This window comes from Puma concolor, chromosome D3 (genome assembly GCF_028749965.1).
Source record: "Puma concolor isolate L17-30 chromosome D3, mPumCon1.1.hap2, whole genome shotgun sequence".
NCBI classification, from domain to species: domain Eukaryota; kingdom Metazoa; phylum Chordata; class Mammalia; order Carnivora; family Felidae; genus Puma; species Puma concolor.
The window spans coordinates 80,705,354-80,849,532 of record NC_141678.1 but is presented as its reverse complement, the minus strand read 5'-3'; the positions used below and the strand labels follow the sequence as shown (position 1 = coordinate 80,849,532).

At 44.7% G+C, this 144,179-nt stretch overlaps 1 protein-coding gene and 2 long non-coding RNA genes across 8 annotated transcripts; 1 reads left to right on the top strand and 2 right to left on the bottom strand.

Annotated features, from left to right (window-relative positions):
- Positions 1 to 40,155: 40,155 nt before the first annotated feature.
- Positions 40,156 to 57,256, bottom strand: LOC147575669 (uncharacterized). The gene is made up of 7 exons (XR_015242611.1): positions 56,281 to 57,256; positions 55,146 to 56,045; positions 55,003 to 55,067; positions 53,915 to 54,144; positions 53,269 to 53,356; positions 45,005 to 48,165; positions 40,156 to 43,121 (listed from the first exon to the last, which is right to left on the bottom strand). It is a non-coding gene; the product is annotated as an uncharacterized LOC147575669 (long non-coding RNA).
- Positions 57,257 to 57,750: 494 nt separating this feature from the next.
- On the bottom strand, positions 57,751 to 126,632 carry ZCCHC2 (zinc finger CCHC-type containing 2). Of its 6 annotated transcripts, XR_015242610.1 has the most exons (15): positions 125,626 to 126,627; positions 110,248 to 110,359; positions 107,095 to 107,171; positions 104,741 to 104,812; positions 100,588 to 100,700; positions 87,689 to 87,783; positions 85,201 to 85,284; positions 83,678 to 83,735; positions 81,021 to 81,156; positions 79,908 to 79,972; positions 79,442 to 79,536; positions 74,480 to 74,608; positions 67,033 to 68,523; positions 65,926 to 66,070; positions 63,972 to 65,610 (listed from the first exon to the last, which is right to left on the bottom strand). XR_015242610.1 is itself a non-coding variant. In XM_086683165.1 (14 exons), the coding sequence occupies exons 1-14, from the start codon at positions 126,580 to 126,582 to the stop codon at positions 60,251 to 60,253; spliced, it is 3,495 nt and encodes a 1,164-aa protein (XP_086539291.1). In that variant the 5' UTR covers positions 126,583 to 126,627; the 3' UTR covers positions 57,751 to 60,250. The 6 variants fall into 6 exon arrangements, 5 of the variants coding, with proteins under 5 accessions (XP_086539291.1, XP_086539290.1, XP_086539289.1 ...); XM_086683165.1 differs by lacking the exons at positions 63,972 to 65,610; positions 65,926 to 66,070 and adding an exon at positions 57,751 to 60,261; XM_086683164.1 differs by lacking the exons at positions 63,972 to 65,610; positions 65,926 to 66,070 and adding an exon at positions 60,603 to 61,172.
- Positions 126,633 to 126,729: 97 nt separating this feature from the next.
- On the top strand, positions 126,730 to 136,447 carry LOC147575668 (uncharacterized). The gene is made up of 2 exons (XR_015242614.1): positions 126,730 to 133,208; positions 135,711 to 136,447. It is a non-coding gene; the product is annotated as an uncharacterized LOC147575668 (long non-coding RNA).
- Positions 136,448 to 144,179: the final 7,732 nt, after the last annotated feature.

Here is a 144,179-nt window from a genome sequence, read left to right as displayed (position 1 = left end):
AGGTAATGCATGGGGACCAGAATAAGAAGCATCGGTCCCCATAGCAATACTGGAAGTGGGCCCTTTAAATGGCTTGGTCAAGATGTTTGTTGATATTTACATCCACCATGGGAGCTGTTGTTCTGTCACTGATCACAGGAAAACCAGAAGGCACTGCTCAAGAAATAGCAGCGTCTCTTTCAAGGTAGCATTTATTTTAAGAAGTTAAGTAGCTATTCCCACAGACAACAATTTGACATGTGTAGCTGTCATTTGCACCTGACTCTGTGGTGTGAGTGTTTGTGTATATCAAATAACTGTTCTCCTAAATTCATCTTGCTCTTTTTTATTTCGAATTCTCTCGCAGATAGGAGACCTGGGGCAATCGCTCTTTGTGTTGGCTCCCTTAGCAGCAACAGGACTTTGCAAAGGGCTGGTGACAGTGGTTTGATATGGGCATCATCGGATGTTTCAAAAAGAAAGGCAGGTCAGCCCAGTAATGGCATTTATTTGTTGTTTCTTACAAGTCATGGAATTGGCATAAAGTTTGGGGAGGTTTATTCTGCTAAAGGTGAAATACATGATGTTATTGCTAATTCCTTTGTGAATTCAGGTCAAAAGGTCATCATTAAAAATAAAATGATTTGTTTTTGCAGGTAAAATGTAAATACAAGTTTTGGAGGAGCACTGCACCATAGGAAAAATAATGCACTTACTCTTAATATTAAAAAACCAAATGGTCTTGGCAATGATTTCTTGGATATGACAGCAAAAGCACAGGGAACAAAATCAAAAATAGATAAGTGGCATGACAGTAAACTGAAACGCTTCTGCGTAGCAAAATGGAAACCGTTCACAGAGCGAAAACGCAACCTACAGAACGGGAGAATACATGTGCAAACCATATACAGGGGTTAAGATCCAAAACGTATAAGGAACTCCTGAAATTCAATGGAAGAAAATAACCCAATTAAAAATGGGCAAAGGACTTGAATAGACATTTCTCTAATAGAAAGCATATGAATGGTCAACAGGTATATGAAAAGATGGTCAGCATCACTAATCATCAGAGAAATGCAAATCAAAACCACGATGAGCTATCACCTCGCACCTGTTTTAATGGCCATTATAAAGCAAACAGAAAATAACCAGAGTTAGCAAGGATGTAGAGAAACCAGAAGCCTTGTGCACTATTGGTGGAAATGTCAAGTGGTGCAGCCACTAGGGACATAGGATAGAAGTTCCTCCAAAAATTAAAAATAGAACTACCATATGATCCAGAGATCCCATTTCTGGGTATTTATCCAAAAGAATTGAAAAGAGGATCTCAAAGAGATATTTGCATACCCATATTCACTGAAACATTATTCATAATAGCCAAGAGGTGGAAACTCAAATGTCCATTAACAGAGACGTGGATAAATATGTAGTACACATTTACAATGGAATATTATTCAGCCCTATAAAAAAGAAGGAGGGGCGCCTGGGTGGCTCCGTCGGTTAAGCATCCGACTTCAGCTCAGATCATGATCTCACGGTCTGTGAGTTCGAGCCCCACGTCGGGCTCTGTGCTGACAGCTCGGAGCCTGAAGCCTGCTTCGAATTCTGTGTCTCCCTCTCTCTGACCCTCCCCCGTTCATGCTCTGTCTCTGTCTCAAAACTAAATAAACATTAAAAAAATTTTTTTAAAGAAGGAAATCCTGCCATACATGGCAATATGGAGAACATGATGCTAAGTGGAATAAGCCAGTTACAGAAGGACAAACACTGCAAGATTCCACTCATGTAAGGTACCTAAAGTAGCCAGGCTCACAGAGGTACAGAATATGATAGTGGTTACTAGGAGCTAAGGTGGAGTCGGAGGGAAATGAGTTGTTATTCAATGGATACAGTTTCAGTCGTGCAAACACAAAGCTCTAGCCATCTCCTGCATAACAGCGTTCATGTAGTTAACAACATTGCACACTTAAAGAAAATAGATTTCATGTTATGAGTTTGGGGTTGTTTTTTTTTCAGCCACTGTTTTACTTTTTTTTTTTTTTTTTCAACGTTTATTTATTTTTGGGACAGAGAGAGACAGAGCGTGAACGGGGGAGGGGCAGAGAGAGAGGGAGACACAGAATCGGAAACAGGCTCCAGGCTCTGAGCCATCAGCCCAGAGCCCGACGCGGGGCTCGAACCCACGGAGCGCGAGATCGTGACCTGGCTGAAGTCGGACGCTTAACCGACCGCGCCACCCAGGCGCCCCTCAGCCACTGTTTTAAAGAAAAGCCAAATGGAGCAAAAATTTCTTTGAAATTGTTCATGATACACATAATTTGTAATTGCATCTGATCAAGCTGTGATAGTCTTTCATTCAACAAAGTGGTGGTACTTCCTCCTGGGACTTCCTTATTGTCTCCTCACTGAATCTCCAAATCTACCTGACTTTGACCTCTAAGCATGGCAGTGCCTTGTTTCACCCTGGTCCCTTTTCCCTTTACCAGCAGTCACTCCCCAGGTGATATTAATCAGTTCCATAGTTTAAATACCATGTATATGCTGATAGATTGCAAATCTCTAGGCCTGAAATGATCCATTCGAACTCCTAACTTGAATATCTGATCGATTGCTTAAACGCAACCTGTCCAAAACGAAATTCAGTTGCCCCTGACTGAAAGCCACCCGTCCCTAGTCTTTTTCCATCTCAGTGACGAGGACCTTCACCCATGTGGTTCCCCTTTCCCTCCACCCACCACATGCCATCTGTTAGCAAGTGCTGTCACTTCCTCTCCAAAACAGATCCTGAATTTGCACCTTTCTTCCATACCCATCACTCCTCCCCCAGTCCCAGCTATTACCATCTCCTTCCCGGACCTCAATAAGTCCTTCCTGACCTGCCTCCCTGCTTCCTACTCTCATCCCTTCTTCTTGCAAAACCATTCTCCTTGCAAAAACTAGGAGATCATCTAAAAACAGAGAGCCAGGCTTGGGACTCCTCTGTGTTTGAAGATTCTCCAGTGAGAGGATACCTTTTGCTCTCTACTCTGGTCTGACTTCTGCCAATTCCTAGAACATGTCAAGATCTTTCTCACCCGAGGGACTTTGCACCAAATTGTTCCTTTTGTCTGGGATATTCTTCCCTCAGATCCACATGTAGCTGGCCCCCAGCTCCTCAGAGAGGGTTTCTCTAACCAGTTTATCCAGTGCCGCTGTCTACCATATTACTCCATTATATTTTCTTACTTGTATCCACCACCACTGAAAAGCACTGCTTCGTTAAATAAGTTTACTTTGGTCTGTATTCCCCACCAGAATTGGAGTGCCACAAGAATAAGGTGGCCAGATTCAGCAAATAAAAATACAGAGCTCCCAGTTCGATGCAAATTTTAGATCAACAAGAAACAATTTTTAGTATAAGTATGTCCCATGCGATATTTGGGAGATACTTATACTAAAAAAAATTGTGTTCATCACTTATCTGAAATTCACATTTTAACTGGGCCTCCTGTACGTTTATCTGCAGCTCTACCAAGAGCAGGAACCTCGACTGCCTTCCCATCCAGGCATGTCTAGTGATATCTGATATATGCCAAGCACCCCATAAAATATTCATAAAATGACACAGTGATTGAAACGAGTGAAAGAAAGTAAAGGTATCAATTTGCCTGATGCTCCATCTAAAGACTGGTTTTAGTTATGGTGACAGTTAATTTTATGTGTCAGCTTGCCTGGCCCAGAGGGCTGGTAAAACATTATTTCTAGGTGTGTCGGTGAGGGGGTTTCTGGAAGAGATTAGCATTTGAATCGATGAACGGAATAAAGTAGATTGCCCTCCCCACCACGGCGGGCATCCTCCAACCAATCCACTGAGGGTCCCAACTGAACAAAAAGGTGGGGAGGAAAGGCAAATGTGGCCTCTCTGCTTGAGTTGAGACACCCATCTCCGCCTGCCCTCAGACACCGCTGCTCCTGGCTCTTGGGCTTCGGGACTCAGATCAGGACTTACCCATCAGCCCCCAGACTATCAGGCCTTTGGATTCTGACCGAATTCCAACACAGCTTTCTTGATTCTCCAGCTTTCAGCTGGCAGACCGTGGGACTTCTCAGTCTCCGTAACTGCTGAGGCAATTTCTACAATGAATCGTCTCATACATATATCTCCATATGTAGCCTATTGGTTCTGTTTTTCTGGAAAACCCTAATACAGTTAATTAGTCTGTAACCCAGTGGTCCTTGTATCAGGATCACCCAGGAGCTGATTGAAACAGATTGCTGAGCCCTGGCTGCCGAGACCCTGATGCCGTAGTAGGCTTGGAGTGGGGCCTGAGAATATGCATTTCTAGCACATTCCCAGATGAGGCCGTTGCTGGTAGTCCAGGGCCCCGGCCAGGCTTTGAGAACCACCGGTTTAGCTCAAAGCTGAGGTCTCTGACTTGCTTATTCAACAGACAACCTTTACTTCAATTCAAATCGGAGGATACAGAAAAGAACACTGGAGTATGTGCTTCTAGTCCGTCCTGAAACAAAACACAGACTGATTCTCATCTGTAAAGCAAGATTACCTTTGACCTCATGCTGTATACAGTGGATTCAATGTTAATGTTGTTGTTGTTGTTTTTAAAGACCCCAAGGCTGAGGAGTAAATCTCTAGTCATATAAGAATGTATTTTAGGATGAGACACATACCTTTAGTGAAAACATACAACTGTCAGAGCGTCTCAGTCAGGGCAGGAAGCCGAAGAGTCAGTCACGTGATGGTGTCTTAAAATGTGGCCAAACAGAGAGAAGTCTCCTGAGGCCCCATTTATGTTTTCCAAGTTAATTAAATTTATTTCATCAGTTGTTTCAAAGCCAGTCCTCTCTCCAGGACCGGTAGCCCCTGACAACAGACAAAGAGGACAAAGGCACAGCTCCACCAGGTGGCCATGTAAATTGTGTATCAGTACAATTTACAGATGTTCAGGGACTCCTTAGACCCCTTCATTTCCATAAGATGACTCCTCGCCCCTCTCCCTGAGCAACTTTACCCGTTTACCTTGGAGACAGTTTTTTCTCATCTCATTTTCTCTTGGTCCCATGTGGCCATAGTAGCACCTTGCAATAAATTTTAATGTGCTTACAATTATGAGTTAAGAGACCGAATCCGAGGAGGCCTATCTTGCAGCTCCGCAAATGCACCTCGCAGATTCCAGCTACAACTCCAGCCGCCCCTCCCCCTCCTATGCTTCCCCCGTCCCAGGTTTTCAAGCGCAAATCCATTTCCTAGCGCCATCTCCCATTCTTCTGCCGGTTCTGCATAGCCTGGAGCCTCCATTCTTGTCTTCACTCCCCCGCCCCGGTTCAGGCCCTCGTAACTCTTTCCAGCGTTCCCTGCTCCCACTGTCTGCCAGTCCATCCTGAGCACACGTTTTTATTTGTTGATCCACTCAGGATCATTGACTCAATTCTCAACTCCGTGTCAGGTTGTGCTAAACACAACGAATGGGGAACAAGATAATGTCCCTCCCTTCTTTTCAAAGCAGTTGTCTGGTCATCTCATCCTTCAGAGCCAGCCTGAACTGGGACATGGCCCGAACTCCAAGCATTTGGATCCTGCCTGAGTTTTCTCCTCTTGGGAAGTGCTCTCTGTGCCTCTCTCTGTTGAAGTTCTTCCCCACATAATTCTCTCTCCTGCACTGTCCCCTATCCTGTTAAACACATCATAGTCATTCATACTGGTATTGTTGTGGCATGTGTTGGGTCTGCTTCTTGGCTTCACATGCTACTTACCGTCTGGAAGTTTCCCAAGAAATTATTCCTCTAGGATTCCTTCGCGGCGGTAGGAGAGGCAAAACTTCACCGCTACTCGGCTTAGGTTTTCAGCTGGGACTCTTCAACAAAAAGATTAACAAAAGGAAAACAGTTGACTGACGTGTGCATCACACATCATACAACAGAAACCAAGAGGAAAAGTAACTCAAAATGGTGGCTTAGAATTCCAGCTCAAGTGGCATCTTCCACAAAGAACAATAACACATTTCTGGAGCTAAGACGAGACAAAGAGGTTTGGGCCCGGGTAGTAAACTGTGGAGCAGTAACTAGGAAGATAAGGTGAGTTTAACAAGGTTTGTTCGTACAGATTCTCAGCCCCAGTTCCCCATCTCTGGTGATAAGAATGTCTTCTCTCCCCGGGGGACAGAAAGGACACCTTTCACACAGGAGTTTATCCCCTGCTTTCAAGAAGAAAAGGAGGGCCAGGGTGCTTTTCTTACAGCTGCTATCCCTCAATGGCCTTTAACTCAAAATAATCAACATGCCAAAGTAGAATATTTTGGGGTGACATGCTCTGAATGCCTTGGGATCGAGCCCTGTGTCGGCTCCACGCTGAGCAATGAACCTGCTTGAGATTCTCTCTCTCTCTAAAGTAAAAAAAAAAAATAAATAAAATAATAATAATAATAATAATAATAATAATAAGGCACATGGAATGCTGGTAAGTCCTCCCCCCAAAGACATCCACCAAACAATTAAATCTGTCTTCTACTCCCTCGTGTTGGAAAACCCAATATGACAAGTGGCACTTAAGCAGCATTATAGTCAACCGTGTCACAAAATTGACTCGAGCCAAAAAATTCTGAGACCAGCAATCTGTTGTCTTTCTCTTTTGACTCTCCTTATAGTTGTTCTAATGTTGCATTTTATCTATTTTTGCTTATTACAAAACCTTTATTATAACAACATAAAAGGGGAAAGAAAAAAATCCCCACCTCAATTCTAGCGTCTGAATACATCTGTTCTGATTTTCTGTATTCCTTCTCAGGCTCCAGGCTCTGCTCTTCAGACATTAGTGTGTTTGTTTATATGTATATATAATATATAATATATAACATATATATTATATATTACATATTTTATACATATATATACATATATATTCTTAATCATAGGACGTGAGCAATTTTGCATTCTGTTGTTACCAATGAGTATTATATTATCAAGTTTCTCCTACGGTGTTACCTAATTACAACTTCTAATTGCAGCGTAAAGTTCGACTGGATAACATGCTCGAATTTATATAGCTATTCTACTAATACTGAATAATTGATGATATGTCCCTTTTTCCATATGCATCCTTCCTCATAGATTCCACCACAAAAAAAAAAAAAAAAAATCTTGAAGCAAAAATACTTCAAAATCAGCTAAACATTTCTTGGGATCAATTTCCCCAGCAGTGAGGGATAGTATTATTGTATGAGACAAAATTTTTTATGATTTTTTTTTTTTAATGATTTTTATGATATTATTATGATATTATGAACATTTTTATGATTCTTGACACCACAGCTAAACTGCTGAAGGGACGTTATCAGCTTATGTGGTAAATTTGCACAATACATGGTCAGGATGCCCCCACACCTCACATCAACACGGGAAACGGTCCATTAAGCTGGTGTTCTCGGATAGGACTTTCTGAGCGCCACACCCCACATACGAACTGAAGAGTGTACCCACTTACGGTCTGCCAAAACACAGGCACAATTTATGCAAAGCTATAGCAATGTGGCCTCCGTTCCTAGACAACTTCCAAACTAACTGTATAGTTATTTCTTTCCCTTGAAGAGTGACATTGCAGGGTGTTCTATGTGTAGATCTCTATTGCAACTACCCAGGTCCCAAGCAGTGGGGAGGGAGGCACGTGACAGAAAGGAGGGGATCCATACTGAGAGTCCACGGAAACGCAAAGCCATGGGATTTTCCACAATTGGCAAGAATTCAGGGAAACTCAATATGCAACAAAGTGCTAACCTCTGGGCTGCCACTGTTCCACCTCTTAAATATTTTCTTCGAAAATCAGATCTGGCTCAAAAAGCATTGGGGTAGGTAACTGACAAGGAACAATCTAACATTTTGCAATCTCTCCATGGGGGCAAAGAGCTACTAGAGGCTTCTACCTGTTACTCCTCCCTGTCTGTACATTTCCCACCCCAGTCCCCACCCCAGCCCTGCAGCTGGGTCTCTAAGAGCAGCTTAGACACTATGGTGTCTCCTTCACGGTAAACATTCAGCTCGTTAACCCTCTTTCTATTTCACAGGTATGTGTGAAGGTGGAATCAATCATATGAAGCCTTTTAAAAACTAGAAACAAAGCATTAGGGTTCAAGGATAAATATTTGTTGGTATGAATTAACACGAGCATTTCCAATAAAAACAAGAAAAAGAGATACTATTGCTAAAAGTAAGAAATCGGGGGGAAATGTTGCTGATGTAGAGGCCAATTTAAAAATCAAGTCGGACATGGTTTTGCAAGACAAGTCATAAATATATCAAGTTGGTATTAAAAGTGTTGCATTCCAGGGGCGCCTGGGTGGCGCAGTCGGTTAAGCGTCCGACTTCAGCCAGGTCACGATCTCGCGGTCTGTGAGTTCGAGCCCCGCGTCGGGCTCTGGGCTGATGGCTCAGAGCCTGGAGCCTGTTTCCGATTCTGTGTCTCCCTCTCTCTCTGCCCCCTCCCCCGTTCATGCTCTGTTTCTCTCTGTCCCAAAAATAAATAAACGTTGAAAAAAAAAATTAAAAAAAAAAAAAAGTGTTGCATTCTGGGTCAGTCCAAGTAAATAGCATTTTTTTGGCTTCCTGAGAAATTCGAAATCTTAGCGAAATATGGTGAAAAAATCTGCTTTTTTGACATAGTCTTCTCTCCCACCAGATAGATATATATGAAATTTTAGCTGATGTATGTTAACACGCCGTTGCTGAGATAGACACCAAGGCAATGACTGGGGGCCCATTAGTAGGTAATATTCTAATATTTATCCCATAAACAACCCTTGAAAGCTTGCAATGCTCAGCTTGCTGTGGTTGGCACTTTGGAAGATTAGATAAGAAAAAGAAACCCTATCATTTCCATTTATAAATATAACTTTTTCTCATAAGGAAGGAATTGATGTTTGGGTGACGTGTGCAAATTGCTTGTTGCTATACTCAGGGCTGAGGGAGACCTGGAATTGAACCAACTAATGAATCAATGGTTATTATTGTTCTAAACCCCTACTTGCCAATTCTGAGATATTAAAATGGAGATGCAGGGAACATCACAAACTGTCATTTGCCTATTTGATGTGATTTCTGGGGCACCAGGATAGCTCCTTTGAGCAACAAACTCTCTTGCATACTGTTCCCTAAAACCCTGAGGTGCATGACTCCTTTGCTTTCGGACCCTGACCTCCTTGAAAATGATGGAGGCAACTAGTTGAGCTGGTACTTGTTGACAGTCACACCTGTTGGTATGACTTGGTTTCAGATTTTGTCTCGCGAGGGGTTTGTTTAGGCAAAGAGCTTAAGACCCAAAATAGGGAGGTGAGACTTCTGACAGGTTGGGGAACTCCAAGCAAGGCTCTGGCTCGCACCACAAATTTGGTCTAGGATCAGCATTGTACAAAACATCAACAACAAATATTAAGCACACACATGCACACACACACACACACACACACACACACACACACATACACACACAACATGGAGCGCCTGGGTGGTTCAGTTGGTTGGGTGTCCAACTCTTGCTTTTGGTTCGGGGCATGATCTCAGGGTCATGGGATCGAGCCTCCGGTATACTCTGCTCTGAGCATGGAGCCTGCTTGAGATTCTCTCTCTATCTCTTTCTATCCCTCTCCCCCACGTTCTCGCTCTGTCAAATAGATGAAAAAAACCACAACGGGTCTGTGAACGGGTCTCCAAGAGAAACATTTGGACCCATCCTGAGAGTACGTTGCACTAAGGTGGAACTTTGACTATCTAGAATAAATCAGGCCTGGAAGAGATCGATGGACACAAGAGGGAGCCCCCTGAAGTACTTAAGTGCCATCCCAGCTGCCAATGGGCAGTATTAAATAGATGGGACTGCTTTGTGGGAAGCCAGTTGCCATGTTACTTGAGCATGTGGCCTTTTTCAGCACCTGCCACTTCCACTGCATGATCTTAAAGAGACAAGAAAGTACAGATTGCCCAGTGGCTTTCATTCTCCAAACTTGCTTTTGTACAAAATAGTTTGGGACTGAACATGCAGATTCTTAATCACCCTGTCCGCCTCAGATGTGGTGACTCAGGTGGAACGTTCCCAGCCACGTAAACCATGGCTCTGCCCACTGCCGGTCAAGGAGCGGTGCCCGGCTTTGCTCCGTGGAGGATCTGTTCCAAGACCCTTAATCTGCAAAGCCCTCTGTTACAGCAGCCTAAGGAATTCTTCTTAGGACTGAAGTCTTGTAAAACAGCCAAAAACTCCCTTACATTCTTTCTTGAGAGGCCCCCTATTATGTGGGGAAATGCCAGCTCCACCCTGGAGACGGCTTCCTGCTTGGCAGTTCAGAAAGAAAGCAGAACAGTGAGCTTTCCGAGCCCATTATTCACCTCTGAAAGGTAATCAAAGGGAATGCCTTTCCTCCTATTATCCTATTGTTCAATTTTATGGAGGACTGCCTCTGAATACAGATGTTGTCGAAGAAGCCAAGAACCTAAGGTAAACAAAAATTTCCAAATAGTACTTGTTCACATTATCTTATCCCTGTGGTTAGCTCTGCCGAGTTCCTGAAGGGTAGGGGGCCATCGCGACTGGAGCCTCCATGTAACTCGATTCACTTCTACAGCTCCACATTGATCTGTGGGACACCCAAGAAGGCCATGAGGGCACCAGCTTTCAATGTCATATAAATGGAATCATATGATGTGTCTTCTTTTATGTCTGGCTTCTTTACTCAAGATCACATCTGTGAGAATTTATCATGTTGTTGTTCAAAGCCGTAATTGATCATTTAAATGTCTGGCTAGCCTTCCATTAGGGGGAATATACCACCATTTATTTGTACATGGGGCTCGTGGTGGACATTTGGGCTGTTGGCAGTTTGGACCACATGTTAGTATTGCCACTGTAACAAATTAGCACAGATTTAGTGGCTTAAAGTAACAAAATTGTTATCTTATTGTTCTGGAGGTCAGAAGTCTAAAATGGGTCCACAGGGCTGTGTTCCTTTTGGACCCTTTTGGAAAGAATCCATTTCTGTCTTTCACAGCTTCTCCAGGCCACTTGTGTTCTTTGGCTCACGGTCCCTTTCTCCATCTTCAAAGACAGTAACAGCATCTTTTCGCCTCTCTGACATCTGCTTCCATCCCTGCCTCTTCTCTCTGACTTTGACTCTCCTGAGTCCTTCTTAGAAGGATCTTTGTGATTGCAATGGGCCCACCTAAATAATGCAGAATAATCTCCCATCTCAACACCTTTATCACATCTGCAAAGTCCCCTTTGCCATGCAAGGTGACATATTTAGTTTCCAGAGATTAGATTGCATCTATACGTCTTTGGTGTGCACAATTCTGCATTTCTCTTGGCTGTATGCCTAATGGGATTGCTGAGTGATAGGGTATAAAAACATTCAGTTTTAGATTCTGTGAAGACAGTTTTCCAAAGTGGTACTAAGTTACATTTCTACCAGCCCAGCAGTAGCATATGAGAGTTTGGGGTGACCCACATCTTCTCCAACATCTTCTCCAACACTTAATAATGATATTTAACCGTTACGACTATATAAAGGTATCTCATTGTGGTTTTCATTTGCATATCTTTAATGACCACTGAGGCTGAACAGCTTTTCATATATTTATTGGCCATTTGGATATTCTGTCTTGTGAAATGCCTAGGCTTGCTTTCTTTCTTTCTTTCTTTCTTTCTTTCTTTCTTTCTTTCTTTTTGGAGTTTTTGGCCCATTTTTCTATTGGGTTGTCTTTTCCTTATTGATTTGTAGGAAGTCTTTATATGTTCTGTATCCAAGCCCTTTGTCACTTATATTTGTGATAAATGACTTCTTCCCCCTGTGTGGTTTGCTTTAATGGTATCCTTTAAATGCATAGACATTCCTGATTTTCAGGTAGTCCGATATCCTCAAGGAAATCTCAAGAAATGCTATTCAATATTTTGAAAAAAATGAAAACAAAAACACAACATATCAAAATATATGAAGGGAAGCCAAATCAATGCTTAGAGGAAAACTTATAGTACTAACTTGGGGCACTATTCATTTTATCACTCGTAGATTTATTTTCTATCCTACTAATTTCTGCTTTTTTATTTTTTTCCTTCTTTTTACTGTTAGATTTGACTTTCTGATTGCTTTTCTAAATTATTTAGATAGATTCTTAGATCATTGGTCATTGGTTTTTCAGCTTCTAAAATTTTTTCTAATATAGGCATTTAAAGTTACAAATATCTGGGGTGCCTGGGTGGCTCTGTTGGTTAAGCATCTGACTTTAGCTCATATGATCTCACGGTTTGTGGGTTGGAGCTCTGCATTGGGCTGTGTGCTGACAGCTCAGAGCCTGGAGCCTGCTTCAGATTCTGTCTCTCTCTCTCTCTCTCTCTCTCTCTCTCTCTGCCCTTCCCCCAGTCATGCTCTGTCTCTCAAAAAAGGAATAAACATTAAAAAAAAATTAAAGCTACAAATATCTTCTACACTTGGCTTTAACTGCATCCCTCAAGTTTTGAAATGTGGAAATTTAATTATGGCTTAATAAAAATATTTTATAGTTTCCATTGTGATTTCTTTTTTGACCCATGGGTATTGTCAGTGCCAAATTTCCAAACATATGGAGATTTTCTCCTCCACTCCTATTCCTTATATTTGGCCTGCTTTCACTGTGGTCAGAGAAAACACCCTAACATTGGCACTGCAAATTCTCAATATCTTGGTGGTTCCCCAATGCCTCAAAAAATGTTCCTGTATTTAGTCCAGCTTTTCTAGTTGTTTTCAGAAATAAACGTGATACAAAATAACCTATTCTGCTATTTCCAGAAGCATGATTACCACCAGTGATCATTAGTTAATTATGGTGCCACCACACCCAGAGATCACCAGGAAGGAAGGAAGGAAGGAAGGAAGGAAGGAAGGAAGGAAGGAAGGAAGGAAATAAATAGCCATCACTGCATATATGGTCAAGTTAAGTATCTCAATCTCAGAATTCCATCTTATCTTCTCCAAAGCCCATGTCATGCCACTTATCACTGCTCTTAAAGTCACCCCTGACAGATGCCACATTTTCTATCTGATATTATTTCTCCTATATCTTTCTTTTATTGATTTATTTTGAGAGATGGGGGGAGGCAGAAGGAGAGAGAGAATCCCAAGCAGGCTCTGTGCTGTCACTGCAGAGCCTGACGCGGGACTCGATCCCACAACCGTGAGATCATGATCTGAGCCAAAAGGAAGAGTCCAATGCTTAACCGACTGAGCCACGTAGGCGCCCCTCTCCTGTATCTTACCATGGTCCCCCCACCACACTCTTTTGATACTCTTCTCCCTCCGAATGGCAAATACCAAACGCTGCACTCCCTATAATGTTCCTTTGTTACGTTATTCTTGGCCTCTCTTCACATTTCTTTGAAATGTCTGTCCTTTAATTATTTTCGTCCTACATGTAAGAAAATAGATACATAAGTCTTAAAGTAAAAAGGAAGGTTATCTCTGTGTCACTGACATTGTCTCAAACACCAGCAGTGGCACAGGCCACATTCGCGGGAATTGTGAGCTGGTGTGCAAGCCAGGGGCTTCACCTCACCTGGAGGGTGGTGGGGGCAGGTCAGAGGGTTCATAGCAACCCGTGGGGATGTCATCAAAAGGAATTATATGTTTAACAGCATCACATGGCATGGTACATACAATACTTTACATTTTGAGTTTCTCATTCCCATTTCAAACTCTTGGAAATAGCACACGGTTCTAGAAGCATTTGTTTTATTTAATTATAATTTTTAAAATGAAAATACTCTCTACAGCCCTCCTCCAAAGCTGGCAATTGCAGACCGCCCTCCAAGATGGGGAGCGAACTTAGCTGGAGACACAAATAACCGTACTATTCGTATCCATGGGCTCCGCAGTCCGGCAGATATCTGAGTGCAACCTGGGGCGAGGGCAGCCGACAGCAATCGCTGCATTCCCCAGACCAGAAGGCAAAGCAAACACACGACAAAATCACAACGGAACTCTCCTCTTTGGGGAAGAGGAGTTGGTGAAGTGGTTTCGGCATGACAGGTTTGTTCTTTCTTTCTGAGACTGTTGTGCAGGGTAACGCTGACCATGCCAGGCAGACTAACATCTCGTTGAGTTGTCAAGCCATGAGGAGAAGGCCACTCCGCCAAGCCCTTGCTGCTCCCATTCTAGGACTCGATCCCTCTGCTGTAGTCTGAGGCTGTTTCCTCTTTGTTCCTTACTGGAGGTGGATTAGGTGGTCACCACGTCTATAAAATAACCCCTGAGGTTCTAGACACCACAATTATTAACCTGTTCCTCAGCCCCTCCCTCCAATAATCACTGTAATTTTAGCCTTTCCTCATGGCCCTAAATGACCTGGACTCTAACCCTACCCTCTCTGACTCTTCTCTGAATCTGTCTCACCCTAAAGACAACAGAAGGGTGCAGATGACAGGATACGTATACATAGAAAACCCTAAAGAATCCACCAGAAAACTACTACAGGTACCAAACGAATTCAGTAAAGTTGCAGGATACAATAATATACAGAAATCTGTTGTGTTTCTATCAACTCAACGAAGTAGCAGGAAGAGAAATTAAGAAACCAATTCCATTTACAGTGGCACCAAAAAGGATATAAAGTATTAGGAATAAACTTAACCAACAGGGTGAAAGGCCTATACTCTGAAAAACTATAAAACACTAATGAAAGAAATGGCAGATGACATAAAACAAGTGGAAAGATAGTTCATACTCATGGATCGGAAGAACGTATACTATTCCAATGTCCCATATCATCCCAAGCATACAGGTTCAATGCAGTCCCTAGCAAAATATCAACAGCATTTTTTCCCAGAACTAGAAAAAAGAGTCCTAAAATTTGTATGGAACCACAAAAGACCCTGAAGAGCCAAAGCAATCTTGAGAAACAAGAACACAGCTGCAAGTATCCTAATCTCGGATTTCACGAAATACTACAAAGCTATAATATCAAAACAATATGGTGCCTGTACAAAGATAGACACATAGATTAATAGGACAGAATAAATAACTCAGAAAATGGTCTCACACTTATATCATCAATCTATGGTGAAGTAGGCAATGACATATAATGGGGAAAACCAGTCTCTTTAATAAACGGTGTTGGGAAAACTGGACAGACACGTGCAAAAGAATGAAATGAGACCACTTTCTTAAACCATACACAAAATAAACTCAAAATGCATTAAAGACCTAAATGTGAGATCTGAAACTATTAAATTCCTAGAAGAAAACATAGGCAGTCATCTCTTTGACATCAGCTTTAGCAATATTCTTCTGGATCTGTCTCCTCAGGCACGGGAAACAAAAGTAAAAACAAACTATTGGGACTACATCAAAATAAAAAGCTTATGCACAGCAGAGGAAATCACCAGCAAAATGAAAATGCAATCTAGTAAATGGGAGAAGGAGTTTATAAATAACATATTCTATAAGGGGTTAACATCCGAAAAACATAAAGAACTTATATGACTCAACACTAAAAAAGCAAATAATCTGATTTAAAAAAGGGCAGAGCACCTCAATAGACATTTTTACAAAGAAAACATACAGATGGCCAACAGACTATGAAACGATGCTCAGCACTAATCATCAAAGGAAGCAAATCAAAACCTCAACGAGATACCTGTCAGAGTGGCTAGAATCAAAAAGATAACAAGTGTTAATGAGGATGTGGAGGAAGAACTGTTGGTTGGAATGTAAATTGGTGCCTTCACAGTGGGAAACAGTATGGAGCTTCCTCAAAATATTAAAAATAGAACCATACGATCCAGTAATTCCACTACTGGGTGTTTATGCAAACAAAATGAAAACATTCATTTGAAGAGATATATGCACCCCTATGTTTATAGCAGCATTATTTACAATAGCTAATAGACAAACACATAAAAATGTAATACACACACACACACACACACACACACACACACACGTGCATGCACAATGGAATATTACTCCGCCATAGAAAAGAATGAGGTCTTGCCATTTGTGACAACATGGATGGACCTAGAGGGTATTATGCTAAGTGAAATAAGTCAGACAGAGAAAGACAAACACCATATGATTTCACTTATATGTGGAATCTAAAAAACAAAACAAACGAACAAACAAAAAGTAGAAACAGACCCATAAAAGCAGAGAACAAAGTGAGGGTTGCCAGAGGGGAGGCGGGTGGGGGATGGACAAAATGGGTAAAGGGGAATTGGCGGTGCAGGCTTCCAGTTATGGAATGAATGAGTCACAGGGATGAAAGGCACAGCATAGGGAATGTGGTCAATGGCATCTTAATAGCGTCGTATGGTGACAGGTAGTAGCTATGCTTGTGGTGAGCGTAGCCTAATGTACAGAGTTGTTGAATCACTGTTATACACGAAACTAAGGCAACACTGTGTGTCAACTATACTTCAATTTTCAAAACCTGTTTTAAAACCCATTAAAAAAAGAAGTGAAATCAGTTCTGAATGTCACAGGACAACAGAGGAAGGGAGTGTCTCACCCCAGAATTACGCACGCTGTGACAGATAGGGCTACTGTTCTGTGTCTTCAGAAGTGACGTATCACAGTGAAGAAGATACAGATCCTACTGGATAAGATCCCTGACAAGGCGCAGCTGACACAATGATGTCATTCCCAGGGGAGGAAGACAAACATCCCAGGGTCTGAGACCAACTCCCCAGGGAGATGAAGCCAACAGACCAGGAGGGCACTTGCCAGCAAAAAGCTGTCAACCAATTGAGGCAAACATGAGTGAGGCCTTTTGTTCGAGGAGATTATAACCCTGGGAGAGCTGAGAAGCATCATATATATGTCATGCATCACGGAACTACCATAGAGCAAGGCATATACAGTAAATACGTGCAGTGGTGTCTTACACCTTGTGATGCTTACGCTTCACAAGCAGTAAGGAAACGTATCAGCTGATAACAAGCAACCATTTCCTTGGCCTCCTTGCCTTACGTGAATCTGAAGTCACGTGCTCAGAGTAGAGAGGTGGTAAATTATTCAGGTCCTGTTAGGGTCTTCGAAGGCTCCCAAGAGATGACATTCTTCTTCCCTGTCTGATTGATGAACCAGTTGAGAAAGAAAGCAAGAGAGATGGCAGGGGTGGGTTCTAATATCACCTTTATTAATCTGATACTGAAGACGTAACTTCTATCTGTGAGCAAATAGGCTTTCCAATACTGAACTCCTGTCACAGCAGCCCAGACCACGCTAGCCTCCCACACTGGCCTTGCCCTGCCCCAGCTCACCCCCTAATTCGTGCCTGGACAGCAGGCTGGCTCCCAAAGAGGAAAACAGAGAGGGTCTGAGCCAGTCACATTGGTTTGTTCTTCGCCGATTTCCTATCAACCAAGTCACTCCATCTTCTCTGAGCTGAGGGGTGTTACATAAAAAGAGCCCCCTCCTCCTGAAAGAATATAGGGAATAAGGGTACCTCAAAAATATAACCCTGGTGACTCACCTCCCTTATTGGCTGCACTTGGGGTCCCTCACCAGTCCACATCCAAATGCTTTTGGCAAAACACCTCTTTAGCAGGTAATAACAAGGTGTGAGTGTCCATGTGTCTCCATGTGTGGGTTTGTATGTGTGCATGTGTGTGTGGACATGTGTGTGTGGGGGTCTGCCTGAGGTGCAAGTGTGTGCCCATGTGCATATTATTCACTGTGAGCTTGCATGTGAGCGGTGCATGTGAGTGTACACCCATGAGCGAATGTGTGTGCAAATGTAGGTGTGCATCCTACACATGTACGTTAGCGTGTGCATGCATGGGTGTATGTGTGTGTGCCTGAACGTGCATTTACACAGGTGTGCCTATAGCACAGGTGTGCGTGTATGTCTGTATCAAGCTCTGGGGCCAGACACTCAGGTGCATATTTAGACAGACTCGCGTCAACAAACGTTCCTTGAGTACCTACAATGACCAATGCCTTTGACAACCAAGAAGAGGAGTATTATGTGTCTCTAGATGCAAAAAAGATTATAAGCTGGTAGAAAAGATAGACACATAAGCAACCATACTCAGCACGAGATCAAAGATGCTAAATGCCATAACAGCTCAAAGAAGAGGAGAGTCATTCTGACATGTGGGATGGTGGTGGGGATATTTGAGCACAGCTTGAGAGAAGATGGGAGATGCCAAAAGGGCATTCCAGGCAAAGGCATGGCAGGAACTCAGGTCAAAGGTGGAAATAGAGGGCCTGTTTAACAAGGAGACATTTGTTGTGGCAGGCCAGAAATAATCTGAGAGCTACTATATCGGGTCAGACCAGGGATAACATCTGGCCTTTCTCCACCTTATTTTGCAGGGTATGTGCTGATAAGAGATGGGCGAAGGTCAACTCATGGAGGATTTTTTCTGTTGTACTAAGCAACATGAACTTCCCTTCTTAAGGCAAAGTGAAGCTTCTATGTTGGAGTGGAGATGGGGATTAGAAAGTGTCGTGTTGGAAATCTCGGGGGTAAGAACTTATTGCATTGGCTTAGCTGAGAGATAATGAGGACCAAACTAGGTGATAGAGAGGAGGGGTCATAGAGGGAAACTTTTTACAGATACACTCAAAAGTATTCTATTAGGGTGTAGAGATTTTCAGACCTGGCAGCTGGCTATACAATGGTGTCGGCAACAGGAGGAGGAAGAGAATGATGGGGTAGGAAAGATGAAGTTAATTTTGAACTACTGTGTCTGCCCTGATAAACTACCAAAGGTAGGCTTGGTAATCCCAAAACTTACACAGATGTCGACTCTTGGGAATTGTGTCCTCCTGCTGGTGAGGCACCAAGGAATGAATGTTTTCTGTTGCCACCCTGCTCCTTCTACCTGAGAAAATCATTCACTTCTGGAGGAAGCCCATACCTTTCCCATCCAGAACCTTGGATCTGTAATGAATTTATCTCTACAGCTCTAACTCAAGAAGAGTCTCAGTTTGGGTCTTCAGTGGGAGTTCTGAAGAAGCACGGTTCCTAGAACACAGGAGATACTGTTCTTGCTCTGGTCTGCTCTGCTCAATGCCTAGCAAGCCACATCTGGACACTACAGTAGGCATGTCCGGTGGTTCATGACCTGACATGGGGATGAGGGGACATAACTCACATTGGCTGTGAATAGGCACATTCGTGTGTCCAAGGGAAAGTCAAGTTCCAGTAGAGGACAGGCTGTAGGGTGGCTCCAGTCGATGGATAAGGATCTGCTGGGGCAGATGCAGAAGGGGAACCTAGGACCGTTGACGCGCCACATCGACCAGGATGGGTGAGGAGAAGGTCTTTAGCTTCAGAATTCAGCAGAACTGGGGCTAAAGATAGGATGGAGTTGGAAAGGCCAACACAAGAGTAACCGAAGTGGATTCTAAGAACGAGGAATGGCCAGAAATGGGTCAGATCCCAGCAGTGGGTGGATTTCCTAGTTTGGGGACCTGAGAAGAGAAAGAGACTGAAAAGTCAAAGATCCAATGACACAGTCACGCACGGCTGAGGGGCTGCTGAGACAGCCAAGTGGACACTGGGGCTCACTGGCCTGGAGCAGAGACGGTGGCTGTTAACTGAATCAGAAGCCCCTGAAAGGCAGAGAAGGCACATGTGACATCTTGGTCAGTAGGCAATCAATAGATATTGGTTGAGTGATTGCTTAAATAAGCTTTTCAAGAGTCTAGCCTCTAAATTGCTACCTTATAGCTTCGGAATGGTGTTGATTTCCTAGTTTCTCTCTCTCTTTTTCCCCTGGCAGCTGTTACTGCCTCAGCAAACTGAAGCTGTTGCTATTTCAGCATCATTGCTAAGAAGGGCATCAGAGCATCTTTATGTCAGGCTGAGCTCACTCATCCAGATTAATTCCTTAGATGTTCAGCATAATTTCTGGTAAAGTCACCTTTCGGTCGGAAAATACAGATAACTCACGTTATCTGTGAGCCTTCTATCTTGTCGGAAAACCGAAATTCTCATCCCTTCCAATTTTCATGGCAATTCAAGAAATTGCTAGAAGAAGAACCGTGGACTTCGGGAAGATAGGTAAAGCCAGCACTCTGCTCCTCGCTATCCTGTGAATGCCCCACCGTCTCAGCAGTTTCTGATTCGGTTCCGTAGGGATTACAGACACATGGCGATTACTGTATTTCCTAAGCTTCCCACTGGTCTGAAGAAGTGACCGATTTTCACTTTTATTTATAGAAACCTCAAGAATTATCTCCAAATGCTCAGAGTCCAAGAAGATACCCAGAATTTGTTTGAGAGGACATATGAGGTCATCTCAACCCTTCGTGTGTCACTTGGGTAAACGAAAGCTCAGAAAAGTGAGTCTTGCCTAAGGCCCACCCCAGTGGAATGCCGGCACTTTGAACTGAGCTCCCCAGGTCCTACTGTGTCCCACCTCTTCATTAGCTGCAATACTTGCCCTGGATCCGGATATTAAAAAATAAATGCAAAAAAGGAAAGGATTAAAAATATAGCAAAAAAGCAATCCAACCAAAAAAATCAGGGGGAATCGTCTTTAACAAAAAAAAAATTAGCCTTATGGTATTTGCTCCCCAGACCAGGTAATCATTCTGCTAAACACACACAGGCAGCAACAAGACGAAGCACTCTCAAGCTGTCTAAAGATGTATTTCTCAAAAGGTTTGTTATATTCTCTTTTTCTTAAAAAAATTTTTTTTTAATGTTTTTATTTTTGAGACAGAGAGAGACAGAGCATGAGCAGGAGAGGGGCAGACAGAGAGGGAGACACAGAATCTGAAGCAGGCTCCAGGCTCTGAGCTGTCAACACAGAGCCAGACGCGGGGCTCGAACTCACACACCGCGAGATCATGACCTGAGCCAAAGTCAGACGCTCAACTGACTGAGCCACCCAGGCGCCCCTATATTCTCTTTTTCTACGCAAAAAATGACAAGCGATGAGCTAGGAATGACAACCCCCAGCACCCAGCATTATGGAAATGCAGGTATATAAGTTTTGAGCTTCATGTTTCTGTGTTTATCCCCCAGAACAAAGCAAAAGTACAGGCGTTGTGCTGATAATGGAAATGCAAGCTTCCCCCCCGCACCCCGGTTATCTGTTGCTGGGGTATAAGACCACGTGTGCCATAAAACTCACTCCCATCTGGCTGGGTTTTGAAACTTCTCTGGGACCCAGTTTCTACAGTCGAGCAGTTAATTCTCCTGAACATTCGGGAACTGTCGAAATAAAGGAGACTCCGAAGAGAGTCATTCGTGACCTCATGCCTGTGTGAGTTTTGCTGAGGCGGACATCTTGGGTTACCGGGAGAGAAAATCTACCAAAAATCTCTTGGGTGAACACTTCAACCAGATAATTTCACTCTGAAACTAACCGGTCAGTGCATTTTAGAAGGTATGGTAAGTGGTGTTGCCTCAGATATTAATATTGTTATAACTCTGGATATTATGCTTTTTCCTCAGATCCAGGGCTTTACTACATTTCACTAATTCCATTAGGCCACGCCTATAACATTTGAACTCTGGTAAAAAAAAAAACAGGGGGGAAGAAAACCAACATTGTTTGGTATTATTGAAAAAACATCAAAAACTGTAAAATATCTATGAATTAGCCTAACCAAAAAAAAAAAAATATATCACATGAAATTATGGATAATGACAGTAATGAAGGATGTAAAAGACTACCTAAATAAACAGAGATACGTGCCAATGGGACAGCTTAGCACAGAACAGATGTTAATTTCCCCTAAATTGATCTCCAAATCCATGAAATTTTAATCAAAATCTCAAGATGATCGCTTTATTGAGATGGAACTGGTACATAACATTAAGTAAGCTTAAGGGGTACGATGTGATGATTTGATACACGTACGTATACATTGTGAGATGTTTACCACAATAAGCTTGGCCAACACATCCTTCGCCTCAGATGATTACCATCTTGTTGTTCTTGTTACGGTGAGGACATTAATAGTCCATTCTCTTAGTAACTTGTGAGTATACAATACGGTACTGTTAGCTATAGTCACCATGCCGTACCTTCGATCCCCAGAACCGGACGAATTCAAGATGATTTTTTTAATTGGGATTTTTTTTTTTTTAATTTATAAAGGATAGAAATCCACAAAGAGCCAAGGGAATTCTGAGAAAGAAAAGCAAAAAAGTACTAGCTCTATCGGATAGTAACCCATATTACAAGCATCAATATAGGAAAGGCAAATAGAACAGGAAGTTTGGGGACAGAACTACATATATGTGGGGAATCAGTATATGACAGGGCTTCCATCACAGATCGGAGGGAAGAAGACAGATGATATAATAACGGATCTTGGAAAATGTGGTTCATTCTGGAAAAAAATAGATTTAAATTAAAAATGTTTTAATTTAAATGTATTTTTAATAATTATATAATATGCAATTATATTAATGTGTGATAAGTCCAAATATGTAATTACAAGTGAAATATTAAAAAATTTAGACAACTTATTCAACTACATTAAAAATCACAATCTAAAGAAAGAAACACCAAATAGTTTTAAGCCTATAAAGCTACTAAGAGGAAATAGAGGAGGATATCTTTATAAGCTTAGAGTAACAAGGTAGATTGGGAATAATAAAACAAAAGACAGAGCACAGAGGATTTCTAGGGCAGTGACACTACTCTGTATGATACTATAAGGTGGTCACATGTCATGATACATTTGTCCAAACCCACAGAATATACAACACCAAGAGTGAACCCTCAGGCGAACTATGGGCTCTGGGTGACAATGATGTGACAATGAAAGTTTACTGATTATAACAAGGGGGATGTTGAGAGTGAGGGAGGCTATGCATGCTGGGGGTGGGGGGCTAGGTGGGAAATCTCTGTACCTTCTGCTCAATTTTTCTGTGAACCAAAACTGCTTATTTTTTAAATTATTTTTTAAGGTTTATTTATTTATTTATTTAAGGTTTATTTATTTCTTTATTTCAGAGCATGAGTGGGGGAGGGGCAGAGAGAGAGGGAGACGCAGAATCCTAAGCAGTCCAGGCTATCAGCACAGAGCCCGACGCGGGGCTTAAACTCATGAACCGTGAGATCATGACCTGAGCCGAAGTCGGTCGCTCAACCGACTGAGCCCCCCAGGCACCCCTAAAACTGCTTCTTAAAACGTACGAACACACCTATTTTGCAGCTACTCCCATCAGGAGGTGGGTGGAGTCTTTTTTCCCCACTCCTTGAATCTGGACTTGGCCATGTGACTTGCTTTGGCCCACGGGGTGTGAGCAATATGAAGAAGCAGAGGCTGGAACAGCACGCGATGAGTGTGTGCGCTGGGGCCTACCTTCCCCTGCTTCTGGAGACCCTGAGGCCACCATGTGAAGAAGCTTGGGCTAGCTGCCAGGAGCCCGAGAGGCCATGTGGAGCGAGAAGCCCAGCCACCCCAGCGATGTCCCCATCATGGAAGGCCACCACCCTTGACTATCCAGCCCCAGGAAGCAGGCCTGGTCCAGAAGACCCACCCCTTCCCCAACCCACAGCAATTAATCATCGTTGATTTAAGCCACTATGCTTTGGAGCGGTTCGTTTGATAGCAAAAACTAGCTGGTTTGAGCAGGGGCACAAAAAGTACAAACTTCAAAGGAAAAAAATAGAGGGATTTAAGGACAGCAAAAGTAAAGCTCACCCTTTAAACCAAGACCCTAGACAAAGGTAGCACACAGGAGATGTGCTGGAAAGAAGGAGAGTTTGCAAAACTGGGACACAAGCTTAAAATCCAGAATATCTAAGAAACTCTTGCAAGTCAGCAAGAAGAAAATAGAAAAGTGGGCAGAACTATGAAAAAGAAATTCACAGAAGTGAAACTGGAATGGCCAACAAATACGTGAGGAGCCCCTCAAACTCCTCAGTAGTCAGAGAAAGGCAGACTTATGTTGAAAACAAGACATTACCTTCCAACCATTAGACTAGCAAGAACTGAAAAGCTGTCGAACGGCAGGTGCTGCTAGGGATGTGGGGAAATGGAACCCCTTGCGGCACCACAGATGGGCAGGAGTCACCTGCTGCCACCATTTTGGGAGGTCAGTTGGGCGGTATTTGGTGAGAACATGCACGCGTGTATGCTTTGTGTGACCCAGAAATACTGTTCCTGGGGGACACCAAAGAGAAACCGAGGGTGCCCCAAGAGACGCACGTCAGCACGTTCGCATAAACATTTCCATGTCAGCAGCTGTAAACAATCTGTCCTTCCGAGGGAAAGAGGATAAGTAAACCGTGGCACGTGCATCGATGGAAAAAGTAGACAACAGTCAGAAGCAGTAAGCTTTGCTCATATCAGCAAGGCTACATCTCAGACACACCACAGTGAGTGACAAAGTGAATACAGTGAGATGTATGAAGGTTGAGACCCAGAATGTGTGTTTATGAGAGGAGAATCATATGGGCAGTTGAGGGACGAAACTAACATGAAATCAGAAAATTAATTTTATACTTGTACCTATTGCTTATGACAACATGAGTTTTACTGATAAAGATATGACTCGGAAAGCCAACAAAACACAAACACACACACACACACACACACACACACACGCACACAAGAAAGAGCCTCTTTTATGTAAACAGTACAAAATGCAGAGCGATCCCCCCAACATCGACAACATTCTACTGGTACCACAAAGCATCATCATTAATCTGTATCGCTAAATCGATGCCCAGTGCAAAACACAACAGAAGTCATCTTTCCTCTTCTTAAAGGAAGAACCCACGTAGGGAGCCCCCCCAAGGCTTGCTGCTGAAATCATATATGAAAAGGCCAGTGGTCCCCTTCCCTCATACCCAAGAGCTGGCCTCTGCTCACAGTGTATCATGCTCAATGGCGGCCTTGTGGCTTTGTAACAACCACTGCCCCAAATATGAAACCAGGGCCTCCTACTTCATACCACCCTTGAGCATAATTTATTTCATCTAGTTTGCATCCAAAGGTCAAACCAAAGCTATTTTGTATTCTTACCTAAAAACAGCCATTTATGTAAGAATCAAGATGTTCTTTGAGTTAAGAGTTTTTCCCAGCCCTGGTCTTATCACTTGGGTTACATCTGGTTGACTTTCTCATAGCCATTTAAGTGTGTGGACCATAGATTCCTCCCCTGCCTTCTCCCCCATTGGGTAACCCATGACAAGATTACAGGTATGAGTGTGGGGGCACTCTGGGTGGGGGCAGAGTCAGGGTGAGGACAGGGGAGTGCCCTGAGCACCCAGGCAGAGTGAATCTAAGTGTGATGGTTAATTTTATGCGTCAACTTGGCCGGGCCACGGTGCCCAGATATTTGGTCAAACATTATTCTGGATTTTTTTTTTTTTTGTATGAGTATTTTTAGATGAGATTAACATTTAGATTGGCGGACTTTAAGTAGAACGGCAGACTGTCTTCCGTATTGTGGGTGGACCTGAACAGAACGAAGACTGATCTCCAAGAGCAAGAAGGAATTCTCCAGCTCGATGGCCTTCGGATTGGTACCACAACATCGGCTCTTCAACCTGACAGCCCAAGCTGCAGAGTCTGGACTTGCCAGCCAATCATTTCCTTAAAACAAATCTCCTTTCCATATATACACATCCCATTGGTTCTGTTTGTCTAGAGAACCCTGACTCATACACCAAGCAACTCCCGTAAGGGGCTGATCAGAAGGAGATCAGCCAAAGGGTTTCTGCCATCAGCTTTTGACTTCAGGGTTGGTGGGCTGGGATCAGCGAGAAGTAGCAACTTCAGAAGAACAGAGTGGAAAGAGATGCTCAGATTTCACGTAGGCAGTGCCCAATTTCCAACAAACAGAAGTGTTTGTCTGAAGGAGACACATCCCTAAAGCAACAAGGACCCACCACCAACCCCAAAGCTCTCTCAGTTTTAACCACAACAATTCACCAGATGGCTCAGCTTGATTTCCCAGGATGTGAGACAATTCTGTGGAGGAAAACTAAGCTGATTTTATACATTGGACATAAGTCAATTACACAGAATGCTTTTTCAAGTTTTCTTAAGGTTGTTTGCCTTTTGCTTTCATCTCTCGGTAAGGCCCACTTGCCACAATGTAAGAATCCTGTGCGGGTAAGGTTGGATCCCAGGTTAAACGTTAATGAAATCCCAGGAAAATCTCAGGGCAGTTGAGTGGGAAGAGAAAGTGGGTCACTCAGGCTGTTGGGATAATAGGACCACAGGGAATGTTTCTCCCTGTTTTAAACCTCTAATATCGCTGTCATGAAATTGGCCAATAAATAACCTTTTCTAAATTTAAGCATCCTTAGGGACAAACAAACAAACACGCTAATCTTTCTTTTCCATCATGTTCTGGAAAAGCTGGACTCACGCCCCGGGAGACTAGAATCAAAGCACTTTTTCCTGGTCGTTCTACACGATTTAACTACAGGCAAAAGAGGACACAAAAAATAATCAGGGCCATAAGAGACGGGGAGATGGAAACAGAATTCTAGGGTTGGAAGGAATCTTGGAAATGTCTTTTGTCCATCCCTCCAGCTCTCGGGCCACACCTAAACTTTTAAAGCCCTTAGGAATTTACCTCTAAAGACAATACCTAATCTGTTTTAGAAACTCATTCTGGAGTCTAAGAATACTTACTGTCAGGAAATTTGGCGTTGTAAGCTCGGGCTCCACTCACACCCATTTCCTCTGCCTCTGAGCTCTGGGAGAAATGGACAGCAGCTGGACACACGTCCTAGCCCACTCAGCGAACACACGTGAGACTTGTCACCAAAACAGCCTCCCCTGCCCCACCCCCCACCCTCAGGTTTCTCTACTCTGAGTTAAATGGTTCTTCACTCTCTTCTCACTGTTTTCACTGTCTGAACTGAACCTACTTGTGCTCAATCTTTGACAAATAGCCCAGTAGAGGCTTGATTACTGCCGGCTCTAGGGTGACCGACTGTCCTAGTGTGCCACGAGCTTCCCAAGACACGGGACTTTTAATGCTGAAACCAGGAAAGTCCCAGGCAAATCGCGACAGACTGGCCAAGCTGGCTCTCCAAAGAGGAGAAATGTCTCATCCCCACGTTTCAAGGAAACTGCTAAAATAATAGATTCGTGGCTGTGCCTCGGCTGTAATCCTCAGGTTTGTACAGAGCCTGACTCCTCTCCCTCAAATTCAGTGCCCAAAATGTGTCCCTGTCGTTGGAAGGGATATGGGCAATGAGCCATCCTCTGGTGCTAAAAGGAAGCATCTCAATTAATGACATGTCACTGTGCGGAGACAGGAAGATCAATCTTGAGGGCCTCGCTTGTTGTTCTGTTCTTAGCACAGGCCTCCGTCAGGAGGGGACGCGGCAGGGCATCGGCCACACCGCGCACGGCATCTGCGTGCGGCCACCTGGGTGAGCCGGGCACACCCAGAGATACAGCACCTGTGGCTAGGGAAAACAATCCGGAGCAAAACCAGGAACAGAGACGAAAGTGTGTGGAGGGGAGGAGAAAAAGGGCAGGGAAGAAAGTCAAGAATAAAGGCGGGGGGAGGGGAGAGGTGGCAGGAATAGCCCAAAGGGGTGTAGGGGAGGAAAAACTTCAAGATTAACAAGAGGAACACCTGTATTAACAGGTGCATCATGTGTGCACAGAAGTGCTCAGTGAGGAGTAATTCACGGGGTAGTTGGAACTTGGGCTTACACAGCTTCCTAACAAAAGAACAATAAATGTTTAGAGAAGTAGCGAGACCAAGAAAAGGACTGGGAGTTTGTAGGGTGGCAAACTGAGAAGGTTATCACGTCGGGGGACTAAGGGAAGACAAGGGTGATAGAGGCGTTAGGTAGGTGTGTCTGCTGTCGTCTAGGTAAGGGTCGAGAGTTCTCTCCGGCGGTTCACTTCTGTCCTTCCTGGCAGAGAGGGAAGCTGGGCGCCTTTACAGAGTCTTGTCCTGCGTTTGGGTGAAGAGGCGACGGCAGAGAGCTGTTCTTGTATCTGCTTCTTCTCAGTTGCTCTCAGCTCAAGATAATCCTGAGGCCAAAGTGGCATGTTTTGGGGGGGGGGGGCGCATATTCTACTGCCCTGCAAGGGCCAGAGCAAAAGCAGGAGAGAGAGAATAAGGTTAGAATCTACTCAGAGAGAGGGAGGAGGGGACAAAGGAAGAACATGAGAAGCATGAAGAGAGAGGCTCGTGTTGGCGTGAGAGGTAGAGACACCTGTATGCTGTGAGCTCATGCCTGTGGGGCATCAGGCAGAATCTTCCAGAGAGCCCTGCCCACCCTCTTTGGATCTCCCTCACACCTTTTATTTATTTATTTTAAAGTGCATTTAGTTATTTTGAGAGAGAAGTGGGCGGGGCAGAGAGAGAGAGAGGATCCCAAGCAGGCTCCGCACCATCAGCCCTGAGCCCAACACGGGGCTTGAACCCACGAACCGCGAGATCATCACCTGAGCAGAAGGCAAGAGTCAGACACTCAACCGACTGAGCCACCCAGGCGCCCCCTTCCCTCACACCTTTTAGAAGAATGGTTCCCAGATTCTTGGAGTTCACGGACCAGAAACGAAAAAAACAAGGGATAACTTAAAGCTCTCAAGAACATAAAGCTAAAAGTACCTTCTACCGTGCTCATTATTTCCAAAAGCAAAGGACGTTGTGCATTCTCCGAGGAAGAATGCTGTCGTTAGCTACCAAATGCTAACACGCACACGTACGACTTTGTTCTTATTTCTCCCGTTTTGCCAAGTTATGCTGAAAACCCGTCACAGACAGGTGCCGGGTGTCAGCCTGGCGTCCGGGAGGCCCCGTTTTGGTGGATTGGAGAGTTCAGCCGTAAAATGCTTTAGAAAAATGGGAAAAGCTAACAGCGAGCACATACCCCCGGCCAGCCCCTGCCCTCAGTTGTCATCCCGGGCCTGTTTACTGTCCTCGTATTCCAAGTAAGGAAACGGAGGCCCGGAAGTATTTCAAAAAACAAAACAACTTGTCCATGGTCAAGTGATAGAGGAAAGTCTTAGTCCAGGTCACCTGACTCCAGGGCCAGCATTTGATTCCTAGACCACGATGCTGCATTTTGCAAACCTGCTCCTTGACAGAGGACGACTTTCTGGACCACCTGGAAGGGTTTTCACAAGTTCTGCGTCCATTCTGGTCACGCTTCCAACTGAAGAAATATAAGGGTCTCCCCAGGACTATCTTTCCTGAGGCAGAAATACAGGCTTGAAATGCAGTGATGCCCGTGTCTCCTTGGCCCAGCCCCAGCTGGCTTCACCTCTGGGCCCCATCTCCCTGCCCTGGCTCCCTGTCAGCCCGTCACTTTACATCCAGGGCGGGGCCTGTTCTCTCCGGTTGCTATTCCTATCTGTATTTGTTCAGAGGCTTCCTTCCTGCCTCCTCTTGCTCGTAAGGTCCTCCCTTCTCAGTGCTTGGCCTTGATGTCTAACTCAAACCGAACCTCAACACCAGAACTTCAGAAAGATGTTGTCAGGAGGGGTCCCTTTCGTAATTGTTTTTGTACTGGAGACTTGGTACTCGTGGTCAAATACATGCTAAAGACAACAGCTGATGCCTGTGAGATCATCCGCAGGGGGGTTGGTGACTGGATTGAAAGAACTGGGTTGTCCTATTCAGACGCAGGTCTTGTCAGTGCGTGAGTACGTTATCTGTCCACCATTTGTTGACTTGGTTTTATTAGCAATCTGCTAACGAGGGAAGCTTTCATTGTGGATCTTCCATACCCTTGAGGGAAGTGGTCTGCCTTAGTTTACTATGCTGCTGTGTATGGAACATCAGCATCCAAGCGGGGAGGGAGCCTAAAATCACCGCCCTCCCCACCAGCCCCCCAACATCCTTCCAGACAGATGAGAAAGGTTCCCAGCTCTAGAAGTCTCTAGAGAAGACTCTTCCACAATCAACTCTTTTAGCCCATCCCAATGTTTAATAATCCCCCATTGCTAAGAGATTTTTCTTGTTGTTTTTTTTTTTTAATTTTTTTTTCAACGTTTTTTATTTATTTTTGGGACAGAGAGAGACAGAGCATGAACGGGGGAGGGGCAGAGAGAGAGGGAGACACAGAATCGGAAACAGGCTCCAGGCTCTGAGCCATCAGCCCAGAGCCCGACGCGGGGCTCGAACTCAGGGACCGCGAGGTCGTGACCTGGCTGAAGTCGGACGCTTAACCGACTGCGCCACCCAGGCGCCCCAGAGATTTTCCTTGTTTTAATGCAAATCCTTTCTGCTGTAGTTTAAACTTGTTTCTTACGAAGGCCCTTAGTAAAGCCAAAAATACTACCATCCATTTTAATTTTTAGTGTAGACGTCTTATCTGAAGGAGAAAATTATTTGATCTTTCTGCATTTTCCAACCTTTAGAAGCTAACCTTTCTAGCCTCTTTCAGACAGTCGTAGGACTGGGAAGGAATGGCAGATACATCCTGTTTAGACATTCTCAGACCTGACACTTTAAAGCCGCCTGTGGGTCAGTGCGATGCCAGGGTCCCTCCCCAGTGGTGCCAAATCCGAACTGTCATGAGTGGGACTCCAGAATTTATTTTTAACAACGCCGGGTGACTCTGAAACTGACCTTGTTCAGGCAGTCATCTGGGACCCTTGACTGAGTCCACTTCCTTCTAAGATTTCCTCGTGGCCATCACGTGGAACCCACCCAACGAGGGTACAGTCCCTACACCCCAAGAAAACCCTCCCCATGACCAGGGCCCTCCAGTCATTAAAGTCTTTTCCTTTTACTAAGTGAAAATTTGCCTCTTTGAAGTCTCTCTGAATTACACTAGGCGCGGTCTCTGGTGTCAGAGTATTCGTAATTCTCTTCATTAACTTTCCCAACCCAGGAACGCCCAAATCACATTTCCAGGCCAACATTAAAAAAAAAAGAATAAACTGTCCTTTTCTTCAGTAACCAGTCACAGACGTGGGGAAACTACATACCCACTTGTCCAAAAGCCCTGGTTCAGTCACCAGCACATCAGTGAAAAAGGGAGGTGTCAGAAGACAGAGCTCACAGTTCTCAGACTTCGGCGTGACTCAGAACCACCCAAAGGACTTGTCAAAGCACATTCCTGGGCCCCCCACCCATAGAGCGTCCGCTTCAGTAGGTTTGGGGTGGGGCCTGAGAATGTGGTTCTCTAACTAGTACCCAGTTGGTGCTGCTGCTGCTGATTCCTAGACCACACTTTGAGAACCAGTGGGCGAGGGCATCATTTCTTTCCCTGGGGAAGGAGAATCTACTACATCAGAATCAGCTGGGGAAGCCTTAGAACATATAAATGTCTTGGGGCGCCTGGGTGGCTCAGTGGGTTAAGCGTCTGACTCTTGATTCCAGCTCATGTGATGATCCCACAGTTCGGTTTGTGAGATCTTCGTGAGATCGAGCCCCACGTGGGCTCTGCACTGACAGCATGAAGCCTGCTTGGGATTTTCTCTCTCTCTCTCTCTCTCTCTCTCTCTCTCTCTCCCCACCCTACCTGCTCTCTCTCTCTCCCTCTCTCTCTGCCCACCCCCCCCAAATAAATAAACTAATTAAAAAAAAGGTACAAATGTCTAAAGGACTCAGGATTCTAGCATTGCAATAAAATTTCCACGTAAACCTTCTTGCTATGATTCGAGAACCCCTCCACTGTGGTTTTGACACTCTTAAAGAGATTTGGATAGGCCTATGGTTCTCAAAGTGTGGTCCCCCCTCAGCGTCACCTGAGAACTTGTTAGAGATGCACATAACATTTGAGGCTAAGCTCATAGAAAGGGCCAACATCCCCCACGATTCCCCCTGCTCCTGCTTCTTCCCAGTTGTGTGCTGCTTTATTTATTTTTCCACCAGAGAACATGTTAGTTTATTCTTATGGAGCTTGCTAAATCTCATGGGGTTGACATACCAAGTGGGGAAGATGACCTGGAAACGAATTCTGAGTTCGAAGGAAGCTTATCTACTATATTATGGACTTAAAAAAAAAAAAATTTATGGGTGTCTGGGTGGCTCAGTCGGTTGAGTGTCTGGCTTTGGCTCAGGTCATGATCTCACGGTTTGTGAGTTTGAGCCCCGCTTCGGGCTCCCTGCTGTCAACCAGAGCCTGCTTCGGATCCTCTGTCTCCTTCTCTCTCTGCTCCTCCCACACCCATGCTCTCTCCCTGTCAAAAATAAACATCTAAAAAATGTATTGTGGTAAGATATACATAATATAAAACTTAACCATCGTAACCATTTTTATGCGTAGAGTTCAGTGGGACATTCACATTGTTGTGCACCCATCGCCCTCATCCATCACCAGAACTGTTTCTACACCCCCTACACTGAAACTTGGTTCCCATTAAACACGAATTTCCCATTCCTCCCCACTCAGCCCCTGGCAGCCGCCATTTTACTTCCTGTCTCTGTGAATTTAACCATTGCAGGCACTTTATATGAATGGAATCAAACAGGACTTGTCCTTTTGTGTCTGGCTTATTTCACTCAGCATAATATTTCGGAAATTCAGCCACATTGTAGTATGGGTCAGAGTTTTCTTCCTTTTTTCCCCTTATGTTTTATGGTGGTTAGAAAACACGTAAAATTTACCATCTTAACCATTAAGTGTGCAACTCAGTAGTGTTACGTATCTTCACATCGGTGTAAAACAGATCTCCAGAAGTTTTTCGTCACGAAAACTGGAAACTTTATCCATTCAACAATCCCCTCCCCTTTCCCCCCCGGAAGCCCCTGGCACTCACCATTCTACTTTCTGTTTCTATGAATGTGACTGCTCTAGGAACTGTCTGTGAGTAGGATCATACAGTATTTGTCTTTTTGTGGCTGGCTCCTTTCTGTTAGCGTGATGTCCCCAAGGTTCATCCGGGTTGTAACATGGCAGAATATTCTTCCTTTGTAAGGTTGAATAAGATTCCATTGTGTGTACAGGCCACATTTGATTTGAAATGTTTTTTAACGTGTGTTTATTTTTGAGAGGGAGAGAGACAGAGCGTGGGTGGGGGAGGGAGAGAGAGACAGGGAGACACAGAATCCGAAACAGGTTCCAGGCTCTGAGCTGTCAGCGCAGAGTCCGATGCGGGGCTTGAACTCACGGACCACAAGATCGTGACCTGAGCCAAAGCTGGACGCTTAACCGGCAGAGCCACCCGGGCGCCCCACATTTTGTTTTAGCCACTCATCCGCGGACGGGCCTTCGGGCTGTTTCCACCTTTTGGCTGCTGTGAGAGTGCTGCTGGGAACAGTGTGCAGATAACCGTCTGAGGCTGCTTCCGGTGCTCTCCGCTGACCCACTGACAGCTCTTCTGTCCACAGAGTCCCATCTTGTTCCTGAGCCACCCACAGTGAAGGCAGGAACTTGACTGGTAATCTGGCAGGGTTTACAATGAAGTCCTAGCTCAGGTGTGCGCTCTGGGACCTAGTTATTAATCCTAAATCCTGCTGTCCATCCCAGCTCTCCCCCCAGAATGGTTTTGTTTTCGTTTTGTTTTTTGTTTTTTGTTTTCTTCATAGAAGCAGGAGCCATGCTTTCTACTACTGCTATGTCCCCAGCTCCCAGGTCACTATCCAGCTGTGAGAGGAGCTCAGCATATATGCTGAATGAGTGGACGATCCTTAGTGCCAAGGTCCCCCGTAGAGATTTCTGGGTCACAGAATCTCTCACCTTTACCGAGGGGTCCTGAACCAAGGTTTCATCTCAGCCCTTCCCACCTGCTCTGATAGGCAATCCGGCCTGTCTAGAAGCCAGTTCTCTCAGCTCAGCGCCCTTCCTGTTGTCCCCAGGCCCAGCCTTTTCTTGTTCATGGCAGACCTCTTCCCTGGTCCCGATGGCCATTGGAGTTCTACATGGACAGCCCCCTAGTGGACACTCCGGACTCGCGAGTCCGGAGTCCCACCTCCATCCTCCAAGGCTAGTGGAGCTCCTGCCTTGCTTCGTCTTTGGCCCCTGGGAGCGATGTCTCAGAGGTAACATGGATGAGCTCCCGGCCTACTCCGTTCTGCTGTGCATCAGGTCCCGCTAATGTCATGCCGAAAGGAGAAGGATAAAACAGATACTCGCTGGGTGACCTGAAGCCCTACGGCCTTAGCACAGGCAAGCCACAGCAGGTCTAGTACGACTTCTGGGCAACAGACAGCTGTGAAGCGTAAAGTCTCCTGGACTTAGAAGCTTGAGGTTGGGGCCAGGTGAGACAGAGTCGGGAGGTGCGGAAGATACGTTGTACCACCCTTGGCCCACATCAGCCACTTAAGCCACTGTCCTGGGAGGCCACAAATGAGGGAGACGATATTCACTTTCCAAAGGACACTTTTTCATTTGCCTTGAATTGGCGGTTCAAGTTTTTTTGTGGAGAATTTTAAAATCTGATGGACAACGAAAGACAGACGGTCCCTGCCAGATCAAATTTGCCGTTTCATAAATGCTAAGCTATCACCTCCACTCCACACTCACCCGCCCCATCTGCAGCCCAAGCCTGATTCCGAGCTGTTCTAGGTTGAGGATGGCCACGGTCTCCTCGCATGTTGAACACTGTGCCAGTTCAAGCAGTCTGGCTCCTGGACAGTTACACCAGGGGGAATCTGGGAGAAAATGTTAAGTGCTGGGGTCTGCCGTAAAGTCAGAGGAGTGTGAAGAATTTAGAGTCAAAGCATTTGCCAGAATTCTTCTCCTGATACCCTAGACGCTTTGCTGTATGGGTCTGCTGGACCAGTAGGTAATTCCTACAAGCGTTTATTATCTCCATCTTTATAATTATTACAAGCTAGGGATTCATGGCTGAGAGCTCCGGTTATGAAGGACACGTATAGCTCATACCTTGCACTGGCCGTGCCAACTTTAAATTGGATACTAAGTGAAAGCAGTGACATTTGTGACTTCGAATACCCCTCCGCTGTCATCAGCACAGTGAAGTATCCAGAAGAATTCACCCGACAGGCAATATCGTTGCCTTTACCTTCTATATTGCTACATACGAAACATTAAGGAACGCTATATTTGCAGAATTTGTGTGTGTCTTTTCACACACGCACACACGCGGCTTGGAAGGGAGACAGGAGCTGAGGGCTATTTTAAGACCTGTATTTTCAAAGAAGAGTAACTCTCCAAGTGACAAGAGAGCAAACAGAACCGCTTTCAGAATGAAAGGGGAGGGGCCGCACGGTTTGGGATGATGAATAAGACACAGTCTTTACTCTGAGGCTGGCATCTAGCGGCGTGGGTGCGACCAATGTACGGAAATAGTAGTGGCCATATTTTCCAAATTCAAATCTGGGACGCATAGCTTGAAAACGGGAGCCCTCGAAGGGGACAACTGAAGCCACTGTTTGAAACGGTGGCAGATTGAGGACACGTGGTTGCCGTACTTGGAACAGAAGACAGCAAGGAGACTCTTTAGCAGTGACCTGTAGCGTTCCGTGGCTTCACCAGGCCACACTCTCCTCAGTGTCCCCGAGATGCCGACAGTGCAGCGCTCGCTTCCCGCCGTCCACGCTTTGTCTGCCAGGGGCCGGGGTAGGGGCTGGGGTGGATGTGCTCTGGGCCAGCTGCACACTTCCCTCTGCCCGGTCACATGCGCTCCAACACGAGCTCCAGCTGCTCATCGCCACTTCCCAAATGAAAATTTTAACTAATTCTGGGGCGCCTGGGTGGCTCAGTCGGTTAAGCGTCCAAATTCCTCAGGTCACGCTCTCACGGTTCAGGGGTTCGAGCCCCACGTGGGTCTCCACACTGACAGCTCAGAGCCTGCTCGGGGTTCTCTCTCCCCCCCTCTCGCTCTCTCTCTGCCCCTCTCCCGCTGGCTCTCTCTCAAAATAAATCATAAATAAACTTTAAAAAATTAAAATAATTCTTTACGTGATATTTCATACTATTGAAGAAGGAGGAGGAGGAGGAAGAGGAGGAGGAGGAAGAGGAGAAGAAAAGGAATAAGGAGAAGGAGAAAAGGAGGAAGAAAAGAAAGAAAAAAAAGTCTGTTAGGCCTAAGGGAAATTGGTTATTTATACATTGCCAGTGGAACTAAAAATAAGTTTATTCTTGCAGAAAAGAGATCTGGGAATATGTAATGAGATATTAAACCCTTTATACATTTTGACCCCATAGTTTCACTTTGAAAGGCTATACCTCAAAATGGAAACAATTTCATACAAAATACATAGCACCACTATTTGTAAAATAAACAATGAAAGCCATTAATACTCAATAAGGAAACATGAATCCATAAAATATTGTTAGCTACCAGATATTGGGATAATGTGCAAGTAAATGGAAATGTGTAAATGAAATACTTAGTGAAGAAAAGTAGAATGTGAGATTGTATGTACATATTGACTACAGCTTTGTAAACTGATATATATTATCAACACATACCCAAAGAGAGTTTTTGTGAAACAAATAGCTGTTTTCAGTGTTTATTCGCTTTTTCTGTAAGTTACTTGCACTGGTATTGTTTTTTGTTTGTTTTGTTTTGTTTTGTTTTGTTTGGGGGGGGAAGGAAAGAGCAAGTGTGTGGGGGAGGGGCAGAGAGAGAGGGAGAGAGAATCCCAAGCAGGCTCTGAGCTGTTAGCATGGAGCCTGACATGGGCCTTGAACCCACGAACCATGAGATTACGACCTGAGCCTAAATCAAGAGCCAGATGCTTAGGGGCACCTGGGTGGCTCAGTTGGTTAAGCATCTGACTTCAGCTCAGGTCACGATCTCATGGCTTGTGGGTTCGAGCCCCGTGTCGGACTCTGTGCTGACAGCTCAGAGCCCAGAACCTGCTTCAGATTTCATGTCTCCCTCTGCCTCTGCCCCTCCCTCCACCCTCAAATAAATAAGCATTTAAAAAAAGAACTTTCTGGGGCGCCTGGGTGGCGCAGTCGGTTAAGCGTCCGACTTCAGCCAGGTCACGATCTCGCGGTCCGGGAGTTCGAGCCCCGCGTCAGGCTCTGGGCTGATGGCTCAGAGCCTGGAGCCTGTTTCCAATTCTGTGTCTCCCTCTCTCTCTGCCCCTCCCCCGTTCATGCTCTGTCTCTCTCTGTCCCAAAAATAAATAAATGTTGAAAAAAAAAATTTAAAAAAAAAAATAAATAAATAAAAAAAGAACTTTCTAAAAAAAAAAAGAGCTGGACACTTAACCAACTGAGCCACCCAGGCACCCCACAACCTCACTGAGTTTCTTTTTGGTTTATGTTACTAAAAGGCACAATGCCAGTCATTTGTCATTATTAGTTAAAGTAATGGCCTTTTGGTTTATTACAGTATTTTGACAGATGACAGGCAATTCAGTCTTGTCTCTAAAACAAAGTCACCACCACGGGCATGTGTTTTAGGATGTTTTTTCTTTTCTTTTCTGTTCTTTTCTTTTCTTTTCTTTTCTTGTCTTCTCTTCTCTTCCTTTTCTTTTCTTAATGTTTATTTAGTCTTTTGAGAGAGAGTGTGTGAGCAGAGGAGGGGCAGAGAGAGGCAGAGACAGAGGATCCGAAGTGAGCTCTGTGCTCACAGTGCAGAGCCTGATGTGGGGCTCGAACTCACAAACCGTGAGGTCCTGACCTGAGCCGAAGTTGGAGGCTCGACCGACTGAGCCACCCAGATGCCCCTAGGATGCTTTCTTCAGCAGAGGCAGGATGGTCCCACCTCAGCCCCGGGTGTATGCAGGCTCACGGTCCCGGAAGTGTGTGTCACACGTGAATGCCAGTTGCCGTGTGACAGAGGTCAGAACTGACAAGCTGTTGTGATATTCATACCGGCACTGTTCCCGAAGTATTAATACCGTGCTACCTGATCTCTTCAGTCTTAAACAATCATTCCATTTCCTCAGACCTTTTTGTAAAGGCCTTCACTGGGGTCCGTCTCATCCTCCTCTTGCCTACGTTCTGCTCTGTCGGCCAAAGTCCCCACGGGAGCCAGCCGCTCTCGGCAGCTTCTCCATCTCGGGGACCTCCCAGTTGTAAGACTCGGCAAATGTTTTCCTCGAGCTGTCTGCAACACTGAGTGCTGGGGGCGGGGGGACCACCTGTCTCCTCAGCACTTTCCCCAGCTCGGGCCCATGGCCGCCTTGCCGACAGCCAGGAGAAGCTGGCGTAGAGACCAGCAAGATAAGGACCCAACAGAGCGGCTTCCCCAACAAGGTGTGCTATCGCTTCTGCCTTCCCGGGGCCACACAGCCGCCCCCACCGCCAGCTGAGAACAGGGGAGGGAGTGGATCCCCTATGGGACTGGTCCCCTGCCAGCCCCACCCTGGGACCCCACCCCCGCCCTTGCTGGGCCACAGGCAGGGGGCAGCAGTTTGGGAGACTTCCGACACGGGAAGGACACGACCACGAGAAACCTGTGGAAGCCAGGGGGACTCAGCCACCCCACCTCCCTGCCCCCTCTTCCTTCCAGTTGAAAGCTGGGCCACTGTGTGGCCAGGCCCTTCTTCAGAAAGTGCTGGAATTCCTCCCTGGGGTCCTCAGCTTCTATCAGTTGAGTGTGCTGTACATGGAAAGGGTTCCCCTTGGCTTCCTAGAAAGCTCCCCATGACTGCAGAGGCAAAAATGGCTGCCAGCAAGGCTCCCACCAGAACAGTGGTGGGGATGAGGGGTGGCCTCCCTGGCTCCATGGAGGTCTCCAGGGCACCCCTGGGGGACAGCAGGTTCTCAGATCACAGTTTGCAGACTGGAAGGGGGAAAGCAGCGGACCCCAAGCATGTTCCGGGCCTCCCCAGCAACACCCCTGGGGTTGTGGTTCTGCCGCATGGTCAAGGCTAGTCCTGGTTTAGTGGGATGATCTGAGTTCGAAGGGCAGGGGCCCAGGGAGGGGCCTGGCTGTCCTCCCTGAGGTCCAATGGCTGATGCCCTTGTCACACACCTCAGAGAGGTGCCCACCCCCGTGCCTGCGTCCAGCTCTACTCAAAGGCTCATCTCTGCGAGTAATAAAACAGAGACTTGTCTCTGGGATTCCTGGCTTGACCCTTGAACCTCGGGAATGGTGCTGGGCCAGAATTCCCCACAAAGCCCTGGTCTCTGTGGGCCTTCGGGTAGGACTTGCTGCTGGTGGTGATGACAAGGGGCACCCGGAACAGAAAACTGCGAACAGAAGGAGGGAGCAGGGGAGAAGTGTGTGTGTGTGTGTGTGTGTGTGTGTGTGTGTGTGTGAGTGTGTGTGTGTGTTGGCATCAGAGGGGTTGGTGGGGAGCTGCTGAGCTGGTCCTGCAGCTGGGCTGACATGTGAGCTGGGCGGTGGTGGGCCCCATGACCCTGAGGGAACGGCAATACCGTGACCCCCATGGACATCCATTGTCTGCCTTGGGACCCTGAGAAAGAGCTAGAAAGTCTCACACATTTAGTTTCCTGGACAGGCAGCCTACAGAGCAGGCCAGCTGGCAAATGGCTTTCTACCTCTCACCCTCCCTGGCGGATGAGAGCTCCAGAGGGGGCCGTCGGCCCTAGAAGCTTCCTGCTGCCTGTGCTACGGAGGCAGCAGCCTCTGTGACGTTAATCAGCAAAAATGGCTGGAGAGTTTCCAGATCTCAGGGAAGAGCCTGCTCTGGACCGAGCGCGTCCCCTTGCAGATTCACGTGTTGGCATCCTCCACCCCACCGCGTGATGGTGTTAGGAGGTGGGGCCTTTGGGGGGGGCGCCTAGGTCAGGAGGGTGGGGCTCGGTGAGTGGGGTCAGTGCTCTTGTGAGAGACGCCAACCCTTCCATCCGCCACGTGAGGAAGAGCGAGAAGTCAGCCGTCTGCAACCAGAACGAGGGCCCTCACCAGAACCAGGCCACGCCGGCATCCGCTCTCAGACACCCAGCCTCCAGAAATGCGAGAAAGAAGTTTCTGCCGTTTCCCAGCCACCCAGTCGGTGGGATTTTGTCATAACAGCCTGAACAGACGAGGACAGAGCCCAATTGGGCGACTGGCCCATCCATGCACCCGGCACTCTGTTACCACCTCCTTAGGTCCCCCTTTCTCTTCCTGGGATTTCTCCCCCCGCATCATGGCCCACTCCCGGCACTCGGACTGCACCTGTTGGGGGGGCTCTCAGCTCTCTTCTTACTTTTCCTCTCCTGTCTCCTCCGTCCACCTCCTTCCCTCTTCCCTGATGCCGGGAACTCCTGGTTCTAACAGCTCAGAGCGCGCGGCTTGCAGCCTAGTGATATCCAGCCCCGGGAACTTGGCAAAACACGGAACAGACGGAAAGGCACCCCTCATCCCAAATCCCACTGTAGCCACCCACAGCTGTGCGCAGGGCAACTGCAGCGCGGACTGGCTGCTGCCCATCTGCTGTCACCCCCACCTTTCCCAAGCGACATCTTCCAAAATCAAAGACACTGCCCAGCTGTCAAAATAAGGGTTCATATTTTCATACACAGGACAATGACTGCTGAAAAGAGATGATGTAAACACACAAACAAACGAAGTGGAGGAAGGGGAGGGCTGGTGGCTTGCCTTCCTTCAAATTCATCCTTCTCACAGAAGCAGGGACCGAAATGATGACCTTCGTGAGTCCTTAGAACAGCAACTGACAAGTACATCCTCCCAGCCATAAAGGCTTGCATCAAAGGAAACCAGAAAAAGGGATGAAGGTTTTGATCTCCAGAGGAGAAAGAGGGAGCTCGCTAAGTGCTCAGGACAAAGGGATGGCCAAGCCCGCGAGTTAATTATTCGTTCTGCCCCAGCAGAACAATGTGTAGTGAGCACCGCAGAAAGCAAAGTGAATTTCTAACAGAGATAACAAGGGCACCGAGACAGGCAACGAGGAAGCCTGGAGGCATAAAGGACGTTGACCTTCTTAAGCATTTAGTGAGGCTGCCCTTCCTTTCTTGAGAAACACCCCTCGTGGACACACCTCCTTGCTAAAATTATACAGACTTTCTCACATCAAACAAAAGGCCCAGAATAGGGCTAAAAGTGAAGAAATTAAGGTCCTTACTCTTGCCCTGTCACCCTGAACAAATCACTTAAATGTTCTCTGCCTCACTTTCCCCCGTTATAAGACGGGGAATCCTAAAACCAGGATTATTTGGAGGCTCACATGTGATCCCAATTGGGGAAGCCGAGTGTGGGCCACCTGGGGCCCTCCATGGGGTGAGTGACACTGTGTATGGAAATGCCAACCCATTGACCACCTGCCAAAGTGACTGAGTTTATTTTTAAATGTCGTTGAATTTCATACAACATCATGATAGCCTGCAGTGGGTGTTTCTCTGTGCCTGCCCCACCCACAACTTGTGTGTCAAAGCTCTCCACTGCCATCATGCAATAAGGTCAAAATCAGATCCAGGAGGAAAATGCTAGGCTCTCACGCCCTCGCACTCCATGCCGGCCACTAGCGTGGAGAGGCCAGCCCGGGTCATTAGTAAGCAAAGAAGGCTGTGGGACTATGGTCTTTTAGGCCCAGTGGTAGCTACTGAGAGCTGGCCGTGGTGATCCAAACCCATGGAGCTGTAAAATCATCCATCTATAAGCCCAAATACCCCAGAGCAAGAAACTGAGGGGCAGCTCCCACAGGTTCTGCAGGGGCTAGAGCATCATAAAAATCCCAGCCTAATAAAAAGGGGCGTGTCTCCCTCAAAGGAGTGTTGCAAGGATTCTTGGTCCCTCAGTTAATCCGGAGACCTCAGAACAGAGCTGGAAAGCCAGGTGGCTCTTCCTGTGGTGTAGGCACCGGCCGCAGTGTGGAATAAATCTTCCAGCAGGCAGAGTCTCCAGAAGTCACATCAAGTAACCAAAAGTCACTGCGGGGCAAAGGAGTGAGGCCACGTGGGGACCCCAAATTCTCCCACTGCCCACCGGTGGTTAATCTAATAGTGGAGGTCCAACACCGTGAGGCTAGGATGGCATCTGCAGACTCACGACTGACTGCGGACAAGTCACGATGATGTCGCCACCCCTGTCATCACTGGAGTTTCTGGGTCCAGGAGGTAAGTGAGAAGAAGGTGGCTCTTTGTGCCCATGCAATTTGTCCTTCCTACTTCAGTGTCATATGGTAACTATAGTGGCTGTGCTTACATGAACCATTTAGTAAATGGACTGCCGAATGGAGAGAAATATCTGGAAGGGACACCAACATAACCAGGGATGAAAGTGACTCTGTGATGAGCAAGCAGTTTCTGAAACGGCCCTGCCCTACTCTGTCTGGGACAGTAATTGGCAGTGGCTTCGGATGAGATGCCAGTGTATTTCTACTGGATGGCATGTTATGGGGTCTCTTAAGATAGATGCATGCCCTTTCTAGGAGAAGCAAGCTGTCCCCACTTGTAGCCATGTCGTGCGGCCTAAGACACACTCTCCATAGCTGATCAGAACAGATGTGGGCCAGTTCTGAGGACAGCCTTAGCAAACTAATACAAGGGCCAGTCCACTCCTCTCTCAGAAATCAGAGCTAAGAGGCAGTCGGTGATGGAAGGGGACTCAGAGATCTGGAGAGGTCTGGAGAGAACAGGATCCGTGAGTAGGTAGAGGAAGCCAGTGGAGGGCCGGGGAACACCCAGGGGAGGGCGTCTAGGGAGAAGCAGAGACGCTCGGGGACTAGGGTCCTGCTGGCCAGCGTGCAGAGCCCCCAACCCCTGATAGTGTCCCATGCCAGTCGTCACCTGTCACGGGTATCCTGAAAGTGAACTTTTTTTTTTTTTAAGTAACTTAAGAGTCTTACGATGAAAAGGGCCTAACTTGAGCAGATAGCATGGGCCCTACTGGTCTAGGAAATGATAATATTCTATGTGGGTGATAGGGATCTGGTAGCAATTGCCTAGAAATTAGGCCTCAGCATTGTCATCAAAACACACAGGAGCCCTGGTTTCTCAGCATATCCACCCTGAGTACATTTTAATGCCCTAATGACTAAGATAGCTGCTTACTTTGATGTTCCTTATTCTTGCTATCGTTAGTGAGGTTAAGGGCTGCTTTTATCGTGATTACTGTTTAGAGTCTTCATCTTCTCCGGTAAACGGGAGGCCAGGAGGGGAGAAGGAGAAGGCAAATGCATTGTTCCCTTTCCAGTGTGAAACAATGGCTGGGTTTCTTTAGCATCAGATGAAAAGACAGGAAAAGACAGAAAAAGCCAGGGACTCCTGGGGACCCAGAGAATGAGACATGTCTGGCCAGCAAGCTAAGCCAAGGTCCTGCGAATTCCCCAGGGGCATCTGTGCAAACCTCTTCAGGCCTCCTGAGCAGGTTCTTTCCGGCTAAAGCCTGCTGCCTCCGTGGGGTTACTTACTTCCAAGCCCTGGTCCGTCTGCACAGCTGCCTTTTCTGCTCCCACGCGGAAGTGTGATTTCCAGTTGGAGGTGGTTGTTAATTTGGAGACTGGAAAAGAGCACGAAGCATCCATCGGAGGGACTCCCTGTGGGGCTCTGGGGGGAGGGTGCCCATAAGTCCTAGCCACGCCCCAACCGGCTTTTTGGGGTGGTGTTGGATGCTCACAAGACAGGAGTGCCCGGAAGCTTCCCAGACAGGGCTGCCTTGCTGACCGAGGAGGACACTTCCAAAGGGCTCCTGAGCAGGCCGGGTGACCTACTTAGTGCCGTGCGGGGGCTGCAGGATGATCTTCACGGGCCCTGGGTGGCACAGAGCCGCACCACGCCCCCCCCCCCCCCCCCCCCGGACTCCCGGCTGAGGAGGCCCCTCCTCACTTTTCTGTCTAAATGCCTCCTCCTCTGCCCTGGTGTCCAGGCAGCAGCCAGGGAGATTTCCGACAAAGCGGCGAGCTGCGGAAACGGTGGCGTGGTCACCTGGCCCTTAAAACCGGCTCTACTGATGGAGGTCACATCAGGGCCACTGGGCCGTTTTGTTCTAGGACCAACCTGCCGTTCACCTCAGCTCTACCTCCTTGAGAGGTGGAGGCCAGAGGGCAGGGCGTATCATCCTGAGGGCTCCGGATGGGTCTCAGAAAACCCATGACCCCTGGAAGCAGCGGGTGACACCTCGTGACCCCTGGAAGCAGCAGGTGACACCTTGCGGGCCTGTGCATTTTTCTGGGAAAAATTCCATAGAGTTTGTCCAGCACCTTGGAGGCATCTGTGAGCCCAGAAGGGTTTAAACCACTGACCTAGGGGTCCTCTTGTAGGAAAGGAAAGATGATTGGAGTGCTAGGGTTTTCAGGAATAGGAGTAGACAAGAGACTCCCGTGTTTCCCACTAAGAAGCCTGGGACACAGGGGAGAGTCTGGGCTCTGGCATCAGGACTGCACCCCTGTCTTGTGAGCCTGGTGTGTCCACTACAGATCTGAGACCCAAAGCCTTTCCCCTGATGCATGAAGCCTTTCACAGTGTCGTGCGTCCCTCCTGGGATCCTGTCTCCTACCCTCTCTGATTCCCCAGGCTTCCTGCATTTACAATCTCGTCCCTGAATGTTCTCTTCCCCTTCACGCTCAGACCAAACCGGGCTCCGGTCCTGAGGGCACTGCGGCTGGGAGCCCCTCAGGTGATGCCCGTCCTCCCCTCCGGGCCAGCGAGGGCCAGGTTTTCCCATTGCTCTTCCAGGACTTACCCCTCCCTCTTCCCTAAGCCCGCCACCCCTCACCCTTCCCTCCTCACTTCCCCAGTATGCCTTGTAATAGGGGTCTCCAGAAAGACAGAACCAATAGGATATATGCAGATCTACAGAAAGATTTATTACGAGGGACTGGCTCATGCAACTATGGAGGCCTGCCATCTGCAAGCTGGAGGCCCAGGACAGCGGGAGGCCCAGGATACCTGGGCCCAGGACAGGTAGAGGCCCAGGACAACCAGAGGCCCGGGACAGCTGGGCCCAGGACAGCTGGAGGCCTAGTCTTGTCTAAACACCTGAGAACATGGGCGCCTCAGTTAAATCACACCCCTGCTGGCTCCATGTCCGTGCTCATGTGGCTGCATCTGCTGAAGAGAGTCACCAGCCCCACGGGGCCGCCTCTCCTTATGCACACACGCACACGACCGACCACCCGGGGCCCTTCCTGCTGCCCCACACTCGCCCATCTCCCCGGTCCACTCCTGCCTGCTTTCCCCTCGTCAGACCCCCTCAAACGCCTCTTCGTCCACCACCACCCCCCCCCCCCCGCCAGCTGCTCATCGGGTCCTAACTTCACACTACGAGTGTCATTTCCTCAGACTTCATTTCCCACCGCCCCGCCCCCACCCCCCCCCCAGCATCTGCGTCACACCCCGTGCCCTCCCTCTCTCGGGGTGCGGGGGCCAACTGTCCCTGCTCACCTTTGCAGCAAGACTCTTCTGTTCACAGTCACGGTCACTCGCTTTTCCCCTCCCCTTGTTGGCTGGAGCCACGCCACTCAGCCTCTTACTCCGCTGCTCCGTGGAAACCGCCCTTGCCAGAGTCACCGGTCGCCTCCTCCGTTGTCAAGCCTCAGTCCTCACCTTAGCGACCTGTCAGCACCCCTGCCTGGAGACACGTGCATCACTTGTCTTCCCAGACACCACACTCTTCTGGATTTTCACCTACTCCCAGGTCCTTCCCTTCCTCTGTTGGTGGGCGCCTCCTCACCTCTCTGGCCACTGGAGTGAGCCAGGGCTCGGTCTTTGGACCTCCTCTCTGGCCTGTCTACGCGCACCAGCCTGTTGATAAATGCCAGCAATATGGTGATGGCTCCCCAGTGTCCCTCTCCAGCCCGGACTACGCCCCACGGGCCAGACTCTTGTGTCCAACCAGTCAGTCCATATCTCTGTGTGGGTTTCCAGTAGGCCTTGCCCTTTGCAGGGTTCTCCCCACCTCACCAAGCCCACGACCTTCTGAGAGAATTAGTGCCTGAGACGTCATGAAGTCACCCTTAAAAACGTCCTTGACTCTGGCAGACACGTGAGCAAGAAGAACAACTCCAAGAGCTGGATGTTGTCAAGGAAAAGGAATTCTTCCGCAAAGAAGGCTTCGGGTAGAGTCCGGGGAGATCAGGAGGAAGGAAAGACTCCTGTGAGGTGAGGATGAGATCATGGAGGAAAACGGGAAGGGCCCGCCCTTCAGACCAGAACCTAATCCGGGAACTTCGCCCTTTCCCAGAGCAGGGAACCCTCACAAAGCCCGTCTCACAGGAAGGAGTCTATCACTTCCCTGGACCAGGGGCTACAGCACTCTCCCTTTTCTCAATGGGAGTTTCGTTATTTCTACTTCATGACTGTGTGTCGGCTGTGGGGTGTGGGGCAGACAACTTGTCCCCCTTAGTGCCCTGGTCGCCGGATCATGTGGTCTCAAGGGAAAAGAACGTACGCGACCCGGAGATCCTGGATGCGACTTTGGGTTGTCTCCCTAGAGAAGGGGATGAGTATTTCTGTGTGTGGGAAGAAGAATGAGATGGTCTGGTGACCAAAGCGACGTACTGTTGCAGAGACAGTGCAATTTCCCTTCCTCTTGGGCACACAGGAAAAGGATGTTTCCCAGTCTCCTTCGTAGTGGGTGGGGCGGCGTTACAAGATTAGACTGATGTAAGACAGGCAAAGACTGGTCCATAAAAGGTTACCCTTATGTAATTTTCCCTTTTATCCCCTCCCAAGGTGACCTTGGAGGCATATGTTGTGGACGTCAGTGTCACAGGATGGATGCAGCCCAGGTCCCTAAATGACTACACGACCCAGAGTCCCTGGATGACCTACTGACCCTCCCTAGCTTCCATCCTTTTTCCATCTCAGATCCCATTGAACTTGAGGTAAGCGAGCAAGACTTTTATTGCATTAGTTCACTGAGCTTTTAGGGTCGTGTGTTAGTTAGCCGATCCTGACTTATATAGAAGGCACTCAATAATTATGGTGACTGAACGTTCTAATTTCAGAGCCCAAGCTTTTAACCGCTACACTCTCTTGACTGGCCTTCTGGATGCTCTCTCCCCCTCTCTTTATAACATTCCTTTCTGAGTTTAAAAATATGTGCTCAGAAACCAACACCACCACCACCAACAAAACCAAACTGATTAAAAAATGGGCACAGGACTTGAACAGACATTTTGCCAAAGAAGATGTACAAATGGCCAACAAGCACTTGAAAAGATGCTCTCAACATCACAGCCTATCAGGGAAATTCAAATCAAAACCACCATGAGCTATCACCTCCCCCCGATTATGATGGCCACTCTCCAGAAACCAGAAAATATCAAGGGTCGGCGAGGATGTGGAGAAATCAGAATACTTATCCACTGCTGGCGGGAATACGAAATGATGCCATGCTCCGGAAAAGAGCACAGCAGTGCCTCAAAAAATTAAAAGCAGAACTACCCATATGACCCAGCAATTCCATTTGTGGATAAATGCCCCCAACAACTGAAGGCAGGGCCTCGAAGAGATGCTCTGCTTTATTTACAGCAGGATTATTCACAATAGCCAAAGGCAGAAGCAACCCAAGTCTCCATCAAGAGATGAAAAGATAAATGAAATATGTCACACACATACGCTGGAATTATTATTCAGCCTTAATAAGGAAGGAAATTCTGACCCATGCGACAACATGGTTGCCTCTTGGAGACATTTTGCTAAGTGAATACGCCGGGCGCTAAGACAAATACTGAATATCACAGATTCCACTCAATGTGAGGTTCCTAGAGTAGTCAAATTCACAGAGACAGAACGTACAATGGTGGTTGCTGCAGGTTCACGGGGCGGGGGGGGGGGGGGGGGTGGGCGGGGGGAGGGAATGGGGAGCCGTTTAATGGCTACAGAGTTCTAGTTTTGCAAATGCAAACAGCTCAGAGATTGGTTGCACAGTGTGAATGTACTTAACACTGCCGAACCGTATGTATCCTTAAAAATTGGTTAAGTGGTAAATTTCATGTTAAGTGTATTTCACCATTAAAACTCTTTAAGAGGTTATTATGTGCTGGCTTTTAAAACATAACAACATAGAAAGGAAGTTTCAAAAAACGGCATCCTCTCTCACTCCAGCAGAGATTGCCACTGTTGAGAGGCTTTTTATGGAGCCAAAGCGGAGTTGGTTTATAAAACACTGATTCCACAGCACGCAGCGAAAGCCCGTTCTGGTGGAGAAAGAAATCCTGTTATATAGGGTGAGAAGGAGCCCCCTTTCCGCTCGCAGGCAGGCTGGAACAGCTCCAGGATTTCTGCGTCTTCACATTTGAATTTGGTGAATATTGTCCTTGTAACAAGCAGCTCAGCGGCCCGAGGCAGAGGCCAGCATTTGGGCAAACTAGAATCAGTTCTAGATTCAGGACTGTACAAATTGATACCTGGGGCATTTCCTCCTTTCATTTACACACACATTCATTCATTGAATAAATACTTGTTGATCGTCTACACACAGTAGACACTGTGCTTCAGGCTCAGGAGACAGCAGTGACTAGAAGAGGATGTTTACCTTCTAGTTGGGGAGAAGAACTGCGTACACGTAAACCAACAGAAATTGCAAACTGTGACGGGCTCTGAAAAAAAAAATGGACAGGGTAGGGATATGGAAAGGAAGGGGGGAGTTGACATTTGAGCTGAGACCTGGACGATGGGAATGCGCTCCCACAGAAAGTGCTGGAGACACAAGAGGACATGTGAACAGACCAAAGGAATCTGTGGTGATGGGGTCAGAGCAGTGGTTGCCTCTGGAAGGGTACTGACTCAAAGCAGGGGGCGGGGGGAGCCTTCTAGCCTGCTGGCATCTATATCTCTACTCTGGTGAATATCTATGTACAGAATTATGTAAAAGCTCACTGTGCTGCACACTTTAAAGTTTGTGCACTTTACTACATGAAGGTTATACAGTAATAAAAATAAAATAAAATACCCCTTCCCAAAAGAGAAAAGAAAGGGCGGAGGTGGGGGGAGGTTCCAGGTGGAAGGAAACTTTAGCGCAAAGGCCTACAGGTGTGGCTGGCTTGGGTGGGACAGCAGGTGGTCCCAGGAGGAAGGCACAGGCCCAGGGGCCAGGGGCCAGAGGACAGTGGGATGAGTGATCACGCTTCACATTAACAGCAGTCATCCCTGGGGAGACAATTAAGATCAGGGCTCCGAGAAGGGTTTTTAACTGTTAACTCTCAACACAAAAATGTTTTTGAACAAGTCTTCATGTCTCACATGTATCATTTTAAAAATAGATAAATGAGGCCATTTGTTTTTGCTTTGTTTTTTTTCCTGCCTTTCCATCTGCTTGTTCTAAGGAGGCTGACGGCTCAGAAGGGCCTTTTCTTGTCTCCGTCGGGAAAAGATCTAGGGGTGGGAAGCCCTCATGATTTCTTCTAATCAGGCCTGCGGTCCTAAACCGTCCACTCAGAGAATCATCATTTCTTGCTTCTGGGAAGGACACTTCACTCACCCAGCACCGACCGAGTGCTCACATGCGCAAGACATTTCTTGTTCCGCAGATATTCCCAGGTCTAATCTCTCCCTTCTCCTTTCACGATGGAGCCAAATGCAGAGACCGCAAACCTGAGGCAGCTGGGTAGGATCCCGGGGCGATGGAGAAGGGGAGAAGATACCCCAAAGGGGTATGCCTGCCAGTCTGGGCTCCAGGGCACAATCCGGCTGAGGCCCTGGGGATGGGCTGATGGGAGCAGGGGAGCGTTTTCAAGACCACCAGCCCTGGGGAAAGCTGTGTCTCGCGCCTCTTGGAAAGTGTCCTCTCTCGCCTCCTTGCAGACGAGCACTGGCCGGCGCCCACCTCCCCGCCCGGCCTCCAGGCCCTCTTCGGCTCCGAGCGTGCAGGTGGCCGGGCTGGCTCGTCCTCCCGGGGCCCCGTGGGCCTTCAGCAGGGGCCACCGCAGGTGGGACCGGGCTGTCGCCAGCATCTTTCTGGACAGTCAGCATCCTCCGTCCTGGCATTACAGCAGCCCTCGGGGCAGCCTCCTCTGGAGCAGGGAGGTCCTCTGGGCGCCTCTCTCTCGTGCTACAAGGGGCAGGAGAGGCGAGCAGGGGTGTCCCCGCCCGCCTGGGGATCGAGCCGCGGGGAGTTTCACACCCCCCCCCCCCCCCCCCCCCCGTGCGCCCACCTCAACGTTCCGCAGCCGCCCAGCGAGCTGGGGGACCCCTCGGGGCGCATGCGACCTCCCCCACCTCCCCACCCCCCCATGGCACCCCCCCCCCCCGCTGGGAGGCTGTGGGGTCGCGACCCCCCCCCCCCGCCGCCCGCCCCCTCCTCCAGCCCCTGCGCCCCCAAACCCAGCGGGACCCTGGGTCCCCTGCGGTTCCACGTGAGGGTCTCATCCCAGCGCCGCACTGAGGCCTCCGCCCCAACATATTTTTGTCAAATGGATATTTTCAAACATAGATACTGGAGGAGGAGGAGTTGGAGCCTGAACTTGGTCGCAGGACAGGCTGAGACGACCCTGCGGCCGCCCTTGGGGAGGGCAGGAGTCCTCTGTCCTGTGGGCTCCTTCCCTACATCCCCAAAAGGCCCGATTTCCAGGGCAGCCACACCTCACTCCGTTGCATTCCGGAATCATCGGGGTGAGAACAGATTCGCTGCGGGGCCTCGTTGGCCCTGCAGTGAGGTTCCTGGTCCCGCACAGAGAGGCTCTGGGCACAGAACTGCCTTTTAACACCCCCGGGGGTTTCTTTGTAATTCTGTGTGCCTGATTTCACGCACTTAAACACTTATTGTCAGGAGGGGCTGTGGCTTCCCCCCCGGACACACTGGACAGGTAGGTCACCTAAGGGTGCATGGAGTCTGAGGAACACAGGTAGAGAGCAAGATACCTGTGCTCCCAAACGGTACGACTGAAGGAAGGGGCGTGCTCGACAGTCCTCACACAATCACAAGTCTACTTAGTTTCCTAATCACCAACACCTTAGATTCCCAGCGTCAGGAGACCTGTGGCTTTTTGTCTTTAATCCTGTTGAGATCCGGCCCCATCCCTTCCCGTCCAGGGTCCTGTCTCCCTCGTCCAGTTTGAACCAAAAGATCCATCGCTAGAGGAGATGAGCTTTCTACGATTCTGCCACTTGTCAGTGCTACCTCTGCGCCCCTCCCTCCTCCTCCCCTACCTCCCTCTCCTCCTCCCAAGTCACTTAGCAGGAGGTCTCCCCAGCCTCAGAGCTCAGCCTGAGGTTTCCCTACCCCCTTTCCCTACCCTCCAGCAGCACCTGCCACCTGGCCCCTTTCTAATGGCCTGTCCTGATGGCAGACGATTGCTTGTGACAAATGTCCCTCCCCTCCACCATCCATTTTGCTCTGTAGACAAAAGGGGCAGTGGGCCCTTTGGCCAGAAGAAACGTTCCTTTTTAGTAGAACTTCCTGCCAGCCTGGGGCAGGAGATGCTGTGTTTGTACCAGCACTGTGGGATAGAACTTTCTGCTATAACGGGAATGTTCTCATCCAATACGGTGGCCACTAGCTACATGAGGCTATTGAGCACTGGATATACGGCTAGAGCAACTGAATTTTAAATTTTATTTAAACATTTAAGAGTTTCAACAGCTATTTTGAGGTATAAAAGGCATCAATGAACTGCACGTGAAGTGTAAAAATTGATGTTTTGACACATGTGCCTGTGAAAGCATTACCACAATCACAATAGTGAATATGCAGAGCATGTCCAGAAGTTTCCTCATGCCACCCCTTTATATCCCTCTGTCTTTGCCCCCACCCCCACCCCCCATGCACACACTCAGGTAAGCACTGTTCCGCTTTCTGTCATTAGAGATTAGTTTGCATTCCTTAGGATATAACGTAAATGGAATCATGCCTTCTGTATATATATATATATATTTGGGGGGGGGGGTCTGGCTTCTTTCATTCAGCAAAATTATTTTGAGATTCACCCACGTGGTCTCTGCTGGTTTCATTTTATTGCTGAATAATATTTAATTATGTGGAGATGCCACAAGGTCACCTGTTGATGGATTTTTCGGTGGTTTCCACTTTTTGGCAATGAACGCGTAAAGCTGCTATGAGCATTCTTGCACAAATCTTTGCAGAGACATAGGCTTTCATTTCTCTTGGGTAAATTCCTATAAGTAGAATGGCTGGATCATGGTGGGTGTTTTGTTTACCTTGTTAAGAAACAGGCAAACTTCTCCAAAGTGGTGGTACCATTCCTGCCTGTTCCTCCACGAACCGGCCAACAACGGGTATGATCAGTCAATAATTGTAGCCATTCTGACAGGTCTATAGGGGTATCTCATTGCTGTTTTTTTTTTTAATGTTTATTTTTGAGAAACAGAGAGAGACAGACAGAGTGCGAGTGGGAGAGGTGCAGAGAGAGAGAGAAAGAGGGAGACACAGACTTGGAAGCAGGCTCCAGGCTCCGAGCTGTCAGCACAGAGCCTGACGAGGGGCCTGAACTCACAGACTGCGCCATCATAACCTGAGCCAAAGTCGGACGCTTAACCGACTGAGCCACCCAGGCACCCCTCTCATTGCGGTTTTAATTTTTATTTCCCTGCTCTCTCATGATGTTGAGTATCATTTCATGGGATTATTTGGCATTGGTATATCTTCTTCGGTGAAGTGTTCATTTTGTATTATATTGTTTTCTTATCACAGAGTTTTGAAGGTTCTTTACATATTCTAGATGCAAGTCCCTTATCAAATACGTGATGTGCAAATATTTTCTCCCAGGTGATTACTTGTCTTTTTAATTTCTGTATGTTTTTCAAAGAGGGGAGTTTTAATTCTGAGGAAGCCCAGTTTAATTTAGTCTCTTATGGGTCATGTTTTCAGTGGAACACCTAAGAAATCTTTGCCTAGCCCAAAGTCGCAAAGGTTTTTTCACTACGTTTTCATCTGTAAATTTTACAGATCTTTTTTCCTTTCGATGTATGGTCCATTTTGAGTTAAATGGACCGTTAAATGCACTACTTTGCATATGGGGCAAGGCGGGGATTGTTCAGTTTTTTCAATATGAATATACAATTGTTTCAGTACCATTTGTTGAAAAGATCACCCTTTGTCCACTGAATCACCTTTGTCCCTTTATTGAAGATCAGTGTTTGGTGTCTGTGTGGGGTCTATAGCTGGACTCTCATATTCCACTGATCAGTTCATTTAAACCTAAACAGCCGCCTGTGGCTAATGGCTACCAAGTTGGGCGTCTCAGGTTTAGACTGTAAGCATCTCAAGAAGGATACAATTTGTAATTCTCATCAGAGAAAGCTCTGCTGTAGGCTCCGGAATAATAATTATTTGAACATTCTTACCATATGGTTGCTAAAGGGGAACTAGACTCCCCCTGTTGCCCAGGAAGTGGACTGCAATTTTCCTCCTTCAGTTTACTATCGGGCTGCAGACCCAAGGAGACGGGAGGGCTCCAGGCTCCGGGGTCCCACGTTCAAACCCCAACTCGGCACCTATTTCAAAGGATTGTTTGAGGATTAAATAAGGCATGGAGTGCTTAGGATAATGCCCGGTGCATGATAAGGATCAAAACCTTGTCATTACCATTACCTCCTATGGAATAAAACACAGTAGCAGAAGAGAAGGACGGTCTATACTTTCTGAGACCCCTTTTCCTTATCTTCAGAGAAGCTCTCGTATGTTTTAGCGCGTGTCGCAAACACTTTAGCCTCAGTACTTTCGGTAGCTTAATTAAGGTACTTACATATTTGTCCAAAGTCACACAGCTGCTGCAACTCCTACAGGAAGCCTCAGCTTAAAAACTGGCTCACTTATCCTTACTCCACATGTCTCTGCAAATACAACAAGGAGGAACTCAGTCTTCTGTGTCCCACATAAGGTTCAAGGAATTATGAGGCAACACTGTAGGCCCACAATTAATATTGAATTAATTCATATTCAATGAATACTGAACTTCAGAGAAGATACTTAGCTATTCTGAAGCCTCGGGACATCGCATCTAAATCCAGGTTTTAAGTTTCTAAACTCTGTGCTTTTAACTTCATGATTTTCAAAATCAGTGCACATCTGAGCAGCCCGGAAGCCTATGAGATGTCCCTGCTCAGCCCCCCCCACCCCTCCCAGGTATGCTGCACTGTGGGGCCGGGTGGACCCTGGAGTGCACGTTTCTCAGGCCCCCCCAGACGGCGCGCGGAGGGCCCTGGGATAAGCCCCTGGCCCACTGCATTCTGCCACTTTCACTGGACTTTTCCAACTGTATTCAATCAAGAATGAATTGCCACAGCAAACACACCTCCACTTTCCATTAGGCGGAAAGTCCGATTTAGGAGGGAGCTGGGATTCAGAACCAGCTTTGCACAATGATTTGTTTTCCCTGGGGCCATACACACTGCGGAGAATCTCACTTTCTCTTTGCCGTGCTTTCCAATACAGCCGAACATGTGCGTATTTTCACACTGAACTTCAGAGCCTCAGACGCTTTGTTATCCGGAAGCATTAGGACATTGCCTCAGTTTGTCATGAGGTGGGTGGGGTGGGAGGAATGTTCTGGAGACCCACAGGAAAAGCCCCTCCGTGAGGCTGGACTTCCCTTTCACTGCCCACGCACTGATTTTCCATCCTGTGGGAAGCAGACAGGATTAACGGTCTAGCTTATTGTCTTTTGTTCTGCCAAGGCCCTACGAAGGTCTGTGTGTGTGTGTGTGGGGGGGGGGTGTTCCAGAAAGGAGTCACAGATGCACTGAGGAGCCACAGGCCACACCTGCAGCCCCCGCTTGAAGCCTGCATTTAAAAACTGGCTTACTTCTTCTTTTACTATGCATGTCTCTATAAATAAATCGCGGAGGAACTCAGCCTTTGTGTCCCAAATAAGGTTGAAGAAGTTATGGGGGGGCACGTCACTGGAGGCCCACGATTTCTGTCTTCTGGGCAAAGAATAAAAGGGGTCAGCAGTGGCCAAGCCCCCTGAAAGTGCCTGGCTGTCCCTACATGGAAGTGACTTGGATGCCCCCAGGGTCTACACCCACTGCCAAGTGACCTGTGCCAGCTCTGGGTCAAGGGCTCGGCAAACACTGAGGAATCCATTTCTGGCACATTGATGAATGCACCAGGAAGTGCCACTGGGGACTGCTCGGTGTGGCATCCGACAAATGTAAAGACAGAGTGAAGCCCTCTGACTGGTTTCTGTCCCTTAACATTCCCACATTTCCCTTTCATTGCAGTGGAAAGAACAAAGCAGAAACAGAGTGAAAAGACAAAGATTTTCAACACTGGTACTGGACAAAATATTAATATCCACAATATACAAAGAACTCTTAAAAGTCAGCATAAGAAAACAAACAACCCAGCTTTTAAGAATCAGCGAAAGATCTGAACAGACACCTCACCAAAAAAGATGACAAACATATGAAAAGACGCTCCACGTTGTATGTCATTAGGCAACTGCAAATTCATACAATAATTACCACTACATACTTACTAGAATGGCTAAAATCCAAAGCACTGACAACTGCTGGTGAGGACAGCAGGAACTCCCATTCACTGCTGGCGGGGAAGCAAAATGGAAGTCATACAAAATGGAAGACAGTTCGACAGTTCCTTAGAAAACTAGACATATCCTACCATGCGGCTTAGCGACTGCACTCTTTGGTATCTACTCATAAGTTGAAAATGTACGTCCATATACACCCTGCACACGGATGCTTAGAGCAGTTTCACTCATAATCGCCAACTCCTGGGAGCAACCAAGATATCCTTCAGTAGGTGGATGGATAAATACACTGTGGTCCATGCAGGCAATGGATTCTTCAGCAAAAAGGGAAATGAACTATCATTTCACGAACAGACACGGAGGGACCTTAAATGTGAATTACTTCACAAGGCGATCTGGAAAGGCTACGTGCTGTATGAATCCAACTGGATGACATTCTGGAAAAGGCAAAACCATGGAGACAAGAGAATGATCACTGGTTGCTGGGGATGGGAGGGAAGGATGAGTAGGCAGGGCATGGGGGAGGGGGCAGGGAAACCACCCTGTAAGACACAATGGGGCCAAAATGTCACACATTTGTCAAAACCCACAGAATGCACGACACAGCAGTGAACCGGCCGTAAACCAGGGGCCTTAGTAGCCAAGTTTCACTATTGGCTCATCCGTCATAAAAAGGAAAGCTATAAAATGCATGTAGAGAACGATTGTATGGAATAAAAACGGTTAACATAAACAAAACAAAGTGCAGCCTGGCCCACAGAAAAGAGGCATTCCTAACTTTGAAAGGCCCTAAAATAGGAAGGCGGGTTTGGAATTAGGAAAACATTTCTGAAGGGAATGTACCGATGCGTTAGAGCTCCCTGTAGGCTAGGGAGTGCATTATCGCTTGAGTGTATTAACCCTCACAGTGCCCCGTGGACACGCCTGCAACCTGTATGTTCAGGTAAGGGCGCTTACTCGGACGAGGCTCCAGCTCAAGTGGCCGTTTTAGGATTCAAACTAGACTTTGACGATCACTTATGTCACATTGCCTTTAAAGAAAATGAGCAATTAGACGGAGTTTAAAAGACTGTCCAGGGACCTCCCTAAAAACAGACGTACGGTATCATTTGTTGGTTAGTAATTAGATCCTCCCGAAATGCTTGCAAAGTGCTTGCCTAGCGGTGTCAACGTTGCCCCAGAAACGGAGTTCGTGCTCCTCTGTCAGGCAAGCTGCCCTCCCTCCCCTCACCCCTGCTGTCCCGAAGGCAAAGTTCAGCCACTCACCTTTTCCTATTACCATAAATCCCCCGGAGTCAGATGTGGCTTCCCTGTAGGCCTCGCTGCTCCTGCATCGAGCCCAGCCCGTAAAAAGACAGCTCCTCCGGTGGCCCGGGGACTCTCTTCCGTCCCCCGGTGGCGTGAGGCTCAGGGGTGGCTTGTGGACCGGGTGGGGGCCTCCGGGGACCTAGCGGGGACCAGAGGCCGCGGCCGCCGGGAACCAGGCCCGCAGCCGCGGCAGCGCCCCCTGCCGGCCGCGGACCCGCGCTCAGGCCCGAGCGGGAGGCGGCGGACGGACGGGAGGAAGGAAAGGCCGCGGCGGTGGAGCCAACGCACGGTCTCCGCGGGGAAGCCCCGCTCTCCGCCCCCGGCTCCCTACGGCGGTAGAGAGGGTCCCGCCGCTGCGCTGCGCACCCCCAGCCGAGCCCGGCGACGCGGCTTCCCCGGCGCCCGTCGGCTCCCGTTCCACGCCGGGCCCGCTCAAGCCCGGCGCCCCCGGGTCGCCGGTCCCTTTCCCCCTGCCACCCCGCGCCCCTTCTCTAGGAAACATCGGCCCAGCCCGGGCGACCTCCGCACTGGCCGCGATTCCTGATCCCTGCTGCACCTGCCAGTGATGGCCAATTCTTTGGGGGGGGGGGGGGGCTCATTAAGGGCACACCCTCGCTCTCTCCATCTTCGGGTACTTCGGGGTTCTCATTCTCAACCTTCTTTGACGGCTCTGCTTTGCTCCCACTCCCCAAACTCTTCCCAAACAGGAACTTCCGTTCTGTAGATCTGAGTTTGGGTAAGGAAGGGCGAGTCCAGGGGACCTGTGTTTTTATTTAAACCCTTCAGGTGACTGCAGCAGGTGATCTTTGAGACCAGCGCGGGACTAGCACGTGTCACTAAGCGCCACAAGCTCACCAGTGAGCAAAACAACTCCTGATTTTCTTGGCGACCTGCTTCTCCCGCCTCCCTCCCGGGTGCGGGATAGGCCCGCTCCTCCGTCGTGCCAACCATTCCACACACGACCCACCGACATTCCCCCCGCGGGCTCCCGCTAGCTCCGCCTGCCTTCTCAGCTCCTGGCCCGACACACACCCTCCGTGGCAGTGTGTCTTCCGAGACCCATGTGTGGTCATGCGGTTCTCTTTGCCTTGCCAAGTCTCCCCTCTTTGCCAGGGAACATCGGACTTCGTCCTTCTGGGCCCAATGAAGACGTTGTGCCTTTGAAAATCCTCCCCCAGGGGCGCCTGGGTGGCGCAGTCGGTTAAGCGTCCGACTTCAGCCAGGTCACGATCTCGCGGTCTGTGAGTTCGAGCCCCGCGTCGGGCTCTGGGCTGATGGCTCGGAGCCTGGAGCCTGTTTCCGATTCTGTGTCTCCCTCTCTCTCTGCCCCTCCCCCGTTCATGCTCTGTCTCTCTCTGTCCCAAAAATAAATAAACGTTGAAAAAAAAAAAAATTAAAAAAAAAAAAAAAAAAAAAAAAAAAGAAAATCCTCCCCCAGTTCTTGGCAGGCGGAGTTCACCTCTCCAGTCCCTGTGATCCCACGCTTGTCACCCCGTCACAGCTAGTTGCGCCCCTTAGGACCCTCTGAGGTCCCAGCCAAGAGGTGTTTGCTAAGCGGCTGCCTAAATGTGTGCAGGCCTCCTCAAGCACCAGATGCTTTGATTGCGCTAAGAGGACACAGCACCAAAAGGACAGAGTGTAAATTCCTACACTCCCACGTTGGAACCTTAAAGACCTTGGAAAGTGCATCTTTATTTAGAGGAGGTCGATAGAGGTCAGGGGTACACAAGCTTTTTTCAGACCGATTGTAAGGATTTCAGGCTCTGGTGTAACTGTTGAACTTTGCCAATGTAGGACGAAAGCAGCCGTCATGACTCGTATGTGAGTGGCTGTGTTCCAATAAACTTAATTTGTAGACGTTGAAATTTGAATTTCACATACTTTGCACGTGTCAGGGACCTTATCTGTGGACCTTACGGGTTGCCAGTCTGAGAGCTATGTTCAACCCCGTGTCCTTTGGCACAAGACTCGGTATATATGAGCTTTATTTTTTGACTCAAAGGCCCCGCAAATGAAAACTTTACGAGTAGAGAAGAACCCAGAAACGTCACGCTAGAGGGTAAGGAGGAACAGAAACTACTCTTCAGGTAGATGGCATACAGCCAGAACTGTTCGTGCTGCCATCTAGAGACTGGGTAGCCTCGCCTGAGGTCTTCTCTCGGAACTCTTACCCCCCAAGGGCCCAGAAAACAGTCTCCCCTCCCATCAGCACACGGAGACGGCTGGGGTTGGGGTTTGTGTTCCTGACCACCCGCAACAAGGCCTTCAAATCGGTTAAGCCAAAAGTAAGTGTAAAGGCAAAGAATTAGAAAACTGTGATAAACCTTTTAAAGTGAAAAAAGCAAGCTTCAAGTCACAGAACCTTGAGATCATTTCGTTCAATTTCTACCACCCTTTCCCAACCAAGCACTCAGCGTTCAGATAAGAAAAAGAAAGGTCTAGGAGGGCTGGTTGTTCTGAGGTGACAGAGGCTAAGACGGAGCCTGCCTGCGAGTCCCCCTTGTCCGATCCTGTCGCCGGAAGCCCCGCAGAATCACACTGAGACGGGCCTACAAAAATCCGGTGACGTGGGCACAAAGCAGTGGAGACGCCCAGGAGGGAGGGCCGCGGGTTCCAATCCCACTGTGTCACGCAACTGCTCTGTGCCCTCGGGTACTTGGCCTCCGTGCCATCTCCCCAGCTGCAAAGCGGGGCAGAACACCTGCCTCCCAGGCTTGTTGGATGCTTACGTGGGCTAACGGTGTCTTGGCCTCTAATGGGCATTAAGGCGTTAGCAATCATGAATTCCTTGAGCACCTGCTGTGTGTCACATTTAGCTTTATGGATGTTGCCGGATTTAACCTCTGCAACTATTTTACAGAGTGAACATTATCTCCGCTCTGTAAGTAAACCCGAGAAAGGCCACGTGTGCCGTGGGCGGGCGCTGGAACAAAATCGCGACGGACGCCGCCTCTTACACAAGTGTGCGTGAGGAAGGCACCCAGCATGCAAGGGACGTGCCAGGTTACAGCGGCAGGCCTGCCTTTCCTGCTTGCCCTGCTGCTCCATTTCTGCAGTTCTGTAGGCTTGCAATGAATGGAACATTTGCGTAATGCTCAACTTATCGAGACACCTGGGGATAATTTAAAGCTCAGTGTTTCAAGAGAGGTATTTGCATGTTTAGTGCATGTAGGTGAGAGCTGCTGCTCCCCGAATTTATCTGAGACAGGCGGATGCTTAAAGCCCAGCTCTGAAAGTCCCGGGGTTTCCCATCTCCGAAAACCTTCCCTCATCCCACGTCTTCAAGTCCCTCAGCGAGACACAGAAAAGACACGTTTGGACTGACCGGGCCTGGGCCCCGTCCTCTCTCAGCAATCCAGGGGCCCCAGGGTGGTCTCTCTCATTTTACAAGGCTGAACAAGTCACTGCCCCTGGCTGAGCGGAGAAGCACCAGTGGGGGGGCAGGAAGCAGCACGTGAGATAAAGCACCAATGTGAGGCTGGGGCTGGTCGCCAACGAGGACATCGGCATGTCTGTGGCACTCACCGCTTCTGAACCCCGAGTTCCTGACCTGTAAGACTGGAACGAGGAAGATCCCACACCCTTCACATTGTGCTGCCCAATGAGCACAGGGGAAAGTGCAGAGGAAACTGTGAAGTTCCAGCAGTACTGGATTAAGATGTTTGTGATAAATTGAGAACGCGGTCGCTGAAAGAGGAGACTGCTCAAGTTACATTTATGGCCAGCTGCCTGCATTCTTTACGGTTTTGGGCACAGGCTTACAGTCTCAAATGTTTTCTGTCTTACGTTCAATTTTCTCTATGTTAGGTCAGTGGGAAAGAACATCCGTTTGCTTGCATCGTCCTTGTCCCCCACCAGATGACGCTGCTTCCCAATTAGCAATTTCTTCTGGTGAGGGAGGCTGGCTGAGACCTCCTTTTACAGCGGATTAAGTTGGAGCTGCAAGACGAAGAAAAAAAACATGAAGAGCCACCCGGCCCCCCACCTCACCCCACCCCACCCCCCAAATTTCAACTAGCAAAACGGGATCTGAGGATTAACAGCTCTGGTGAGCGAGAACTGCTGTCACTGCACAAGAGGTAGATTGCGGGAAGAAGGGTCTTTGATGCCGTCTGTGATGTGCCCCAGTCTCCAGAGCAGAAAATTTCGAAGCCTACAGCCTCTGTGTTCCCAAGATGGACAGACATTTGCAAACACACACAGAGGTCAGGCAACATGTACCCACGCTCCAATCCAGAGGGCTCACAGTTTTCAAAGGAGGAATGCGTTTAAGAATTAGGTCAGTGTCTCAAGATACTTGCATGTTAACAGGCACAAATGCTATGTTGTAAGCAGTGAACAAATGCTGACGTTAGATGGACCTTCGGAATCCAAACTGCTTAAAGCCAATGTGCTAATGGGCATTCTCTGGGGGACAGCGCTGCCCCCCTGTGCATGGTCCTTGTGATGGGTACACCTGAGTTGACACCTGGGACCCCAGAGCCCTTCATGCTCATAAGAGCCAGCCCCTCTGCCCCTTCACCACCCGCCCCCCCCAAAGGAAGGTCCGGAGATACGGCGACCACGTTTAAAGTCAGAGCACCCCTCTTCCTCACTCCCCCACACCTCATTTCTCTGAAAATAAATGGCCCTTTCTGTGGGGTGGCCGGGGTGGGGGAAGTCAGCATTTTTCTTTATTCTTTGGAGATGAAGCGATGGAAGGGTTATGGGGTCGAACTATTGTCACCGCTTGCCTCCATTCGGCTTCACTGCCTTAACAACCTTAGAGTGCTTTTGTAACCAGTATGTAGAATTGAAAAAAGACGTCTTCCAAGCTCAAATGGATGATGCTTTTAAGTACTAGATGCTACCTGTCAAAAAAAAAAAAAAAAAAATTTTACACCGTGCTTTCATCTTTCTGGAACCTTGTCAGAAAAATTGGATTTTTAGCACTTACGTGAAAAGTTAAATGTGGATCTGCCTTGTGAGCGAACTTACTCTACTCCAGTATCGAATAATCAGAACCGCACGACTCAGCCCATAGCCGCCATTAGTTGGTAGGCTCTCCGACTAGAGTTAATTTTTGAGGACAGGGAATATTTGGGGTCTTTTATCAGTGGACAGAGCTGAAATAACTGAGTCCAACGTAATGCAGAACTGTGTTTTGCTAGGTTCCTCACCACCCCTTCCTCCTAGATTCAGTTCCCCTCCGCGTTTCCAGGTCTCTCAACCGGTGCAATTCTCCTGTTCATCAAAAAAGAATTCAACAGACATCGGCGTGCCTCCTCGGCGCTATTTCATTACGTTCGAACTTTCGCACGTGTGATTTCATTTGACCCTCGTGGCTATAATTTATTTTTTATTTTTTTTAAATAGCCTTTTTTTTTAAAATTTTTTTTTTCAACGTTTATTTATTTTTGGGACAGAGAGAGACAGAGCATGAACGGGGGAGGGGCAGAGAGAGAGGGAGACACAGAATCGGAAACAGGCTCCAGGCTCTGAGCCATCAGCCCAGAGCCCGACGCGGGGCTCGAACTCACGGACCGCGAGATCGTGACCTGGCTGAAGTCGGACGCTTAACCGACTGCGCCACCCAGGCGCCCCTCATGGCTATAATTTAAAATAAAGTCTCATTTCCTCTCTGGGGAAAATAAAGCTCAGAGGCCCCAGGCTCCTTCCCCTCGCCTCCTTCTGTCTCCACTTTTCCCGCTGCCTCACCGGTGCCCTAACCAGCCTTCGAACGGCCAGACTTTCTTTCCTCAACCATCCACGTTTCTTTAAATACGTAAAACCCTGGATTGCGAGGAACTTGTTCTGCGAGCGTGCCACAAGGCCAGCAAACATTCCTAATAAATTTTAACTTGATAAATGAGTGATGTCTTGCCATACAAGTCATACATTCGGCCAAACACCACATGATCGCAACCGAGTCAATGGTTCCTGAAATACACTTTGATATATACAAGTGCTTTGGATTACAGGCATGTTTCCGGAATTATGCTCACGAGCCAAGTTTTTACTGTACCATCATTAACGTGTTCTTCCTCTACTTGAAACTTGGTAATTTCTAATTTTTCAACTGACCTCAAAGTCTCCAGCTTGACTCTATTTTACCTGTTGAACCACACACCTTACAACTCTTTCCATATGATCCATCTCCTACACCGGCCTTCGTCTCCTCCTCCCACAAAACACAGTCGCTTCCATTCCCGAGCCTTGCCTTGCGTCCCCTCTTCTACACTGGGACCATCCGGACCCTGCCCCTCTCCACACTCCCCTCCTCCACAGAGCCTGACATGGGCTCTTCCAGGGTATGCTTGGCCCTCCCATGCCAAGCCTTCCATGGCACCGTCACCTCCATGCAGGAGGGTGTCAGGATACGGACTGAGGGACCGGATGCTGTCGGCACGAGTGTAAACCACTTGGGAAACAATTTGGCAAATCCTGGAAAACTGAGCATTTTTGTGTGTCTTACAACCCAGCACTTGGCACTCCTGGATTTATATCCTAAAGAACCTTTGCACGCACGAACCAGGAGATGGTACAAACACGCTCCGGTGAGAGCAAAAAAAAAAAAAGCACCCACATGTTTGTGGACGGAATGGAAATTGTGTTTTTGTCTTTTTCCCCCATGAGACACAACAGAACAGTGGAAAGTTGGAGACAATGAATACACTGCAGGAATGTAACATCAGGACCCCAAACCAGTAGAGACAGTCATGCAAGACTACGTACGAGACACCTTTTCCATAAAGCTCAAGAAAAGTAGTACACGGTGTGTGAGGGAGGAGAATGTGACATGTGAGGGGAAGGGCATGGGGACGATAAAGTTTACAGTCGTGGGCTCCTTGGCACAGAGGCAGAAAAGGAGGGAGGAGGGGACACAGGTAAGGACACGGGCAGCCTGTGCATTAACGTGAAGGTGGCTTACAGCTTGCGTGTCCCACGTCTAGGTGCACAGGTGCCAGCCGAAGGGGAGAAGGGGAGGGCTGGGGCCTCGGGAATGCTGTGATCATTTGGAACCCACCGTCCGAATGGGGCCAGAGGGGACATTCATTAGATGCCTCTGGACAATCGTCTGCTGCCTGGTCAGCTGGAGCCCTTGAGTGCCCACTATTGCATGAATGCTGGGGGACAACCATAGGACAGACAGGGCCTGGGCCACGCGACGAGACCTCAGGGACCGCCATACCAGATGTGACTGTATGGTGCACACAAGGAAAGGGTCTCCCCGTAAATTACTGACTGCGTAAAAACGGACTGGAGACTGGGTCACGGCCAACAGAACCGGTGAAATAAAAGCTAGTCAATAACGCACGGAGAGTCGCCCGGAAAAACACCATTGTAATGAATCTGCAAAAGCAAATCGTGTTCTCTACACTTTGGGGGAGGGAAGCCTCAACCAGAAACACAGCTCTGGGCACGCGGCGTGCGCTCGGTGGGCCCGGAAACAGTCTCTCCTCTTCGTGGTCACACAGGTGACCTCCGAAGCAAGGCTGCTGGAGAAGAAACTGAAGAACATCCAGGTGGTAAAGAAACTTTGGGATTTGCCGCCCCACGTCCCAGGGGAAAACGGCTCGATTCGTGAAAAAGAAAAAACAAATCACCGTGTGTGAGGCCCTCCTCCTTTTCATTTTTACAAAATCTGCAATAAACCACAATTCTTAAGCTGTTTTTCATTTTTTTTATTGCTGTTAATTCAAGGAAAAAGGGTTGCATAAAATCCAATCTGTTCTAGAAATATAAGTGGCCTTTCCAGTACATAACATTTCAAATATCAAAGTATATGGTAAACATACAAATAAGGAGAAGGTAACATACCTCCTATATACAGTACAGTATTTTAAATCATAAAATAAGCTCCATAAAGTACAACTGGCAAGTGGTTCCCAACACGGCCCATACGTGGCTCATCAAAACTCTCACTTGGAACAACTCAACGGCAGCTTAGCAATTAATTTAATAATGTGGTCCAAAAATACCCAGATCAAATAAAATATATTTAATCAAAATAATTTCCTTTATGCGAACTTTCTTCTTTAAATTAAAGCTTTCATCTACCCCTTGACACCCACCCCTTTCCCTTCCCCCCGAACTCCCACCCTGAAAGTTAGTTTCAAAATGTACATTGCTGTTATAAATATAAATGCTACCCATGAAGCATTAAATGAAGCTTCTCTTTTCTTCAAGTTTTTCCTTTTATCTAGCAATCTGTTGGGCTTCTGAACCCAGACCAAGTATTTAAGTTCCTCTGCTGGGCACTGACATTGCCCCACACGACACGAATCTATCCCTTCTGCTCTGTACTGAGGAATGGGAAAACAAAACCAGCCCGACCCTGAACCCCTGACTGTACGGGGGCAGATGCTCATCGCTGTTGAATGCAGCAGTTCCAAAAATACACCCAAGGCTTCCAGATAATCTCAGTGCACTTTAGGAAATCAAAAATTACCTGGAAGCAATTTAGTACATAGATTGGCTTTAAAAAAAACTTTTTTTTTTTTTTTTTTTTTTTTTTTTGAAAACAGCAGCATTAAACTTAGTGACAGGACACAGACATGCTTACTACTGTCTGAACACACTCGGAAGCCAGTCTTTCACATTATGATCACGCAGAGTGGGAAACTTATCAAAGTGACTTTGCGACGAGAGAGACGGGTTAGGGAACGAACCTGACTTTCGCAGAAACCAGAGCTTCCGCTCGGACTGCAACAGACCACACACATCTCGAACACAACGTATCACTGCTACAGTCGGTGTGAGAAAAGAAGCAATCTTTACTCCGGTAGTGTCTCTTTAGCACGACACGGTGACAGACTACAAGAGAGATCAGCCGTCGACTTTCATCACAGACACAGACACAGACACAGACACACACACACACACACACACACACAACACTCACACGTTTGTTCACTTTATGTCTCTCTGAAGCAACAGGCTAAAAAAGTATGACGAAGTAAAAACTTTTTTTGTTGTTTTTTTTTTTTTTTAAGAAAAAGCTCTTTGTCCGCTTCATACATCATATTTTTTCAGTTTCATATGGTTTTACTTCTTCCACTCTCTTCCACTTAACTTGAATTTTGATTTGGACAACAAGCACTGCATATATGTATTTACGTGATGCTGTTTATTACATATATACACACGATTTGGGGAACTTGATTTCTCCTCTCAGATGAAGGTGAAGCACTTCACCCTGGATTTACAGGCCACAGGAAAGGGGGTGGCGGGGAGATGTGTGTCCTTTGCGGTGAAAGTGAGAAAAGCTGGGAAGAAGCAAAGTTTCTCTTTTTCAAAACCATATGACTGTCACCAGTGTTGTAAAAAAAAAAAAAAAAAAAGAAAAAAGGTCAAATACACAGTTTTAAAGATTCAGTAAACATTGCACACAGCAAGTATTCAGTGTAAAAAAAAAAAAAGCACAGCAAACATTTTCCTTTTGATAGTTTGGAGGTTTAAATTACATGTATCATACAGATAAGCCTGTTGTTGAACCAGGAGACCAGAGGCTCAAAAGCAACGCATTCTTTTTTGTTTTGGACATCAGTACAACAGAAATGAAAAACCCCAAGTGCATAGAAATCTAGGAAATGTATAGACAAAGAAACACAAACAAAATACCTTTCCTTTCCTCCCCTCCACACCCCACCATGACTCCCCAACACGTCAGGGTATTAAGCAGTCAAGCTTTACGCGTTTCAGTCTGCAGAATCCAACGTATCATTAGAAGGGGGGAGGGGAGGTGCGTATCTCAGTCTGTAAGTGCCTAAAACGGGAAAGACAGAACTGCTAAGTCACTGCTTACAACGCAATGCATCACAAACCACTACAAGATAACAAAAGGGCATGCTCGCCAGAAGGCAGCTTCCTCCGCACTACTATGGTCCCAAATGGCACACAGGATTACCTTCCAAAGTAAGAGGAATTTGTGCTTTAAGTCCAACCTAAAGCTAGCAAACCCAATCTTCCTTTCAAAATGCCAAATACACATTCGCACTTCAAGACTTCTTTTCTGGATGAGACTTGGCAAAACTGACAAAAGCCAAATCCAAGTGAGAGAGAACAGTCTGACGTCTACGCTGAGTTTGTGATCTTACTCCTACTTATTTAAGAACATCTTTCTTGTTCCTGGTGGCGAGAACATTAAACGGAGTTCAAGCTAACTCCCTTGCTCCCAAACCAGTGCTTAAATATTTTGTTCCTTAAAATGCATTAAGCATCTTTTTTTAAGCATCTGCTGGGAAGGGAAGGGGCAGCGTGGTGGGGGGCGGGGGGGGGAGTGTGCATGGGGCCAGCCGGCTGTGCATACGTGTACCACACTGTAACTAACAATCATACCTGTCGGGTGACTAGAATTACTTCCCACTTCTTCCTATTTAAAAATTTCGCTTACTCTACAAAACAGGACTGTAGCTTAAAAAAAAAAAAAGTGCTGCAAACAAGAGATCTGCTATCACGTGACACAAATTCCCATTATATTCCTTCAAAAGTGCCTCAACGGTTCTTAGGCTCTCACTGGAAACTGAATTCCTCAACTCCCTCGCGCTGGGTGGCCCGGGTCTACGCTATGTTTTCCCATTTGCCTCTGAACGATCTGTCACTGAAAGCACACCTTCCGTAAGTGAGCACACACCAGCTCCTTCTGCCACAACAGGCTCCCCGCGCTCAGTGAGGTGGGGAGAAGCGGGCACACTCAAAAACAAGTCCTCTGGGAGCTCTCATGATTACCTTGTTGACTGGCCTCCATGGACGACTGCTTGCACTCCTGTGCGTAGTGCCCGCTTACACCGCAGTTGTAACATGAAACGTTCCCGTTCTTCTTGGGCCCCGAACCGCTCGTGTTGGCAACTACGTTAGGTGCTGGATACACAGGGTAGAATCTCCCAAACCCCGCCATTTGTTGCATGCCGTAGTTGGCTTGGCTCCCCATGACCGGGTCGTGCACCAGGCCGTTCGCATACGGAGTCTGAGGCAGAAAAAAAGGAAGTTGGTTTCCATTGCTCTGATGTGCTTGGTTGAGGTAGCTGCCGTTGCAGATGGATGGCAGAGTAAAGAACGACGGGACTCGGTACATTGGTCCGGGCATCGGGTTGGGATAATAGTAACTGTTCAGCTGAAGGCTGCCGTTGGTCCCGCAGCTGCACCTTCGCCCACAAGAACCGCAAGGACCCGAGCCCATCTGCTGCGGCGGCAATACTGTCCCGTTAGCGTTCGTGTTTCCCACAGCGCTGATGTAAGACGTGCTGTCGCTCTGCGCGGTGCTGTGTGTCAAAGCGGGGCTGGGGCTGGGGGCGGGGCCTGGGGTGTGGGTGGGAACCGCGGGAGGAACCGACTGGGCCTGACTGATGCCCGCACCCGCGGACTGGGCCGACGCCGCCGCCGTGCTGAGCACGCTGGAATTCTGGCTGGGCAGCACGCCGGCAGCAAGCGGGGAGCCCGGCAAGGTGTAGGAAGCTGGTGGCTGTGCGGCCGAAAGGCCGGCTGCTGGGAGAACTACCTTCACATTGGTAGGCTGAGGGACTGTCCCAGTGTTTCCCTCGATTTGAGGCACCATTTGATTGAGTCCTACCACCTGGGATGCAGATTTTGCGATGGGGTCCGTGGTAGCCACAGGAGATCCCGGAAAACTACCTGGGCTATGGACAGGGATAAAGGCAGTGTTTGGTGATCCGATGCTCAGACTCGCGGGTGGCTGCTGCGGGATGTTAACCGGGCAACTCTCGGAGGACCCCTGTGGCGGCGGCAACTTTAGCCTCTGAATTGTCAGGTGCAGAGCAGGGGCGCTGCTGTGCGGGAGGAACGCCGACGGAAGAGGTAAAGGGGAAGCCAGTAATTCGAGGTGTTTTTCGGATTCTCCGGTAGAAGCTGTTGGCCCCAGTATTCCAACAGGGGTAGAATTCGTGGACTCCCTTATTGCAGAAATTGCAACGGGACTGGGAACAAGCATCCCTATTGTCTTGCCGTCAGTGGATTTGGGTGGAGGGACGACAACGTCAGACTTCTGGGCACCATTGTGCATGACACAGTGTAAAGTTGGCATAAAAGAAATATGCTGATACTTGGGCGCATGTAGGGGGTCTCCTAGAAGGCCTCCGTTGTCGCTTCCTAACGAAGCAATCTGAACAGGTGGCTTGACACTGACGGTCTGGTTGACAGAACCACAGCCTGTAAACCTGGTTGTTGACGGATTCCCAGAATCCTCAGAATTGCTGTCTGTGTCTAAGGAAAACAAACACAAACAGCTGTCAAAGCGGAACTCCGATCTCTTGCTAGAAATAAACTTGAACTATGTATCTAAAATGAACTCTGGAAGTTTAGAAGTGGAGGAAATGTGTCCGTCGGTTACCTGACAGCCAAGAATTTTTGGCTGTCTGTGGACTTCGTTTAAAAGAGAATCGGGACAAGGCGAAACCACGGAGATAATAAAAAGACCAGTGGTTGCCAGGGGTGGGGAGTTGGGGGGAGAGATGAAGCACAGGGGATTTTTAGGGCAGTGAGAACGATCTGTAGGGTATCATAATGGTAAATGTAAGTCATTATACATTCGTCCAAAGCCACCGAACGTGTAACAACCAAGAATGAATCCTTAGGTAAACAATGGGCTTTGGGTGAGAACAGTGCGTCAGTGGAGGTTCATCCTTGACAAAAGACGTATCACTTTAGTGAGTGGTGCTGATAATGGCGTAGGCTATTCATGTGGCAGAAGCATATGGGAAATCTCGGTACCTCCCTCTTTATTTTACCGTAAACCTGAAACCGCTCTAAAACAATTAAGTTTTTAATTAAAAAAAAAATCCATGGAGAGATCAGCAACAAAAAGGTTAACTGGATGCTGAATGAAGCACAATACAAAGACTGAGATTTATTTGGTATCACCTGATTACTGAGAAAAGGACTGGATATTTTTTAACCTTCATCAATTTTAGGCAATTCACTTAATTTATTTATATTCTGTACTCCAAACCCAAGGTCTTCACAGATGTCTCCCGTACATGACACAATTTAAAGGAGCTCAATCACAAGATTGCATTTAACCCAAATATCTAGAGGAAGGGAATGGAAGACAATGGAATAAATGCTCTTACTCTTAAATATTTCAGCGGGGAAATAAAGCCACGACTATAGTCATAAAACAAATGGTGTTAGAACACAAGAAGCAAGACAAATGTAAGAGTGCTGCCATTTCTCCAACGGAAGAACCAGTGAAGTGGCAAATACAAAATTATACTTCATACGGTGTTATTACTGCAATCACTCTTAGGCTTGTATACAGAAATAACTGCAATCTAAACTTCCCCTGGATTTCCTGACTTTTGGTATAAAAAGGGCAAAAGAGAAAGTCCAGTTCACAGCATGTAAACATCATAAACCCAGATACTGCAATAATATGTATGGAAACCATGCAATTAAATATTGTGCCTATTTCAATGTCTTTTTGCTCATAAATACAGGCAGAACTGGGCAATGTACTTAAAATGTTTACATTTATTAAGGTAACAGTAGCTATAGTCAGCTGTTAAAAATTTTTGAAATAATACCAAAAACAAATCATTAACAGCAGTCTTTCTCAAGAAAGGTTAAACAGAACCTGCCTACTGACACAGAATGTCAACAGTGTTATTAGCTCAATTACTAGAAAGAAGAAATTCAATTTATCAGTAAGTGGTTCTAGTATAAACTTCCCTTAATAACCGAGGTGCTTCTTGCTAAACTTTTTTCAAAAAAGTATCCAAAAATTAGTAACTTATCCAAGGCATTTTATCTGTAGCTGTACCATCAGAGGAATACACAGTAAAAGATAAACATTTCATGGACCCATGAACACATGGCCAACTAATCTTTGACAAAGCAGGAAAGAATATCCAATGGAATAAAGACAGTCTCTTCAGCAAATGGTGATGGGAAAATGGGATGGAGACATACAGAAGAATGAACCTGGACCATTTTCTTACACCATACACAAAAATAAACTCAAAATGGATAAAGACCTAAATGCAAGATAGGAAGCCATCAAAATCCTAGAGGAGAAAGCAGGCAAAAAAACCTCTCTGACCTCTGCTGTAGCAAATTCTTACTCAACATATCTCCAGAGGCAAGGGAAGCAAAAGCAAAAATGAACTATTGGGACCTCATCAAGATAAAAAGCTTCTGCATGGTGAAGGAAACAATCAGCAAAACTAAAAGGCAACCGATGGAATGGGAGAAGACATTTACAAATGACATCTCAGATAAAGGGTTAGTATCCAAAATCTATGAGGAACTTATCAAACTGAACACCCAAGAAACAAATAATCCAGTGAAGAAATGGGCAAAAGACATGAAGAGACACTTTTCCAAAGAAGACATCCAGATGGCAAACAGACACATGAAAAAATGTTCAACATCACTCACCATCAGGGAAATACAAATCAAAACCACAAGGAGGTACCACCTCACACCTGTCAGAATGGCTAAAATGAACTCAGGCAACAACAGATGTTGGCGAGGATGTGGAAGAAAAGGGTCTCTTTGGCACTGTTGGTGGTAATGCAAACTGGTGCAGCTGCTCTGGAAAACAGTATGGAGGTTCCTCAACAAGTTAAAAATAGAACTACCCTACGACCCAGTAACCACACTACTAGGTATTTATCCAAAGGATGCAGGTGTGCTGTTTTGAAGGGGCACATGCACCCCAACGTTTATAGCAGCGCTATCAACAACAGCCAAGTATGGAAAGAGCCCAGATGTCCATTGACAGATGAATGGATTAAGATGTGGTGTGTGTATATATGTACATATGTATACACATACACACACACACACACAATGGAGTATTACTCAGCAATCAAAAGAATGGAATCTTGCTATTTGCAACAATATGGATGGAACTAGAGTGTATTATGCTGAGTGAAATTAGCCAGAGAAAGACAAATATTGTAAGACTTCATTCCTATGTGGAATTTAAGATACAAAACAGATGAACATAAGGGAAGAGAAGCAAAAATATAAAAACAGGGAGGAGACAAAACATTAGAGACTCTTAAATGTAGAGAACTGAGGGCCCTGGAGGGGTTGCGGAGGGATGGGCTAAAAGGGCAAGGGGCAATAAGGAGGACACTTGTTGGGATGAGCACTGGATGTTATATGTAGGGGATCAATCAGTGGATTCTACTCCTGAAGTCATTATTGCACTATATGCTAACTAATTTGGGACGTAAATTTAAAAAAATAAATAAACATTTTTTTAAGTTTATCTGTTTTTGCGAGAGAGAGAGAGAGAGAGAGAGACAGAGAGAGAAAGAGAGTGCACACACATGTGCACGTGCTAGCAGGGGAGGGGCAGAGTGAGGGAGACACAGAATCTGAAGCAGGCTCCAGGCTCTTAGCTGTCAGCACAGAGCCCGACGTGGGTCTCAAGTGGCAAGCTGTGAGATCATGACCTGAGCTGAAGCTGGATGCTCAACTGATTGAGCCACCCAGGTGCCCAAAAGGTAAACATTTAAGTCCAAAGAAGATACAGTATTTTTCAGGTGGTCAACTAAATTTCCATTTGAACTGGGCTTACTTTAAATCTTAAGTCATAGTAACTGGCCCCATGAGTTTAAATGATACCAAGCGGTTTTCTGAGCACTGTAAGGACTCATGTAGCAAATCAGGGATGGTCTCTCCCTTTTTTGCACTGGCTTTGAAAAGTATAAAAGTCTTGAAACAAAACCCCATAATGACCAACAGAACAACAAAGTCACATGCTTTTTAAAGCAACCTTTTTGTGTACTCAAAATTCTAAAAATGATTACAGTTTTTTATCACAGTGGACATCTCCCCCCCCCCCCCCCCCTGCTGGATTTAGATATTCCAAATGATTCTTCATTTAGGGAAGGCTCATTTAGCCACTTGATAACTGAGCCTATCCTAAAAAGGGCAAGTTCCGCCATCTAAGCCACCAACTTGCCAAATCTGACGACACGAAAGGGAGGCTGCAAAGTAACCCAAGGTACAGATGCACTCCTCACAGTTCTCAGAGAGGCCAAATTGCACTATTGGCGTAAGAACCCCAGGATTACTGGTACGTCCTCCAGAATTGGGCATGGCATGTGAAATGAAACACACTGAACGCTGGTCTATTCTGGAGAAGGCATAAAAATTCTCTCATTTAACCTTCGTAATAGCTCTAGGTGGTTATTTCTTTTTTTTTTTTTTTTTTCTTTCACAAGAAAACTGCAGACCAGAAGTACACTGTTGCCTCAGATTAGCAGAACTGAGGTCTGTAGAGTCACCGCACACTATGTCTGATAGGACTTCACAACAGCTGCACAGTAAAGATCGGTTTTATTTGTATGTGATGCAGGAGCACTTAGGGCCATAGCTCCCGAAGACCTGACCGGACGCTCGGACACAGAAGCTCAGGTCTCAGAAAGCTACGGTAGAAGGATCTCTACAGATCTTCAGGTGGTCCAAGAGAAATCATTCAATACCTCCTACTACCATGGGTACACCTTAGAACCAAGATGTTACTAAGCAGATGTTCATAACCAAGATGTTACCAATCAGATGTCTTTACCATGTGTGAAGAATGACATCCCCATTCAACATACACATTTTTGAAATGTCATTTCCAGAATAGTAAGGTAAGGATCTCTGACACTCCTCTCCTGCATAAAAGGAACAAGAATTCTAGCAAAAACTGTCAAAATCAACTTTTTTAGAACTCTGGAAATTAACTTAAGGCTTACAGCAATCTGAGGAGTGTTTATTCAAGAAAAACTCTTAAGAAATCTCTTAAGAAAAGTGAGCACTGTGGCATTTTAACTTCCCCTAATTCCAGCGTGCTTTCTCTAGCTCAGAAGTAGCCTTATAAAGGAATAGCTTTGCAACTACAGTAGCTATAAAAACTAGCAGCCTAGCAGCCACCAGAAGAAACATGGGTGGAGCTATTTAAAGCCCCATCCCCAAAAAACTGTCATTGTCTATCTAGCAGTTACAGGTCACTCTGTGTTAACAGCTGCTTACCCACAGGGCTTTTGTCACAATCAATCAGCAGCAAATGTTTAACAACCTGGCTGCCTGAGGCAGCACTACCAGTTGGGACTAACAAGAGACTGACCAAAAACCTTAAAAGGAAAAACTGAAGAATGAGATGTCCGCAGGGAGCTTTGAAAAGCTTGCACATATTCTTGAAAATCTAGAAGGCCATGTTTAATGGCTTAATGTCAGGGCTGTTTACATACAGCCATTAATGTCGAGGGCTGTATGTAAACCCAGGAAAGCACTGAGAAAGCACTACACTCTCACTTTTGGCCGACTCTGATCTTCTATTTGAGGAAGAAGTGAAGACCTAAGACATACAGAAAACAAATAGCAAAATGGCAGATGTGAATCCTACGTTATCAGTAATTACAGTAAAATTAAAGGGATTAAACACTCCAATCAAATGGCAGAGATGGGCAGCATGGCTACAAAGCCATAATCCAACTCTATGCTGTTGTATCCTAAGAGAGACACACTTTAGATTCAAAGACACAAACAGCCTTAACGTGAAAGGACAGAAAGGGGCGCCTGGGTGGCTCAGTTGGTTAAGCGTCTGCTTCTTGGGTTTCAGCTCAGGATCTCACAGTTCGTGAGTTGGAGCCCCACGTCGGGCTCTGAGCCAATAGCGGGGAGCCTGCTTGGGATTTCTCTCTCCCTCTCAATAAATAAGCAAACAAACAAACATAAAAAATTTTAAAACACATGTGAAAGGATGGAGAAAGTAGTGCCCTACAAACAATACCCCAAAGAGAGCTGGAGTGGCTCTATTGTTGTCAGATAAAATAGACTTTCGGCCAAAAACAGTTACTAGAGACAAAAAAAAGTGTATTTTATAATGACAAAAGAATCAATCCATCAGAAGATAGGAAACTTATAAATATGTACCTCTAGCAACATACACATTTTCAATCTTTCTATACTAGTAAACTACTTTATTATGACTCTTTTCTTTCTACTTAATTTCATATGCAGTGAAATAAGCTTAAAAAAAAAAATCAACACTGCCAGGAACTTCCAAGTCAGTGGTCATTAAGGCACCCTTTATACCAATTAAATTTAAAATTAATAATGACAGTTATAGGAGCATAAAATTACTTATGTTTGACAGATTTTAAGAGACAACACACATTTCCCTCCACCATCCCCATATCCCTTCCAAAGAGCAAACCTCTGTCTTTTTCTTCTTCGCTTTCAAAGCTTTCTCTTCCATCATGTCGTGGGCTAGAGGGAGAACTGTAACTCTCTGAAGAGGTTTCTCCACATGTGTCATGTCCAGATCCAATGTCCAAATTCACATCTAAAAATAACAATTCTATTCTTAAAAAATCATGTTAAGTATATTAATTTCTGAATTGAACCATTAGAATCAGCTATAGCCGGGGTGCCTGGGTGGCTCCGTCGGTTAAGCGTCCAGCTTCGGCTCAGGTCATGAACTCACAGCTCGTTGAGTTCGAGCCCCGTGTCGGGCTCTGTGCTGACAGCTCAGAGCCTAGAGCCTGCTTGGGATTCTGTGTCTCCCTCTCTCTGCCCCTCCCCGACTCATGCTCTGTCTCTGTGTCTCTCTCAAAAATAAACATTAAAAACAAGAAAAAAAAAAAAAGAATTAGTTATAGCTGTAAAAAGTTTTTTCTTTTAGTTTTTCTATAATCACCTAAAAAGCTGGGCCTTGAGGTAAAAATTCATTATTACAACACAATTTTAATTGAAAATAATTGAATAACAAGTATATTCTTAAGACAAAGGCACAGGGACAAGTCAATCTTACTGACTTTAAAAAAATCAGAGTTAAAGTTCACCATAGGGTCTGCTCAGTAGGAGCACACTGAGCCATTTTCTGAGTCTAGACATTTTAACTCCTCAGAGCTTGTTGGAAAATACATTCTTTATCAGAACTCAGGAATAGAACTGACTGCCGGAATGTTTATTTGGTCGAATCACTATGCCTGAGTATTTGAAACAGAGGAAGATGCTCCCCATCTAGTAGACTGATTAGTCCCCCGAGTTCCGCCCAGAAGCCAACATGGGGTGGGGCGGGGGCTGTGGTGCAGATCTGCCCCGACCAGTCAGCTGTTTCTGTTTGGGGCCCAGAGAAAAGATTACTGGTACACCTAGTACTGGACACTCCCGCACTGGCCCAAACTTAGGTCACTGTTCCATTCATTCCTGTAAACCCAGCTGAGCCAGCAGAGATTCTGCCTCGCAGCAAGCACCCAACACACGTTTAGGACAGAAATCCCCATAGAAGGAATTCTGGAGAGATTTCAGGACTATAGATGAGTGAACCACTTCTTCGGCAACCTGGCAGAATCAATAAAAGGTAATCACTTGGACAAAATAGGTGTTAGAAAAAAGATATGGTTTGTGTAATATGCAAATTACTTGACTAATCTGTGTCTTTTAAAGGCATTAAATTATAAGGTTAGTACTGTTAAAGATGACCCACCACTCAAATGGTAAATCAATATTAAAGAATAAAGTCATTAAGAATGCAGATGATGTGGAATCCCTTTGGGTAATAAAATGCCAAACTGCCAAGGGAAAACTGCACAAGATCTCATGAGGCTGTAAGAAAAGTGGCAGAGGAGCGACTTGGACAAGAAATAATTTTACAGAAAAGTCATCTGGAGTACACTTACACACGGTAATAGGTTCTGAATTTCCAGTCACAACATGACTAAGGAAAGGGACGCAAGTGAACGTCAACGGCACCTGAGGACAATCTAATGTGCCACGGTGGCCAAAAAGCCTGGCATTAACTGGACTACTAAAAATGAAACCTCTCAAACTGTGGCATACATGCAAACTGTGCATGTAAGTATTTCAACCAGCGTAATGAACAAAATGAACAATTCAGTGAAGAGAATCAAAGATTCAATGACAATCTCAAGCCAGAAATGATGGGCTGACAAGGAGCCCTTGGGGGGAGGGTGAGCTAAGATCTATCTGCTCACTACAACTCAGACAGTGAAACTACAGTGGAGTTGTTGAAACTTCAAAGAGCTAAGTTTCAGACTAGGTTTAAAAAAAAAAAAGCAGCTATTTCTCAAAATCACAGTTTACAGAATGATTTACTCTCGGTTATATTAGCCAGTAAATATTCTCATCACCAAACTGCCAATATAATAATTTGCAGTTTTCAAAGAACTAAATACATAAATCTAAATCTATACTAAACAGAATTTTCTTTTTGATCACCTGGAAGGTGCAGAGTCTTTGGAATTTTTATCATCAGAAATCATTATTATGTGACCCTATGGAGTCAGAGTGTGGAAGGGGAGCATGAAACAATTATTCCAAAGGATGTTTCATGCACCGTCCTTTTCTTTTTCTAAGTTTATTTATTTTGAGAGAAAGAGAAACAGAGCACATGAGCAGGGAAGGGGCAGACAGAGAGGGAGAGGGTGAATCTCAAGCAGGCTCTGTGCTGTCAGCACAGAGCCTGGCGTGGGGCTCGAACTCATGAACCACAAGATCGTGACCTGAGCTGAAGTCAAGAGCCGGACACTTAACTGACTGAGCCACCCAGGCGCCCCCCCCAAAACTCTCCTTTTAAATAGAAGCATAAACCTTTTTGTTTATTATCACGTCTCAAAGAGTAAAAGGTTGTGCATATTATTAAGAAGACGAAAAGCAAAACCTTACAGTATTAAACACTATTCTAACAATAAAAATCCTGGTTATTAGTATTTATGAACAAAGAGAAGTCGGGTAGACTTAAGAACCATTTAGATACAGGAGATGACAGAAACACAGTGGGCTATTATAGGAAGCTGGAGACTCTGAAGTCACTGAAATCTGTCATAAGAATTACTGAGAGGTCAACCATCTCACTGCCCCCAAACTTCTTGGTGCCACAATCAGCAACAGACGAATGGGGTGGAAGGAACACAGGCGATGCAGTGGGAAAAAGTTCTTAATAATGCAGATGAAGTAAAGCACACATCCTTCTAGCAGAGAAACTTAAAGCTTGAGGTTTTAAAAACAAACACAATGCAAAGAAAACAGATGACAAATAGCAAGCACTGCCACCGTTTTTCGGGGACACAACACGAAGGGAGGCAGTGAGGGACTTTTGGTCCCTTCTGTGTTTTTAGAATTTTCAACAATATAAATGTCTTATTACTCAAAATAGAAGTTAAATTTTAAAGTTAAAACTAAGAAAGACCCAGACAACCTACCAATCAGAAGGATCTGACATTTTTAACTCCAATACACTATCTACTACTTTAGGACATGTAGGATTTGTTCCACAAAGAAACAAAACCTTAAATATATCTTACGTTTACTGAATGCTTAAAGGTAATTCCTTCTTTATAACCTAATATTTCCAAAGGAAATTAATCAACAGAGGTTTTTGTTGTTGTTGTTTTAAATTGGAGTCAGCAAACATCTGAGTTACATCTGGTATCAATGCAAAGCTGTACAAAGTATATTTTATTTATAGTCACACTTCACGACAAAGAATAAGGTTTATCTTAATAAGAAATCCTGAGGTTGTATTTTCAGAGTATTGGAAAATAAAGAGAAAAAGGAATTGGAGTTTGGGATGCTATTTATAAGCTCTTAATAACCTACAAGTGTATGTTTTCTTCTAACTTAGAATAGGGAAAAGAACTAAATTATTGAACATCTATGTGCTCAGCACTAGTTAAGTGCTTTTCAGATGTTGCCATATTTAATCCTTACAATCCAGGGCGGGAGGTTATTAGTCCTGTCTCTGAAATGAGAGAAATTAGGCTGCAGAGAGGCCACACATTTATGAAACTGGAGGACAAGACTCAAACCCACATTTGTCTAAGATCAAAGTCCACAGAACTTCTCTGCAAGTATGAGGCTAAAGAGGATAGAAGACTTGTGTGCTTCTTCAGTGAGCAGTAGTTCCCAAATCACATGAGGGACGAGAGAGCGATCTTCTGAGGGTGGGATACGTTTGACGGGAATTTCAACTGGGGAATGATCCGATTTAAGATGTGACCTAGGAGACAAATATGCGGGCAGTGTAGGAAGTGAGCTGGAAGGAGGAAGAACAGAGACAGGGAGATCTGCCACAAGTAATTTTCAACCATCCGCCGACAGAGACCTTTTGCCATTCTTATTTTAGCTTTTTTCCTCCTCCTTTTAGCTGCCACCACCACCACAGGAAACCTCAAAGATAGTTAAGTGTTACAATATACTCATAAACGACGTGTTTTTTCCCCCATGTCATTTTTTCCCCAAGGACAGTTCAGTTAGTTAATTCAGTAAGTTGGCCAGCTGATTTTAGAGGAAAAATGTAACCATATTTCCTGTATCAATATTCAATCTCTGTCAATAAGTACCTGGTTTAAAAACACACTCCATTAAAAAATATATATATTCTGGTTATTTATGTTGTATCATCACAACTGAATGTACTAATACTTGCATAAAATTTATATCAAAAAAAATCCTTAATTTGTGAAATCAGTGCAATCAACAAATGTGGGAGGTACACACATGAACAAAACATACTCCTAGGGGTCTAGGAGCCTTTTATTCTCTTTTGTCTTTGCTATTAATGGTACACGTAACACAGAAAAGTTATTAATGAACCAGCAAAAAGGACACTTCTCAAATAAATACAAAACCCGAAAATAAAGAAAACTTAAAAGCAGGTAAATGGAAACTATACAAATGTAGTACAATAAAAATCTGAGTGTCTGCATTCCCCTAGAACTCCGTAAAAGCCCACAAAGGACAGTCATTAAAACACGAAAACGTCAACAAGATTCTAAAAATGACTTTACACAAGGACAGGGACAGGCTTCCACGAGGGCTGAAAGGACCCCCCAGGTGCTCGGACCTGTGCTCTGGAGCAGGGACAGGCTCGAGAAGTGGACAAGTGAGGAGCCCGTGGCCTACAGAGGAAGGAATCGGTGGGGAAGCACAGCTGTGGCGAAGGAAAGGTTCACCTCTACGGCTGCTTCCGACTTCCTAAATCAGTTCCATTAATACTTCAGAATGGTTTAATTCAGAACCTGCTATTCCCGTCCGCGCAACGTTAACAGTATAATTTCAGGATCTGACACCACAGCTCGACAGCTACTAAAACAGGTATCATGCCAAATACATGTAGGTGACGGGTATTTGAAAGAAAAACCATCTTTCTTACCTTTCACAGAACCACCATGGGCATGCTGGGAAGTTGAGAGTCTGATACCATTTATTCTACTATTCAATCTGTTGTCAGTTTTCTTAATTTTCTCCCTAAACCCAAAATATACAGGTTACTGACATTTTTTTATAAGGCTCTCTAGAGAACACAATAAATAGTATTACTAAAATTCTGTTTTTTTATAGTAAAACAATTTTTAGTAAGGTATAATCTAAATGCAAGATTCGCCCTTTAGTGTACGGTTCGGAGAGTTTTGTCCCTCCAAACTGAATATATTTTGACAATAGCTTTATTTTGATCATCTGCATTTGCTGACTATTTTGAATTAAAAAAATTAGGCCTAGAAATAAAAATGTAATGAAAATACTATTTATTCTACATAAACAAAACATGCCCATAGTCAAAGCCTACATGTTGCCTTTCTTACCAATTCCTATTACTGGAAACATTAAATTGAACCTACTTTTCTATTTGTGGCTTTCCTTTCTTCTTATTTATTGAAGATAAGCTTCGTTTTTCAGTTGAATGCTAATGGAAAGAATAAAAAGAAATCAGACTAAAACTAACCCACACTCATGTAGATATCCTTCTATTCTCCTATCAAACAGTAAAATGACACACTCCCAGTTATATATTGTGAACAAATTCTGATTTCTAACCTATTTCTTGAAGATACCTACCTGAACCACTAAAATTTGCACATTCTCTGATACTCAATATTAATCTAAGAAAAATACCTATTTTTGAATTTTGCTTTTAAAATGGCCCCGTATTCTTTCTTCTGAGCACAAAACAAAACATACAAATCACTGGCATTTGCTTACACGTTCAACAGTGTTCTTCTGAAGTACAACACAGTTTTATCAACTTTAAGAAGAAAAGGTGTAGGCGCTGAAGTAGAGAGAGTAAAGGTATAATTGAATGGACTCTGAAAACAGGCCATTAAGTATGACTAAGGTAACATACAACTTCTCAGAACATTTCGTTTGTAAAACCACATTCCACTAAAGGTTGACATTTGGAGCTGAGTGCTGACCAGAAATAAACATCAGTTAACAAATATATTTTCTGAAAAGAAGGTGGCTCTCTCCATAGCCTCACCAGTAAGCCTTCCCCTGCATCTATGGTGCTTGCAAGCATTCTGCGCTCTGATTACACCAACTCTGGAGAAAGCAAATACTTCCTAATTACATTCCTAAATTACAATGTAATTTCCTAATTACATTACATTACATCCAACTTCTCATGAGGGACGGTCAGGCTCAAAATTCACAACACCAACAGCAAGACAGTGACTGAAATGTGAATAATTCTTCCAAAAGCAAAAAATCTGGCAGAACCATTTGATGTATCCCTAGTTAGAATAAACATTATAAGATTAGCATTAAAATGTACTCCTTTTCTGAGCAATAAAGGCAATCTCAAGATATTTTTTCAGGTGTCAGAGGAGTTTAGACCATATATTCCAATTAAGTTGAAAGTCTAACAGCTATACTATCTGACATAATAATACTTAAGAGAACTCAACTCTTGTAGAGCAGCAATGCATGGAGACAAGAACAAAACCCTCCAATACCTGGTCAGCTAAGGCCACACAGTGCTCCGGGTGCTGAACGGCGGGGCAGCTCTGCTTTCTCCAATCCACAATTCCGTTCTGTTCAGAATATTGCACGGTGAGCCCATCCAACGGAGAACAACTTGTACCAATGGTGCTATCAGAAGAAGTTTGTAAGGTGTGAAAATCTGTCCTCAGTACTCAAACCTATACTGTCTCATATAACGAAGAAGCTAATAGTAACCCTTTGTTCAGTGTGTGTGTGTGTGTGTATGTTTTTTAAAAGAATGCCTAGTGATATCTCTAAGAAAAAAAAGGATGCTATGAGAATAAATTATCACACAGCTATCTTATCTAATAAATAACACCTGTCTCTAAGGAAATTAGTAACAAGTGCAAGTTGTCTTCAGACACTATATATGGTCATCCTGTGCCACTCACAGCTGGAGTGTAACCCCAATCTTGAGAGGATAGCTAAGTACTCTGTATATCTAAGGCATGTCAAAGGACAGGGCAATGTGACTGAAAAGCAGAAGAAACAGACATCAGAAACAGACTCCAAGAGAATCCAGAGACAGAAGTTACTGGACATGGCCTTTAAAATAACAGTGTTTAATAGGTCAGTGACTACAAGAAGATGGGAAATTTGGGGAATGTCCCGAGAAATACAAACAAGAACCACACTTAAATTCTGGAACTGTAAAAGAAACTGAAATTAAGAACTCAACGGAGGGGCGCCTGGGTGGCGCAGTCGGTTAAGCGTCCGACTTCAGCCAGGTCACGATCTCGCGGTCCCTGAGTTCGAGCCCCGCGTCAGGCTCTGGGCTGATGGCTCAGAGCCTGGAGCCTGTTTCCGATTCTGTGTCTCCCTCTCTCTCTGCCCCTCCCCCATTCATGCTCTGTCTCTCTCTGTCCCAAAAATGAAAAATAAAAAAAAAAAGAACTCAACGGATAGTGGGGTGCCTGGGTGGCTCAGTCGGTTGAGCATCCGACTTCAGCTCAGGTCATGATTTCACGGTTCTTGAGTTCGAGCCCCGCATCAGGCTCTGTGCTGACAGCTCAGAGCCTGGAGCCTGCTTCCGATTCTGTGTCTCCCTCTCTCTCTGACCCTCCCCTGCTTACGCTCTGTCTCTCAAAAAGGAATAAACATTAAAAAAAAAAATTAAAGAACTCAATGGATAGAAGCAGACACACAAAGTCAGTAAGGAGGAACTTTGGCCAGAAGAAACTAGACTGAAGCTGGAGAAGAAGAAAATACAGAGAACACAGAAAAGCTTAGGAGACACACAGGGCCTGGTGGAAAGTCTAACACACGAAGTACCCCAAGTCTCAGAAGAGAAAACAAGAGAATCAGGTGGAAGCAGTATCTGCAAAGGTAGTGGCCTGGTCTTCTCTAAAATCAAAAGGTATCAGGCTTTAGGCTTAAGAAGTGAAATTCATTCAAAGACAGCCATAAACAGTATCTTAGAAAAGTGCTCAAAACCAGATGAGAAAATCTTAAAAAGCAATCAGGCTGTGAAAAGCACATCCACTTCCAAAGAGCACCAAGGCTGAAACAATGAATGCCAGCTGTCTTTGTTAGTTCTCCCCAGAAAGGAGAATCTGGGGTGGCATGGTTGATAGGGGAGGCGAGCTCAGGAAGCAAAACAAAAAGTGTGCAGAATGAAAGAGGAAAAGAGGAAAAACCAACTTGTAAGGGTCCATTACTGAGATTGCCAACATAACAACAGAGGCTCAAACAAGCTGGGACCTCCCAGAATTATCTATCCAAAGGACAGGAAGCTGGAGCCCCCCCATCAGTTGAGTGCTGACCCCCTGGGCAAATTAACTTGCATTTCTGGACTATGCTGGTCTGAGTGCCAACCAGGTCCCCAGAATCAGCCAGGGCCCTGAGGCAGAAGGTGGAAAGTCTTACAGCTTGGGTGGGACAGCGGAAACTTGAAGAGGGTCCTAGAGCTGGGCTGAGGCTATCATGCGAGGGACCAAAGGCATTAAACAGGAAGACAGTAAAAACTTGACTTTCAAAGCACTTGCAGAAAGTCACTGACAACCTAGAATCCTACATCCAGGAAAAGTGCAGGCAAAATAAACATTTTTTTCCCCCCAGGTAAAAACAAAGTAAATGCATCAATGGCAGACAGAGCTACAGGAACTACTGCAGTCCTTCAGCAGGAAGGAAACAATCATGGACGGACGCTAAGACACATGGGAAAGAATGAAGGCAGTGGAACGGCAGAATCCAAGTGACAGGTGAAGGTAGGTTTCACAAGGTCTAAACTACAGGGAGAATAACGTACAGGACAACCACAATTTGTAAGGTGGGAGGGGTAAGTGAAATAACAGCGAATAAAGGTCCTCACAGGGGAAGTGCTGCAAGCGCCATTAGTACCAGACCTTAGAGAGTCCAAGATGTAGAATACAATCTCATGACCCCTCGTTACCACTAGAAGAATCGAAAACATTACCTAACTCTCAAAGTTAACAGAACGGAGAAACAGAATAAAACCACCTTACAGCAAGAAAGGAAAGAAAAGGAAGATGACACAGAAAAGGCTGGACAAGTAACAAGCAAACAGTAAAACAGCAGACTTCTAGGCAAACGTCTCAGTGATTAAAGTAAATGTGACACAGTGAATTACAAACATACAAAGACATTGTTTTAGGAATTAGATACGTACTTCACAAGGGGACTCTTGCCGGTGTGTTTCTTGTGGATTATGGTGTGCTGTAACACATCTACGGTAGAGGAAGAAACGATTATTATACCAGATGCTGCTGCCAAAAATCCAAGAGGATGACGCAACTAATTTATGTGACGGTGACAGGATCACCAGACCATGCAGAACGCTTCTAAGCACTTTTCACAGAAAACTCTTTAAAGGGGCAACTTTTCAAAAACACGCTACAGTCCTACTGTAATGTAAACGATTTTCTTAACATTTTCTTTTGTCTCGCTTACTTTATTATAAGAATACAGTATCATAATACATCTAAAATACAAACTATGTGTTAACTGTTTACATTTTTGGTAAGGCTTCTGATCAAACAGCAGGCTAGTAATAGTTACGTTTTGGGGGAGTCAGAAGTTATACATGGATTTTCGACCGCAAGGGGGGCAGCGCCCCTTACCGCTCTGTTGTTCAAGGGTCAACTATATTTGCCTCTTTTCATTAAGAAACAAAATATATCACAGAAACATCTGAAGGCCTTTCTCCATTCCACTTGACTTCCTCCCTCTACAGAGATAAACTAGCTGAAGTATTCTACTGAGTGTTTTTATTAAGATTTACCGCACCCGGGTGATACCCAGGTATTTGCTATTACACACAAGGCTGCTGTGAGGACTTCAGTCTCCATCCCCTGAACACACGGACAACAATTTTCATAGCAGCAGAAGTGCTGGGCGGTGGCATGAAATTAATTACTTCCAACCTCACTACACAGTGTCAAATTTCTGTCCAAATGAGTTGTACCAATTTATGTTCCCATCCGCAGCGGATCAGAGCTCCCATTACTTCGTACCCCTGGTAATGTCAGACTTGAAAATGTTTTACCAATTCGGGGAGCGTGAAATGATATCTCGTTGTTTTTACAGTGTGCATTTTTCAGACTACTCGTGAGGCTAAACACTGCTTAATTGCCATTCACATTTCCTCTTCCATGAATTAACTATCTTTATCTTTTGTCCTTACTGTCAATTAGACTGATGCTCTGAGTTTTTGGACGAATATTTCTATTGTCTGGGTATAGTCTTTCTTCAACTGTGAATAGCCTGTAAATATCTTCTAACTGCCTGTTTTTTGGTTACAAGTTCAGTTTTGTTTTAGAAAAAAGATCTCCACCACGGTCACGTTCTGCTTTGTCAAGAAAGCCTTCTTGTCCCAGGTTATCAACATTTAAAAGTTCAGTTTTACATTTTATATACTACATTAAGTTTATATGTACTTATCTTTTGTTACTTACTTGAAATTTTTGTGCATGATGTAAGTAGGGATCTAATTATATAATATTTTTTCAACTGGAAAGCCAGCCAACATCATTTATTGAATAGTCTATTTTTTCCTCACTTATTTATAATGCCACCTGTCACATTCCAAGTTTCCATATGTCTGTTTCTTGGCTCCTTAATCTGTTCTAATGGTCTGCCTATCCTTGTGCCTATATCAGGCAAAATGACTTATTCCAGTGAATCCACACTTACCTTCTTCTTGACTTGAAGCTTCTGAGCTGTCTTCCTTTAAGTGTTCTAATATTTTAGAAGTCTTCAGAGAGGACTGTAAGTTATCTGCAGGAAGTATTCAATACCAATTAACTTTTTAGGAAAAAGGTAATAAAGAAAACACACAGAATGATTCCTTCTGTCCCAAGAAGAGGAGAGTGGTGAGTCAGTGGTAAAGAGAACATTTCTACTAGTTAGGACCTTTACAACACCAAGGTGACACAGCATAGAACCCTGGACTGGGAGTGGGGACCCTGACTCAGGGAGCCTGCTCTCCCCATGAGAACCACAGGTCTGGAGCAAGGGGCTTCACCTCCGCCAGCCCCAGGGGCTCACGTGCAATAGGAGGGGATGCACTAGATTAGTGCTTCTCAGACATCGGTGGTGTGGGAAGGCTTTTCAAATTTCTAATGTGTTGTGAAGCATTCCTTTCATAAAATATAAGCAGGTGTGGCAATGTCCAACTGCTACAAAGCCTCTCAAGTGTCCACCGTGAGTTTCTATTCTATTACAGAGCAGTGGCCCACGAGGCACATTCTGAAAGCCCCGGACTAGTCCTCAGGTAAGGTGCAGACTGGTGGGGTTCCAGACCGCGATATGCTGAAGTCATCTAGGAGTTAACATTTGTTTTCTCAAGTGTCAGGACACAGACTAAGTACTACTGCCTATCCCTGGGGACAAAAGGTAGAGCTGTCATTTTTTTCAAAACAGTGCAAATGAACTTTGACAACAGTGTGTTCCCTGGTGAAACAATGTGGACATCCTGACCACACTTTCCACACTCCCAAAACATGTCCTTTCATACATTTTAATTCTGCAACAATTCGAGGTCTTCCAACGTACTACTCCCTTTAGCACCATGCACGTAATTTAATTTAAATACTGTAAAGCTCTCGTGATGAGTCTTCTCTTATTTATATATGCGCTACTCACTTGGGCCAGTTTTCCTGGGTCGCCTGTTAAAATCGGAATTAAAAGTTTAACTTTGTGTTTTCGGCATGTGTTAAACAAACGCTATTTATAGATATTCCTTAAAAAGTACTTCCACTCGGTTCAAGCAGAAGAAAGCACTGACTGTGAGATCTATACAGCTCCAGGGTGATTAGGATTCTCTTTAAAAAACAAGCAGCTACTGTCACTGTTCAGACAGAAATTTAACCGTGGAGTCACTCATCTCGTCTCATCAACTAGTCATCAAGAATCTCCCACCCTCACCCCCCCCACACACACACATACACACGAGAGAGAGAGAAACTTTAAAAGTTAACCCGTTATCATATCCAATCATATTACTTTTTCTAAATTCTCTTTCTTCCACCTCAAAACGAGCAAATATACATTTTCTTTCTTCTTTAGGTACAAGAAAATAGGACTTTGTTGATAGCAGAAGGAAAGGTTAAAAAAATAAACAGCCACTTGCCATAATGGCTGTGCTTTAAGTTAGCACATTCTCCTAAAGCCCACATCAATGTTCCTGGCAAAATATTTGTTTAAAAAGGCAGCTGAGATAGATGTGCATAGAAGCACACATAAGGCTGACTGTGAGGAAGGATGAAACATGAGGGCAAAAGCAACTTACAGGAACAGAAGGAAAAAAATGGGGGAAATCTTCAGGAGGTAATATTTCAGTTGGGTCTTAAAACAGGTGTGATTTTAACAGGCTGTGCCAAAAGGAAGGACATTTAAAAGTTCAGGTGCAGAATGAGCCAAGACACTGGGACAGGAAATGGCAGGTATACTGAGTAGATGCCAAGCCTTCAAGCAGCCAGAGCCTGAGAGACTAGCAATGAGGCACAAGGAGGCTCACGGCAGGGCTTGAATTTCAAATCAAACTTTTAAGGTTTTGAAGAGGGCATTAACCAACTGATCCCTGAGGTAATCCTGGCGTAGGTTAAAGTCAAGTGAGAAACCAGAACCGGAGACATGAGTGAGGAGGCTTTGTGCAAGGTGTGCATGGAAGAAAGGCTTAACAGCCCACAACGGACTGGTAAGGAGGGGCAGAAAGGAAGGCACCCCCTGTCCGGCATGGCTTGGCCTGTAAATGACTGAATGTGAAGAGCAAAAGTGGAAAGAGTAACGCCCGGTTTCCAGCCAGGGAGGCTGCGGAGGTCACTACGGGAACACGGGGACACGGGACCCGGGAGGAAAGGCAGATTCTAAGAGGTGACACCCCCCGTGCCCGGCAGGGCAGCACCTCCGAAGCCTGTACACCAGGTGACAAGGCCCTGGAGGACCCAGTATGTCCACGAGATGGAGACAGCTGGCCTTTCCCTTGCAATCAGTCTGTTTTGTGACTTTAGCTTTGACACACTATTTTCTGTAAACCTGCAGTGTCAATTTCACTGAAAACTACACGTTTCTTAATCGTAGGCCGCTATTCCTCAACTGCCAGCCCCATACAAGGCAGCACAGTGAAACAGGAACGCTAAGCAAGAACACATCCGATTTCTAGAGAGGAGAAGACGCTTACTGAGGCTGTGCAGAGGGTCTGGTGATATGGACTGAAAGAAGCTGTGCACTTTCTGACTCTGTAGAAAAGCTTGGGATGAAGTTGAAAATAGCTGCCTGCACATAAAAGAAAAGAGAGGTGTTAATTTCACGTAATATAAACCCACAAGAGTCTCAGTTAAGACTGTAAGGCAAATTTATGTGGCAGTTTAATTCAGTATTATAAATATACTGGGGGCGCTTGGGTAGCTCACTCGGTTAAGCGTCCGACTCTTGGTTTTGGCTCAGGTTATGATCTCACGGTTCGTGAGTTTGAGCCCCAAGCGCTCTAAGCTGACGGCGCAGGGCCTGCTTGGGATTCTCTCTCCCCCTCTCTGCCCCTCCCTTGCTTGCATGTGTGCATGCGCTCTCTCAAAATAAACAAACAAACAAAAAAATACTTTTTTCTGAGGAAAAGAATATTATTTTCTAATGTATTTCCCATAGGAAGAAGTGAATAAAAGTTAAACTTATTTGCAAAAATCTGGTAAATGGGCTTATTTTTAATTTTCTATAATCTAGTGGCATGGTTTCACTTCTGGCAATAAAAAAAAAAAGTTATTTCAGCCTTTTGTCCAAGTGGCCCAATAGCTATCTTTCTGCCAGATAAGAACTGCAATTCCTTTACTCTTCTTCACACGTGTTCCTTTTCATCACATGGCTGTACATGGAGGAGACTTCCCACACTCTAAACCTAAGAGCTGGGGTGCTAGGAGTCCTGGAAACTATGGAATGCAGTGTCTGGTCAGACAAGTATTACTACATCCCAAGGCCTGACTAGCTGATGATTCACTCCGCTGTGTATCCTTCCCATGATTCTAAGCTGTTATCTTTGAAAATCAGCTTTCCTCACCTTTTACTAGTGTAATTAAAAGATTCAAACTCAAGTCTTCTCTACAAAACGGACCTTGCAATAAGGGATATAGTTACATCACAGAAACTAATGGAAAGTTTCCTCAAGGATCTGGATACCAGCTCCACCACATAAAAGCTGATCTACTCTAAATAAGTTACTTAGCCTTCGAGCGTCATTTTCCTCATAGGGAATACTACTAGTTCATCAAGGTTATGACACTCACGCAGTACACAAAGCCGTCACCCTACTCAACATACAAATCCACTTCCATTACTTTTGAACACTTTAAATACTCATTTAAAATTCTTAAATTTATCCCCAAGGTTCCTGACCTGTCATTCAGATTAACTGTCAGGTCATTAAATACCTTATCAAGAGATGACCCTTACAGACCAAAGTCACCTTGTACATTAGGCAAAACTGCTTCTTGGTATGCAGATGTGGAAATAAATATTCAATAGGAAGACAAACAAGAAACGACGAGATGGAAGACAAACGAAGTGAGGAGCTGATCTAAATCCCCAAGTCTGCACACATTACTTGAGACTGGGGACCGAGACCTGAGGGCAGTGGTAGAACCTATGACCCATTTACTTTCACAAACCAAATGGTCCAAAGACAGACAGACACACCTTTAATTCAAGACTTGAGTCCCGAGAGACAGCTTGGACACCGACTACCAGTCCAAAAATCAACCGCATGTCTGCTGTGGGAACACGGTGCTGTACATTTAAGCCAAGCCGGAGAGAAAGGCACAGGCTTGAAGTCAGAATACAGACTAAAGTCAAGGTTCAGCAACGTATAACCACAAGACAGCAATTACACCTATGTTTGTTTCCAAATCTAACTGGCTAGAAGCTAACATATTAAATTAGAAAAACAAGATTATATGCGGACACGACAGAAATTACCCAATCCCAATGTACATTTCAGTGGCATATTTTCATTTTCCTAACATACAGTGTATCTGGAATGGTATTTATGCAGTGTCCTGTGCCAACCCAATCTCTACTTCTCTTATAAACTCATTTCCTATTTCTCACTTACAATTCCCCCTTCCTTTATCATCGCTACCTTTCTTAAATCACATGAATGATAATCATCCTAATCTAAAATTCACAAATTCACAAACTGAGAATGAGGTGCCCTGACAGCCTATCAATAATGCTGATGAGACTACAAGCTAGCCACAGAAATCAAAACATTTTTAAGGGAAATATTAGACAATAAGCCATTTTTAAAAATAAAATTTTTGAAGAGGAAAATCTTTCCAAGCAGGATATAAAACTCTGAAACCATTAGAGAAAAGATTGATAAATCTGACTATCTAAAAAAAATTAAACTGTCTACACGGCCAAGAAGTAGCAACAAACGGGTCCTTTAACAAATAACTCTTACAAATCAGACCAATAAAAAGTGGGGAGGACTGAAAAAACTATTCACAAGAAAGTGCACATACAGACTAAATACAGACTCAACTACAGACTAAAATGAGAAAGTCTTCCTCTCTGAGACTAGCAAAAATGAGAGATTGAGAGTATATGTCTGCTGTGTGGTTGCAGAGATACAAACATAAGGAAGGCTTCTGGGATGTAGAGCGTTGCTACCTCCTTAGAATTTAGAAACATCACTTATTAAAAAATGTATAACTTATGACCAACTTCAATTCTAGAAATTTCTCTTACAGATAAATGTATCAAATGTGTTAAGAAACATATGTGGACATTCCCTGTAATACTGGTTGTAGCAGTTTAAAAATATTCAGACTCCAAATGGCCATAAAACATAATGATTAGTTATGATACAACTAAAAATAGATTATGTAGCAAATAAAAAAGCAGCAGTCTTTTTACATGTACCAATGTGTACATGTATGTATATTTAATGAAAAGATTAAGTGGCAGAAAAGTCTGTATAGGATAATTCAATGTGCACAGTGTAGGAAATATACACAAATACATAAAATCAAAGTCATGTACGTGCACAGAAAATTTCTGAAAAGTTAAGTAAGATTTTTAATGAAGGTTATTTCTAGTACCAAATTTGGAGAAAGGGCAATTTGAGACTTTTGGCATCACACCTTCCTTTACATTCTTCACGAACAGCTTCAATAGCACCTTTATAAAGGACTTACACACACACACACACACGCCTCTGTGATTATCACTGAGAAGAACCCTAAAAGCTGTAATAAGGAGTCAGACATACACTTCTTAATTGTCATCTTGGCCAGGAGCCAAATTTCTAAAAGTGGCTCCTTCGTAGTTTTTCTCCTCTGAAAATCTCCACCTTATAGAAAAGTTGCAAATATGGCAAAACATCTATTTCTGAACCATAAATAATAACTCATCTCTGACACCCCAACACCCGGCAAGACATTAGCATTTCCTACAAAGACATCCCTACTGCGATCATATCAGGACACTAACACTGAAAAGTTAATACCTAATCCTCAGACCCCATTTAAGTTCTGCCAGCTAATTCCTAAGTGTCCTTTTCACCACAAAGGCCCAGCTGCCACCACAGCTCCTCATGGTGTTAAGAGGTCAGGCCCTGTAGTTTGTGGAATGGTCCCGATGTGGGTCTGTCTGATGTTTCCTCACAGCAGGAATGTAACAGGGCTAGGCTGTGTTCTTTTGCTACAGCCTATTGTGTGCTAATTCTGACTGACCCCCTCACTCATCAAGTTCAAGTTAGGGATTAAAGCGGTATCTGTCAGGGGCGCCTGGGTGGTGCAGTCGGTTAAGCGTCCGACTTCAGCCAGGTCACGATCTCGCGGTCCGTGAGTTCGAGCCCCGCGTCGGGCTCTGGGCTGGTGGCTCGGAGCCTGGAGCCTGTTTCCGATTCTGTGTCTCCCTCTCTCTCTGCCCCTCCCCCGTTCATGCTCTGTCTCTCTCTGTCCCAAAAAAATAAATAAACGTTTAAAAAAAAAAAAAATTAAAAAAAAAAAAAAAAGTGGTACCTGTCAGGTTTCTCCACTCTAAAGCCACTCTTCCTCCCTTTATGAATAATAAGCATTATTTTGTGGGAAAGGACTTTGATACTGTAAATATCCTCAAATGTTCAATCTATTCATTTATTATTTACATTAACACAGACTCATGGTTTCCTATTTTCCTATTTTACTCAATATTACTGTTTTATTTATTTAGATGTTCGATTTGCTCCAGATCTGACCACTAGGAGTCCCTTCAAACTGGCTTCTGTGTCCTTTTGACCAAACCATTTAATTCTTTGAGCACTTCCTTGCTTTTGGGTACAAGAGGCTCATCTTGTACTTTTCCTGCCCTGGCCCTGCAATCGGCTTTTTCCTCCAAGGAGCCCTAGTTGTGCTCCTTGGTGGAGAATGGTATCATAAGTCAAGCTCTGGACACCAGGTATTCCCATTGCTACAGGCTATGGCTGCTTTCAGACCCTGTCTTTCTTTCCTTTCTTCTTTTTATATGTTTATTTATTTACTGTGAGAGGAGCACAAAGGAGTCACGAGTTGGGAAGGGGCAGAGATAGGGAGAGAGAGAAAACCAAGCAGGCTCCACACTGTCAGCATAGAGACCGACGTGGGTAGGGCTTGAACCTACAAACAGGGAGATCATGACCTGAGCCAGATGCTTAACTGTCGAGCCACCCAGGTGCCCCCAGGCCCTTTCAATAAACAGAGCCAGGGAATATATGTGTACACACACAACCATATTTCTGTATCTTCCTATATATACCCCAAATCATGATACACCCAATATCTTCAATTCCAATCAGACACTTCAGGGTTCATTCTAGTTTTCTTCTTTTCTATAGTGTAACTCCCTTCTCCAACAGAGAGACACTTGGTCCTCACAATTCTTAACATACTAATTAGGTCAACTCCCCGTGGTAATGCTTTCCCACTGTTGCCCTACCCACCTCCCGTGTACGTGCCCTTCTGACACCAGCAGAGCTCGAATGCCCTGCCAGCCGCCTCTCAGGTGCACGCCCTGACACACTGTGCCAGCCTCCCAGCACCATCCCCATGACTGAATGACTCCTCCTTCCACTTGGGGTCCCTTTGCTAGTTCATTAGGGCACACCCCCTAAAACCATTGCTGCTGACTGCCTTGCTCTGTTCCACTGAGTGGCTTTATGACTTTCTTGTTCAGGAGGGGCGGGGGGAAAAGAGGACAGGAACTGATGATCACTCTTTAAAAGTCAAGTCCTACAAAAAACCTAGACACTGATATTCCTGAGACTTGAACCATAGTTTAGCATAGCTCCCAGAGCACACATGCATGAAGTTTTAAAGTAACAGATTAAGCTGAATAATAAATATCTGAGAACGTGGAAGAGTATTTCAGAAACAGTACCAGGGGGAGGAAAACCAGATCTATCAGCTATGAACAAACTATAAAATTCTAATAATTAAAAAGTGATCCTGGAACAAGAATGAGATTGTCGCAAGGAAAAATCCATGAACAGGTTACATACCTATGAATGAAGGAAATCAGTAATATAGGAAAGAATCAATTCACTGTTTGGAAAGAAAAATAGATTTAGATCCTGACTTCACTTGGTACAACAATATAAATCCAAACTGATGAAAGGAACAACAAGAGAAACTATCACATACACAAAAAGTACACTGATCGTGTTTCGAAAGATGGATAGCCTCAAGCTTTTTTAAATAAGTGAATATATGTGGCCCAAACTCAAAGGTTACCAAGTGACCAGCCAGTCTCATTCCTATTGTCAGAGCCCCTCTTCTTCCCTAGACGCAAGCCTCTCTGCTATTTTATTGCTTATTTTTCAGAGATAATCTTTGCACACAAACATGTACATATCCTTTAAAACGGTGACATTCTACTAGCTGTTCTCACCTTGCTCTTGCTCTCTATTGTTCTTTTTCAATAAGGCCACACGGTATTCCAGTGAATGAATGTCCCATGAGTTAACCAAGTCTCCATCAACATCTAGCTGTTTCTAGCCTTTTGTAGTCAAATATTACAACAGTAAACATCTGAAACACTCATCTTTGCATACACTGGGAATACACTTGTACGATAAATTAAAAGAAGTGGAAGTCGTCAAAGGTTATCTGCACTTAAGTTGTGATATCGCCAAACGGCTTTCCATAGAAATTTTACCAGTTTATGTAACTGGCCATGAGTACCTACCAAACTTCTGGATCTTTGCATATTCAACAGGTTGAACAGAAACTCACGTAAGGTGAAAAACCTGTACCCTGAAAACTGTAAGACACTGAGACGACACAAATAAATGGGAAGATAGATAGTCCATGCTTACTCATTAGAAGAATATTGTTAAAATGTCTATACTTCCCAAAGCAATCTACAGATTCAATGTAATCCTATATCCAATAGTATTTTTCATAGAACTAAAACAAATCCCACTAAAACATATGGAACCAACAAAAACCCCAAACAGCCTAGGCAAACTTGAGAAAGATGAATAAACCTAGAAGTATCACAATCCCAGATTTGAAACTATATTACAAAGCTACAGTAATCAAAACAGTATGGTAACACAGATGCACAGTTCAATGGAACAGAATACAGAGCCCAGAAATAAACTCACACTTTTAAGGGCAATTAATTTATGACAAGGGACACAAGAACACACAACAGGAAAAAGACAGTCTCTTCAATAAATGGTACTGGGAAACTGCACAGCTTTGTGCAAGAGAATGAAACTGTACCATTTTCCTAAGCCATACACAAAAATTTGGTGTAATAAACTCAAAACAGATTAAAGATCTAAACGTGAGATAGGAAACCATAAAACTTCTAAAAGGAAACATAGACAGTAAACTCTTGGACACTGGCCTTAGCAATATTTCTCTGGATCGGTCTCCTCAGGCAAGGGAAACAAAAGCAAGAATAAACTATTGGTACCACATCAAAACAAAAAGCTTTTGCACAGGGGCACCTGGATGGCTCAGTTGGTTAAGCATCTGATTCCTGGTTTCAGCTGAGGTAATGATCTCATCAGGCTCAGCACTGCTGGTGTGGAGCCTGCTTGAGATTCTCTCTCTGCCCCTTCCCCGCACGTGCGTGCGCATGCGCTCTCTCTCTCTCTTTCTCAAAATAAACTTAAAAAATAAAGCTTATACACAGCAAAAGCAATCATTAACAAAATGAAAAGGCAACCCTACTGAATGGGTGAAGAAATTTGCAAATGATATATCCAATAAGGGGCTAGTAACCAAAATATATAAAGAACTTCTAGAACTCAACACCAAAAAACCCACAAATAATCTGCTTAAAAATGGGCAGAGGACCTGAGCATATGTTTGCCAAAGAAAACACACTGATGGCCAACAGACATATGAAAAGATGTTCAATATCACTAATCACCAGGGAAATGCAAATCAAAACCCAATGATATCATCCTATGCCAGTCAGAACGGCTAGTATCACAAAGACCAGAATAACAAGTGTTAGTGAGAATGTGGAGAAAAGGGAACCCTTATGCACTGTTGGTGGGAATGTAAACTGGCGCAGCCATTATGGAAAAGAGTAATGGAAAACAGTATGAAAGTGTCTTAAAATATTAAAAATAGAAATATCATACAATCCAGTAATACCACTTCTGGATATTTAGCCAAAGAAAATGAAAACACTAATTTGAAGAGATACACACAGCCCTGTATTTACTGCAGCCTTATTCAAAATAGCCAAGACAGGGGCGCCTGGGTGGCGCAGTCGGTTAAGCGTCCGACTTCAGCCAGGTCACGATCTCGCGGTCGTCCGTGAGTTCGAGCCCCGCGTCGGGCTCTGGGCTGATGGCTCAGAGCCTGGAGCCTGTTTCCGATTCTGTGTCTCCCTCTCTCTCTGCCCCTCCCCCGTTCATGCTCTGTCTCTCTCTGTCCCAAAAATAAATAAAAGTTGAAAAAAAAATTTAAAAAAAAAAAAAACAAAAAAACAAAATAGCCAAGACACGGAGGCAACCTAAGTGCCCATCAATAGATGAATAAAGAAGATGTGGTATACAGAATGAAATATTACTCAGCCATTGAAAGAGAATGCCATCTTGCCATTCGGGACAACATGGATGCACCTAGAGGGTATTATATTAAGTGAAGTAAGCCTGAAAAAGACAAATACCATACGATTTCACTTATATGTGGAATCTAAAAAACAAATGAACAAACCAACAGAAACAGGCTCACATACAGAGAACAAACTGGTGGTTACCAAGGGGAGGGGGTAGAGGGATGGGTGAAATAGGCAAAGGGGACTAACAGGTACAAACTTCCAGTTATAAAATAAATAAGTCATGGGATGAAAAACAGAGCACAGACTATCGCCACTAATACTGTAATAACTCCCTATGGTGACAGATGGTAGCTACACAATTTGTGCTAAGTGTACTGTATCATACATAATTGTCAAATCACTGTTACATACCTGAAACTAACGCAATATTGGATGTCAACTACATATTTCAATTAAAACTAAATCTGGAAAATTTTAAAAATTTTAATATTTATTTATTATTGAGTGAGACAGAGCACAAGCAGGGGAGGGGACACAGAATCCCAAGCAGGCTCCAGGCTCTGAGCTATCAGCACAGAGCCCACCACAGGGCTCGAACCCACTGACCACAAGATCATGACCTGAGCCGAAGTCGGACGCTCAATCAGCTGAGCTACCCAGGTGCCCCTAAATTCAGAAAATTTTTAAATTAAAAATGTTTTAAACGTAGTAGCCACCTAAAAAATCAAAACTCAAGGTTTTAATTTGTATTTCTGATTATGAGCTTTTCATATGTTCAACTGATGCCTAAAAGTCCAGTTTCTCTGTGCTATTTGTTCATATATGCTCCCATTTTCTCCCTTGCTTTGGACTATTAGTTTTCATTACGTTACTGATTTTTAGGAGGTTTTTTTTTAATAAGAAAGAAGTTATTATAAGTATTTTTTCCCTGAATTTGAAGTTTGTCTTCACTTTGTTTGTAGTATATTTTGTTCTTTAAATTATGTAGAAGTTGGATTTCTGAATACTTAAATTTCCATTTTTAATGGTTTCTAGGTATCATGATACTTAGTAAAAATTTTTTTCATAAACATACTAGAAATTTCACGTTTTCTTTCTTGCATTTAAATCTCTGAGCCATCTAGATTTAACTTTGATGTAATGAATGACACATAGTTCCAGCCTAACTTTCCCCCCATATATCTACAGTGATGTACCCAACATTTAATAAACAACCTAGGAATGACTTTCTTTAGTGAAGAGATAAACAGAAACATAGAAACAAAGACTGACAAACCTAACAGAATATTCTAAACTTCATTTCAAAAATCATCACTAACTGGGTGACTGAATGGCTCAGTTAAGCATCTGACTCCCGACTTCAGCTCAGGTCATGATCCCACAGTTCTTGAGTTTGAGCCCCGCATTAGGCCTGCATTGCCAGAGCAGAGCCTGCTTGGGATTCTGTCTCCTCCTCTCTCTGCCCCTCCCCTGCTTGCTCTCTCTCTCTCCAAATAAATAAACTTAAAAAAAAAAAAAAAAAAATCATCACTAACTGAAAAATACTATATTACTGAAGATAAGTTGTAAAAACCACTAAGATTCAAAAAGATAAATTGATAAAGGACAGATGATCTTACAAAATATAAAAATGGCTAAACTTACAAAAAAGATACTGAATTTCACTAATAAAGAAAATGAAAATTAAGCCAATGAGATCATCATTCACCTGTCAAATTAGCAAGTATTTTTTAAGTGATACTCAAAGCTAGTCAAGCTGTGATAAACAAGGAAGTTCAAACACTAAGAACATGTACTCCTACTTACATAACTTTTTCATTAAAATAATAATAATACATGTGTTACTAGGGATCCTAAAAGAGGATCCTACTCTTTAAATCAGTAAATCAATTTCAAAGAATCTCTCTTCAGTAATTACTCATAAATCTGGAAAATGTTTTAGGCACAAAAATGGTCAAAACTCTGGAAAATACCCCAGAAAATGGTCTTTCTTCCTCAAAACAGAGAAAACGTCAGAGGAATGATGTACGGCCAGATGGGGAAGATATTCTGTAGCCACTCGAAATGATCTTGAAGAATAAAAAATGCTTAGAATTTGAGAACATAGGATAGAAAACTGCACATCTAATATTACAGGCAAAACAAAAAAAAAAAAAAGGAAAAATGAAAAAGGCCAATATTAAGTTATTTGAATAACTGTCATCTTTTCATTACCTTTCTGTGTCTTCCAAATGTTCTACGTCGAGCAGTTGTCAGATTTACCAAGAAAGCCCCAAACTACCTAAATACACTGAATGACTATATGGAACACTGTAACACACCAAGAATGTATTATATTTTATCACTCTGAATTGGAGCAGTATGCAATAGAACTCTGAGGCTACTACTGGTCAGCCGCGGGATCTCGGGCAAGGTAAGGAGCTTGGTTTGAACCCGAGGCCTAGCAGCACGCAGCGTCAGGCTGGAACAAAGCACACCCTGAAGCCAGCACAGCCAGGGTAGCGGCACGCAGCGATCTGCTCCCGAAGATGTAAAGATGCACACTCTGTGGCTCCCCACACCCCACAGGCTGCCATTCGACATCCTCACTCCCTCCTCCAGCGCAGACTCCCCACCCCCCCCCCCCCCCCCCCCCGTCCATGCTGCCAGATGCCCCTCCACGCCCCCCCCCCCCAAGTGTCACAGCTGGAGAAGCTCCCTCCTGAGCCACTTCAGAGGCAGTGGTCTGAGAGCCTGCTCGACGAGCACTCCACGGACCACGAGCATCTCTGCAACCTACCAGAATCCCAGGACAGTGCACACGGCGGGACTGTGTAGTCTGAATCTGCACCTCAACGACATCCCCAGGGATGCATAAGCCCATGACTTCTGAGTAGCGCAGGAGACCCAGGAATTCAACCAACTCTTCCTCACCATCACCACCCACCCTCACGGGTCTCAACCCCGGAAAGCTGTGACCACGCCCTAGCGCTCCTGTTCTTTCTCTGAACCTTCCTGCCGTGCCCTCTGCGAGGCCCCACGTATCCGGGCTCTTCAAGGAACGGATCTGCACCTCCTTATTCAGACCAAAATCCCACTAGCCCCTGGGGTCTGGCTGTCCTCACGGCCCGTTCGGGTGGGGTGCCCATTCCCCACTCACAAGGGCTGCAAGGGTGGGGGCACCCCCTCAAAGCCGCCTTTCAGCCACTCCACCTCCCAAGGTGGTCACACACCTACCTTCTGGTCGTGTTCCCACATTCGTACTCAGCTTGGCCCCCGCCTGTCTCCTCCACCCCCAGCGTTCCATAGCCCTGGGGGACTTCAAACTCCACGTGGGTGAGCGGCAAACCCTTCGAGCTCTTTGCTTGGCTGCCTTTCCACCAGTGACCTCTGTCTTCCATCTCCTCTCTTATTCCAGTCATTTACTTCCACACGCACATCCTGGACCTTGTCACACGATGAACAAATGGATACACCTCCTTCCCAGATTTCGGCTTCTCTCCATCGAGGAGTAAACACTCACCCCTTCTTCCCAGCCCCACCCAACCTGAAAAGGCTCACCGGGTGCCCCCCTCCCCTGTCAGAGGCAGAGGGCCACTATACTAAACGACACCCATCTCTGCTCACCTCTGCCTCAGCAAGGCTACTTCACTGGGCCGTCTCAGACTCGGCTCAGAGGGCAGAAAGGAAGTCCCACTCAAGCCCTGACTCAAAGCCACAGATGTTCCAACGTTGCTTTTCCTTATTTTACTTACTAATAACTGGAAGTTTCCAATAAAACAGCATTTGTTTCCTCGGCCATTCCTCCTTAATTTCTCTCCCCTAAAGGGAAGCCCTCAGAGAGGGGTGAGCAAAACAATTACCACCTACTACGGAGACCACACCCCAAACCTCTAACAGTCACCGGGAACTCTCTCACCTCAGAACGCCCTAACCCACACATTTCGGGCTCATTTCAACTTGATTCTGTCTGCCTACTTACTTGCTTACTCCCTGACACCTCTTCTCCAGCTGCAGTTCACTCTACGGTCAGACTCCATCTTCGCTCTGTGAATGTGTCCAAAAACCTCACACTCTTCCCTAAATTCCCTTGCCCCACCTGTCCCTTCATCACATCCAAGAACGTCCTTATCCAACGACCTGCTATCCTAACACTTGAACCTGAAATGCTCGCAAGATGTTTTCAAAATCCACACAGCACGAGAGACTGATACCACTATCGTTTACTGATACTCAATGGGCTCCAAACCTGGCCAGCTTACGGGGTTTCCTTTATCGGGTTGTTCATCACCCTCCCCCGCAACTACTGTTTAAGTCCCTTTTGCTCTCAAACACTTGATCCCCGCCCCCCCCCCCCCTTATATCCACTCTTAAGCAAACTCTTACTTTAGGAAAAAAAATACAAGCCATCAGGCAAGAGATCCTTCAACTTCCCATCACGAAACAAGTACATTTACCCACATCCACACCCGTCCTGCCCACACAGGACCTTGTGCCACCGTTGCTGAGCTCGCCGGTGTGTTCGCCTCTTCGTCACGGCCCGGGCACGCAGGGTGCTCCGGGGGCCGACCCACCCCCGGGCCTCAGCCAGCGTGGACACACCATCACCGGGCCGAGCCATCACCGCTGCAAGCTCGCCACCGGACAGAAGAGCAGGCGTGCGAGGAAGTGTTCATCTCCCTTCACCTTCCAACCTGTTAGCCTGATCTTCCGTCTTACTTGACAACTTAGAACAAAAAACATTTCCCAAGTTGAGTTCTTGGACAAGGAACCCTTTCAATAAATATTTTATGGAGAAAATAGGAGGTTCACTGAATGTCTGCAGATTTTAGAAGCAATTATTCATGATATCAGAGAGCCAAAAAAGTCCAACGATAAAAATAATTAGTTTGATGTTTCCTGCTGTGAGCCTAGACCTAAAATAACATGTAGATAAAAAGTCCATTTTAAAAAGTACTCCACAGAAAAAATCTCTTGTCATCTCCCTCAAACTCCGTTCTAAGTCATCCACTGCCAACGAACCTGTCTGTGATGCTGTGGTGACAGCATCAGGCAAACTGTTACCTTAGGATGGGCTCTAGGTCAGGATGTCGCCGTTCTTCCCTTTTCAACGAACCCTGATTCAGGGCTCTTAAGATGGTCTTGTCAAAAGTCTCGGAAGACACTTCCTTTGGGAGCTAGAAAAGAAAAACCGCAAGGCCAATGTTAAGTTTCTCACTTACTGCTAAGTATGTTACAAATCAGAGGCATAAAGGGAGACAAATGTCTCTTGCTCAGTAATCCTCTGAAGATGTAATCCTCTCTACATCTTCAAGACATAGGCCCCATACTGAAGCAGCATAGATCTTTCTACTAGGAAAGTCTTCTGCCTTCTGGGCACACATCGGGGCTCTGCAAAGGTGCAGAATAACCCCGGCAGGATTCAGTGTGCTTCTGGGACACGCCTGCATATCCCTCACATTCTAAGTTCCACATGCCACATGAAAATGACACCCACGCCAAGGTTCTTTAGTTAAACGGAACATTCTGCATAGCGTAGCTACAATTATTTTAATCCTCAAATAGTACTCTGTGAAGTGTTATCCCTGCATTTATAGTGATCACCTTAGTACCTCCTGTTTCACATCTGAATCCCAGGCAATGTCAGACCACCAGTGCTATGCACCAAATAAAAAGAAACATGGGGTGAAAATTCTCTATCCTGCTTACATAAAAAGCACTAATTGAAGGGTTAGGAACCTTTCCCTCAACATGATGAAGGTGCCCTCACAGCAATGGACCAGAAACCACAGACACACACACACACACACACACACACACACACACACACACACACACACACAAAATAATCGCTGGGCCAAGAAAGTTTTTATTTAAAAAACAAAATTTAAGTCATTCTGTTTATTAACTAGCTTCTTAAAATTCCTAATAAATTGATTGATAAAATTAGCTTTCTGATGTTTGAAACTTGACTTCTGATGGTCTTTACACAATGAACTCCTGGATTACCGGTACTTTCACTAACATTAAGAGTAGAGCCATTCACGCAGTATCGAAAGCGCTGCAGGAACAGAACAATCTACACAAACTGTCAGTTTACGTGTTGAACTGGAGAACCCAAAGCAAGTATTCTTTTGACAAACAAGCGTTTTGAGTCAACGATTCCGAAATGGAAAATTTAACAACAACAGCATAAAGTATTACTAATTTTAGGCAGTGAGACTATGGCATCAAGATGTTTTGTCAGAATGAAGCTCTTCCTGGTTCTTTTATAACCCGGTAAGGCTGAGGGCCCTGCTGGCCACGCACCACTGTGGAGGGCATGTCCTCTGATCACTAACAGGAAGAAACAAGTTCTGCATCTACACATTTCCCCAAAAATGGCTATTTCAACATTTACGCTTAAATACTATTTTAATACAGATTAAGGACACTAGGCATATTTCATATTGCCCATTTTAAACATATCTCCTGAATTTCTGTACACAGCCAAAGAAAACCTGCTTCAGTGGGGAACTATGTTTCCACTATCGAATCACTGATGGTTCTTCTAAGTGCAGGAAGGCAAGAGTATATAAATTTTCACCTAGTCAATGACTGTTCATGTGATTGGGCAGAGTGCGGATATGCAGTCATCAGTATTTGCAAAATGCTTTATTTTCAAGTGGTTTTTATCTTCAATTTCCAAGGACTATTTCCAGTCCTAGAGGAAGGCACATTTGCTAAAAATACAGCTTTAAATCATGTCTCTTCTATTCTAGTCCCTTCTGAATTTCCTCACCTCTCGGTCTTCCTTCCAGTACCCAGACTCCCAGAGCTGGGCCCCAGCTCAGCCTTGAACCAGCTCAGACTACTGAAAGATCTTTCTCCTCACTATTACAAGCTTCTCTTTAAAAACACTGAGGCCTAATGGAGAACCATCTACAAAACCCCATTACAATTTACTTTTTGTAACTCTTCTCGTTCAACACTCATTCATTCAATCAACAAATATTCAAATCGAACCCTGTCCCAGGTACTGTTTTAGGCACTGTGGATACAGCAGTGAAAGATGCAACAAAAACCCTGCCTCCACGGAGCTGCCATTCTCGCAATGAGAAACAGACAGGTGTCAGATGCAGTTTCTAAGCAGCAACAGCAGGGGAAGGGGGCTTGGATGCGAGGACAGAGGCTGCCATATACACGGAGAAAAAAAGGACTGGAAAGCACTGACCTCAAACTCACTCTTCCACATTATAGCAAACAGTAAGTGCAGTTAAACAGCATCTACAAAAGTTAAAGGTTGTTAGTATGTACAGGCTATCAAAAGGACAGGTTTTGCTCTTAACTTTTGTAGATGATTTTAAAAGGAAGGTAAAAAGGTGAAAAGATATGTGGTTGACTTGAGGGGATATTTTATAATAGGCAATTAGCCTCGAAGCATACAATGTTGCCAATCTTTTAACGTAACTTGATATGGCATCTGTCCTACTTTAGAAAAATTCTATGTTCAAATGTTGGCTAACTGGGAGGATCATAACCATGATTCTGAAGGCTGAATCAGTTATTGGGGGCTGTCTTTTTTTAGAGCACTTGAGCTTTCAAAAAAATTGCAGGACTGAAAAAATGAAATCTGTCAAGGCAAAGAACCAGCCAAAGCTTAGGGAAACCCAAGAGGAGAGACTCTGCCGGGTGCCAGGCCCCAGGCTGGCAGCCGGTCATGTGCTCTCTCATTAAGTCTCTCAGCACCACTCGGGATAGGCTGGTAGCACCTCCGCCCTAACACGTTAGGTAACCGGCCTCGACGGGTGGCACCGCAAGGTATTTCAGCCTTAGCCTCTATATCCCTGCAACTTACCATCGAGCATTAGAATTCTGTCACGGGAAGGGCAACACAAGAAAAAGAAACAAAGCACATTGCTCTCTGACCCAAATGACACCTGCTCAGATTTACTCTGTTGAGATGGAAGAGTCGGACATAAACAGAAGAGATGTTGTAAGTGCACGTGCAGCCGTGGTCCAGGGTGGCCCTCCCAGATGCCTTCAACAGGCAGACCGCCAGCGGGGAGCTATCGTCTCCTTTCTCTGGAAGACAGTGCACACACACCCGGTCCTCCCACGGCTCGCTCTCCTTCCTCACCACACTGTCTACAGCTGACGGCTCACAAGCTTATGACCTTCGACAAGTGGAAATGCACGGCCCTCCCATCTTTACACGCAGTTAGGTCACTATCCTGAAGTAACAGAAGGCATTCTCGTCCCTGAACCAAGAGGGCCCGGTTCAGAGTAAGCTGCAGGAAAATATTCAAGCTGTCCCTGGGTATTTCCAGCGGAACAAACACTGACAGTCCATCCAACAATGTCCTCCTTAGAGCCAGCACTACCACGCTGCCCCAAGTTCCGCAAGCTGGGGACGAAGAGCCTCTTTCAGCTTTAAGAATGGAGACCCACAATTTAAAAACCAGCACCGTCCTGAAAATTTCAGATGTTGTAAGTTCAATAACCACATCACACCTTGACCCAAAAGTCAGTAACTGAGTTGGGAAAGTTTCCTGTTTCTGGACTTTGTTTTATCTCCTTATTAACAAGAAACTTTAAAATATATTTGCTTATTGTAAAATAGCGAAGGTACTGGTTAACCATTTAAACCTGTTTCCTCCTTTTAAAACTGAGCTCTATCCATACACACTTCAATAAAATGAAATTAGCGCCAAAGGAACAGGCAGGAATTTGAACAAAATGACTTAAGAAACCTTTTACTTCTGCAAATCTGTATGTTTCCACGATCCCTTATTCTCAATACTCTGTGTCTCTATCACAAGGGGAAGCCGGAACTCAAAGAAGGAATCGATGGACACGTGTTTAAGGAAATCCACAGATGGAGCCGAAGAGCTGTCACCTCTAAGAACCACAACAAATCCTAACTCATTTTGCAGACGCACTCTTCCACAAGAAGTACCCTTGCAAGTTGCCACCATTAATAGTTATCTCGGCAAGGAACCAGGAATCAGGTTCCTTTTTTTTTTTTTTTAACGTGGAAAATCCTTCGTTTCCTTGTATCGGTAATGTAAGAAAATTTACGTTTAGAATAACAGGACATTTTGTACAGACAGTGGAGAGTTCTAAGTCAACCTTTATATAACGTGGTTAAATCTTCTTGGTGTCTGTTTTGATATTGAGGTTTTTGGTTCTACATATTATGTAAAAACCATTTTAACAACAAAATCTATAATTTTACCTTCAGTAGAAATTCTTGTAGTTCTTGGTGGGTTTTTGTTACTGTTGTGACTGAAAGATCAGACCAATTTACCTGATTTAAAAAAAACACACATATTATATGGTTATTTCTTAGGCGGGAACCAGATGAAAAAAAGCCATGTGTAAAACAAAGGGCCTTACTTAAATCTTAAGATTAACAATTAGAAATATAAAGTTAATCTGGCATTGTCAGAATTTCTTCAAAATTGTTAAAGTTAACTGTACATTGACATACTCTACTCAAAAAACTTTAATAATTCCTTTCAAATCGCATGGTTCTTTTAAAAAGTTGCCTTTAAAAATGTGACTGTATTTTAGTAATTTTTCAAAAGGGAAAGTTGAAGGACTCTAAGATGATACTTGACGGTATAAAACTATATACCAAGAAAGGTAAAAATTGTACCTCCTGGAACTTATTACATATAAATTTTTCAGAGAAATAACTAGAGTTTACTGCTCCTCTGTGGTAAGTACTATAGTATTATTTTTATGGGGATTTATGGCTTATGAAGAGATTTCATCTTTACCTCAATTCTTTAAAATCCTATTAAAGTGTGGAGGGCAGGTCTGACTACCTCCATTTTCAGATGGAGGAACTAAAATTCAAAATGGTTAATGTACTTAGATGTGACCCTAAGTGAGCAGAAGAGCCAGACTGGAATCTATTATGCCATTTTACCTCTCAGACACTTTGAATTTCATGGACTTGATGACGGTCCACTGATAACGTCTACATTACAATTATCTGAGCCAAGTAGACACTCAAACTGTGCAAATGCCTAAGGCTCACCAAGTAATCATACCATTATTAATCAGATATTTAAGAACAGATGCAAAATTGTATCTACCAACCCTTAAAGCAAATATCCTTATTAACTGGCACATCTTTTAGATGTTTTTTAATTACTCAACGTTCGTTGAGCAGCTACTTATGTGAGACACTGTTCTCAGTGAAAGGGACACAGGAGGGGACAAGATGGCCAAAGTCTCTGCTGGCTGAGGTCAGGGTCTAATTCGTGGAGACCCATTACAACAAATGAATATTTAAGAATTCCCATCAGTGAGCAGGGCTCCAGAGACAATGAACACGGCGTGGCACAGGAGCAGGACAGCACGTCAGAAGGGTGCCAAGCAAGACCTCACGGGAGGGAGCGTTTAAGCCAGGCTAGGACTTGAAGGGACATGAGCTGTGCCATGGTCTGGGGAAGACTGTTCCAGAGCTAAGCTGGGGATGAAAAAGGCTTTCAGGAAGGAACAAGCTAAGAGCTCCAGCAACAAAAGGAGAGCTAGTGTAACTGAATGAAGAGAGCACGGCGGCTTATGCCATGCGTTACAAAAAGGTTAAGTAAAACATTCGGAAATAAGGATTTAAAATTTGTAAACTGAGGATACGTCTCCCACAAAGCAGAAGCCAGAGTTCTGAAATTCATTCACCAAACATACTAAGCAAGTCAGATATGGCGGGATGACGGAGGATGAAGATTCCTGCTCTCCATTAGATACTAACCAACTAGAGAGGAAAAACATGTAACCCAAATAGAAGAGTCTGGAAAATTTATGATGGTGGCATGCCTTGAATGAATGGAAACACATTCTGCTGGAGGATCAGAAATGACTTGGTGACAAAGGTACAGCTAAAGTGTGGCAAGCAATACCTTTGGGGAGGAACTGAAGTGAGGGAGCACAGAAACGTGGCGTCGGTCCATTTGGCTTCAAGGCGTTCAGTCCAACCTCAGGAGAAAGGGCCAGACAGTGAAGCCCAAGCAGGGAGGAATAAGGAAGACGTGGACAAGGAATCCACATTACAGTCAACAGGCAAAAGGGAGACATGGGGAGTAACAGAGCCGGACTCTATGGTTAATTAGACAGCTGTCTGAAGGACAGCATGACAGGAAAGCAATTAGAGATGAGAGGACAAGGCAACAAAGGCCAGGGAATAAAACCTTCATGGAGAAAGAAGAGGAAGAGAAAAATATCAGGGAAAAACCATTCCAGGAAAAGACAATGCCCGTGATCTTGATTTAAAAAATACTAGTGAAAATGCTTACTTTTACTTTTAAAGACACAACTTCCACCTTAAATTGAAGGCTCTTATTTATTTTGAATAAAATCATCAGAGTAATTTCAATGTGACACAATTAAAAACTCAGCAAACCATGCAGTACATACTGAAAACAGTACATTCCCTGAGTAAGGACAAACTTACGTATACGTACAGCTTCTTCTTAAATTAGCAAACCCACTGTAAGTTTTTCCAAAGATCAATTTTTCATTTTTCCCCACAAGGTCATTTAACAGTACATGGGACATCTGTTGGGGGCGAGAGGGGCTTACTTTGAAGGTGTACTCCCAATATTTGTCAGCCCTTTTTCTCTGGACTCCTTTCAACATTATCTTCTCGATGTGCACAGCTGAAAGAAAGAAAACATGCTGACGTGTTCTACAGAGACTAGACGCGTGTTTCAGCTACCCATTGACAAATGTTGAACAATTAGGCTATTTATCTTCATCTTTACTACTGGTCTTAAACCATGAAAAAAACCAAAAAAATGCAGAAGCATAGCAATGTGCCGTTCATCCACAATTTTTTTTCTATATCCACTCAGCATGCTGAGTGCCTAAAGAGTTTCAAGCATTCCGCTGAGCACCAAAAAAATAGAATAAAATAGGGGCGCCTGGGTGGCGCAGTCGGTTAAGCGTCCGACTTCAGCCAGGTCACGATCTCGCGCTCCGTGAGTTCGAGCCCCGCGTCAGGCTCTGGGCTGATGGCTCAGAGCCTAGAGAGCCTGTTTCCGATTCTGTGTCTCCCTCTCTCTCTGCCCCTCCCCCATTCATGCTCTGTCTCTCTCTGTCCCAAAAATAATAAATGTTGAAAAAAAAAATTAAAAAAAAAAATAAATAAATAAAATAAAATAAAATGCACCTACAACAAAGATTCGTTTTCTAGAGGACAATCTTCAAAACTGCTTGTTATTCAAATTATCACAAACATAGCACTTTATTCAATTATTTATGCTTGGTAGGTATAAACCAAAAGAGGTATAGTTTTTGTTTACATTGAAAAAAAAAACCTTCAAAAGTAATGTATTAAACTGATAAAAAGTTCTTTCCAATTGGGAATTTAGAAATTGTTCAACATGACCCTTAATATCACATAATGGCATTACAAACGTTAAAATGAACTATGAAGGTTCACTATAGCAGAATTTTTCACAATGTATTACACAGATAAAATCGTGGTCATAAGTTACATTAGGAACTCTGAATTGAACTAGGTAAGATGATCAGCTTGTTAATGAAGAAGCAGGCAAACGTGCAATCCCCCGAATTACTCATGTTACACATCCTTTAATAAAAGTATCATCCTTTTAATAAAAGCCACCTGGGTGGCTCAGTCAGTTGAGCCTCTGACTTCGTCTCAGGTCATGACCTCACGGTTCATGGGTTCGAGCCCCACGTCAGGCTCTGTGCTGACAGCTCAGAGCCTGGAGCCTGCTGTCTCCCTCTCTCTCTGCCCCTCTCCCATTCACACGCTCTCTCTCTTTCTCTCTCTCTCAAAAATAAACATTAAAAAATTTTTTTTAATTAAAAAAAAATAAATAAATAACGAAAACATCATCTTTCAGGAAGTAAATCTCTTTACAAATTGAAGAGAGCCAGTCTACTAACCATAATATAAGGACTTAAGGGAGGGAAAAAAAAACTGTTGCTCAGGGTATAAATAGAAGAAACAGCACTTAAGCAATAATGAGACTGGCAGTAATGAACAAGATAAAGGTCACAGGGAAGAAGTCAGGAGAGTGACTCCACAGACTGGGGTCCTGTTAAATTCAGGGGTCGGGAGATGGAGAAGGAAAGGAAGGGATTTACTTGGAGAGGAAGAAGCTAAAATAGATGAAGCAGAAGACAGAAAGTAACAGAAGTATACAGGAAGAATGAAGATTGTTCTAGATCAGGGACTGCGGGCAATGAAACATAAGATACAGAAATTCGCTGGTAAGCATTCATAACAGACCGAGGAGATACCATTACCAGTATTTTGTGCCAACCTTCCAAATATATAGTGTCTGATGGCCGCTTCTGGGATAATTCCCAACCTCCGCCGCCGTGGGCGAGAAATGTTGAGGATGGAAACGCAAGAAAATCTCAAAAGCCAGGTGAGACGCCCACAACTCCTGACCAGCGGCAGCACAACAGCGGCTAAGTGGGGGAGGGGAGGGTCTGCCACTTTCAACAGCTTTCCTGCTACCTTCCATGAGGGACGATGCTATTTAAGAAAAACCGTCTGAACTAATCTACATTCAGAAATACAAAGCAGCTCCACTTCTGCAAACTGGCGGGCTAATAAGTAAGGGGCAGGGGACCACTAGGGCATTATGTGTAAGGGAACGTGGCCGGGTCTTCGGCCTTGGTCTCAAGTTACCCCTGTCATGACCGATCGGAATCAACAGGAGGGAGATGAAGTACGGTGGGGAATGCCTGGTAACAGGAGACCCTCCAACCCTCATAAATTAAAACTAAGAAGCACAGAGTACACACATTTGTTTAAAAATAAAGAACATAAGAAAAGTCACCTATAGTACTACCTTACGGTTGTCAGCATTTGGATGTAGTCTTTTGTTTTTCTAAAACATTTTTATTAAAAAAAGAAGAAAAAGACCTTCGTTGTAAAAGCAAACTCTGCTTTAGGTTACTCACAGATGCAGCGGGGCTGGTTGAAGGAATCTATGAGTCAAGTAGTTTAAGGGTCTTGAATGGCCCTGAAGAGGTAATTATATAAACTTTTTTTAAACATTAAACATTCATACCTGTTTTTCCTGAATGAGGAAAAATGTATAACACAAGAAAGATGACTGATGGGACTGGAAGAAGACAAAATGATATCGTTCTAAGCTGCTATAACTGAGCGTGAGGTACACATCTGAGGCCGCCCAGGTGGCACACACACTTTCCATCTCTGTTTTCCCCTCAACAATTATTCGCCCAGGGTAATGGATTCCCAAAAATGAAGAGAAGTGAGCATCTGAACTCATTTCCTTACAGATGACAACGTCCTTCCAATGCCACCATCCCGGTCCTCCTGAAAACTGCATTACTGCAGGAAGCACAGACTTGTAACACATGGCTTCACTTTCTAACAGAGAACTTCTGTAAAATTTCTTTTTTCAGCAGATGCTGAGCACATTCTCCAGATAAAGCACTTTCCCAAACACTTTAGGAATACGTTAAGGATTCCGCCCTCCAGAAGTGTGCAACTAGACTTAAGGCAACCGACCACAAGGCAGAACCAGGTCGGCACAAGCCAGGCCAGGCCAAGTGCTGTAAAGCAGGAGCCCAGATGCAGACTCAGAAAAGTGGGGGCCGGGCGTCTGAGCCAAACCTAGGACCTGTAGATTTCTCTACTCCAAAAAAAGAGGGAGAAGAGTTGGGTCAACCAACGTAAACAGTGCTCTGCAGCCGTCCCCGGTAAGGGGACAGAAAACCTACCTTCTCGCTGGGCTCTGTGCGGCGCCGCAGGAAGTCCGTCGTGAGGTATCAGGGCTCGTGCCAGCACGCTGGCCTCATGACTCTGCGGGTAGTCACCGTGAGCGGAGTCACTCTAGAGAAGAAAGAGGGGCACGTGTTCATCCACTCCACAGACTGAGAACAGACAACTCCGTCCAAATAAACCAGAGTCAAGTCTTATGCTTTTAACAGAAACTATCTTCACGGCAATTTTAGAGACCAGATAGGTGATTACACAGTCAAGGCAGAAAGGCACAAATTGTAAAAGGTATTCACCGGTAAGGAAAAAGAGAAGCATCAACACTTATTTTCACTTAATAGTAATATTCTATCAATTATTTACTGTCCCAGTTTTCTTGGGACACATTGCACGTTGTTACTCAAAATTCCCAACGATGTCAATTCTAACCAAAGTGACCAGAATCAAAGGAACACATATAAAAGATGCTCTCCTCTATGCTAACCCTCCACATATACAGGAATTGTATTTTTTACATTAATTACTAAGCAATTTTTATTCACTGCTTGATTTTAGTGATAATCTAACAAGATGCTCTGGTAGGGAAAAGTTTTACAAAAGGTTATTATCAAGATCTGCCAAATCTTTCTGAATAAGAATGTGTACAGTGAGTTTACTGTAGTAAATTAGTAATGTTTAAACCACCTAACGGCGACTGGGTGCTCGGAGTTTGCTCAGCCCATCACGGTCATCCGTGAACTGGAAGAAGTTTTACTCCAAGGAGAACGGCTGTTTGGGAGTCAGAGAGGCCTCCTAACCTTACAGCTCTCCAGAACCAAAGCACTGGCACGTATATACTGTTATCACAACACACTGATTAAGCCAAAAAATAAAACAGCCTTACTAACAGTTCTTTATCACAACTCACATCTTATCCCTTTCATGTTTGGAATCTCAAAGTACTACTCACACCAAAACCACCTCAGTTTCAAGAGACAATTACAATTCTATAAATCTGCAATAAATAATATATGGTAATTTTTAAAAATTGTGTAGGGGCGCGTGGGTGGCTCAGTTGGTTGAGCCTCCAACTTCAGCTCAGGTCATGATTTCGCAGCTCATGAGTTCAAGCCCCACGTCGGCTCTGTGCTGACAGCTTGGAACCTGGAGCCTGCTTCAGATTCTGTGACTCCTTCTCTCTCTGCCTCTCCCCCATTCATGCTCGCTCGCTCTCTTTCTCTCTCTCTCTCAAAAATAAATAAAAACATTAAAAAAATTTGTAAATAAAAATTGTGTAAATTTAGAAATGAAGTAAAGAGAAGACCCTACGCTTCCCAAGAATCCTAATTGAAAATATTTTGTTCTGCTGTCTAATCCTGCATGCTGGCCTGACCCTGGGTCTGGGCTGCCAGGTTATAGCTCTATTTCTGGGAATAAAGCATCCCATCAGATACTCCTGGGAGCTAAGCTTCAGCCTTATAGTTTGTCTTCCTGTAGAAACTCAAAGAAATAAGTATTTGTCTCTACAGAACCACTTAATGAGAAGGAAAGCAAAGATCTCTGTCAACATCCAATTTCCAAAACATTTAACATGATGGCATTCACCAATTTTCAAAATTACAGTAAAAGGCAGACACAGGAATTCTTCTAACAACAAACTTACCTATATCCTATTCCAGACCATATAATCATTTACTGCAAAGGACTAAAACCACATTGGCCTAACACTGCTCTAAGGACTTCACAAATTGATATGAATAAAGCACTGTAATCCTCTCAAATACCTGTGTTAGCTGGAAGAAGTTTAGTTGAGTACATTGACCATCTTTTATAGAATATTTTTCTGTACTGCGCATATGTGGTTCATAAGTTAAAAATAACACCTTCAAATACAAAAGCAAAATATGCAAAAAAACAATCTTCATGTGGGAAATGCAATCAAAACCACAATGAGATACCACTTCACACCTATTAAGATGGCTATAATCCAAAAACACAGAAAACAGCAGCTATTGGCAAGGATGTAAAAAACAGTGAGGCCGTGGTGGAAGACAGCACAGCAGTCCCTCAAAAACTTAAACAGAGTTACCATATGATCCAGCAATTCCACTCCTAGGTGTATACTCAAAAGAACTGAAAGCAACAACCTGAGCAAATGATTTTTTCCTAGTGGCATCACTTCCAATAGCCAAAAGGTCAAAACTCAAATGCCCCAATGACGGGTGAACAGATGAACAAAATGTGGCATATGTTCACAACTGAGTATTATTCAGCCTAAAAAATACATGTTACAACATGGATGAATCTTGAGGACATTATGCTAAGTGAAATAAGCCAGGCACAAAAGGACAAATATTGTGTAATGCCATTTAAATGAGGTACCTAGGATAGTCACAATCAGAGACAAAGTAGAAATAGTGGTTATCTGCAGGGATGCCTGGGTGGCTCAATTGGTTAATCCAACTTCAGCTCAGGTCATGATCTCACAGTTCATGGGTTTGAGCCCTGCATCAGGCTCTATGCTGACAGCTCAGAGCCTAGAGCCTATTTCAGATTCTCTGTCTCCCCCTGTCTGCCCCTCCCCAGGTCCTGCTCTGGCTCGCTCTCCTTCTCTCTCCTCCAAAATAAACATTAAAAAAAAAAAAAAGCAATAGTGGTTACCAGGGCCTAGAGTAAAAAAAAGGGGAAGAGGAATAGTTGCTTAATGGATATAGACGTTCAGTTTGGGATAAAAGAGAAGTTCTGGGAATGGATACTGGTGATGTCTGCACAATAATGTGAATGGACTTAATGCTACACTCAAAAAGGTGTTAAAATGGCAGACTTTATCTCCATGTATTTTACCACAATAGAACATAAAAAATGTTTATTTTTTTATTTTTTTTAGTATATGAAATTTATTGTCAAATTGGTTTCCATACAACACCCAGTGCTCATCCCAAAAGATGCCCTCTTCAATACGCATCACCCACCCTCCCCTCCCTCCGACCCCCCATCAGCCCTCAGTTTGTTCTCAGTTTTTAAGAGTCTCTTATGCTTTGGCTCTCTCCCACTCTAACCTCTTTTTTTTTTTTTTTTTTATGTTTAAAATGATTTTATTATGCTGCCTCCACAAATATATTGAAACAACGATGAGAAAGTTTTGCTTCACAATCAAGATCACATTTTTGAAGTCTCAAGTTACACACTTTAATAGCCAAGAAAAGGCCTCTTATTTAATAACCTAGAGAGAAAAATGGAGTTGGGAGTTTCTATCTAAGGACATAAGTTCATCAACCCACAAAATACCTACTAATTAAGTCCCACCCCTCACAAATGTCAGCATGCATCAATGCTATAAAACCATTTATAGCAGTTAGACTAAGTTTAGAAACTATCTAAATTTTTATTAAACTAATAAAATTGTAAATTTTATAATCTAATGCCTCATGAGCCACAGAGGTCACAATCAAGTTTACTGATCTCAATGGTGAATAACTCTCCATTCTTCCGTCTCCCATTGCCACGTGTCACATATGCTTTCTTAACTCTGAGTAGGGGGAAGGGAGCCATAAAATATGGGTACTGGTTTAATGGAATCTTATAGACAGGAATTACACCCACTGTTCTATCAAGTTCAGATTCCTGGGAAAACACACGATAGATGACATGGCAGAATTGGCATTCTACAAAGACTAGTTAGATGAAAGTGTTAGGACCAAGTGAAAAGTGGAGAATTTTTCTCTGCTTGGATTAAGAAGATGAAGCTTAAAAATTCTAAGCCTGCAAAATATGCACAGGAACACAAAATACATTAGAATGTGTGTGCTCTTCTTTCTGTAACTCATCTGAGCAAAGCCTTTTCTGTCTATGGCATGTCTGCACTAAGAGCTCCTGGTTAGCTCAAATCCACATGTCACGTAACACAGTCAGGCTGGACAGGTCGTTCATTCCAGAGATTACTCAGATCTCAGTTTTATACGTGCATATCCATCCCAACTATTGACGTGGGATGTCTCAAATGTAGGGCAAGTCTGTGAAACAGTCAAGTGGCTGGACAGACACTCTTCTCTGGTAATAAACTCCATCTACAAATAAAAGGAGGCCAATGTGACCGTTGTTCTGTTCTTTGTAGATGGGAGTTTATTTTGGCTCATCTAACAATCTTCTACATGTTTCCTTTAGTCCCCTGATGTAGAATAAATTTAAAAATACCAAGATGGGGCACCTGAGTGGCTCTGTTGGTTAAGTTTGTGACTTCAGCTCAGGTCATGATCTCACGATTTGGGAGTTCGAGCCCTACATCAGGCTCTGCACTGACAGTGAAAGGCCTGCTTGGGATTTTCCCTCTCTTCCCCCCCCCCCCGCCCCTCCCCCATTCATGCTATCTCAAAGTAAATAAAACTTTAATTTAAAAAAAAAAAACCAAGGAGGGGCACCTGGGTGGCTCAGTCGGTTAAGTGTCCGACTTCAGCTCAGGTCACAATCTCGCTGTCAGTGAGTTCGAGCCCCGCGTCGGGCTCTGGGCTGATGGCTCAGAGCCTGGAGCCTGCTTCTGATTCTGTGTCTCCCTCTCTCTCTGACCCTCCCCCGTTCATGCTCTGTCTCTCTCTCAAAAATAAATAAACGTTAAAAAAAAAAAAAAAAACCAAGGCAATCCGTATTTTTTAAAAAAGCAGAAATTAAGACTGTCTCAGCTTTTTAAAAATGTACAAACTTGGGGCACCTGGGTGGCTCCGTCGGTTAAGCGTCTGACTTCGGCTCAGGTCATAATCTCACAGTTCGTGAGTTCAAGCCCCTCATCGGGCTCTGTGCTGACAGCTCAGAGCCCGGAGCCTGCTTCGGATTCTGTGTCTCCCCCTCCCTCTGCCTCTCCCCTGCTTGTGCTCTGTCTCTCTCTCTCTCTCTCTCTCAAAAATAAATAAACTTAAAAAAATTAAAAAAAAATGTACAAACTTCTTCAGATGTCTGTACATTCATCCAATGAGACAGAGGATGCTAACACTACCACACAACAACCTCCTGTTAAGGTTTTGTGGTAGATTAAATATAGCTAGAAATACTTTGATACCCCTTCCACTGAAAGGTGGATCTAATTCCACAGCCAGCGGGTCTGGGCTGGCTCTCGAGGCTTGCGTGAACAACAGAATGAGGGAAGGAACATTCCGGGATGGGAGAGGGCAGGGCAAGAAGCCTTGCAAGCCTGGGCCTACTGAGACACCGTGTAAGAAGTGCCACTGCCCTGAGGATGCCACGCTAGAGAGACCACACTGAGAGATGACCTCCAGTCCCCAGCTGCATCTCCGGACACCCCACAACAGACGAGCTGTCCTTGCTCTTAGCGGCCTGTCTAAATCCCTGGCCCACAGAACCGTGAGAAACCATAACAAAATGGTGTTGATTTAAGCCAGTAAGTTTGGGGATAACTTGTTATACAGTTACAGATTTTAAACTCTCTTCTTTCAATAACCAAGGCTGCAACTAAAGCAGCTATTATTTATGCAAGATTCATAGAAAGCCTTGCATGTTAGAAAATGATTCGTTACTAGCAACAACACTGAGATGGCCAATTTTATCCATTTCGGTGGAAAAAGAGGGAAGAAGCTGGGAAGGATGTGAGAGTTACTCACTCCTCTTGAAGAGGCTGTGGAGGACCAGGCAGGCGCCTGCCTCATGTCTACTCCGTGAAAGAGTGCACCCCAACCCAAAGTTCTGTCTGCACCACCTTCCAGCACATGACGAAAGGTAGAGGCCGTGTGAGAAGAGACGAGACTGGTAAGCAGCGTGTGAAAGCTGTACCGTCCGTGACTGCAGCACCATTCAGAGGAGGGACAGCGACACTCAGCCGCTTCAAGACCGCCCAGGTGCATTTCTGCTAGGATCGCAGGCTCACTTCCTTCCGAACTTAGTGTGGCTACAAGTGTGGGGATAAGGTGATTCATCGAGATCAATGTGGCCGAAAGAACCATCTTAAAGCCAGGGTAAGTGCACTGTAGCTACTGAATGGGGGCGGGGAGAGAGGGCAGACAGTTCACTGAGCCCGCGTGTATTCTCTACCACCACGGCCCCCAGACCGGACTTGGCCACAGCGACTGCAGCTACGCAAGTTCTCCTCACCATGACACTTGTACACTAACGGCAGTGACCGGTGCAGAGTAGGGGTGGACTACAACTGGGTGGGTGGAACACGATGACAGATGGAAACATCACTGTATCTTTCTGTGCATTTTGCGGAACTCTGTGAATTCATTACAAATGTAAAAACCATTAAAATTGTTGAAGTTGTCTTTTCCAGAGAACTGAACTCGTAGGATGCGCAATTAGGGAAGTTGGCAAAAGAATGCTAAGGGCGGGCGCCTGGGTGGCTCAGTCAGTTAAGCGTCCAACTTCGGCTCAGGTCATGATCTCACAGCTTGTGAGTTCGAGTCCCGTATCGGGCTCTGTGCTGTCAGCTTAGAGCCTGGAGCCTGCTTCAGATTCTGTGTCTCCCTCGCTCTCTGCCCCTCCCCTGCTCACAATGTGTCTCTCTTGCTCTCTCCTTCAAAAATAAATAAACATTAAAAGAAAAAAAGAAGGCTGATAAAGAAGGCTACTGAGGAGGAGAGCAGTGGAGAATGGAAGACAAGCGAGGGCAGCAGTTTTCACTCCAGGAAAACGTCACTGGCCTTGAGGTTTTCCTTGTAAAACTGCCTTCTGGTTGCTGCTTTCAACGTGAATAGCGCCATGTGTAGGTGGCACGTGTAGCTGACACGTGGACAGGTGGGAACTATATTGGACCACAAACTACAAAGGTATGGAAGGCCGGACAAAGGTATGGACAGCCTTCAGCTCCGGTGGGGAAACATTCCTGGAAGCATGCAGAAATGGAAGCTTACAGAGTTCAGAAAGGATCCTTGACAGTGGCTTATCGGTTGGTAAACGTGACAGATTGAGAAACACTGCATTAGGAGGACTGTGTTTAACGCCACCTGTTAGAGGAGGCACCTTCCCTAACTGACAAAGCCACACGCCACGGCTGCCATGAGGCACCCTCTCTGTTCGCATGATGGCCTCTTCCACAAGAAGTACTCTCCAAACACTATGGGATCATGTTGTCGCTTCGAGCACCAGCAGTGAATTTCAATAATTTGATACTCCCCTCCCCAAAAGACAATTATATCGGGGTAAAGTCATGTCTCTTTACTATCCCAACAAGATATTCCTAATACGAAACAAAAACTTCCCCAACTCTTAGACTGTAGATGGCTCACTTCAGTGACCAAAGTTAAGTTTTCAATTTTCTGATCCTAAGCAAGGTACTATCTCAACTCCGTATCTGACTCCTGCTGGTCCTCAAACAAATCATAAATTGGAACTCAACTACGAACAACTACTCAAATAAGAAAATGGTTTCTAATTTATGACTGTTTCCATTCTATCAAACATCATCCATACGTTTGCACCAATTTATACCCCCCCCCACACACAAAACTTAGTTAATTTGGACTATAAATGGTCTGATTTTAAAAGAATAATAAATACACCTACTCAGCATTTCCTCATTGAAGATTCAGTTCAAATATATACTGTTCTATGCTTTTCAATATGTTCTTTTTTTTTTTTTTTTTTTTTTTTCAACGTTTATTTATTTTTGGGGCAGAGAGAGACAGAGCATGAACGGGGGAGGGGCAGAGAGAGAGGGAGACACAGAATCGGAAACAGGCTCCAGGCTCCGAGCCATCAGCCCAGAGCCCGACGCGGGGCTCGAACTCACGGACCGCGAGATCGTGACCTGGCTGAAGTCGGACGCTTAACCGACTGCGCCACCCAGGCGCCCCTGTTCTATGCTTTTCAAAAGAAGCAATTCCTTTTATGATTTCCAAAAAAGTTGTGCCTAGACTATATAGCTACAAATACTGTTAAAGTAGCTGAAAAATAGAAGTCATACAAGACAAAAAAACCAACAACTTCCTAATGTACTTTGTTTTAAAGTAATTTATCATATTGGTATTTTTCAGAGCCATGTCTAAAAAGCCTAAGCATAGGAAATTTTAAGTGATTTTGTATGATATATGCAATGCTGACCAAAAAAAAAAAAAAAGGAACACGATGTCTAAGCCTTTGGGGAACTTAAAATCTAGGCGGAAAGGTCAATTTTATAAGTTAAAAATATTTCAAAGTAATATTTTTGAAAAAAAAAAAACAGAAAAAAATCATAGAAGTACCAAATTTACAGCACAGAATATACATGCTACTGGAATTCAGAAGCAGCAAAGAATCACAGGGGCAATTCCAGAAAACATCATGCAAGAGGTGATGACATAGGCCAGCTTTGACTGGGAGGCATGATGTATGAAAAAAGTGGGAAAAAGGGATTTTGAGTCCCAAGACCTACTGGAGGCCAGACTCCATCCGTCACTGTGAGGCAGGTGAGATGATTAAATACTACTTTAGGAAGACATACTGGCAGGAGTATCCAACAGGTAAAGAGGTAGGAAGGCTGACAGAAGTGGAATCCGTTAGGAATAAAGTCCCAAAAGAGAACGGTGACAGCAAGGATGAGGAAAGAGTAGATTCAGGGTAGGAGGGGAAGAGAGGATTAGGGTCATCAAGCAAATCAGAGTGATAAGAAGTAAAATCGCTCCCTGAGAGAACCAGATTAGTCTGGAAGATTTTTTTTTTTTTTTCCTGAATCAACGATTCACGCTTTTCACACACATCGCATTTAAAGAAAGCGTCAGTGGCTGTTCTAGGAAGATACACCACTGGTGCGTGCACACGTCTCCTCAATGGCTTTCACAGCAGCGTGTTGACAACCTACTCCTCTCACCAGACTGTCAAGGTCCCCTGTAACCCAAACCCTATCAGCTCTTCCAACTTTTGCATTTCTGTTCATCCACTGCAAATTGTGCTATTCCCTCTTTGAACGATGGACAGATCAAATGATATATACAACTCACCCTTGTCTGCCAAGCATTTTCACACACGTGATCAGGTTCATCTTCACAGCAATTACATGCAAGAAACGGCGATGATACCCCTACTTTATTCGGAGCAGCCTGAAACTTGTGAAGACCAAATAACTTGCCAAAGTGACCTTTTTAAAACCTAAATCTGACCTCAAATAAATTACTTCTTGAATAAGCATGAAACACTCCGAACGAGCGAAGACATTTAGAGGGGAATGAGAGGCCAAATGTTCCCTGGAGCATAGGAAGAACAGAAGGGAAATGGACTACGGGCACCCAGCAGCTCTGCCACCTAAAACACAAACACGCTTCCAGAGTGACTGTTTACATAGACTGCATGAAGGAGGCTTTTGTGACAAGGCATCCTCTGTTACAAGTCCTCCATAATGAAAAAAGGTTGATAAAAGTGAAGCTCAGTCTGCTTCTGGGGTAGTGCAGGTCTTTTTTTGCTCTTACCAAAAAAAAAAAATAAATAAATAAATAATACCTCAAAGACAAAAATAATCAGCTTAAAAATTAGCCAATTTAATAGCTTCTATAGAAAAAGTATAAAATGTTCCTTTAAGTGCATGGATTCCAAGCTGTGCTCTGAAGTAACAAACAATCATATAACTTAAAAAAAAAACTGCAAAATAGCTTTAAATTATAGGCCAGTTTCCTAGCTAAATGTGAAAACCCGATAAAGATTTAAGTATAGTTGCCTGGGAGTTAATGATAATCCAAATATGGAATACATATATTCCCCTATTCCTATCCCCAAACCCGATATGGAGAAACTATGTATTTCAATAATTTGTGACCCAGAGAAATGCTTCCTTCGGGTTTATTTGTAACACATGGATCTCTATAATGTAAATATTAAAAATAACTGCCCCAGGGGCACCTGGCTGGCTTAGTTAGCAGAGCACACGATTCTTGATCTCAGGGTCATGAGTTCCGGCCCCACGATGGGCATGGAGCCTACTTAATTAAAAAAATAAAAATAACAAATAACAAATAACAGCCCCAAATACATGGCTCAAACACTACCTTTCCAATTACCCATCCTTCCTGAACACCAATCAATTTAGAGGTATGATAATAAAGAATATGAAAAATATTGCATCATATGGACTTTTATTAAGTGGTGAAGAGAAAAAAAAAAAACACGTCCATTCCTGAAAACCACTGATTTAACCATCTGGAAAAGAAAAATGCACTGAGCATCATTCTCAAGAGAACATTCATGCTCAAGACAGGATGCGAATTATTTTGCATCTTATCTCATTAATTCAATCACCACAACCTGAAATGAAAGTTATTATCCCCATTTCGAAGATAAAACTGAAGCTCAGGGACTTAAGTAGCCTGGTTAATGTCACAGAGCGGCAGAGTAGGAATTTAAGCCAAGTCTAGTGCTAAACGGGCTATCACCCTTCAAGGCCTTTGGTAGCCTCTAAGGCACACTTCCCATGCCCTGCCCCACAAAAATATCATAAAAGGTGTAGATATACCACACTAGTTAATTTCAGGAAAAGAAGTTGCTTCCTTCCCATCTCCACCACCCTCTCCTCCTACTGTGGTCTAAGAAAGACTTTCCCTACACCGTGGAGGATCTCAGTCACTCCCATTTTTCTACTAAAATAATCACTAACTCTGATATTCTCAAAGCCTCTTTCAAATGGCATTTATTAGCTGAGCTGCTTGTATACTTCGCTGCAGCCAAACCAACCTAAAATTTCCTATAAAAGGCACGGCTGCTTCTGCTCCCCACTCCCAGTCTGTGAGACGGTCTACCCACTCTTCTCCCATCACCCTCCAGACAAGACTTAACTTTTACCGATAATTGCCAACATTTATTGAAGATCATGCATCAGACGTTATTCTTCAAGCACTCGTTCGTTTAATCCTCACAACCTCACCTAAGTACTGTTATTATCCCCACAGTAGGAGTGAGGAAAGCCTTCTTAGCGCCCACTGCTCCAGTGACACTGTTCATTTAAAAATCCCCCAGCAGTGGCCAACAATTAAATAAAAGTATTTACTACCTGGGAGATTAGAGCCGTTCTTAAAAATCACTTTCAGAAAGAAAGCATCTTGTTAGTGCCTAATATAATAACAGCAGAAATCCTGACCGCTGACTTTTCTCTTATTTTTAGACAGTGCTCTCATAGGATAGCTGCCACATACACATGCTGGTTATCTCAGAGTAGGAGCCTTTATGCCAAAACTCTTTTTGAAGTCTTCTTTTCCGGGTCCCAACACTACCAGTACACTACGTGTTCTATTCAAATGAGTTGAGATTACTGCTCTGTCAGGTACCACGTGGCTAATTCACCTGTGCCATGAGGAAGCCACAATTTTGCAAAATTTCCTTTTTTTTTTTAATATCTTGATCGATTTTTCTAAGGAAAAGACCCACGGCCACTTAATACTTTTTTGAATTCAAGTATGTTTTTTGTGAGTCCAAATAACATTAAATACTATCTACTGCACTAAATACTATCTGAAAATTTCAGTTTCTAAGCTTTATTCAAGCTATCTGCCAAGCAACTATGTTTTGAGGATGCTGAAAACACGACCTGCAGAGAACACAGCCATACCAACAATATTAACCACTAACCACTACTATGATAGCTTATGTATTTTATGTTTTTCTGCCTTTGTGCTGTTAATTGGGAGCTAAATCTCCAAATGCAGAATATCCATTTTGATGAGCAGAGCGTCCTTATGCATGCAAAGATAGGAAGCTTGGCGGTCTTTCCTCTTTTCAATGAAACAGCAACAAAACTAGTATCTTTTAAAATACAGTTTTTTGTTGCTACTGTTAACAAACCACTAAGTTTGGGTCCCTACTAATAAGGGACCCATTTTTAAAACTGATTTTTTCCAGGTATGCTACATATGCAGTGTGTAACTTTATTAACACAGAACTACGTCAATCGCACAAATTTCCTAAAACACTTAATACTGTATGTTGAATTTTATGTAAGTGACTGGCAGTCCACAGCACTTGAAGAACATGAACTTCACGCACAAGTCTCCTAAAGGCAATACTTCAGCTATAATCCAATGTAACATTTACTCTAAATCACATAACAAAACTCAAGACATGTTACTTTTAAATATAAATATCTACTTAAATCTTTCATTTGTCTAAAATGAACTAATTAGCATATTCTCGTGGTAAGTTTGTGGACTGTCACCTCGACTATTTGCATCGTAACGACGGTATGTCACCACACACTTGCTGGCACTGGTCAACCTGAAAGGCATATAATTAACATAAAATTCGTATTAAAGCACAGATTCTACTAGTTTTTTTACACAAAACTTTCAAAAAGAAGCTGTTGCATATCAGGTATCGAATACAAGTCTTGAAAGAGCCAGAAACGCTATTTCGGGCCAGTACACTTATTCTAATGGAAAAGGAAATTAATTCCACTTTATGTGCGTTTTGTATGGATCAAAGTAATAAGAAACGGAATGATTCCTGGCGGAAAGTTACACACGTGTCTGAAAGGTTACTTCCGGGGCAATGAAAGGCTGCCACACGAATTTCCCCTTGCCTTGCTCGGAGCACAGCGTCCACGTGGTTCTCCACTCAGCCCCGCGCCCCGGCCTAGCCCGCGGAGGCCTAAGGGAGCCCCCGGGAGGCGCGGCCCGGCCTCAGCCCGCCCTCCCAGGGGCGGGGCCGGCGCGCCAGTCACGTGGGCGGCCGCAGCCGCCATCTTGCAGGGAGGGGGAGGGGAGGTGCCCCGAGGGATGGGTCCCCAAACGGGTCCGCCTGTCCGCGGCGGCGCGTGACCCGGGGGCCCTCGGACGCGCAGCGGCGCCTCCTCGAGAGGGCCGTGCCACACTCGGGTGCCTCGCTGCAGACTCCGAGGTGGGCCCTCTCCCACCGGCCGCGCACAGCCGGCGGAAGGCCGAGGACCAGCTGGTCTGGACTGCAGCGAATGAAAATGCAAATCTACCCACCCCCATCAACTGCCTTTAGAGTGACAGCTTGGGAGCAACAAAATCCGCGGAAATGTCTTCAAGGCCAGAACAAGCCACAGATGAGGGCCACGGAGTCCACGCTAACAAGCGGAAAGTGCGGGCTCAGAACAATTTAATGAGACGTGAATGATTTGCTACGGTAACCCTATGCTAACCGAGAAAAAAGTTCATCACGCCACCGATGTCTAAAAATAGCCTTCAGCGTCACCTGTAGTACGTGTATCCCCTATGATTTATTCACTCATTTCAACTGATGGCCCCAGCACAGGGCACTGCCTGAGAAATAATGTCCTGAAATTAATGGCACAGTGCCCGACCTCACTTTGCCCACTCCTCCCAGCACTCACTGGATGCCAGAAAAGGCCACACACTGCAGTCAAGATAAAAATCTCATTATTCTAGGTTGCACGTATCTCTCCCCTTCTCTAGTCGCCTTCAGACCCTCTGATTACAAGCAAAATTTAAAGGAAAAACAGACTCCTGGCAGTTAAAATCAGATCGGTTATCCTTGCGGGAATGATATGAATGGAATGATATAACTGTTCCACTGTGAGACATTTTTACTATATCTACGATCTAAGATTATCTCGGCAATATATAAGAAATTTTAAAAAGTAAGACATAAATATTGCTTCTGATTTCAGGCTTTCTTCTCCAAATTTAACAGGGACTTATACGCCTTTTTGGAATTATTTTAGTGAGTAGGCTAGGAGTGGAAAAGGACTTTTACCAACAGTATACACAGTTGCATATTACTAGTAAATACACACTGCATGACCAAATTTCAAGTTCACCAAGAAAATAGAGTAGTAGCATTACTACATTGGAGTTGGATAAAATATATCCTACAATGTGAGTCACTTCATAGAAGCCTCATTTCAAAAAGGAGGGGCTCAGCCTAGATTATTGCCAAATCCCTTCTAGCTCCTGAATTCCTCGATTCGATGGATATGGAGTCCACACAGCCCTTAGAAAAATTACAAAGTCCGGTTTTAGTTCCAGAGTACTGAAAGATACATAAGACACATAAATTGAATTAACTTTCAAGAAGGGAAAGGGAGGGGCGCCTGGGTGGCGCAGTCGGTTAAGCGTCCCACTTCAGCCAGGTCACGATCTCGCGGTCCGTGAGTTCGAGCCCCGCGTCGGGCTCTGGGCTGATGGCTCAGAGCCTGGAGCCTGTTTCCGATTCTGTGTCTCCCTCTCTCTCTGCCCCTCCCCCGTTCATGCTCTGTCTCTCTCTGTCCCAAAAATAAAAATAAAAAAAAAAAAAAACGTTGAAAAAAAAAAATTTAAAAAAAAAAAAAAAGAAGGGAAAGGGAAAAATCCCCTTTTCCAGTAGATCATCCTACAGATCACCTAAGTTGAAAAGGATGGCAACCAAACTACTACCTTTTAAATAACTGTGCGCCACGAAAATAAAGTTATTGTACATAGTTTTTACTCTATTGCACACACAGTTTTTTACTCTGAAACCTCCTCTCCTTCCCTCCATTAAGTTGTTAGGATCAAGGGTTTCATATTGGGCCTAGATTATTATTAGATGCTTTTACAGCTCTACATAATTTCATCTTCGTTTATGTTTGAGACAAGTGATTCGTCTGGGTTCTTGTCGACTACATTTTGGTGTTTAACAACTTTTAGAAAACAACATTTATGCCTACATTAAAGGCCCGACAAATACCCCTGCTTCAAATATGTAGGCAAGACTGAAGCCTGATAGAAAATAAATTATGCCAGAGGTAAAGGGCGTGAGCAGCCAGCTCTAAGACAGTTTTTGTTGTTGTTGTTTGTTTTTTTTTTTACCCAGACAACCTGCGCTAATACCCATCCAGTTTGAGTCGATTCGCTGCTCTCCACCTCAGGGTTTTTTCTGGGAATATCAAGTTAGAATCAGGAGCCAAAAGACCCTACGACCCCTTTAAACTCAGCATTGCCGGAGCGAAAAGAGCCCCTTTGTGCTGAAGACACGGGCAGCACGCCGGGAGCGCACCTTTAGAACACCTCTGCGAGGGGATAAGGCAGAGCTTTAAACTGTAACCAGAGCGCCAGATGGCGAGAAAGAGAAGGCGCTGCCCGGGGCCAGACTGCAGCTAATAGTCTCCTTTGCGCTTTGCCTTTCCCAGCACCTGGGGCGAGAGATGCTCCAAGTCAAAAATGTCCCGAGACCTTGCCTCGGAGAAGGGGACCGGGCTGAGAGCCCCATGTTTCCCGTGGCAACTCCGGCACGGAAGAGACTTCTAGAGCATTCTGTTATGGCGGGTGCCTGAGTGTGCATGGGGGGGGGGGGAAGGAAGGCGGGGGAAGGGTGGGAGAGTGGAACTGAACCGCCCAGCAGAACGAAGATTAGTTAGTGTTACGGGCTGGGAGCCGTGGGGTGGGTATTCCGAGCCACCTGCGCCGGGTTGAGGCTCGGCCAAGAGGTATCCGAAAGCCAGGCCGGGGAGGCCGCCGGGGCGGTGACCGCAACGCGGGTGCCCGGAGGCTCGCGCGCCTTACCTGGGCCCGGGGGCCGGCAAAGTTGCACGGCTCCACCTCCACCTCTGCGTCCTCGGGCCCCCCGCGGAGCGCGGTGCGGAGCCTCTCCAGGTGCTCCCTCAGGGTGACCCGCTGGTGGAAGGAGAACGCCGGGTGCAGCGAAGCCATGGTGAAAAGCAGCAGCAGTTCCTCCTGGGCCCTGAAGCCCAGCCCGCCGCCGGGCCGGGGCTCGGCGCCGCTGCCTTCCGGGCCGGAACCGTCCTTCTCTGCGTCCTCCTCGCCTTCGCCGTCCTCCCCGCGCTCGCCGGGCTCGTCCTCCGCGCCGCCCCGCGAACCCTCGCCCCGAACCGCGCGCAGACTCTTGAGCACCGAGTCCACCTGGGGCAGGAGGCGGTGCAGGCGACCGGCGGCCTCACGGTTCTCCGAGCCCAGAAGCGCCAGGTAGACGATGAGGCGCGAGCGCACGGCGGGCTCTCGGAAGTCGGCCAGCGGCCCGGGGTCCGAGAGGCCGTTGGCCTTAGCCTCCGAGTCGCGCAGGTAATGGTAGTCCTTGCGCGCCAGGTCCTCCAGGCACGAGCCGAGGAAGCGCAGCTCCAGCGGGTTACACAGGTCCAGCAGCCCGCACATGAACTCCAAGCGCTGCGCCGAGCCCAGCACCAGCCCAAACCACTCGTACACCCGCTCCTGCTCGCGCAGCGCCGCCGCGGGCCCGCCGCCGCCGCCCGGCATGCCCGCCCCCGCCGCTGCTCCGCCAGCAACAGGCGGCCCGAGCCCCCGGGGCGGCGGCGGCGGCGGCGGCGGCGGCGGCGGCGGGGGGCCCCGCGGCGGGCCCGCGGGAGGCGGCGGTGGGGGGCGGCAGTCCCGGCGGCGGCGCGGCGGCGCCTTAGCGCCCGGCCGTGCGTCTGCCTCGGGCTCCTCCGCCTCGGGCGGCGGCTCCACGGGGTGCGTCGGCTTCAGCGGCAGCTTCATCCTCAGCATCCTCGGCTAAGGCGGCGCGGACATGCGAGCGGGGGCGGGCAGGCGGGCGGGGCCGGGAGGGGGGGCGGGGGCCGAGGCGGCGGCGCTGCCGTCAAGAGCTGGGCCCCTCCATGCCGCCGGGGGAGGGCCGGGGCCGGGGGAGGGCCGGGGGCGGGTCTCGGCCGGCGAGGGGGGCGGTGGCCGGCCGGCGGGGTCGCTGGCGTCGTCTTCCCGGGCCGGAGGCGGGGCGTGCCCGCGGCGGCTCCTCCCCCTGGGCTCCGCGCCGGCTCTAGGAGCCCGAGTGCGGGTGGGAGCAAGCAAGCGAGTGTGTTCTCCTTCCTCCTCCCTCTCTCCCGTCGTCCGCACTGGGCTGGGGCGGCGGCGCCTGAGCGGTTCCCTCGCGAGCCGGTGTGGACCCAGCGGCTGGGAGAGGAGGAGGAGCGGCCGGGCCGGGCGGAGACGCTTGCGGACTCCGCGCAGGCACCTCAGCCAATCAGAAGCCAGAGTTGACAGTTGCGTATTCTCCCCGCCCCCAAGGGCTGCCTCTTCGAGAAGCCACGCCCAACTGCTACGCGACCGCCCCTCTCTCTCGGCGGCTTCCGCGCGGTCCTAATATCTGGTCTTTGCCAGCTTAGGGTAGGACGTTGGTGGGACGGTGGGGCGGTGGCTGGATCGCTAGGTGCGCCGAGCGCGGCGAGTATCTTGCGAGGTCCACGTGAGAGGACTAACGGGGGTCATTTCACGTTTTCCGAGGGCCCTAGCCCTGTTTTTGACTACTGACTCCCCTGCTCTGTCTCCTCGCCTGGGCCACCGCCCCACCTCGGCCAGCGCCGTTCGCCGCACTGAACGTGTCCTAGGAGTGGAGGTTCTTCTGAAGTGAGCGCGCTAACCCAAGGCGAGCTCTTTCAGTCTCCACAGCCTGGCCGACTTTCGGGTAGTCAGCAGTGGCATAATTCCCACCACAACTTCACACGGATCGGTTGTGTTGACTCTCTTGAGTTGCAGATCGGGGAACTGGCTCGGGAGGCAGGATTGTGGCTGTGGTTAGGGGGCCCGGACGCCTCAAAGCTGAGCGAGCGCCCACGGCGTGTGCCGGCTGCAAGGTGCGGAGATGGGGACGCGCGGCCCTGGGGGCGCGGAGGCGACGCGACCCGAGGAGTTCGGCGGCCTCTGGGCGGAGTGGGGGGCGTGCTGATGTGGACGCCCTTGGCCTAACGGTTACCTCTGATCTGTAACGCTTTTGGGAAGTAATTTCCACGACAGTTTTTTAGCAAAAGTCCCTCTCCGCCCGCGCCTCCATCTTCTGGGGATCGGTTTACTTGCTAAATAACGTTTCTGTGCCTGACGCCAACATTTTGGATCCTTGTGCCCGTGTAAATTCCCTGTGATTCGAACTTAATAAGATACCACCTTGACAGGCTCTCAACTTTATTTATTTTTGTTTAGTTTTTTTATATTTTAAAGGTTTGAGTACCTTAAAAATGTCTTTCTCACATTGTGGCTTTTTTTTTTTTAATATAGCCCCAATTTTTAGTACCTATCTGGATTTTTTGAAGGTTAATTTGAAAAGGTGGGATTACTTTTAAATCCTTTTTGTTTTAAGTCTTACTACAGCTGTATAGTAGGAGTATGTAAAAAACAGAAATGACACCGTAACTCTGAGATATTGGGGCATCTGTGGGAGAGCATTCGCTGAGCCCTTTATCTCACGTTTATGCCCTAAGAAGCTAATTTATAATTCAGTAAAAGGCTGAACTGAAGCCTAAAATCAGTTTCAGCAATAAAGCAGGGAGAAGGAATTATTTTCAACACATTTAAGATTGACAAAGTATATGAGAGCCATTCTTCCAGGTAATTTACTAATTCTTTACATTCTTTGCGTGTTATGTAGAAATCATTACAATCAGGAGAAAACTTTGTTAAGGACTGTTAATTAACAATCCTTGCTCCCTTTTGCTGTCTGTCAGCTGCAACTTCCGTGGAATCTTCTACTCTATCTCATCTACTCCCACGTTTCTAAAGCTCAGGGTGAAATACCTTAGGCAACCAATAATCGTCTTAGTCTGGCTGGATACAGGTCTGTATTGAGTCACCTGTCCAGATTGGGATATCGTGTGTAGTAAGGTAATACTTAACCTTGGGAGGCATTTTTCCAAGTAACTCAGGCAAAAGGTCTTTACATTTTCCTTGGCAACAGGAAGCCATTTGGTAGGAACTCTCGACAATACTTGACCCATAAATTTTATATTAGAATTGAGATTTGTAAAAATAATAATGTTGACCTTTGTCCTTCTATCTTTGGCCAATATTAGAAAATTCAGTGATCCCAGCTTTTGAATATATATGACATGTATAAAATGATTTAATATTCTGGTTATCATCATCCATCAGGCGCACAATTTGCCATTTACCCCCCCCCCCCCCAGTGCGTTGTTTCAGAGCCCTCTTTCCATACTGTAACTCACTAGACCAGGCTTCAACTTTTTTCCAACTTTTGTATGTGAAAGAGAGAACACATTCTCTGGGTAAGAAGAATGTACTGCATGCTTTTCTGGGAGCAGCCCAGATGGAAATCCCGGGATGAGATGTAGGCATGTTTCATTGGGAAAACTACCCAGATGATTCTAATAAGACGCCCTAGGAAGGTATTCCTCCCACCAGGCCTACCTACTGAGAACTCCTGATCTAGATTCTCTGGTATTTTACATAATTCCTGGATAATTATTCAGATAGGACAGATATTGGTACTGTGGTAACGGTGGGAGTATGTTTGTATCGAAGTTGTTCACAGAGGAATATGTGCCATAAAAGACATCTTTAAGGACACAAAGTAGTGCTATTGTCTCTTGTCTCTAGATGACATTTAAGGCATATTCAATGTACTATTTATTGCACATTCACTGTGTTTATTTGCTTCTTAGCGATGAAAGATGATATTATTGACATTACTGCCTAAACACTTATATGTAAACAGAAAACTGGTTTCAAGTTATGATTCTACTTTGGATTAAGATACTAGCCAGTGATAGAGGATTGAGCAGAGGCTTTGCAACCCTCCCTTTTGCAATCGGGTTACTGTAAGAAATTTCAGTAAAAGCACAGTTAATTGAATGGTTCAGAGCACACTAATAATGATACCTACTCTATAAGAAGGATGCCCAAAGACAGCTACTTCTAGCTCAGACGAAACTAGTAATCTCATCCATACCAAGGATTTGTTCTTTCAGTGTTTGTGAGTGTTGACTTACTTGCTCCCTCTCCCACTACATCTGTTTCCTCCATCAGAACAGAAGTATCTTAACAGCAGTCTTATTCAATTTTATATTTTGCCATCTGGAACACAGTTGCTGTTAATGAATGTTTGCCGAGTAAACAAACAATAATGCACCAGGAACCAAAAGTAACTGCCAACTACTTCTGGGGTTACCTGAATCTTTCTTTGTTCATATCTAGAAGGGAAAAGAAAACATTTGTGTTCCAACATTGCCAGACTAGTACTGAGACTCATTCTACATGAATTGGCTTAGGTTACATGCCCATTACTGATTATTCAATGGAGCCACAGAAGTGGAGTCAGCTTTGTCAGAACAATGTCGGTCCCCCACCCCCCAAAAAATCCAGGTCTGTTGGAAAGAAGCAAGGAAAACATAGATTCTAAGGAAGCAATATGTATGTCCAAAGCCATTGTTCTTACAGTCTATACCTTCGATCACTTAAATTGTCAAGGATTTAAGGTACCTCAAAAATAAATTTTTGTTTAGTTCATATTTTTGTTTAGTTATATCATACATTTAAGAGTTATTAAATAATATCTTTAAAGATTACAGTTAAAAAGCTGTTAAGTTCTTGGAAACAACACAGATGAATTATTCATTGATCTATAACTTAAGGAAAAAATTGTATATTTAAAATTAAAAAGATATGTCTTGGTAAGGTTTACAAAAGCATGCTATAAGACATGTTTGACATAGAAATCATCAGTATCGATGCTATGACAGTATTCTCATTGGTAAGCTAGCAATCCATGCCCAACATGGGTGTATGGCACCTTTTCTGGAAGATTAGTGTTTGGATAAATTCAGAGTCTCCCTAGAGTTGTGGCTTCATTTGTCAGAAGATTCTTAGGAACTTAGATTTACCAGGTGGCCCAAGTTCTCCCACTTGTACATTGAAACTTTTGGAGAAGCCCTGGAATCCACCAACCTTTGTTTTTTATTTTTTGTTATGTTTATCTATTTTTGTGAGAGACAGCACGAGCGGGGGATGGCAGAGAGAGAGGGAGACACAGAATCCGAAGCAGGCTGCAGGCTCTGAGCTGTCAGCACAGAACCCCACAGGGGGCTCGAACTCACACACTGTGAGATCATGACCTGAGCAGAAATCAGATGCTTAACCGACTGAGCCACCCAGGCGCCCTGAGAATCCACCAATCTTTGAAGCCTGTCTGGAAATAAACTTGATTCTAAAGTAGATTGATTAGGGGGTACCTGGGTGGCTCGGTCGGTTAAGTGTCTGACTTCGGCTGAGGTCATGATCTTGCTCAAGCCCTGCATTGGGCTCTGTGCTGACAGCTCAGAGCCTGGATCCTGTTTCATTCAGATTCTGTGTCTCCCTCTCTCTCTCTCTCTCTCTCTCTCTCTCTCTCTCTGCCCCTCCCCCACTCACACACTCTCTCTCTCTCTCTCTCTCTCTCTCTCTCTCTCTCTCTCTCTCTGTCTCTCTTAAAAAATAATAAACATAGGGGCACCTGGGTGGCTCAGTCGGTTAAGCGTCCGACTTCGGCTCAGGTCATGATCTCGCGGTCTGTGAGTTCAAGCCCCGCGTTGGGCTCTGTGCTGACAGCTCAGAGCCTGGAGCCTGTTTCAGATTCTGTGTCTCCCTCTCTCTGACCCTCCCCCATTCATACTCTGTCTCTCTCTGTCTCAAAAATAAATAAACGTTAAAAAAATTTTTCAAAAAAATAATAAACATAAAAAATTAAAGTGGATTGATTTGGAAAATCTTCAGGCTACTGGCTCATGCTAGAAATTCAGGAACCAGGGGTGCCTGGGTGGCTAAGTTGGTTGAGTGTCTGACTTGGGCTCAGGTCATGATCTTTTGGTTCCTGTGCTGACAGCTCAGAGCCTGGAACTTGCTTCAGATTCCTCATCTCTCTCTCTGCCCCTCCCCTCTCACACTCTGTCTCTCTATATATATCAAAAATAAATAAACATTAAAAAAAAAGAAAAATTCAGGAACTGGTACTTGCCTGGTTCTATGAGATGTCTGCAAATAGACTTTTTGCCCAACTGTAAAGCCTGTCTACCCAAAAAAGACAATACTGCCTTTTTTTTTTTTTAATTTTTTTTAAACATTTATTCAGTTTTGAGAGAGAGCGTGTGAGCTGGGGAGGGGCAGAGAGAGAAGGAGGCACAGAATCTGAAGCAGGCTCCAGGCTCTGAGCTGTCAGGACAGAGCCCGACGTGGGGCTCAAACTCATGAATCATAAGATCATGACCTGAGGTGAAGTCAGCCACTTAACTGACTGAGCCACCCAGGCGCCCTGATGATACTGCCTTCCAGGGACCCATGGACAGTAGATTTGAAGTTTCGGAAGTTTGGCTTGCTAGATAGGAAAATAACAACTGCCCCAGTAGTGTTCTCTGGAATGGGATTTGCTGAATTCGTATACTTCTTTAAATATGGTTACATCAAATTATTGGTGGGCTCTTTGTGAACCCAGCTTAAACCCACTGTATCTTATCTTTTTGCATTCAGAAAAGAAGCCTAATTTTTTTCAAGCATCCAGCCTTCTTCCAAAGATCCTATGTGGTTTGAGTGATACCTTTGCCAGCTGCATAGATAGATCTTGATCAGTAACCGAATCAGAGTAGCCCACACCTCTTGCCAGTTGGTTTAGAAATCCTGACCTATTGCGATATGTCGAAAGGACACCCAAGCCAATAAACGCTGTCAAATTGGCACACGAAGGGGCTCCTACTCTGCAAATCCAGCAGAATTTGAGTATCACAAAGAATAACGTACCAGTGAATCAAAAAAGAATCCAAGTCCATAGAGATTCTCAGAGGAAAAACGGTGGACGAAGGTCCAGGGAAAGCTCTTCTCTACAGAAGCATGCCAGCCAAAAAATTTAGAAGGAAAGTGTGAGGAAACTGTCATTTTGCAACCACCATGTGTAATAGTCGATTCACCACTGGGTGCAAAGTTGCTGGCAAAAGGAACATTCACGTGCTCTCAAAATAATGCCTCAGTTAAAAGGGGGAAAGGTACTTATTTGTGGATAAATCTGATGGATGCCACCTTAACATGTCACAATGAGCATTACCAGTAGTGGGACGACCTAATATTCCTCCTCATGTCATGGACATCATTGGAAGAACATACTGTTTGTGGTATTCTTGCCAAAATGTTTACACTGAATCTAATCATGACAAAATAAGGCAAATCTGGATTATGGGATACCGTATAAGACAACTTAAAATCTTCAAAAATCTTAAAAAAAATATCAATGCCATGAAAGCAAATACAGAAAGAAAGCAAATTGTTTTAAAGAAAACTAAGGAGGCAAATGCAGTGAATGATCTGTGATTGGATCCTGGACTTTAAAAAAAAAAAAGACTCTAAAAAGACATATTGGGGATAATTCGGTAAGTTTGAATAGGGACTTCTAGTTAGACATGGTTACTTTATCAATGCTAACTTTCTTGGGTGACATAATGACCTTGTGGTTGTATAAAAAAATTGCCCTTGTTTTCGGCTGATATTTGCTCAAGCACTGAAGGTTTAAATGTTATGATATCTACAACTTATTTTTTATTTAAAAATTATAGAGAAACAAAGCAAATGTGGCAAAGCAGTGACAACAGCCAAATCTAAGTAAAGGGTATATGGGTGAATATTGAACTTCACCTTTCTGCAGGCGTGATTTTCTTTTCAAAATAAAGTGGGAAACAGGGAGATTACAAATCCTCATCCACAGGACGAGTGAAAGGTAAAAGACAATATATTACATTTATGAGTGCAGTTTAACACAAAACTTTCATTAATTGATTTTATAAATGGGACAAAATGCTGACCAGAGTCATCTTTAAAACTGTATATAAAATAGAATAATAAGACTTGTGCAAGAAACATAGAAGCCTAGTGGAGAACTGGTTTTCTGCACTTGTTACCTCAATATATTGGCCTTCCAAAAAATTAAAGAGTGAAGCTGGTTAGGATCAACCTGTAATAGCTTGCAGAGTCAGAAGGTGTCCCAAGAGTCAGTTTGTCAATGTGTTCTGAAGGAAACCTGGGGCCCAGCCAAAGGCAAGCAAGGTCATCCTCAGACAGAAACATTTCTAAAGAAGAGTACAAAATAATCCTCTGGAACCAAACTACAAAAGGCACGGTGAAGTACCAGGAGGATGGTGTTCCGTGCGGAGCATAAGGAAATTACCTTAATTTTGTATTATCTGCTTTCTATCAAAAGCGATTTAAGGAGATTGCTTGTAATCTAAATAGGGAAAATGGAAAGTCAATGCGTTTGTCAAGGTTAATGCAGGACTTCTCAATGTAAACGGTCATTGCATCTGGTGGATGCTTTTCCGTACCCAGAATGACAGACTAGTGCTTTGGGCTTTTCCCTCACTCTCATGAAAAGTCTCTAAGACCATGCAATTTTCACCCTGGATTCTGATGCAGAACCCAACAACCTTTTGATTAGCGATTCAGTTTCCCGTTGACTTAATGCTGGGAAAGAAGAAATCCTAGTGAATGGAAATATATAATCTACTCTCAAAGAAAGGGATATTCCACATTGAAATAAATACATTAACATTCGGCCTACTCGTCCCTTTTAAATTTCTTTAGAGGTGTCACTCCCCCTGAATCTTGTCAATTCTGCGTAAATGCGATCACTTTCTTAGATCGTGGCTTATATGTGGTACCTTGAATGGTCTGCTGTTCTTGTTTGGTATAATTTTAATTTATACATATTTAGATCCAAATACTACCATTTAAAGAGTACTATCTTTTTCTTGGAAAAAAATTATTTGGAAGAATTTTTAAAAACTATAAAACTTTAAATGTTACTTAGCAACTTTAGAGGACTGGTTACAAATGTTTATGTAGAGAGGGAAATACTAAATACTAAAGACTTACTTAAACCCTGTAAACTGATGCTAAGATTTAATTAATTTAAAAATATGTTTAAGTCATACATCTAACATATATATAAATAAGTGGTGAATTTTTTTTAGTTCATTAAAAAACTACTCTCTCAAAATGAATAAACTTAAAAAAATGGGAGGGCACTGGGGTGGCTCAGTCGGTTAAGCGTCTGACTGTTGATTTTGGCTCAGGTCATGATCTCACAGTCTGAGAGGTGGAGCCCCGCATGTGGGGCTCTGCACTGACAGTGTAGAGCCTGCTTGGAATTCTCTCTCCCTCTGCCTCTCCCCCACAAGCACGTGTATACTCTCTCTCTCCCTCTCAAAATAAATATTCAGTTAAAAAACGCCCAATTTGTGATGTAGGAAAAAGTATTTGTTTTATTTTTCACCTTTTCAACTAAGTTTGATGGAACTATGTGGATACAAGTTAAGCAAATATAACCTAAATTAAACAACACTCTTGCGACATTTATCCCAGAGCACATCTACGCATCAGAACACTAGTTTTGTAGACTGACTGTCCTTGAAATATTTTTTAAAAATCCTTACGTTCCTCTTCAACATCAAGTCAAAATTTATTTTTCACGGGGCACCTGGGTGGCTCAGTCGGTTGAGCGTCTGACTTCGGCTCAGATCACGATCTCGCGGTTCATGGGTTCAAGCCCCGTGTCGGGCTCTGTGCTGACAGCTCAGAGCCTGGAGCCTGTTCCAGATTCTGTGTCTCCCTCTCTCTCTGCCCCTCCCCCACTCGCGCTCTGTGCCTCTCTCAAAAAAAAGTGTTTTTTTCTTGCATTCAATATTTGTATTTAAAATGTTCCATCAACATTTACAACTTTAAGGTTTTAAAGGTTTTTTTTCTTCATAATTCTTAAACATGTCACTTTTTAAAAAGGCACGAGAAGAGTTTTATTTCACAGAAATGTAAGCTAAGTCCAGACATGAAGATTTTATCTGCATAGATAAAGATTTTATCCACACAGGTCTACTGTTTTTCAGATTTAGCTGTGCCTGGGTAAGATTGGCAAACTCACGGCATATGTCATCGTTGGCTGTCGAAATTTGGATGACCTACAGAACCATTTCCATTCTATCAGAAGGCTTTGGCTGCCGTGCCAGAAGAGTTGGAAATGATCAAAGAAATTCGACTAACTTGTCATTTCCTGACTTCTAACCTCTGAGGAGTCTTGGGCTTCAACTGGTGACTCAAGCAGTCAGCCATATGGAGGAGACGATGGCCTGGTGCTAAATTAAGACTCATATACACACTATGAGTTCTCAAAATCCCTCTCCCTTTCTCCTCCCACACCTCGCCCTCTAACTGCCAGGTCTCACAAGCATTAAATAGCCAATGGCAAGGAGAGAAGCCATGCTGGGGATTCCTCGTAGCTTCTGCTCCCATCTGGGACAGCTCTGGCAATGGCACCAGCTCACCTTACGACTCCCCTTTTTCTACACATCCTGCCTATAGACTTAAGCAGTGACCTCAAGAGCCGATGTCACGTAGCAACCGAATGACTCAAACGCAGAGCTACTCTAATAATGCAGAGTTGCCGTGAATATCTCCAACTCCACCTCATCCTTATTGGTCAGCGTGTTCCCTATTCTAATGATTCTAATGATTGGAAAAAGAGCAAAGAAATAACAGCCAGGAGAAAAGAATCATTTTTCCACAGCAAAGCATAAGTCTTTCTAAGCAACAGCAACAGTAATAAAGACCATTTATTGAGTATTGAGTTGTGTGCTGTCGAACTGATCACTTTACACATAGTTGCTGTTAATCTTCATAACATTCTTCTGATAAATGTCTTTTTATAGATGAGGACACCGAGACTGAGACTTAAGCCATTTTCCAAGGTTTCATGCTAGAAAATGACTGAGGCATGATTCAAACTGTAGGTGGCCACCCAAAGCTACATTTCCAAATACTATACCATCCTTTCAATTCAAGGACCAATTTAAAATAACATTTGCCACTTATTTCCTCACTATCGAAGCCACAGATGTTCACTATTAAAAATATGATTAAAAAATTCAATTAGTATTAACATCTTTAAATTAGCCCAAACTCAGCTGCCTACAGGTAACTACTACACATTTCATTTCCAATATTTTCCTGTGATTATATGTGTGCATGTATATATGTGTGTATATTTGTATGGAGTATATGTATTATAAGCTGTGGTTTGGGAGTACTACATTTTTATCTTAAGATTATACTGATCTCCTAATTTTGGGATTGTTCATTGCTTGTACATAGAAATACAATTCAAAAGGGGCGCCTGGGTGGCGCAGTCGGTTAAGCGTCCGACTTCAGCCAGGTCACGATCTCGCGGTCCTTGAGTTCGAGCCCCGCATCAGGCTCTGGGCTGATGGCTCAGAGCCTGGAGCCTGTTTCCGATTCTGTGTCTCCCTCTCTCTCTGCTCCTCCCCCGTTCATGCTCTGTCTCTCTCTGTCCCAAAAATAAATAAACGTTGAAAAAAAAAAAATTAAAAAAAAAAAAAAAAGAAATACAATTCATTTTTGTATGTTGATCTTGTACTCCACACCTTGCTACTTGTTCATTTTAGTAGTGTGTGTATTATTTAAGATGTTCTATAAATACGATCATGAGTCTATGAATAAAGATGTTTCCCTTTTTCCTTTCTGATTAGTGTGCTTTTTTAAATTCTCTGTTTGCATTGGCTAGAATTTCTAGTGCGATGTTGAAATGGAAGAACTAAGAGTGGATATCCTTACCTGAGTCCCCATCTTAGTGGGGGGAAAAATTTCAATCTTTCACTTCTGAGCATAATGTTAGTTGTACATTTTTCGTAAATGCCCTTTATTAGATTGTGGAAGTTCCTTTCTGTTCTTAGTTTGCTGAAGGTTTTTATCATAAATAGGTATTAGATTTTGTCCTATGATTTTTCTAGATTGATTAAGGTGATCATGTGGTTTTTATATTCTATTCCACTATATCGTGTATTATCTTAAATGATATTTAGCTGTTGAGCCAACCTTGCATTCCTGGGATAAGTCCCACTTGGTCATAATGTATCATGGTTTTTTATTTTATGTTGCTGATCTCAGTCCCTTCTGACCGCTCCCTCTCATCACCTACTCTGCCTGAGTAGAACCATGTCACTATGGAGCTGGGGGAAGGGATGGAAAGGAACAGCCCCAGGCTAAAATGCCACAGACTTCCACCGATCTTACTGAAGTTTAGGAATTTATCACCAATAAATTTTTCTCAATTTGTTGTGTGACTTTGGTCAATTTACAGAGTACCAAAATGGTTGTTTTTGATAGTTTTGTCCAACTTTATCACTGCTTTGGAGAAAAGGATTTGGCATGCTTCTCCCTCAGTCATTCTGGTAATCCTCCTCCCTAGTGGTTTCTGTAGGGACGCAGTATACATTCTTAACTTTTCCCAGTCTGCTCTAGTTCATGTTGTTTCCGCTTCATGCAAAATATAGAAACCTTGTTATGTATAGGTTCATTTACTGCTGTTTAGGTTTATATATAAGTTCATTTACCTCGTAAGATATAGGTTCATTTACCATTTCTAAGGCGTGTATGTAAACACACCCCCATCTCCCATCCTTGTGTATTATTGTATAACTATGTATCTACAAGCAATGTTCAGGGTTTAGATTAAATAACCATTAAGCCCCCTTTCATTTAAAAAACACAAATTCTTTTAATGAAGAAAGAAAATTATAACAAAAACTCTTTACATATGTTATGTATGTAACATATGTACATACATATGTACATGCCTTTTCTTAAGTTTAAAATTCCTGAAGGAGGAAAGAAAGCCTTTACATGTTAGGCACTAGGGCCTAGAATAATAGCTGTAATTCTTTCACTGTATAAAAGGCACGGGGCAAAGGTATCACATGCAGAGTGAGTGATCCATGTGTACTTGTAACACCTTTGTCCCCATGCAATGACACAGAACTGAACTTACATACCTTTTACATCAGGAGAAAATCAGCGTCCAACAGTATCTTGCAACTGTGTGATCACTAATCATTAATATCTCTTTGACATTTCAGGAGATGGTATATTTTCCACTCCTACTTGTTCTAGTTTATAGCAATCTAATTGAGGAAAAGTTTTTAGGGTGTGGTTTTTGTTTTAGGTGTGTTTATTTTTTTGGAGAACAAATAGTTTATTTTTCAATGCTATCTCATAGAATGATTTTTTCTCTTGCCCCCAAATTACCTCTTGGAGAGGTATACTGTTAATTTTCAGCTATGTGTATGCTCACATGTCTGGTTATACTGCATTTATCTATTTTGGAAAGTTAATTTTTAGCAACCAGAGAACATGTTTATCTAATTTGCCGTGAATAGGCACGTTAGGCTCATGCTTTATTTCTTGTCTGGAATATTCCTTATCTTCTCCTCATTCTTTCAAATCTCAACCATCCTCGAGGACTGGGCTCACATCTCGTCTTTCAGGAACTCTTCTATGGAAAATCCTGCCTGGAAATGGTCTTTTTCTCCTTCCTTCCTTCCTTCCTTCCTTCCTTCCTTCCTTCCTTCCTCCTTTAGCAAATATGTATTGAGTGTTCACTCTTTGTGAGACATTGATTAGGTAATAGAAGTTATATAAAAGGTGTATCAAATAATTTTACACTTGTAATATATATATATATTATATAATATATTATTATAATATAATATAATATATTATATAATATTATATAAATAATATATATTTCTGTGTCTTATTTCCTCAGTTAAATTGTGAGTTCCTTAGACTACATCCTCCACCTTATTGTTTATAGCATTCCTTATAAAATTTAGTAGGGTGGCTTCTATTTAGTAAGGGATAGAGAAGAAGTTTAATTTATATGATGATTACATTTGTAGACTTTCTTTACAAATATTTAAGTATGTGAGACACAAATAGTTCCAATAGTTGTATCATTCATTTAATCATTCAATTCAAAATATCCCATTACAGGTATGGAAAGACATTTTGAAGCTATTCAAAAGTCAGTCACTCTGTCACATCTACATAATGACTCCTACCTGACTCCCCACTTCTGCATTATTTTCCCAGGCTCTGTGAGAATGGTGGTGTGTGTGTGTGTGTGTGTGTGTGTGTGTGTGTGTGTGTGTGTGTAACCATATAACACCATGTATAGCATTAAATAACCCTGGCCTGTGTCAGATTCCCACATGGTGTGCCTGAGAGTACAGGGCCCCGTAAAAAAAGCACTGTCCTGGAAATTAGGACATAAAGCTTGTAATCCCTCACCAATGTTCCCTTCCTCCTTTGCAAAAATATAGGATCTGGGAGGTATTGGGCTGAGTGATTGCTACAATCTCTTTGAGCTCTAAAATTATATGAGCTTCTGCAGGCTGACTTCTTTGAATAAAAATCAGGAAGTGGAACATCAGAATTTAGTGTTCAAATATAGTCTACATCACTTGCAAATTTTAGCCTACGGTCTCCTCATTTTCTAATGTTTATGATGAATCGTCTTTTGTGAATCCTGTTTTCCTAGTCAAGAAGGCCCTTGTCCCCCTGTCTGTCTGTCTGTAAGTCTTACCATCCTGCAGAGTCAGGTTCTAGCACTCTCAGAGGAGAGGAACTAACCTGTCTTCTCCACCCATCTTGCTCCCTGAGCTTCATTTCCCTCTGAACTGCCGCCCACCCCCCCCCCCCACCCAGCTCAGCGACCCTCTTTTCTCCCCGCGTATGTCTATGTATCATTCTTGTCTATCTGATGGGACACGGACCATATGTTACACTTCTTTTTATGACTCTGTGTCGAATAAGTAAACTGATTAAAGCCTGGTGTTTAAATTCAAATATAGTCACATTAGTAAACTGCTAAAACCCTTTCAGAGGCATAGGCAAAATAAAGGGCATTTTTATATAAATTCAACGTGTAGCAAGCTGCATTAATGGAATATTTGCTTCACATAAGTTTAAAGAGATGATTTTACCAATAATACTTACATTAAATAGGCTACTGTAGAGGGCTACAACCATTCTGTAAAGCAACTTAACATGTATCAATAATCTTTACAATTTTTTGTACCTTTTAATATACTTATTTCTGGGAATGTATCCTAAGGAAATAATCGTAAATCAGAAAAAGAAAGAAAAAGACTTTATATGCAAACATCTGCATAATAGGATAATCTTCAACATTAATATCCCAAAGTAAGTGAATGGGCAAATACATCATATACACATGAGACAATATTGTGTAATCATTAAAAATGTAGTTGGTAAAATGTGCATCAACACGAGGAAATGCTTTAATATACTGTTGAGTAAAAAACATCAGAAATAAAAGTTTACAGGGGCGCCTGGGTGGCTTGGTCGGTTAAGCGTCCGACTTCGGCTCAGGTCATGATCTCACAGTCTGTGAGTTCGAGCCCCACGTCGGGCTCTGTGCTGACAGCTCAGAGCCTGGAGCCTGTTTCCGATTCTGTGTCTCCCTCTCTCTCTGCCCCTCCCCTGTTCATGCTCTGTCTCTCTCTGTCTCAAAAATAAAAAAACGTTAAAAAAAATTTTTAAAAAAGAAATAAAAGTTTACATACAGCAAAAAATATGCAAAAATATGAGTAGAAAACAGAAATGGAGGAGAGTATACTAAAATGCTAACAGGAGTTACATTTTTATGGCAAAATTGCATTTAGAATGTTTTCTTTCTCTTTGTACTTTTCTTTTTCCAAACTGTCAAAATCCAGCAAATATTCATTTTGGAATGGAAAACAATATAATTTCAAATATGGGGGCATCAAGGACTTAAGTTTCAAGCAGACATTTTTTAGAATTCAAACATCTTGGTGATTCAGTGTCCAAAGAATACGTGATTGTCTAAATAGAAGTTCAGTCTTTTCTCTCTCTTTCTCAGTGTTGTCAAGACTGAAGAGTGATCTAACCCCTCGGTCATTATTTTGACTCCCTTCCTCAAACTTTCCGGTCATACTGCCCACGGAGTCCCTGGACTGTTCAGATTTCCCTAGAGTTGAGAATAAGCTGTGAAGAAGAGACTCAGCGTACTTTCCTCCACTTTATGGCTGGGATACCAGCTCAGCCAGAGAGTTTGCAGTCCTTTCTCCTGAAAGGCAGAAGTACCAGATATGGCTCATTACATTTGGCTGATCAGTGTGTCAGAGACTGGTCGGTGGTCTTTTCACATCAAGGACTGCACACACAAGGCAAGTCCGGCCATGGGTACATACACGCTGAGACAGCTATTGGGCAAAATTATGATACTAACAAAGCAGATACATTTTGCTTAACGCTACACGAAATCTGCCTGTTACTAAGTTTTAAATCTGTTTAAGCTTCCTGTTTAGGAATATCTGCCTTAGAATAATTGGTGTATTTTAATCAGAAAGGAATCACAAAGAAATAGTCATAACAGGATCAGATACTACCACTGAAAAGGGAAAGAGAGTATCCTGAGAAACAGAACTGAAACTGAAGTGATAGAAAATGAAACGAAACTGAAACCTGGCCAGCAAAGCTATTAAAAAAAAAAAGTCCTGATCTTAACAGAGTCGTAGCAGGTAACCAGATATCAGTCAGTATCACCAAAAGTAAAAGAAACAAATGTCTCAAATCATCCTAGGTTACACTTGAACACGAAATGAAGCAGGTAACCAGCTATGTGAACGTGCAGAAGTTACTTAACCTCTCTGAGTCTCAGTTTACTCATCTGTGAAAATAGGTGTAACAGCACACATCAGCCTAGATTAAATAGCATCTCAGGGCTGGAGGGAGCCTCTGGGATCCTCAGGCCTGACCCCCTCCACCGGTACAGGGCCTCAGTCTGGCCACGCCTCCTCCCATTACCTGACATTCAGGGCCACATCCCTCCTGTCAGGACAGTGAGCTCTCGTGGCAGCTAGAGTTTCTGCATGGCTCCCTGAGGGCTCAAGCAAACTGGGTCCCAAGCATTGGGAGGGGTGGGGTGAGAGAAGAAAGGTGGAAAGGACATTAAACACATCTGGCTTCAGAAGACAGCTCTGTGGGGACAGCTGAGTGGTCGAGGCAGCTCAGACAGCATACAAGCAATCATCGTTGCCAGAGAGAGAGAGTCCATGGTGCTAGAAAGTGACAATGGAGCCAGGCACAGTTGACAGGGATGGGGACCACCAGGGTAGGCGAGCTGTGCAGACAGGACAGTGTTCAGAAGAGAAGAGCCCTACGCTTGTCTAAATGCTCTATTGCCATCTTGAAATTCTTAATAATCTTAACAATTTCACTTTGCCTTGGAGTCCACAAATTATGTAGCCAGTCCTGGTACAATATCCAAGACTTGCTTAGCAGAGGGCTGGGGGAAGAAGAAGAGGGAAATACAGGAAGATCAGGAAATGTCCGGGCATGTGTGACTTTTTCCTGTGCCCCAGGGAATGTTAAGACAAGGCTGCATTGTGTTTCCTGCCCCCTGAGGATTGGCTCAGCACCTGAAAGATAAATCTGAAGGTTTCTGGGGACTGGACTTCATTCCCACAGAGGCAGCTCCATGGAGGTATCTGGAAAAGGGGCAAGGGCCTGGTTGTTGTCATTTTTTCCCCCTGTATTTTGTTGAGGTAAAATTCACATAACATAAAAACAATCATTTTAAAGTATAGAGTTCAAAGGCATTTGGTACACTCACCACGTTGTGCAGCCATCATTTCTGTCTAGTTCCAAAACACTTCCATCACCTCAAAAGGAAGCCCTGTATCCATTAACCAGTCACTCCCTATTTCCTGCCCCCCATCCCCCTTTGCTTCCTATGTCTATCGATTTACCTATCTTGGACTTACCTATCCTGGACATATCATATAAATGAAAGCATAGGGGCGCCTGGGTGGCTCAGTCAGTTAAGCGTCCGACTTCGGCTCAGGTCATGATCTCGTGGTCCATGAGTTCGAGCCCCGCATTGGGCTCTGTGCTGACTGCTCAGAGCCTGGAGCCTGCTTCGGATTCCGTGTCTCCCTCTCTCTCTGACCCTCCCCCGTTCATGCTCTGTCTCTCTCTGTCTCAAAAATAAATAAACGTTAAAAAAAATTTTTTTTAATGAAAGCATATATTATGTGCCCTTTTGTGTCTGGCTCCTTTCACTTAGCATAATGTTTTTGAGGTTCATCCACATTGAAGAATGTAGCAGGTAGCATTGGAGAATTATGGACTAATTATGTTCCATCGTATTAATATGCCACATTTTGTTCATACAGCCATACACAGACATGTGGGTTGTTTCCACTGTTTGGATATTGTGAATAGTACTGTAATGAACATTTGTGTGCAGATTTCTGTTTGAACACATGTTTTCAGGTATTTTGGGTATATACCTAGGATGCTGGATCATATGGTAATTCTGTTTAACTTTTCCAGAAACCACCAAACTGTTTTCCACAGTGGCTGCACCATTTTACATTCCCATCAGCAATGTAGGAGGGTTCCAATTTCTACACGTCCTTGCCAACACTTGTTATTTTCTGTTAACTTTCTTCCTG

What these genes read in the sequence shown, in the direction of transcription:
- ZCCHC2 (XM_086683163.1), bottom strand. Translation starts at nt 126,582, where the DNA reads ATGCTGAGGATGAAGCTGCCGCTGAAGCCGACGCACCCCGTGGAGCCG. An exon ending in AGCTTCAAGTCAAGAAGAAG is followed by an intron (nt 83,736 to 85,200) that starts GTAAGTGTGGAT and finishes CCTCTACCGTAG; the next exon opens with ATGTGTTACAGCACACCATA. An exon ending in CATGGAGGCCAGTCAACAAG is followed by an intron (nt 66,071 to 67,032) that starts GTAATCATGAGA and finishes TTCCCGTTTTAG; the next exon opens with GCACTTACAGACTGAGATAC.